Source organism: Tyto alba, unplaced genomic scaffold, assembly GCF_018691265.1.
Source record: "Tyto alba isolate M040663 unplaced genomic scaffold, T.alba_DEE_v4.0 Super-Scaffold_9, whole genome shotgun sequence".
NCBI lineage: Eukaryota > Metazoa > Chordata > Aves > Strigiformes > Tytonidae > Tyto > Tyto alba.
Genome location: NW_024881330.1, coordinates 1 through 107,237, shown reverse-complemented (window position 1 = coordinate 107,237; position 107,237 = coordinate 1). Strand labels below are relative to the sequence as shown.

The window sequence follows — 107,237 nt, the reverse complement described above, 5'->3', positions numbered from 1 at the left end:
ACAGTGTCAAATGCTTTGCACAAGTTCAGATAGATGATGTCTGTCGTTCTTCCCTTATCCACCAGCACTGTAACCCCGTCACAGAAGGCCATCAAATTCATCAGGCACAATTTACCCTTAGTGAAACCATGTTGGCTATCACCAATCACCTCCTTATTTCCCATGTGCTCTAGTATAGTTTCCAGGAGGATCCACAGGCCTGAAATGGGCACAGACATGGTTATATCAAAATGCTTGATCCATCCATACCAGTTGTTCCCTTGTTAGCCAAATTATGCACTACCTGCTCTCCCCTAGTCTTCCTGATTGCAAAAGCCGGTTCAACTCACATTGTTGTCAGAAAAACAGGTTTGGTCTATTGTCATGCTACAGGCTCCAGTGACCAAATGCAGGACTGCCTGATAACTACCCCTGATTACTTTATTTGCTTATCTTATGATCCTCTTTACCGTTTCTTGTCCATCCCTTTCTCTGTCTATCCCTCCTTTTCTTCATTTTGGTCTCCTTCCAGAAAAACAATCAGCCTCTAATTACTTCTTTCCCTTTGGTCTCAGTTTTGCTACATTCATACCTAAATCTGGTATGTCTGGTACAGTTACCTACTTACCATATCTTTATATGGTATTATTGATATGGTGACCTAAGGACTATTGGCCTAGCAAGATTCTATTCCAATAGGTCCCCAGCACTCCAGTTATCTGCAGCATTCCTCTGTTCTTTACATAATCTTCCATTAAGTACCCATGAAATCCAGCCAGCCCTCCCAGCACTATTTGCAACTTTTGTCAGCTTCTCACACTGTTATGCCCATCAGTTTCTCACATCATGTCCAGTACTGTCTCATGTCCTGTTCAAGTTAGCTTAGTCTCTGGCCAGTGGCCTAGACAGCTGTTTGCAATCAAACACGTCCCAGCAGGGGCATATTCTCCTGTTTTCCTGTAGTTTACTGCACCCCTACACGAGAGACAGATGTTTGATTAATTATTGCATTTTGTTCTTAGACACAGATATTTGACTATATAATTTATCTCAGTTTGCAATGAAATTTCTAATTCCAGGTCTATGTTAAAGTGATTTTTTTGTTTGGTTGGTTGTTTCTAAAGTAAAATGTGTCCTATGCTACTGTGACAGCATGTATTGTGTCTTTCAGTTACAGTGCAAAAGGGACTGCGGCTAGAACGTGAACTGTCTAGTATGAATTGCATACGTGACTTCCAGGAGACTGGTCTTACTTTGCAGTACTTCAGTATACAGTGTCCCTGAAAATAGCACTGGCATCACAAAATTATGATCAATCCTAACAGACGATACTAATAAAAATCCATGAGAGTTATCATGAGAAACAAATTCAGAAATAGTGCAAAGACTGGTGAACTGTGCAACGGCAACAGCCCTTGGTGATATTTAATGTGACAGAATGTAACATAAGTTCAGTATAGCATAAAAACAGATCATATTAAAAAACCTAAGTGTAAAACCCAAATGATCTGTCCCTAAAGATAACTGGCCACATATGGAACCTTTTGACTGATGCTCTCAGAGAACACAAAAAACTGAATTCCATGCACTAAGTCTAGTATTATCTGGCAAAAATAAACAATGAGCATTTATAAATATCTATTTCAAGAATACAGTGAATTTTCAACAGCCAAGGATTTTAAATCCAGTGAAGGATGGCTATGAAAATTAAAAACCAAAACCCCAATCTCTGCATAATGGAGTTCAGGAAGGAATGAGGTAAGTGTTTATCACAAGGCTGCAGATGTTTTTCCAAGCAGGTGAAAGAGGTGTCAAGAGCTATGCATTGCAATGTGTGTGTGTGTGTGTGTTCAGAATGGAAGATACGCAACTATTAAAAACACATACCATGAAAAACTTTTACTGCTCTGGAGAAGCAAGCTCCTGAATCTGAGGTCATGAAAAAACACCCCATTTAAATATTATGTGGTAATTTATGTGGCAACTTCAAATGTAAACCCCTATTAGTTTACCACTCAAGAAACCTGGGGGTACTGAAACACATACTTACGTTACCCTACTTACGTTACCTGATCACTAGTGTTCAGATAAAAAGGCATGAGTAACATCCAGTATTATAGACGATTGATTAGTGAACTTGTCTAGTCACCCAGATAATCTAGCACTTGCCAACTTGCTGATTCTCGGTAAAACAGCCAACCAGCTCACCTCTGTGATTTGCCTCTGAACACCTAAGTTGTGCTTGCCACCAAACGCTACCTCAGTTTTAGAACCACTCGAGTGCTAATTTAAACGTTTTCTTTATGAAAAACACATTATTTAAAATACATGACAAATCAGTAGTGTGTGAATTTTTGAAAAGTTGCAACATGTCTTGAAAAACATTCTTGCTTTATGACACTAAGTAAGACAATTAATGATTCTTGGAAGGCACTATGGGAGGACTATACTCATGATTTTTAAAGATTTGAGAAATGAGAGAATGATGTAGTTCTAATAGCAAATATGTTGCATATAACGTTGAGTTTGATGAAAGAGATAGATATTCAAGAATTTACTTCCATAACTGAATGAAGAAGTTACAGGAAAATTAATTAGAGTAATTTGCCAAAGAGCAGCAAATATAAAATAGAAGACTAAAAAGCATCAATAATGGAAACGTGGATGTACGTATGGGAGCAATAGGAAGTCTGGCGAAGGAAACTGGAAAACACACTAATTTTCCATTCAAACAGAACACCTCTGTCAGTTGTAAAGGGGAACTCCTGTAGTAAAAATGTTAACGAGAAGGGTTAAATGGTCAGGAATGGAAATATTCGTGTTTTTCTCTCCTGTTTTGTAGGCATAATTGTAATCTTTCCACAGGACTTGAAAATGGTACATTAAAAAAATATGGCTCAGAATGATCTCTATTGACAAAAAGATGAACTGCCACGTACAGTTCAACGGAATTCAGCAAAGGCTGCATTAAGGAAAGCTTTTTCCAGATTTAAAAATGGGCTATCACCTACCTTGGCCAAGGCCAGCTCCAGCTGTCAAGATTTAGTTTAGCATAGAAATATAGCTTGGACAGACACGCAGTTTAGTCCAATCACAGTCAGATGAAAGGCCATACTAGTTCAGAAAGGTTTTACATAACACATACAAAACTAGGAAAAAAATTCTTTAGGGGAGAGTCTTCTTGTCATGAACACTTAAAAAAAAAAAAAAAAAAACGAACACCTGAGGAAAAGCGTACATAAACAGTAAAAGGGAAAGATAATGTTGAGTTGTTTAGAATGATTTACTGGATGCCTTAAAATGTATTAGAGAAAAAATACTGGATTAGTATCACACCAAATCAAAACAAAAATAAAACCTTCTTGAGAGAAGACATGGAAGAAGACAAAAAATTGTCTCTGTATACCCATGTAAAATGATAGGTATTACTAGCTAGCATCACCAGGAGGCAGAAAATGAATAATTGATATAAAGCAATAATGAAAATTTACAAATCAGTAGTCTTCCAAAAAAAAAAAAAAAAAAGAAAAAGACAAAAAAAAGCACTAAATAAAAAAGCAGGAGCAGGGAGCTCTCTCAGCTTTTCCTCATATGTGAGGTACTCCAGTCCCTTCCTCATCCTCGTGGTCCTTCACTGCACTCTCTCTAGCATGTCCATGTCTTTCTTATACTGAGGGGCCCAAAACTGGATCCAGCACTCCAGGTGTGGCCTCACCAGCGCCAAGTTGAGGGGAAGGATCGCATCCCTCAACCTGCCAGCAACACTTCTCCTAATGCAGCCAAGGATACCATTCACTGCCTTTGCAGCAAAGGCACGTTGCTGCCTTATGTTCAACCTGGTGTCCACCAGTACCCCTAGGCCCTTTTCTGCAACGCTGCTTTCCAACCGGTTGTCCTCCAGCACATACTGGTGCATGAGGTTATTCCTTCCCAGGCGCATGACTTTACACTTCCCCTTGTTGAACTGCAAGAGGTTCCTGCTGGCCCATTTCTCCAGTCTGTTGAGGTCCCTCTGGGTGGCAGCATGACACTCTGGTATTAGCCACTCCTCTCAGTTTGGTGGTGTCTTCAAACTTGCAGATCATTAATGAAGATGTTGAACAGGACTGGTCCCAGTAGTGACCCCTGGAGTACACCGCTAGTTACCAACCTCCAACTGGACCCTGTTCCGCTGATCACCACCCTCTGGCCTGGCTGTTAAGCCAGTTTTCAATCCACCTCATTCTATATTCATCCAGCCTATACTTAATCAGCTTTGCTATAAGGATTCTTATGAGACCCTGTGTCAAAGGCCTTACTGAATTGCAGGTAGACAATATAACACAAATGTTCTAAGATTGTATTTATTAAAGCAACAGGCTAAAGAAAAGCAAAAATGGAGGGCAAGTATTATAGGCCATACAGAAGTCCAACAATGATCCAGTTAAATATTATGACACCGACAATTGATCTCCAATTCACTGACTGTAAATCGCTCTAGACTACAGTAGGAGACACCCATCTCATGTGATGATACCTGAATTTGTGTGTCTTAAGCTAAAACTATTTATACATTTTATAACCTCTAGAAAAAAAGATGTGTACATTCAAAAGGGAAGGCAGAAGGATAGTACATTACCCAAAGTCAGTGGACACTGTAACAGCAACAAATACTACCAGCTACTGACTCAGGCACAGGGACAGTCCCAGTACTTCTGCCAGAAGCAATTTCTTAAGCTTTATTAACAAAGTGGTCTCACTCGATCACCACAATCAGTAGTAATCTAAACAGATTAGATATAGAAGGTCCTTTGATATTGTAGTCAAGTCTTTTCCATGGAGGTTTCTTAGAGCAATGCTGTAATACAGCAAAAGATCTACACTTTATTTAAAAAAAAAAAAAAACTTGGTAACAAATCCCATCCTTAGCACGCATACTAGACTAACAGTTCTTGACCTTAAAGACTCTCAGCTGCTTTATCCCATTAGTTTTTGCTTTATGAGCAATTCTTGCACTCCATGATATCCAGCTGAGAATGATTTATTCACTGGTATAGCAAAAGTGAATTTCAGAGCCCCTGCACAAGGCCAGCACAAACAAGTGTGGTCTGGCACAACTTTACATTCTTTTTTCATATTAACTATTTTTCCACTCTCTGAGCGGACAAGCAGAAGCAAGCAAACGTGCCTCTAGCCATTTCCCAGAGAAGAAACATTCACAAGAGTCAAAGTTATTTAATTTCACTTGTTTTGGAAGAAAAAAAAAATAAACCAAGCAACCACAAACAAGAGTTTTAGAAGGCCTTTAGTGGATACTGATGCTCCCAGAGCACAAGCAAGGTAACCAATAGAATTTCCTACATAGATGTCTGCCTATATTGGCTTCCTCATCTAAGCAACTCTCAAGTATTATGAATTCATGTACATCATAACCATGGGAAAGTAACATCTCATTAGTTTTGCAGAAACTGAAATACATGACAGGGTAATTGTTACCTGGCCAAAGCAGTCTGAGAACTACAGAACCTTCTTTTGGGAGAAATGAGACAGGAGTGACTGATAATATTCCCCTTTCTCTGCTCCTTCCAATGCCTCTCAGAGGGAGATTGTACAAAACAGTGTTCACAGAGACAGGGTTTAGGAAATTGCAGCAGGGTCACATAAAGAAATGAGGAAAGCAGAGCAAAAAAACAGAGGTAAAAGTAATCCTTTAAGGGTCATTCATTTCATTCTTTCAGTCACATTTCTTCTATCACTTTGTTTTAAACATCTCAGCAAATGATCAAATTAAAGTGTCCACTTTGATTTAGCAAATTTTTCTTTTTAACATCCCAATGATGCTAAATCAGAAACCACAGCAATAAACAGAAGAGAAATAGGATAGACAGAGAAAGGGACAGGGGTGGGGAGAACAGGAGATCTGCAACCCAACCTCATGGGAAAAACAGTTTCCTCTCTCTGCTACATCTACTGCAGTCAAATAGGCACTAAATTTTTAATATACTAAACAAGAATCTCAAAGACAAAGGTCTGAGTTCATCCATCCTCGTTTACAGTGGGAAGCTACAAGTATAGTCAATATTTCAAAGCTCCTCAAATGTTTCAAGTTACCCTTTCTATTAATTTATCTAAGAAATGTAGGACCTCTACCTACAAACCTATATAATTTCTAATACGCAAATTCTAGCTATTAGGAATCAGATAGATTACTCAATATAAATTAAATGAAAGCTTAAATAAAAAAATCTATAAATAAGTCTCTAAGGAAATTAGGCACTTTGTCTCTTGAGTTCTTCAGTCCAGCTGCCTTGAATATCAGAAGCCCTCCTTCAAAACAGAAATACTAAAACTACCACAAATCTGTGCCCCAATCAAACAAGAAAACTGTACAAAGTTAATTTCTAAATGTAACTGTATGAATATTTATCAGGAAATCTATTGGGAAATAGAAGAATTTACAATAAAATAAACTGCTCAAAGGAAGCTATGCATGTATAAGGTCAAAAAGAGCAAACACAAAGTGAGAACTTTCCCCAAAACCAAACTTACTATATACAGCAAAGTGTAACTCAATAAATAAACTCTTTGTCTCAGCTTTTCAAAAGCGGGGGAAAAAAAAGACAGACAGCTAATGGGAATGAGTAATAGGGTATGGAATTACCCTGCTGGAGGTGTAGAAAAATTCAAGAATCCTATTATCCCCAAGAAGATTCTGCATGACTTCTACTCCAGAATTCAGAAGGGATGGCACATTACATCACAAATCCAAATATAAAAAAATATTTTAAGAAATCTTTCCAGTGTAGTGTTACAACATAATTTACTTAAAGCTGCTTGCTCACCCTTAGTCCTCTTTCAAATATCATGGGTTTTCTCCCTTACAATTGTGGAATTTTGTCATAGTATCTCCTGAGTGCCACAATCACTTGACCCTGGCCCCTCTTCAGGTTGTATGGTCCCACTCCCCTACTCTGAAGAGCTCTCCTCTTCGCCAGAAGAGTTTCCTGCTTTTCCTTCAAGCAAACACAGTAAATTCCTTCCTACCCTACACCACATGGTTATCACCCTTCAGTATCTTGCTGCACTGTGCTACTCAATACCAATCCTATCAGTTCTAACAAGGAAAGAGGCACTGGGCTAAGAGCAAAGCAGGCTGGCTTATATTACGGGTTTTCACCGTAGTCCTTTGTGATTATCTCATCATCTCTTTATCCAAAAATTTTACCTGAAGCTCTCACTGTTATATTTAATTACTGCAGAACATGGATCTCATTTTAATCCTTTATTTCATCTTGCATACAAAGTTCAGTTAAAGCAAAGAAAAAGTAAGTACAGAAACTGAGATAAAAGAAGCCTCATCCCCCTGCCTTTCCTTCTCTATGAGACACTCAAGGCTTCATTTGCCAGTTAAACAATCTGTTTTTCTTTTTGTTGTTACTGCTTTCAGGAAGGATGCTAAACAAGGTCATCTGAGTTGCTTTATCCAAAGAAAACAACTGTGGTGCAGAAAACTGGTTAATGGAGCAGTACCAAAGTAGGAACAGAGTTGCTAAATTTCCATACTAGCTCCTATATCTATTCTTCCTTCATTTCATTTTTTATATCTTTTTATTCTCCATCACATGCTGAATTTTCTGTGCTAGAAAAAAGTTAAATAGAGCTTCTATTCAAAATACAATGCATCTTTCAGAAGTTTTCCTGAGTAACAATTTAGCAGCCTGCTGACACAACTAGAAATGTCAGTTTTCAGAGGCTTGACTGTCTCCAAAAGCCTAGAATTCCAATAGTATTCAAGCATTTCTATTCAATGCTTGATGCATTCTGTCTCTCACATGATAGTTCAAGTCATACTTGTGTTCCCACAGAATCCAGTCAAAGTCTATGAAACTGTGAAAATGTAGTCTTGCACTCTGTATTTCACTTCACCTTGTTAACTGCACTTGGACCAAATGACCTGCAAGTATTTGTGTTCTCCAGGTGGCACACTACCAGATGCTTCAAGCAGAGAACAAGACCCATGTGTTATCAACAGAAGAGAATTAATCAGGTGAAACACATTCACAGAATCGTAGCAGGAAAGCTATACTCTAGCCTACAGAAGAAAGCAAAAAGTTGCCAAAGTCGCTTCCACTCTAAGAAAAACTCCTTTCAAGTCCCACATCTAGTGATCATTTTAAGAGTGAGCATTTTAGCAAAATGTACTATCCAAGCCTCTGAGAACATGGTTTCCCTACACCACTTCACAGGTGTATGTTCACATATGGCCAGTCTTTGAGGTATGGAAATACAAAAGCAAAACAACCAAAGGCAGTACCTGTCTCAAGCATCAAGGAAAAAATGGTCTGAAAAACGTTCAACAGTTTAAGTAACTTAAATAAATCAGGTAGGAATTCATAGCTTTAATTTACCTGGTATACCACCTGAGCAGAGAGACAAGGACTAAAAAAAAAAAAAATAATAAAAAAAAATGCCCCTTCCCACTGTAAGTGGGACACTGAGCATAGAGCCAGAAGGAAAGATCAGGGGACAAGAGGTCACAGTAAAGACTGCTGAGTCAGATGAAAACAGATAGCATACATATTTAATCATATTAATACATAATCTACATTTTTAAGAACTTGCAAGATATCTGCATTCTTAGCATTGTCTCATCTTATTAACTGACTGTAATTTTATTTTCTCTAGGAAGTCTTCAGCTCAGAAGATGAGGTCACCTGATCTGTTTTTCTGGCAGTACAGTGTTCCTACATTCCCCTCCCAAAGGAATGCAGCCTAATACTACACGAAAACAGAGCCTGCAGTTTTACACTAGCCACACAGCTTATCATCTCTAGTAGTTTGGGTTTTGCTTCCTTTTATTCATATTCTTTAAGAATTACAGTCATTTGGAGTACTTTTACTTCAAACTTCTTGGGGATGGAAGAATAGTTAAAGTAAGGGCCTATAACTTAGGAAGCTTGTGTTCACGTTTCAGCTCCATTACAGATTTACTGGGGTCCAGACAAATCACTGTCAGCAAGTTTTCTGACATGGAAAAATTAGCTGTGCTGCTAATACTGCCCTACTAAATTCACTGACAATCCTTTTGACTATGGAATCACTGACACTTCCCATTTGCCTTCACAGGAAAGCTGAAAATTCTGTTTTGTATGTCTTAGTAATATACAAATTGACATTTTCAATTACTTTTTCTGGAATTACTTCACTGAATAGTATAAAAGGATTCAGTACTTAATGATGGTTAGTACATCTTAGTTCTCTTTCCCCTATTAAGCACAAATGACTAATTCTTTTTAGCTCCTACTGTTGCTTGTCAGCACCAAACCCTTGTGACATTTGTTCCAATTAATTTTAAAACTCTTTTTCCAAACTTTTTTCATTGTTCTTGATGATAACCAGCACTGCCATTCGAAACACAAACCTCCAAGACAGCTACAAAATTGCATCACCTGCACATATTCTTTCTCTTTAGGAAAAAAAAGGAAACAACTTATGTCTGCTGCCAAAAGTTAAAATAACTGGCTACTGACCTTATTTGCTGTAGCACCACTCCTGAAGAAAGGAAATTCCATTCTCCACCTTACTCCCAAAGCAGGCCTAGACATAGAAGCAAGTCATTGAAAAACATTCTCTAACAACACATCTTCCAGCTATCCCACCTCAGAACTATCTATTTGAGTGTTTTTCTAGCTGGGTTGGGGGTTTTTTCCCAGATTTTTTTTTTTTTTTCATTATTAAAACTAGCTTTCAACTTTATGAGTAGCAACTTTTCTGATGCTTTCCTGACATTCATTTTCCTGAAAGTAAGTACAGGTCAAGAGCTTTATTACTGGTTCTAAAAGGACAACATCCTCTTTTTTTTGAAAGATGTATATAACACCTGCCTTAAAGACCTCACAGTCCAATGGCACAGCTCTACAATTTAAAGGAACAACACAAAAAGGAGTGAAATAGCTAAAATGTCACAACTTGAAATCAGGTACTGATCTGTATAGGGGCGCACACTGAGGAATTAACTTAAGAGCGTGGGAGCAGGCAATTCCAGTGTCAGCACGTAACAGGACAACCAGGTGATCAGGCCCAGTCAGCATGGGTTCATGAAAGGCAGGTCCTGCTTGACTAACCTGATCTCCTTCTATGACAGTGACCCACTCAGGGGATGAGGGAAAGGCTGTGGATGTTGTCTACCTAGAGTTTAGTAAAGCCTCTCACAGAGCTTCCCACAGCATTCTCCTGGAGAAACTGACTGCCCATGGCTTAGATGGGTGTACTTGGCTGGATGGCCGAGTCCAAAGAGTTATGGTGAATGGAGTTAAATCCAGTTGACGGCCGGTCACAGGTAGTGTTCCCCAGGGCTCAGTACTGGGGCCAGTTCTGTTTAATATCTTTATCAATGATCTCAATGAGGGGATCAAGTGCACCCTCAGTAAGTTTGCAGATGACACCAAGTTGGGCGGGAGTGTTGATCTGCTTGAGGGTAGGAAGGCTCTTCAGAGGGATCTGGACAGGCTGGAGCAATGGACTGAGGCCAACTGTATGAGGTTCAACAAGGTTCAGTGCTGTGTCCTGCACTTGGGACACAACAACCCCATGCAACGTGACCGGCTTGGGACCTGAGGGCATTGGTCAACAGCCTGCTGAGTATGAGCCATCAGTGTGCCCAGGTGGCCAAGAAGGCTAATAGCATCCTGGCTTTTATCAGAAATAGTGTGGCCAGCAGAACTAGGTGAGTGACTGTCCCCCTGTACGTGGCACTGGTGAGGCCACACCTTGAATACTGTATTCAGTTTTGGGCCCCTCGCTACAAGAAAGACACTGAGGTGCTGGAGCACATCCAAAGAAAGGCAACAAAGATGGTGAAGGGTCTAGAAAACAAGTCTTATGAGGATCAGCTGAGGGAACAGGGGTTATTTAGTCTGGAGAAAAGGAGTCTTGGGGGAGACCTTACTGCTCTCTACAACTACACTGAAGGAGGCTGTAGCAAGATGGGTGCCGGTCTCTTCTCCCACGTAGCAAGCAATAGGATGAGAGCGAACGACCTGAAGTTGTGCCAGGGGAGGTTTAGATTGGATATTAGGAAAAATTTCTTCACCAGAAGGGTTATCAAGCATTAGAACGGGCTGCCCAGGGAAGTGGTTGAGTCACCATCCCTGGAGGTAATTAAAAGATGTGTAGATGTGGTGCTTAGGGACACAGTTTGGTGGTGGACTTGGCAGTGCTATGTTGACAGCTGGACTCAATAAATGTATCTTTTGACCTAAATGATTCTATCATCCTACGATTCTAAGAAACCAAGTGATCAAGGCAGAGGGCAGGTTTGGCTGAGCAGGATCTTATTCTAGAACTTAGGTGGAAAAGGAAAGTATGGATTTTGGAAGCAAGGACAGGCGACAGGGAAGGACTACAGAGATGCTGTTTGCCACTGCAGGGAAAAAATTTGTACAGCCAAAGCCCGACTAGAGTTCAAGCTGGCGAGTACTGTGAAGGACAACAAAAAGGGTTTTTTAAAATATGTTAACAGCAAAAGGAAGATCAGAGAGAACATTGGTCTGTTACTTGATGGGGTCAGTCACCTCATAAATAGGGATGTGGGCAAAGTTGAGATGTTCAGTGCCTTCCTCACCTGTCTTTAACACCAATGATGGGCCCTGTGACCCCTGGAGCCCCTCATTAGAAGACTGTGGCTGGGACAGTGATAAACTCCCATCCAACCCTCATCTTATTTGAGACTTGCTGCTCCAGCTGGATGTGCGTAAGATTCATCCCAAGATGAAAGAGTTGGCTGATGTTATCATGGGACCTCTCTCCATTACTTTTCAATAGTCCCAGAAGTCTGAAGAAAAAATTGTCCTAATATTCAAGAAGGGTAAGAGGGAAGACTGGTAATTACGGGCCCGTCAGTCTCAGTTCAGTGCCTGATAAAATTATGGAGAAGTTTATTCTGAGAGTTATTGAAATCCACTTGAGAAACAAGGTGGCCACTGGTCATAGCCAACATGGGTTCATGAGGAGAAGGTCCTGTTTAACTAACTTAATTTCCTTTCACAACAAGGTCACCGATCTAGTTGACCAAGGGAAGTCAGTAGATGTGGGGTTTTCTGGATTTTAGCAAAGCTTTTGATCCTGTCTCTCACAGTATCTTCCTGGACATGTCCGTCAAAGAGCTAGAAAAGTCCATAATACACTGGGTGAGCAGTTGGCTGATGGGTTGAGCTCAGAGTTACAGTAAGCGGGGTTACATCAGGCTGGCAGACAGTTACCAACAGGGTTCCCCAGGGCTCAATTTTAGGGCCAGTGCTCCTTAATGACTTTATGATCTAGATGCAGGAATCAAATGCACCTTAAATAAGTTTGCCAGTAACACTAAATTAGGAGGAGCTGTGGAATCCCTCAGTGGTAGAGAGGCTGTACAGAGAGATCTGGGTAGACTATAGAGCTGGGCAATCACCAGCCATATGTAATTTAACAAGAGCAATTGCTGGATTCTGCACCTGGGACTGGGTAATCCTGTTTATGCATACAAATTATGGGATGAGAGGGCGGAGAACAGCCCAGTGGAAAGAGATATGGGGGTTTGCATTGATGGCAAGTTTCTAAGTCAACAGTGTGCCCTGGCAGCCAGAAGGGCCAAGCATGTCCTGGGGTACATCAAGCACAGCATAGCTAGCTGCTCAAGAGAGGAGATTGTCCAGCTCTACACTGCGCTGGTGCAGCCCCACCTGGAGCCCTGTGAGCAGGTTTGGGTGCCTCAATGTAAGGAGCATGTGCCCAGAGGAGGGCGACCAAGATAGCAAAAGGTCTCAAGAGCAAGACTTACGCAGAGCAGCTGAGGTCACTTCATTTGTTCAGCTTGGAGAAGGCCGAGGGTGAACCTCATCACAGTCTACAGCTTCCTCAAGGTGGGCAGCAGAGGGCACGAGTCTGATCTCCTCTCTCTGGTAACCAGTGACAGGGCACAAAGAAATGGAATGAAGCTGCATCAGGGGAAGTTCAGATTAGACATTAGGAAAAGGTTCTTCTCTGAGAGGGTGGTCACTGGAACAGGCTCCCCAGGAAAGTGGTCACAGCACCAAGCCTGTCAGAGTTCAGGAAGCATCTGGACAATGCTCTCAGTCATATGGTTTAGCTTTACAGAGTCCTGCAAGGAGCAGAGAGTTTGACTTGATGAACCTTATGCGTCCCTTCCAGCTAGAGATATTCTATGATTCTGTGAACTGCCTGCCCTTCCAATACAGTGAGTACCGTACTGGTGATTCAGCTTTTTCAGAAGACCCCAAAGTCCCTGACTGCAAGAGGGCACCAAGTTACTCATATGCTGAAGCCACAATGTCCGACTGGAGGCTTAAGCTGCCTGCGCGCACCATCCTAGTGCTCACTGCTAACGCCACATCGCGGGGACAGGAGCGGCACACGGCAGCTTCGTGCTGCCGGCGGGAACCAGCCAGCCGCGGGCCGCCGCCACGGAGGCACCCGCCCGGCCGAGCGTCGCCGTTCCGCCGCGGGACACGCCGCGGGCCCGCCGCGGGACACGCCGCGGGACACGCCGCGGGCCCGCCGCGGGACACGCCGCGGGCCCGCCGCGGGACACGCCGCGGGACACGCCGCGGGACACGCCGCGGGCCCGCCGCGGGACACGCCGCGGGACACGCCGCGGGACACGCCGCCGGCCGCCATAGACAAGCTGACACGCGGCGGCACGACCGGCCCTGGCGGCGAGGCACGCGGCCGCGCCTCGGCAGCACGCGCCGACCAACCAGCCCCCGCGCCGGTACGCGGCGTGAACCCGGAAGCGCCGGCCGCGCGGGTAACGGCTGCGGCGCGACGCCGTCAAGTGACCCGGCAGGTGACGCAGGCAGGGCCGCCCCTGCCCCGCCCGCCGCGTCCCCGCCCCCGGCGCGGAGAGCCCCGGGCGGGACCGGCCCGGGCCTCCCCTCCCCTTCCGTACGGGCGGTGTTCGCTCTCAGCGAATTTAAACTTGCTCCGGGCAGTTCTGAGCGGAGCAAAACTGAGGAAGAAGGAGAGGCTGTGAGCGTGGCACCTTCGTGCCCAGCCTCCCGAATCCCGGTTAGCGCCGGCGTGCCAGAACAAAAGGCTTTCAATAAACCTAAATGCAAGTTAGGTCTCTGTGTTGGGCAAAGGCACATCTGCAGTACAGGTACGGTATTCCTTAAAGCTTGCTGAAAAATCTGGGGGGAGTGTTCACAGAAAAAAAGGCTTCTGTTAATAAGATCATGGGATGTAGAACAGAGTGTTTACATACCAAGACTCCTAGTAACAAATCTGCAACAGACGTGATGAGCTACACAGTTGGAAGTTGGACAATTTACAGACAATAAAAAGGTGCAGTTCTTCAACTACAGAAACTATTTACCTATGGTTTTGCTGAATTCCCAATTATTTAATTACTTTAAGCCAACGTTCTTCTAAAATATGTATCCACTGCTAGGTGATACTCTTTCATCTTTTCAGGGATGACAGAAGAGACAGTACCTTATCTTCTGACTTCAAAATCTATTCGTCTTCTCTACACGCTACAGTATTGGTTTGTGTAATTAAAGCCTGGATTAGAAATTAAAATGCGACTTTTGTAACTGAAGATAGAGACTTTGCCAAATGGAGTGATGATCCCTGGGTACTGGAGATTTCACCCTCCTGCCCTTCTTGTGAGGGGAGACTTTAACTGGCCAAGCCAAGCAGATGTGTGTTTTCTTTTCATTAGATCACACTGTATGTTCTGCTACACTGAACTTGAATGCCATCCTGCCTGCACTAGGGATTTACTAGTCTAGTCACAGGCTAAGGCCAAGTCATTTGATCACAGGAACATTAATTTCTTAGATGACCTCTCTTGCATTTTTCCCCAGAAGGACTGGATGGCAGTTGTAGATGAACTGGTAAGGAAAAAAAAATACAATAAAAACACCCCCTGTGCTGATACACAAAAAGTGCTGCTATACAAAAGATACTGACAACAGTGATTCTTCCTCTTTTGTTCCCCATGTAGCCCATTAATTTAAGGCAGTTTTCATTGGAAAAAAAAAAAAAATTACAAGCATAATAGTGAAACTATGCAAGACTACATTCATGTTCCCATTCCCATAACTCCATTCAGGTGTTCGTCCTGTTTGTTATAATAATGTTGGATTTCTCCACAGGCACATTGGGGGGGGGAAATTCTTTACAATAAAAAATTTATATGAAGAACTGGGAGGGGAATGAAACAGGCAAACTTCTGAAGAGACTTCTTCTATATCTTTGTCACCTTATTTATCTTCAATAACGTCAGCAAAGCAAGTTTGAGAAATCAAAGACCGGAGACCTAGGAATTGTTCGGTGATACACAGAGCATGTGTTCACTGCATAAAAAGTTTAATGCTGAGGGCCAGTTAGTACCTGTGACTTCTTGATACTGCATTGGAATAAAAACAGGAAGATCTTGTTAAACAACTTCAGACTAGATAGGTAGAAGGGAGAAAGCAAAGCTGCACTTAACCCAGATAATCTAATATATACAAATAAAGTGCATGGAAGAGATCAAAACCAGGAGTGGCAGGCATGATTAGTCACAGATGTTCAGTCAAAAGGAGCATTCACCATCTTCCATTATAACAGAGTCCAGGGGATCTGCAATGCTAAAGTAAGCAACTCAAAGAACAAGATGTGTTACTGTTTTCCAGGTCCTAGGTCACCTTGGCTTTTCTCTGTTTATGGTGCCTTTGGGGCAGATAATATATCTCTTTCTTGTATACTGCTGGTGATGATAGAGGGCCAGCTCCTCTTTAATGGATAGAGACACAGTAGCCAAGCATGACAATATGGTCTCACCAGGCAGTGGGAGCAGGGCAGGCCCAGTGACTAGCAGACAGGATCAGCCAAGAGTCCAGACCACCGTGGTGACAGGGCAGGTCTGAGGTCAAACTGGGTAGTCAATCCACTGGTCAGGGTCAGGTCCAGTGATGGTGACCAGGGTCAGACAGAGCTGATACCGGGGCAGGTCCGTAATGACAAGGCAGGTGTGAGGTCAAGCTCGGTAGTCAGCCCTGGGGCCCAGATCTGTGGGAGCCATACGCAGGCACAGACGTAACGGTTGCTGGGATGGACACATTCCATAGTCCCATTATGTAGCTCAAGGAAGACAGAGAGCCCAGGTTCAAGCTGAAATGGAGATCCTGGGCCTGTAGGTGGAAAGTATGGGTAAAGGCGGTAGGAGAACCTGGTGAGGGCCATTAAGGCCTAACTATACACTCTGGGTCCTGATATTTACACTGGGTCCTCATGTTTAGTCCCCTCTCTTCCTGAGTTTCTCCTCTGGATATTGTATGAAAATGTCCTTCCCATCTGAGAATTATTCCATTGTCACTGCTCTCCATTTATAAAATGATGAGATTTGTGAGGTTCAGATTCTAACTCTGATATGGATACGGTTAGATAATTTTAGGGAAATGAAAAAGATACGAAGGCAGGCAACCAAGCATGATGCAACATGTAGAGCGGGATCACACACCATCTAGAAATACAAACTAGTGAATGCACTTTGTTCAGGGCAAAACACAAGTCCCTTCTGCAGGTCACTATTTAGTCAGTGTTTCAGAAAACAAAGACAGATCTTCTCAGCTAGTCCAAAATAAGGAAACAGTAGGACTTATTCCACCCTACCCTCCAGAACACTGACAATCTCCAAACTTTCCTTCTTTCCAGTTTCTCTTCCAGGAAAGCTGTTAATTCCCCACAGCTAGGTACATCCTACTAGCCAGCATATTGCTGTAGATGGCCAGTGGCAACTGTCTTTTCTGAAGAACAAACACTAACCCCTTGGCTGGTCTGAGCAATGGCACAAGTAATACCTTCAAGAACAAAGGCAATTCAATTACAAAGAAGAAGAGATGTGAAATGATCGGATAAGTTAATGACAACAGTGCTCTGAATAAAACTAATGCCTTTCCAGTTTCTACTTCCCACCTAACTTGCTAGTAATAGTTTTCAGTCAGGACAGGCAGTGGACAAAATAGAGAGAACTGCTAGGTCCGTCAAGCCTAGAGAGGCATACTAAGGGAGTGAGGACACAATAAAACACAATAAACAAATCACTGAATAAATCACTGATGAGAATGTTTCTGAACAACTGGCTTCCTGGCCACAGATTTCACTTTGATCAGTTAGAGGCAGTAGTTCTTCCAAGCACAAGCTGTCATTTTCTTCCAGTCAGTTGTGATTTCTAAAGGAGAAGGTTGAATACTAATACCCTGGATGCTAATGCTGATGTGTTTCTCATGTATTTTGGCCAGGTTCATCTATATTTTATGCCAACAAAAATCTAGAATTGGACTGAGAACAAAACAGCCTTGGACATGCACTCCCATGTTATAATATGTTTCTTTCCTTTCCTGCCAGTTGTGCCAATGCACTAGTTTGTGGTGCCATTATGTGAACTGGATCAGGAAAGAATTCCTAATTTTAGAAAGTTTAAAACCAAAATTTTATTTAATAAGGTTTAAGGTGAAGTGGCAGATGGATAGGTGCAGGTGTTAGAAACAAAATGATTCCGAGGAAATACAAGATGCAATCCAGTACACAACAATATGGAGCATCTTTATTATTGTGGACCACCCAAAGAAAGCCAGTAACATTTTTCACAGAATAATCATACTTTAAGCAGCTTCCTCGAATTGTGGATGCATTCTTTCTGTCTCTCAACCAATTATTCTGGTCTGAGTTTCCTGCACTGATTTACAGCTTATGCATAATGTTGGCATCTTGGCTATTTAGTCTTCTTTGTTCTCAGCATTCTCCCCATCTCTGGTAACCCTATGTGCTGCAGTGATAACCAGAACTGGAAGTCTTGTGGCTTCATGGACTCTTTAATTGTACGGCTCATTTGCATAAGATAGTGGAGTGTTTTTATATACATTAATTTTACAACAGATGTAACTTCACTGAAATTACTTGATGCCACAGCATCAGTTTTGTTTGTGCATTTGCCGCTGCTGCTGTTATTTAACTCATGGAGGTGAATGTGTATGCAATTTAGTATGCATATATAGTCCTTTGCAGATGAGTAGACTAAATGTCCCTAAGCAAAAAGTAAAAGAATCACTTTGTCAAATGAGCACAAACTTTTAAGATAGAAGTGTCAATTTTGTGGCACTTCAAAATACAAATTTGTGCAATACTCTCCTAAACACTGCCAGTATCCCTAAAAGTTCAGGCTCTTGCCAAAAATGGAGTTCACAGAAATACTCTAGCATGCACCTGATCAACAACTTTGTGTACTGTTTCCTTAAGAGAACAATGCAGCAAAGCTCTTCCAGCTGTTGCACACCATCTTTTATCCCTTCTTAAATTTGTTATCACAGAGGTGCTACCAATGTTGCTGATGGGCTCAGCTTTGGCCAGCCCTGTGTCCATCTTGGAGCCATCTGGAGCTGGCTCCATCTGACATGGGGCCAGTGTTTGGTGTCTTCCCACAGAAGCCCACCCTGCAGTCCCTCAGCTGCCAAAACTTTGCCATGTAAACCCAATATACCATTACTGATCAGACATACGTTTGTGTTGCGTTGGGTTCAGCCAAGTGTATCACCAAGTCACAATACAGATGCGGACAAAATTCTCTAGGATAAAGTAGCAAGCTCTCCTGAACTGGCCTGAGCAGCAAGCAGCAGCCTGCCCACCTTTTCCAGGTGTTCACTGTTAGTGTCATTTGCTGCTTAGAGTGCTGAAGATTAACAGCTGTAGCAACTGCTACAATCTGAAATTGGGTTCACTCATTTCACACTCTTTGTTTTATCCCCCTGTTGCATCATGTCATTAACCCAGATTATAAACAATCTGGGGCAGCAAATGTCTCTTTACTACTGACTCTTTGTTTGAAGCAGTTAGCATAAAAGAGCCCTGGTGAACACATTAGTTACAAATAGTAATTAGATGCATTACTAAACTAATCCAGTGTAACAATGCATATATATATATATTATAATTAGTAAAAAATGAAAACAAAATTTACAAATGAATGCAATGGCTGAGGATTCTTTAAACATAACCAATATTATCTTGGAAATAATATAGAAAAATAAACACAACCAATCTTCAGAATAAAAAAGCAGCAGAACTTTTTTACTAATTACCAATTACAAAAACGCAAGTAATACCATCATGTTATGGTGTGATGATGGCCTTTTTAGACCATTAGGAATATCCTTCTTGAAATCAGCCATTCTAGGTAATTTTCACTAAAGCGTGCAATGGAAACTGTCTCAAGAGATACCAGATCTATTCAAATTAAGTTTATAGACCTTAGAGTACCACTATAATTTTGGTGATATATTTTTGTGTACAGCAATAAGTGTCCAGTTTGATAATTAGATTTATAAGTTAGTTTTGAAAAGCTGGAACAAAAAAGGCCCACAAATACAATTTAAAGGATAGGGGGAAACAAGATATTTTAAAATGTTCACTTTATTGAATAAATTAAAAAGATTGAAAGATGGTGTGTTTATTTTAGTTATGTTAGTGAGAAGTACTTCACTCAAATATAAGTTATCAGACTCAATGCAAAGTTAACTAAATTCTGTGTATTATATGAGAAAGAAGGCTGAAACAGAAGAGTGATGGAGTTTGTTTTGACCATAAACTCTGTGAAGTCAAATGCCATTACACTGGGGTTTTCCTCAAATAACAAATATCCAAGAATGATAATTCAAATAGGACCTTACTTGCTGATAGAATCTAGAGCAAAAGTTCACATGGATTTAAATTCCTTTACATAACATTTTACTCTATTATAAATCATTATTTTTTAAGGAATAAAAGGTTTGTATAGCCACACACTGAAATCTTGTAGAAAATTTTTGTGAAACAGTCTAGATTTGACTTTCTGGGAGATTTCAACAACTTGTATTTTAATATCATACAGGGAAAAGCCCCAAACTCATATTGAAACTTGCTTTCTTTACAGTCATGTTTGGTTCAACTCACTCTGAATCTCATCTTCAGACTAGGAGTGCTATTTATACAATGTAAATTCAGGTGTCTGTATCTAAGATAGATGGTTAGGCTCCCCCTATACCTAGTGGGGTTTAGCCACAGTTAATCTTTCTGGTTTGAAGGTCTGACCTGCATCCATGGACGTACCAGGGACTATGGAATGAGCACGGGATGACTTGCCCTGATGTAGGCACCTATGTAGCAGCAACCAGTGTTCAGTCTGATAAATTCTACCTTAAACTTCCATATCATAACCAAGACACTAGCAGCAATCTCATCACTTTTTTGGGCCTCAAAAAAGATCCTTTGCAATTTCCTGACAACAGAAAAGTTACATTAACTCAAAGTTGTAAATAATCAAGTAAAATTCTACATTCTATTAGAGAACAAAAATTCTCCAGCCACAGGAAGAGAAGCCACAGAACTGATGAATCATTACCTCAATAGATTTGCCTCAACCAGTTTAAAAATGCTACCCCTCGTCCTATCACTCCCCTCCCCGATAAAGAGTTCCTCCTCATCTTTTCTGTACCGTCCTTTAAGCACTGTGAGGTCTCCCTGGAGCCTTCTCTTCTCCAGGCCGAACACCCCCAACACTCTCAGCCTGTCCTCATAAGGGAAGTGCTCCAGCCCCCCTGCTCATCATCGTGGCCTCTTCTGGACTTGCTCCAACAGGTTTATATCCTTCTTATATTGGGAGCCTCAGAGCTGGATGCAGTACTGCGGGCGGGGGGTGTCTCACAAGAGGGGAATAGAGGGGGAAAATCCCTCTCCGTCGACCTGCTGGCCACACTTCTCTTGATGCAGCTCAGGACACAGTTGACTTTCTGGGCTGTGAGTGCACACTGCTGGCTCATACTACTCCCTACTACTCCCAAGCCCTTCTACACAGGGCTGCTCTCAATTCTCTTATCACCCAGCCTGCGTTTGTGCTTAGGTTTGCCCCAACCCATGGGCAGGACCTTGCACTTGGCCATGTTGAACTTCATGCGGCTTGCATGGGCCTACCTCTCCAGCCTGTCCAGGTCCCTCTGGATGGCATCCCTTCCCTCCAGTGTTGGCCACACCACACAGCTTGGTGTCATTGGCAGACTTTCTGAAGGCGCACTCAATCCCTCTGTCCATGTTGCCAACAAAGATGTTAAGCAGCGCTGGTCCCAATACTGACCCCTGAGGAATGCCAATGTTCCCCTCTCCTGGCAACTTCAGTTCAAAGTCCTCTTCACCAGCTTGGCAAGCCTATGACCAAAGACACTCTTCCCCTTCTCTGGCACATGGACCCCATCAGCCCCCAGGAAATGAGGTTTCTCAAAGTGAGTCCCATGGTCTAATTAGCCGAACCCTTGGGTGTGGCACCATTCCTGTAACCAACTGTTGATGTGCCAGATTCAACTGGTCCTTTCAAGCCCCTTCCCTTTGATCAGGAGGATTGATGAAAAAACTACCTGCACTCCAGAGTCCCTTACCACCACTCCCAGGGCTCTGTAATTCTTTTTGATACTCCTCAGACTGCTCCTGGCTGTATGACTGGTGCCCACATGAAACAACGTCAACGGGTAATAGTGGATTGCACAAGGCTCAGCAATCTCTCGGTGACATCCCTGATTTATCTCAAACTCAAGTGTGGAGTTACCTGTTCAGTCATACAGGAGACCTAAGTACCACAAAAAATAGTCATAGGCCAAGCTTTAAGCATAAAACTGCATTGTAAGAATGACAAAAAAAAGATAATAATCATAACTGGAGCATGACTTTGAAAGATTTTCTGTGTAGGAAAGATGAAAATTAAAGTAAAGATCGTAGGGCAGCAATTATATGTGCAAGCACATAATGTAAAGAAACCAAATAATGGATAAAGCAATCTCTTCAGGTGCATCTATATTTGAGAAAAAAAGTCTACCAGGAGTTTGCCATACCATCAAAAGGTTTATATCCATATGTATATTATCAGGAGGTATTAAAAGAGGAATAATGCTACTGAGAATTATGAAAATCCTTAACGTTACAGACACAGATTGGAAAACAGATGGTAGTAACAGTGGCTGGGTCTAAGCAGTCACACAGGTGATAACCAACAACTTCCTCACAGAATAATCCAGAACCAGTAGAAAGAGATATACTTTAAATTTTTTTTTTGCTAAGTGAGGGAGATTTTATTGTAACTCTGACCATAAAAAAACCCACTCATTTTGAATGTTGATTCCCTTTAAATTAAATGGAAGGATGAATAAAACCAGGCCTGTATCTAAGCTGCTCACTCATAAAAGGGAGAAATTCTCACAAATTAAGAGACAAGTGTAACTAGTCAGACTTAGGAGTTGAATATGAAAGGACCTTGAAATTTAAGACAAAGGTGCTAAAACTGCTTTTTTTAGCATTGGCAGCAGAGAACTGAAGAACTCAGGAAGTGTATCCTAGGCTGTGCTCCTGTCTGTGAGTCTGATATACATCCTTCTTAACTTCTTAAAGATGCTACATTAGAACTGTAGTGCCAGTTGTGACTGAACTGCTGATAACTTCAATCAGCGAGGGAATCACCTGCATCTCTACAACAGACCTTTCACTCACTATGTCAAGTTTTTTTTGTACTTGGGGAAAATGGTCAGATGACACAGACTCAGAGACATGCAGCATGCAAGTGACACACAGAGCCCTACTTGTCTTTTGCCACAACCTGCCTACGTTATCAAGACAGCACGGAAGGTTCAGATCTGCTCATGGATGAAAACCAGTTAGCCAAAGCAGAACCTGAGCAAGAAAGTGGTTATAATGTTAGGTAAATTAAAGTATTTTGGAAAGTTTTCTATCACATGTATACTTCTTTGGATGAAGGTACACACAGTTGGAGCAGTCAGTGTGTAGTTTAGATGTATTATCAGTCTCTCAGACATAAGCAGCTTTAAAGAAGACTCCCACTAAATATTAGAAAAAAAAAAATTACTGTGAGGGTATCAAGCACAGGAATAGAAGCCCACAAGGGCTGTAGGATCTCCATCCTTGGATAGACTCCAAAAAACAAGCAAGGTACTGAATAACTTGATCTCATGAGTTCTGCATGGAGTAGGGGTGGTGGACCAGATGACTTCCAAGAAATCCTTCCAACCAAAATTATTCTGGCTTTATTCTATTATATCCTTCTCAAGCTATATCCTCAGATAACAGCAACAATGAATAACACTTTATCCTAGAGGATTCAATCCTATCCCACTGGATGATGACTTGGATTAACCAAGCAGACCTTACCTCTGCAGAATACTGCAGAACACTTCCTCAGCAGTCTGTTAACCACAAGAACATCACACTAACCAAGTACTCTCTACACTGGCTTCTCTTTGAATAAATACCCAAATTCTAAATAGTGTGCACACAGAATATACAAAGATCATATGATGTTCTAAATTGTGATAGAACTGTCATAATCATCCCAATGGCACAACAGAACTTTGTCTATCAGAGTACAAATTTCCTTATGCTTACTTGTATTTCAAAACACGCTTCTTTGATCTTGCCTTTTCTAACACAGATAGCAACCTGCACATTATAAACAAGAACAGAACATAAAAGCCCTATCAAAGAAAAAATATACCAGGACATACACAATTATATCCAAGAGGAGAGGAAAAGAACAAGGCAGAGAGGAGATATTAGTCACATAATAATTTGCTACTGGAAAGCAGGTACTTGAGGCTGAAATCACTGAAAAATTAAGAAATTACAGAATTGTCTTATGTGTATAGGTGGCCATCCAACCTGCATTCCTTTTATCCCCAACTGCTAGGGACCCTAAAAGGTGTGACTCCTGAAATCCTGAACTAATTACTCACAGCGAGTGGAGCATTTCAAACGTAATATTCCTGCTCCAGCTCCTTTCCTCCAAAATAGGGGTAATCACACCATCACAGCCCAATTGAGTACTGAAAAAGAAGTTAATTGATGTTTGTGAGGCATTCCAGTAGCATACTGATGAACAGCATGGAAGTTAATAACTCCATTCAGTGTGGTGTTTAAATGGCATGTGGTGAATAATGCCCAGGGCAGGAGACTGAAGGATGATTTAAAACCAATATTGACTGGTTACCTCCTCAGTTGGTACTCTCCATCTGTCACACCGAGTGAAGTTCCTACAGAAAAAATAGCCCACAAATATGTAATTGAAGTCACCACGCTTACTTTCAAATTCTGAGGACACCCCCTCTCGTCACCTTAACATGAAATTGCCATTTATAATGCATACACTAAATCATCATACACGCACACGGCCTGATGGACGGGGCACGACCTGGGAGTACACGGTGCTGGACGCACGGGCAGGCAGTAACTGCACCGTGGGTGCGTCCCCACCACACATCCTCGCCACCGACCCTCTGCCACCGCCTGCCCGGGCTCCCTCCCGCGGGCCCTCCCGCTGTGGGCCTCCGTCGGGGGAGCTCTACGAGCGCCCGCGGCCCGCTCAGCAGCACCGCTCCCCTCCCCGCCTCCATAACACGGCGCCCGTGTCGGCCCGGCCCCGGCCGCCGCCCCCGCCCGCCGCGGTGCCCGGGCCCGTCAGAACCGGGCGGCCAGGCCTGAGTCACCGCCGCCTCCCGCGGAGCCGCCTCCTGCCGCGCCCTCCCGGCCGCCCGGGCACCGCCCGGCACACAGCAGCCGCGGCGGTTGCCAGGCTGAATAAGATAGAACATGAAAGCCGACATAACAGGAGCTGCCACGCCCGGGGCTGCGGGGAATCTCGCTTAACCCTTCTCCGCCTGCGCCCGCAGTGGCTCCTGCTCCAGGAGAGGCTGCGCTGCCCACCAGGCTGCCCCTCCGTCGGCGAGGCCAGTGTGCGAGGGACAGATCATGGAGGGAAGCAGGAAGGCGGGGGGCCGCCTGTACGGCCTCAGACACCCTTTGCGCAGCATCTCCAGGGAGACATGGGGGCAATGGCACGGCCTCAGATACCCTTTGCACGGCATCCCTAGGGAGACAGGGAGGCCACCGGTACAGCCTCAGATACAGTTTGCATGGCACCCTCAAGGAGATGGCGGGGTGTCGCTACCTTTCGCAGGCTCGTCAGCACGCTGCTGTGGAAGAGGAAGGCACAGGGCCCTACACGCTGATCACTCCTGAAGTAATGATGCCATTGCTCAGGAGCTACTGCTGCAGCACACCACTGTCTCCCCGAAATGAACCCCAGAGCATGAGAAGTCCCTGATGAGCCCAAACCCTCCCTCCCGGTCAGCTGCTGGACTGAGGTGCGCTGTGCCGACTCTGGGACCCATGGCCAGGGTCCACACCAGGCTGCCAGCACTGAGTCTGCTCCCAGGCCTGCGCTGCAGCCAGGCCTGAGCTGGTCTGACAGGCTCAAGGCAGACGGGAAGGGAGAGGCCGCCTGCGGCTCAGGAATGTGCAGCCCTTATCTCTGGCTCCCCTGCAATCCTGGGGAGGGAATAACTCTCCGGAGTTTGGCTTTCTCTCACTCTTACTCACCCTCTGCCCTGGGTGGAGCTTGATTCTCGCTGGCTGGAGGTGCCCGTGAATCAGGCTGCAGGCACGTCCAGGGGAGCGGAGAGCCAGAGAGCACGACCCACCACCTGCCCTGGCTCACCTGGGAAGGTAGGAGAAGTGCTGGCACCTCCTGGGGTACCTGAATGGCGCGTGAGGTGGCGGGCAGGGGCTGGGGAGGTCCTATCCTGCTCCTCTGTGCACGGCTGGGCGCTTGGGATCTGGGGCAGGGACTTCTGCAGGCAGCCTGTGGGCCAGAGATGGCTGCAAGGGAGAAAAGCTCCAGTAGCAGGAGCTCCCAGCCACACCATGACGGCTCTCATGGGAGAAAGGACAGTCCTGGGAGGAGATGGGAGAGGCAAGGGGGGAGGAAGAATGCCCCAGCACAGACAGCAGGCATTGTGGCTGGTGCGGGAAGAGACCTGTCAGTCCTCAGGTAGCCTGATCAAAAATGCTTAGTGAGCGCTTTACTGAACTTGTGTGCCATGTCCTTTGAGGAAGCCTCAAGGAGTGGCTATTTCCAAACTTATCCCTGTCTTTGGGAAGAGATCTTGCAGCCTGACTCAGCTGCCCATGATAGAGCCTGAGCTGGCCTTCTCCTTGGATAGGAAACGCTGTAGGGATGGATATGTGGTCAAGAGATTGGGATGAAGAGGACTTCACAGGTGGAAGCACTGTAGAGGCCAAGGTCTGCAGTAGGTTAAGAGCCAATAAACAGCTCCTGAGGCCCACTGTGCTTTTACTTGCTTTGACCTCACTCCACACGCATGGGTGTGTAGCTGTCTGCCAACACGGCCTACAAGCAGCGACACAGATATTCATGCACGTACATGCAAAAGCACAGACAGATTGCGTGTGGACACATGCGTAGACTGGCATACACACGGTATACTCACTAATTTTTTCCACAGATGTGAGCCTGTCTGACAGACCTCAGGTTTTGTGTGTGCGCAGAGAGGAAGGGGCAGGTCTTGTGTTCCCATCAATCTAAATTGACTAAGGTCAATAGAGGTCAATTATGGCTTTTGTCTGGCCTGAGGACCAAGGTTCTCTATCTTCTAAAACAGTTAGAGGGGGAGGAGGCATTTGTAAAGGGACAGAAGTGCCTATAACATCCTCCTGCTGAAAACATCTCATTCATTAAAGTCGCAGTAAGCTCAGCTGTGATAGAGGCCAAACATACATGAGTAACAACTAGACAACAAACTAGCCCCAGAACAGAGAAGTGACAATTACAGTGGTACAGAACAATGGTGGCTGGGGATCCCTTTGCACAGCCTACAACAGCATGCGTTTTCATTGGCAAGCAGACAGAAAAAAACATAGCATGCCTTCAGACTATTACAGAGTTGCAGTTTGGGGACAGAATTTTTTTTTCATTTTGGCCTCCCATTTATCTGAGGGGCTTCAGAGTTGTATTTGAGGGACTAATAGAGAGTTGTATGTGCTGTCACCTGGCAGTAGAAGTAGTAGTATTCTGCGGAAAAAAAAGTTAAGCTCTTTGTGTGGTTGTAGGGAAAATTACATGTCAAAGGAAAAAGTGAAAATGTCACATACCACGGTCTGGTATGATTATGACAGAGCAGTGTCATGGTTGAGGACAGAGACAACTGTGTTCTATACATCATTTGTTCAGGCGATCACAACTTTCTAAGCAACTGAAATTCACCTGCAAACCTTGCAGAATTGAACTTCCTTGTATTTTGTGATTAAATGGAACACTTTTGGACTGCATATCAGGCTCCATTTGGTTGGATTTTTGTAGCCCTAAAGAGGAAGAGGAGTTTCATGAGTGCATTTGTAAAATCAGGATGTGGGGGAAGGTAAAAGTCAAGGGCAGCATGCAGTTATCCTTCTCCAAATTATACCTTACACTGTTGGACCTTTTAAAGTTCTTTAGTTTAGACTTCCTTATACCTGCTGCCTAGTAAACAAAAATCCAAGGGAACGGGTTGATTGAAGGAGAGTAAGCTTGGCATGAACATTGCTATCATAGATGTGGCGCTTAGGGACACGTTTTAGTGGTGGACTTGGCAGTGTTAGGTTAATGGTCGGACTCAATGATATTTACGGTCTTTTCCAACCTAAACGATTCTACAATTCTTTCTCTTCAGGTAATCTGCTCTCCGAAAGAGGCCCCTTTTGCATGCAGCATCGCATTTTTCAGTAGCTGTAAACATCAGGTTTTACCCTAGTGACTCTCTACAGGTTGGATTTACACATGCCTCTCCATACCCTTCATTGCATAGAACAGTTAAGATTGTCATGCTGACATGCTGTCTCAATAACCACTTCACAAGGAAAATTACGACATGTAATTTTTCTGCTACTTTTCCTTTCCTATGGCCTGTAGGAAGATCCCCTGGACATTCTGAATGTCTGGCTAATTTCCTGATTTCTCCAGCAACGCATATTTTGTGGCATCCCTTACAATGACTGATAAGCAGAGGTGAATGGGAGTCCAGTAGTTGTTCAGAGGTGCTGACCGGGCTCACAGTTCTAATCTGCCACATGCTTGTAGCATTCAGCACCTTTACTACTCACCTTAGACACAGTAAGAGTTTATTAAGCCAGTTTGTAGGGTCAGCTGAGAAATGTATGTAATGTGGAAGATAAAGTTGTAATATCTGGAAGCTCAGTGAATGAATTGATTAAATTACATTAACTGAAGCAATTTCTCATCTGATGACCATGACTTCAGATGAAGTGAAACTCCTAGACTACATCAGGCAGACACACCATTTTTTAAAATGATGACTGAGATCCATATACCACCATCTAGAGTAAAGAATGGGATCACATTCACTCAGATGCTTTAACATAGGGTGATTAGTAGAGGCTGGTCAGATGACCAAAAGAAAAGGCCTGTGGGTTGTATACGTGACATTGTAACAGGAATAACAAGTGCCATATTTTCATCTTCCAAGCAGAAATTTTAACAGTAACCCAGGCTTTGAGCCTACAGCCTAAAACTGGGAATATTGAGAATGAGAACACAGAGAGACTTCAGCAGAAATTACAGAAAGGAAAATTGCAAGAGGAAGAATAATTGCTGTGAGGCCTTAGCAGATACAACTGTGGCTGAGAAAGGGTCTAATTCAGACTATTACCCACATTTCACCATGTTGTTCTGGAGAACACATCTAAGCCTTGCTAGGTGAGAAGAGCAGTTAATAGGAATGTATCCAGCATCTTTTGCCATAGCTTTTGTAAAATTTCCATGGGGTTATGCTATGGCTAAACCAGGAAATTCAGAGGTACACGTGAAAACTAAAGGTGCTACAGGCACATCACTGTGAGGTTGACAAGTGAGAGGCCTTAAATTGAGAGATCCTTTCTCAGTAGAAGTCCAGTCCTTAGTACAGAAAGCTAGCACATGTAGCAGTAGCTTCTGGAAAGAATGAGCATATCTGTCACTGTTAATACAGGTTATTCAGCCTAATGCAGCAGGATTAGAAGACACTAGCTGCCTCCGTGTCACACAGTGTAGAATTTAAAAATCCTACAGCCTAATCCATATTCCAGGAGACAAGTTCCTCCCCAAATCATTTACCTAGTACAACATTTTCTTGAGAGCAAACCACCATTTTCCATGTTTTATTGTCACAATGTCTGCTCAAGTAGTTTTATCTCAGCCATCACTGTCCTCTCCTAAAACTGACGCTTCCAGAATATTAACAACCTGTTTTCATATAATATTTTATATTCTATCAGGCCAAATATATATATTTTTTTAAATAATTGAGTTCTAAACTTCAGGGGTTCTAGACATTTTGGAAACCTGAAAATTTTTCACAGCCCACCATAACAAATATAAGTGGTGTCATTGAACATGTTGCCTGGGTGAGCTGTGGCCTACACACGCCTGCCTGCTGGACCACTGGTGGGAAATTGCTGCTTTACATTTTTCTATTGGATGTACCATTTGCTGCTTCTTTGACTCTCAAAATCACTTTGATTAATTTCTTGACCAGGATTTAGAAGTCCTTCAAACATTAATAGCACGGAGCGGTTTTGTGGCTGTCTTTGGAGTACAGCAGGCTAAAGTAAATTACTCTGTCTGTGTTGCCTCTTTCTTCTTGCTGGTATTCAGGGTGATGAAAAGACAAGGTGTTTAAGCCTTGTGCCTATACTTGCAGATAAACAGGGGGTCTCAGGCAGAGATCATATCTTACTAGCCCTTTCCAGCTGAAGTGATACGGCCTTGCTTCCTCTGGGGCAGATCCTCTGCTGGTGCGTACAGACCTAGGAAGGCCTCAACTTTTGGGAGTGTCTTGAAGTAGAGAAGCAGGTCCAGCCAGGGAAGTGATCATCTGAGAGAGGCAGTCTGGGAACTTGCTGTGCAGGCAAAACACGTAACAACAAGCACTGGAGTCAGCATAGGGAAGGAAGATAGAGCCAGCCTGAGGTGCTGAGACATCAGCAGGATCTGACATCAGACAGCAGCAGATGAGAGAGAAAAGAAACACTCAGCCAGTTTCTTTTTTCTTAGACTGGGTAAATACAGTCCATTTCCATCGATTCACACCTGAAACAAAGAATAAAGAAAAATGCAGGTCCTTTTATTTATTTCTTTCAATCTGTAGGGCTTTGTGGTGATCATCCACTCAGCATAGCTGAAACCAGAATTTCATGCTACTCTTTTAGGAAAAAAAAACACCTCGAGTTCATTGAATGTTTACATATAGCTTCATCTGTCAGTTACTTTTCCCTGCTCTGCTTATATTAAACATTTCCTTACGGTTGAATGTTTTTCTGTGCAGAGATAGTTGTAGACTGTGATCACATCACTGCTTACTTTTTCTAATATTAAGAGGGTCTGATAGCTTTTGTAGATCATAAAAAATGAATGCTTGTGATAAGTATCAAAGCTAGTAAAGTCACTGCCAGTTACACCAATGTGAACAGAAGTGGGCCTCAGGCCAAGCCAAAGGGAAATTTCTGTGGGAGACTCCCTCCTCAAAAAATAGCTCTTGATAATTACACAAGGATAACTGCATGCTCCTTTTTCTCCTCCTGTTTCTCTCCTGCTGATGTTTTTTTGGCTGAGGAAATGGGTGATTGCATTAGTACTCCCGGTGCAGAGGTGCATTGGCACAGTGGCAACCAACCCAGTGTCTTTGGGAAAGCCCAAGCAGATGGCTGGAGGAGACCTTTGCTGCTGAGAGATTGAATTCTGCCTCTAATCAGCCCATTATATCAGCCTTCATCTCCCACATGTTAAGTTCTCAACAAGCTCCTTCGTGCTCTCCTTTATCCACTGCCCCTAAGCATGGGAGGAGTTACTCATAAACAGCTACAAAGTCTACCTTCTTTTTTCTCCTTCAGCTTCCTCCTGAAGAAAATCCAGCAACTATCCTGTATTAGCATGCTAAAAAGCAAGTTCTAAAGAGCTCGTGTACAAGATACTTGTTTCTTTCTATAGCCTTCTCTGTACCTGTCTCTGTTCATCATTGTCCCATCTACTATACTTAGAGGAAGGATTTCTTGGAAAGAAACTAAAGTTTACAGTTTTTCTTCACTCATTATCTAATAAGGTAAGGTTCTCATCATGACTGGTTTTCTTGATACTTCTAAATTTATGAACATGATTTTATGAAATGATTGCTTAGGATAGCAGAGAACTGCTTGAAGTGCCAAATAATGGTAACAGCTTTCTAGAATGCATGGAGAGAAGACACTGCGATCGATGCTTTTTTTCCTGACTTCATGAAATACCAATTGTCCTGGGTGACTGCAAAATCAGAGAAACAGTAAATGCAAAGTATTGCAGGGCTTGTATGGAGGAGATGGGAACCAGTGTGGTGACTTGTCAAATGATAAATGAAAGCTAGTCTGGAATCCCTGTAAAAATAAATTCACAACTGTTTCATCTTGGTCCGTGTGCTCTTCATGGTGGAGCACATGGATCAAGCATGTGATTCCTTAACAGACTTTTTCTTTATGTCTGATGCCAGTTACTTTGCCTGTCCTTTAGGCATTGTGATGGTTATCCCATGCTGCTTCTTATGTTAAGAAACTCTACCAAAAATTTATTTTTCAAATGTCCCTGTAGAAGCTATCTGTAGTCTAGTGCCTACAGACCACTTAATTCCACAACTGATTGTATGCACAATGCTAAATTTGCACATCTCTCAGTTGCTCCTTTGTACCTCTTGGATCATTTTTCTCTTTCATCTGTTTATCGTGTCTACTGAGGCCTACATTATGAGACTGTCTTAAGCAAGAACCAATCTAATAATTGCTGGTACTTCATCTAGTACAGTGGGATTCCGTCTCTTCATCTGTCTGTTACTGTAACTGTACATTCAACTGAGCCAGCAGTGCTATTTGCCTGTAGCCTCTTGGGATTCAGTGAAATCAGTTGTTTGTCATGGGGGCAATTCAGCAACAGCAGGACTGAAAAAAAAAAAAAACCACAAATCATAGTAATCCTATCCTATGAATCAGCAGGATGCTTATTGCTCCTCAGTGATCAAAAAGCAAATGGCATATTAAGAAAGGAATGGAATGTAAACACTGTATATAAAGCCATATTTCACTTCCACCTTGCAGCTGCAGTCCCACCATCTCAAAAAAGAATACAGTAAGGTTAAACAAATTCAGGGAATAGACTAGAGGATCATCAGAGGCACAGAAGGGTTTCCATATAAGAAAGAGTTGAATAAGTTAGGGTTCTCCATCAAGAAAGGTGATGAGTGACAGGAGAGTTGACAGATGTATAAATCTGAGCAGCATGACAGGGGTCAATAGATGCTGATTTTACTATCCAAAGCAAAAAAACAGAGTACAAGCAGCACATTCAAAAGAGGAGGAGACTGTTCTTGACTGTATTGCTGAGCTGTATAACTCCTTGCCTCTAGCTGTTTCAGATGCTGAAATTTTATATGGGTTTAGGGAGACGCTGTGTGAGTTTATGATAGCAAAATCCTTTGAAACTATATACAGTCATTAAAGCATATCTGGGGCAGGAGGTTCTTGAGCCTCAAGTAGCTAAAAGTGGTTTAGAGAAGTTGGTGAAGCATCATGAATGCTTGGCTTGACCCTATATATTTTCCACATCATCTGCTCTTACTCCCTGTTGGAGATAGGTTGGACCTTTGATCTGATCCAGTACAGCTGATTTGATGTTCTCTTCTCCCAGAAACAGTAAAGATTGGCTTCAGACATAGCAAGAGACTGAGAGTTTGTGCACTCTTTGTTTAGAGAAACTGGAAAGAAAGTGCAAAGATGTTCAGAGGGGCTTCTACATTACAACCATTTAGTATTAAAGAAGACAATACACAGGAGTTAAAAGTACAGTATACTGTTCAGAATGGGATTGGGAAAAACTATAATCTTTCTGGAGGATTATCATCTAGATCATCAGGATTTGTGTGAGGAAAAGCTATGTCAGTAATTTACACATAAAATTGATTGAAATACTGTGAATACAGTTTCAGATTAAGGATGTGGGTGCACACAAAAATGCTGTACACTCAGGTGTATCATCACAGAGTAATGATTTCATAGCATCTGTCTGTATGCATGTACCTTTACTGTTTAATATCCTGTGGTAAATGCAAAGTATTACAGTTCACTTTTGCTGAAGAAGTAATTGCTTTTCATTCATGACAAGGAACGTGTATGGCGGATACTGTGGGTCATTGTGTTTGTGCAAACTTAGTTTACTTCACAGTAATTTGATCACAAATCCATACCCTAATGGTCAGTCATTAGATGGATAAATATGCTCAAGTAATTTCAGGGATTACAAGTACATTACTTTCAAAAGACCATTAAAAACTCTCACAAAGTTTAACTGAAGGTAAGTGGTAATAAACACTGAAATTATTAAATTCAGAGATAATTGCAGGGAATTTTGGAAAAAATCTAACCAAGTGAGCTGAAAAACCAGAATAATGCAAATGAAGCCATGTGCTGCCAGTGCAATGTAATTTATACAAAGGAAAAAAACTGATCTAATTGTATGCCCTCTGGGATTAAAGTAAATACACAGTTCTGGTTGGTGAAGGTGTAAGGACACTTATTATAATAAGCCTCGACTTCTTCAGATCATCTAAATAAATGCTTTCTGAAATGTGACTAAAATCCTACATTATGCTAAATTAACAGGTCTTGCACTAGGTAGTTAATGAAATAGTAATTTGTAAGTATCAATCAATAAAGAGAAGGTATTAATAATGTCCATTTCTATCAGACTTACCAGCAATTGAGTCTTTCTCCAGTGCTGCTCACGAGTGCAATAAAGTGTTTATGTATTCAGTAAACAGTCTAGTAAAGTTCAAGGATAACATAAAGTTTGACGAAACAGTAAATATATTTATAAATATCATATTTACTAAATAACAGTAAATAATAGTAAAAATCACAACACTACAATCTGATGAAATGTATTTTAATACAGTCATATAAAACAATATACAGAAATCCAGAATGAAGGTTGCAATTATAGAATTAAAGATTCAGTGATGTGTAGACTAATTAAGTTACTGGAGAAAGTTCAGAGGATTCTCAAGGAAAAGTCACAAACATTGTCCAGGGACAGGACACAAGGCCTACCAACAGAAAGTCTGTTCAATTTGTCACGGAGAAAGCTGAGAAGTGATTTATACTTCACTTGAACAGACAAAAAATCTGGTATAATGTAATTTTTCAATGGTGTGAATAGAGGCATTATAATACAGTTAAAATATGAAGTTAAAAATTACTTTGTGGAATAAGATGCATTTTCACTGCAATAAAAGTAAATGAACACTGAAGTAGCTTGATAAGAAAATGGTTGACTCACAGCTATTTGGTAATTTTTAAAAAAATAATATTTCTTATATATATTTAAATATAGTTACTTGGAGGAATGTTATCACCTCTGTGTACAAGCAACTAGGGTGTTCAGGCTGAAAGATTGTTTGGCTCTTTTTTGTCCTTTGTGTCTACACTTTCCTACTTTGTTCTGTAACCTTCAGCTCTGCTTTACTCTATCAGTCAGGCCTTTTGTAAAGTAGGACCGTGTGCTGCATGCTAATCATGACTACTGTTCTTCCATCTATAAATTAAAATTGAAATGATAATCAAGTCTCATATTGTAGGACTTCTCTGAAGGAGTCAGGAAGTAGTTTTCCTCATTGCACAACTGGATAAATGTATTTAGCGCTTTTCATCTTCCTTTGACCTAGCTGACCACAGGTATAGGTAGAATTGGATAGTGAAATGCTGAGTTGAAATATGCAAGCCAGATATTCATTGACTTGCAATATTCAGTGTTAAGCTAACGGTTTGCAATATTACATCAGATGATTTAATAGTCCCCCCTCATGTACTCTTAATCTTTTAAAAAACAGTTGTGATATACACTAGACAACAGAGAGCTCAAAATTAAAACAAGCAGTTTAAATTATTAAGAAGTTTTGTTTCAAAAAATAGTCATCATTGGATAGGTTTGTTTTTAATAGACTTGCACAAAGTTATGTTTTATCTCTTTTGATCAGTGAAGTAAAAACACGTGTGAAAGGTTTTGGGGAAAGTCAATATAAATAGAAAATAAGGCAGGTATACAGAGCACCTTGGATCACTTGATAAACCAACACATCACAATTAGTTATTACACGTACTAACTAAGAATCCATTTCATACTTAGAAAAGGGAGACTGTATCCCAATAACCATTGCAAAAACTAATGGGTATCAGAGTAGCCAACCAGTTGAAGTGCAATTCCATGGCAACGTCCATGGATGTACAAGCAGGAGTAGAGAGGCAGTTTTGTCTCAAATACAGCATTGGTAAGAGAACCGTTGGAATATTGTGTTCAGCTGTGCTGGCTGTGTTTTAAAATGTCTCTGGATCATAGTACAGAAGAACACAATTGGAATATTGTGTTCAGCTGTTCTGGCTGTGTTTTAAAATGGATCTGGAACATAGTACAAAAGAACTATTGGTACAATTTGATGGCTCAGAAAACATACAGTAATGGTATGATTCATCAGCCTTGATGTGGGTGCCTACTTTAGTGTGAGACAATTACTCACTTCACTGTATTGGCTAGAATTTGGTTAATAGTATGATAATAATATTTTGGTAATAGTAGTATGGACATCAGACATTCATGGATATGCTCTGCAATGAAGATGCCTGAAGTTGGGTGAGACTAATCTGTCCTACTATAAAAGTTATGTTTGAAATTAGAAATGAAAAAGCAAAAAACCTGCTCCATTTTTTTTATTATACATTTAAAGACTGAAATTCTGGAACCAGGCATCTTCTAGGCAGGTTCTAGTACAACGTATTGAGAGTTTCAGGCTGGATCTTGGTATAATGGATTGTGTGATAGGGTAAAGGTAATCTTGGAGTTAAAAATACTGAAGACTGAGCACTGAAGCTTTGGAAGACTTGTTAATGTCTCTGGGAGGAAGAATAAGAGGAAGCTTGGCCAAATATAAGCATCTATATTAGAAGATTAATTTCGTCCCATAGTCCTTTGATTTTATTCACTTATTTTCCATCAACTATAAAGGGGAATGCAAGGCAATTAGCTTGCATGTAGGCATGTTATGCACCTGCATTTAGTTAATGTATCTGACCCTTAAGGAGCCATCCTGATTCCTAAACTTAGGGTGTTTTGTGTCATTTTGGGTGCCTTAGGGTAGCTAAAACACAGCAGATATGGCACAAGCCCTGCAAGAGACTCACACCCTTCTCGACCAGCAGCTGGAGGCCAGGCAAGATACCTTAGGGCATACCAAGTGACATTAAACACCTGTATGCAGACACCTGAATTGCTCCCCTCGTTATAGTTTGTTTGCACTTTCTTTATATTTAATTCACTCAAGGCTTAAGGGATAGGTGCTGGGAAGAAGTTAGAACTTTTCCCCTTTCTACCTAATTTGGCTTCTGAAATTTTTTTCATCTTCCTCTAAAACAGGGACTGGACAGCAGGATAAGTAGTGGCATATGCCAGTATACTTAGTGGTGTTAAAGAACTCCTCACATCCCATATTGGTCTGCTCTGCTCATAAAAGCAAGTTTAAAACAATTGCTGGAATTTTTTCCCAGGTCACATTGGCAGGATATAATAGGAGTCCTTTGCTTTCTTGTACAATGTAGGGGTAGTACTCTTTCTGGGATACTTTTCATGATGAAGTTGCAGCTGCTGAAGGCATGAAGGACATTGGTGGTGTGCTTCAGCTTTCCTGTTTCCTTGTGGTAGCACATTGTAGGTTTTATGGCTCTGGGGCTTTTGTACTAAGGGTCTTTAGGGTCTTACTTTTTTCAGTACTTGTGTAAATGGAAGGAGGGATGTTCAGTGGTTCCTTTTGAACTGATTGTATGTCACGTAGATGTTCACAATTGCAGATGCTGGATTTATGTGATCTCTTCTCCTCCTGTAACTATATACAATTCAGTTCCTGAACTATAACTGGACTACAGAATATCTTACTACCCTTTATAAAGATCCTCAAGGGCAATGTGGAGGTGCCACACATTATTCTTTTAGCATCTTCATTTTTCACTAGATTCCCCATTGCTTGTGTCATAAAAAAATGTAAACTGTGACTAGCAATTAAAATAAAATTAATTTCCCAATTAAAGAAAATTAACAAGCATATAAATAAGTAAAATTCTCTATTAATCGGTAGCTACAGGCTTCCATATACATTTGGCATATTTTCAGTTTGTGACTTAGTTTCTTTGACAGTTATAGTGGTTCAGATTTCCAGAAATACGTCTGTCTTTTTCTGGGGTGAATGAAGCTGCAGAAGATAGATTTGCAGATAAAGTTCAAGCAAGGAGGCAACCCCTTCTTGGAGTTCATCTTTTGTTTTAGATGCCACCATAATCTAGGAAAATGGAGCCATCATGCAAGAGTACTAATAAGTAATGTGTGCCTTAATCTTCTGTCACTCTGGATTGAGGAAATCTGACAAGGTATTCAGTGAATTCCTGCTAAAGGAAGCAAGGCATAAAAGAAAAGAATTGCTATCTAACTTTAATGAAAACATTTGACAATCAGTTCTAAGCGGCTTACAAGAAAGATGGGAGAGACTTTTTACCAGGTACATTCAACTCCTGCATCCCGATTGTTGATAAAACAGAAATGGCCCTAGAATGGAGCCCTAAGGAACACTGCTGGTGACTGGTTGCCAGCCAGATGGAGCCCTGTTCACTATGACCCTTTGAGCTCTGCCATACAGCCGGTTCTTCACCCAGTGCACCATGTACCTGTTTATCTCACAGTTGGACAACTTTTCCAGAAGGATGCTGTGAGGGACAGTATCAAAAGCCTTACTAAAATCCAGGAAAACTACATCCACTGCCTTTCTTTCATCCACTAGGTGAGCAACCTTATAGTGGAAAGGTATCAAACTAGTTAGAAGTATTAGTTAAGTATTGAAAGGCCTCCCTGAGGCTTCTCTTCTCCAGGCTGAACAACCCCAACTCTCTCAGCTTTTATTCATAGCAGAAGTGTTCCAGCCCTCAGACCATTTTTGTGTCTCTCCTCTGGACCCGCTGTAACTGGTCCATGTCTTTCTTTGACTGGGGACCCCAGAGCTGGACACAGTACTCCAGGAGGAGTCACATGAGAGCAGAGTAGAGGAGGAGAGTCACGCTGCTTTCGATGCAGCCCGGGATATGCTTGGCTTTTTGGGCTGCAAGCGCACATTGCCAGCTCATGTCCAATTTTTCATCCACTGGTACCCCCAAGTCCTTCTCCACAAGACTGCTCTCAATCCCTTCTTACCTGCCCAGTCTGTATTAATATGGGGGATTGCCCTGACCCAGGTGCAGGACCTTGCACTTGGGCTTGCTGAACTTCATGAATTTCACATTGGCTCACTCCTCAAGCCTTTCAAGGTCCCTCTGGACAGCATCCCTTCCCTCGAGCAAATCAACTGCATCACTCAGCTTAGTGCGATCTGCACATTTGCTACTGATGCACTCAATCCCACTCTCCATGTCTTTGATGAAGATATTAAATTCTGCAGCATGAAGAAAAAACACAAAACACATCAGGTCACCTTATTCATTACTGAAGCTTTTTTTTTTTTTTTTTTTTTTTTAATATCTGTTTACATGCTAATAGCTACTAACTAGAAAGCACTAGATACTTTAAGGAAAACTGCCATATTGAATAAAACAACATTGTAGCACACCTCTCTGATTCCATAAACAAACCCATGACCGCATAGTGTCCTTTTGGACTAGAAAATCAGCTGCCTTTGTGTTTGAAGTAACCAATACAGAAGTCTTGATTTGCTCAAGCTTTTTCTCCTTACATACAGGAACTTCAACCTCTTCAACTCTCACTTGGATCCAGCAGCTATGGTATTATTTCCTTACAGATGTAGACACAACTAGTCACTCTTGAAACTTTTTATTCCCCAGACTCTAAATCTGTATCAGGAGACCATCAGCTTCCCATCTTGCACAAACCTAAGGTGCGGACACTTGTTCCACTTCTGACATACTAGCAGATGCATTATGAGTGCAAACAGGACCATATCTTTTTCAGTGCATTCCAGGTAATTCCCAAGAACTGTCAAATGCTTTCACTCTCTGGAATCCTATTCAGTCAGTTAGTGTTCTCTTAAGAATTGCAGAATATTTAAGAAATTTTTAAAATTAAAGTCCTGCTTAATTATCTTGTAAACTGTTTCAAACCAGAATTGATCTACTTTCATCAAGGATTCTAATGACGAGATATGCACCAGTGCATACACAGCAAGTGCAGTGTGTGTAGCGGGTTGAAATTGCCGCTTTTGCTTACTTATACTACCCATGTATCTATGACAAGTGTCCTGAGTGTATTCACCTCATTGTGTGCACACAGACTTTCTGTGTAGCACTAGTGCTATTACGCTGGCACTACCTGGGGGCACTGAACTTCTGTGAACACACTGCATAGCAGGCTGCCCACTCAGAGTTACAAGTGCTGCTGCAAACAAGTTGTCACACAATCCAGGCAAAAGTATGAAATCTTCATATTCTTCCTGAACTTCATTTCTAAAATAAAAATGAGAATCTATTAAAGGGAATCAAAGTACATGACAGCTATAGTCTAAAAGTGAGCAAACTCTAGACTAATTTCTTCACACTTAGACTCAGGGTAATCTGTGGTCTTCTTGGGGGGGAAAATGACACTTTTTTTACAGTTTCCCTGCCTTTCCTTGGGAATGGTGTAACGGCCAAACACACTTATTGTAGCTATTCTTAAATTTACTGTGCCACTTGTTAGGGACTTGTCCTTACATCCTTGCAGGTCATGAGTTACTTAGGTAGGTGGCAGAAACATAACTTCTGGGTTTTATTTCAGAGTTCTCAGATTTGTGGTTCTGTTTTGGAAGAAATTAAAACCACCTGAAGGAAGCGAGGAGGCATAATGACTAGAACCTTGCCTGGGCAAACACAGGAATGGCACACTCAGCAGGCTGTAGATTCTTTCCAAGCAGGATTTGATGGTGCTTTCTCAGCATTAACTTCTAAGAAGGAGCTGGCTGAAATAAGGCACAGCATCTCCCTCCCCGCTTCTCTCCTTGCGAGCCAAAGAGGGTGACGGTGCAGATTTTCCAGCCTTATTAGTCAGCCAGAGGTCTGTCCCCGCTCCAGCGCTTGGTGTAATCCAGTTCAGGTGTTTGCCGCGGCCCTCGGGATCTGTTTTCGCAGGTGAAGGTGACGTCTGGAGGCCAGGCGGCCCCGCCCCGGCCTGTCCGCGCCTGAGGCTGAGAGCACCCGGCGCAGGTCTCTCCGGAGATCGGAGCCTCTCCTGCTCTCTTCCGTGCCTCTCCGGAGGCTCCTCGGCACGGCCTTGGGTGGGAGATAGTCTGGGCGGAGCGGCGTGGCGGCTGGCGGCCCCGAAGACGTCCCGGGCTGGGTGCTGACAAACCGGCTGCCCGCCCGCCCGCCGGGCACGCCGCGCCCGCCGCCCGGCCCGCACGGAGCCCGGGGGAACCTCACCCGGTGCGTTGCGCAGCTGCGGCGGACACGCCTTGGTGCACACACAGCGAAATGACACCCTCCAACACGGGCGGGAGGAGGCGACGCCCTCCTGAGAGACTGTTTTTATTCTGGCAGCACAGTCAAGTGCCGATGTCTCCGTGTTGCAGGAGAAGCACAGGTACCCCTTCCGAACGTCCCCCACAGACCGATGCCCCTCCTGGGACCCTCTGTACCACCACCGGGAGTCCCTCCAACTCCATATTTGTTTTATTCCTGTCGCCGGTGGCTTAGAGAAAACCGCAAGGATCATTTTGCCGTTGCATCAAATTTATTTCTTCCCTAGTACTATTTTACTTGCTTATTCATGAATATATTGACTCTCACAAATCCTTAGGGAACTAAAGTGATGACTTTTACTGTAAAAACTATCCCACTTAGCCTTCCCCCTATGTTTCCTGACCTGTCTTTCCAGCCACCGATTATGGGATGGTGGAGAAGTGTTCTGACAAAGTATTGCGTGCCTGTCCTGTTTGTACGTACTTTCTCTAACCATCCTAAAATGTCCTGTGGGAAGGAGTTCTGCAGAGTAAGTACAGTTGAGAAAAAGTGTTTCCTGGTGTTCAATTTGAACCCACTACCTGCTAGTTCTATTTTATGGCCTTTTAGTCTGTATACTGGAGGAGAAAATGGACAGCTGTCCCTTGTCATATTTTGTAGATGCCTTCTCTAGACTAAAGAGTCATAGTTCAGATTTATAATAGCCTTTTTCAAGACGTGAGGAATGAAGCTTTCACATTCACAACACATTCAGGTTGTGAGTTCACTCCGAATCTCTGTAGTGGTGTTATTTTCTCTTTCCTTACCTAGTAATGCTTAGCATTAGCTTACACTTTTCCTTTAAAGATCCATCTTCTCCTTCTTGACTTATAACAGTATTGAAATAATTATACTAATCAATAAAATATAAAATTAAGGTTGTTTCACCACTTTGTATTTATCAAGATTATATTCCCTTTGACGTTTTGTTTGTCCAGTCAGTATCCTAAGGTTCTTCTGCTTTTTCTTCATTTTTATTTTAGTAGTTGGCTCTCAGCATTACTTTTCTGAGCCAGCCAGCACTATGAGCAGTTTGCTGTCTGCGTGACCATTCATCCCTTTTATGGGTTATATCTAAGTATGTTGAATATGTTGGTCTCATATCCAAGAATGGATGGAATTCTGGGAGCATTTCCTTAAAATGAAAAGCTAAGGACACTACTAAAATAGTTAAGAGCAGGTACATAGGTGATTTGAGCACACCAAAATGGAGGTATATAGTGGACTTCTTTTTATGTTAGGAGAAAAAAGATACAGTGAGAATTAGAGTGGGAAGATAAATCTAGAAAATTCAGACTACAAATAAGGCTACATGTGTGGACTATAAAAACCTATTGGAATATGTCACACAGGGACCTGTTAGATTCAGTTGCTATCTTTATATTAAGACCATATTTTTTTTTCCTGTTGTATCATGCAGCTCTACTAGGAGTTATACTTTGAAGCAGAAGTAACTTGTGGGAGTTCGAGGCAGCAGTAGTAACATAGCACTGATCTGTGCTATGCGGGTAGTCAGATAAGTGAGTCTACTCAGGCTTTACCTTTAAACTATTCTAGCTTTATACTTACAGCTATTGCTGAGAGTGATAGCAGGGGCCTGAGGTCTTTTCTTCCTCCTTTCACATCCATGGCAATCACTTCCATTTTGGGAGCAGATGTGTTGGATGGCAATGACAACAGCAGCCACTCTCACCTTCTGTACTCGCACTTCTATTACTGTTACTTTGCACAAGTGCTCAAGGACAGCCATGCTCTTTTTTTGATAATGAGGAAGCCTCTGTTGGCATGCCAGTGCTGGGGCCCCAGGAAAAGTATGTCCGAGCATTGACATTAATTGAGGGTCATAAGCCAAAGTGCTTTGAAGTTCTTTGCAGATCAGTAGGATATTATTTATTGAGTTGTATTTGTAGCACAACAAGATTTTCTTCCAAAAAGTGGTTAAAATCAAACTTCTCTTCAGTCTCAAATAATAGGTTCCCTACAGACAATTGTCAAATACTGAATATGAGCCCCTTCGGCTCAGATTTTTCCCAATGTCAAGAGATCGAAGAAGCAATCATGTCCCTTGCTTTTTATTTCTTCATGGGTCTCATAAAGACTTGTCTGACTTCTGACCGTGTTACAACAGCAGGATACCCTTATACTTGCTTGCATTCAACTCATACCCTGCTTCTATTCATATGCTGAGTTGACTCAATTTATAAGGATTCAGAGGGTTTGTTTGTATATATGCATATGGTTTTTGGTTTAATGCCCTATTGCACACAGTAAATAATTTTTGTAGCATTTGGAAATGAGTTTTAATGGCATCCAGATAATAATCAGAAGTACTGTTCCTTAGAGGGGGGGAAAAAAAAAAAGATAGCTTTAAAACAAAAGACAAATTTAAGCTTAGCAATCAGCAGCCTAAAAAGAAAAGTTGGGCATTCTGTTAGATGCATCATCCTTGTTCATCACAGTGCTGTCTGATTTGATTTGTTCCTTATTTTTCCCCAAAACATTTAACTGTTAAAGTAATGCTTAAGTGATTACCACCTTTGCCTAATTTAAGGCTCCCCATCCATTCAGAATGAACTTTCTCCAACATTACTCTGTGTGCTTTGAATCTCTTCCCTTTTGATTTTGCCGTTATGAACCCACAACTCTCACCATTTATGAGGATGGAAGTGTCACTGGAGTGAAGCTGATCTCATTGTTGGTTATTCTTTTCTTACAGCTCTCCCTCCCCTCATGGCTCGTCGATCTCAAAGCTCCTCACAGGGGGACAATCCCCTTGACCCTAACTATCTTCCCCCCCACTACAAGGAGTATTACCGCTTAGCTCTGGATGTGCTTACTGAAGAGGGCAAAGAAAGTTACCAACGCTTCCTGGCAGAGGAAGCAGCCCCTGATTTTCTTTGCAACTCAGAGGTGGATCATATCATACAGAATCTCCAGAAACCCCAGTACGCCAATCAGGAAGGTAGCACAGACACAGCAGGTGACAATGATGTGGATGGATCCTCCGGGACTTACTGGCCCATGAACTCAGACCTCGCTGTTCCTGAGCTTGACCTGGGATGGCCAATGGTCTTTGGGTTCAGGGGAACAGAGGTGACAACGCTTGTGCAACCACCATCCCCAGACAATCCCAGCATTAAGGAGGAGGCTCGCAGAATGATTCGAGCAGCTCAACAGGTGAGACTCAAGTGAAGAGCTCAACTAGAGCAGAGGTGAAATTATATGAGTGCAAAAGATGAGTCAGAATGCATCAGGTCCTCTGTTAATTCCGTTAACTTTGCTTCCAGGACCTGTCAGAGGGGAAGGATGATTCTGAAGCTACTGTTTACTGCATCAAAGTTAGCCTCTGCTCTCTGGTCTCATGGAAAAGCGTGTAAGGGCATGCTAAAATATACCGAGAGTTCATAGAATCACAGAATAGTTGAGGTTGAAAGGAACCTCTGGACATGGTCTAGTCTAGCCCTCCTGCTTAAAGCAGGGTCAGTTAGAGAGGGTTACTTAGGACATGTATTTGAGTATCTCCAAGGATGGAGACTCCACAACCTTTCTGGGCAACCTCTTCCAGTGTTCAGTGACCCTTACAGTAAAAGAGGTTTTTCTTATGTTTAACTGGAATTTCCCGTATTTCAATCTGTCTTGTGTCTTGTCCTTTCACTGGGTACCACTGAGAAGAGTTTGGCTTCCTTACACCCTGGCATCAGGTATTTATACTCACTGATAAAGTAAGAGTTGTGAAGGACAGGGAGATAGAGATTTGAAGCTACGTCCTGTATTATCAGCATATAGATGCAGCTATATAGCGGCTGACTGAACGTTGGCCAGGAAGTTATCTAAAATTGGCATGGGTATGTTGGAGGGAGTGAGCAGGTAGTGGCTAAGCAGCTCGATACAACCTTCCAGAGTGGTTAGGTGACCAAAAAAGTACCTGTTATCATTGGATTAATGAGTAAGGGAACACTCAGTAGCAGTGAGGTTTTTTCCCTCACCTCCCACCCTCGTATACAGAATACGCACCTCAGATAGCAATTCTGTTTCCAGTTCTGGGGCCCACAGTGTTTAAAGGAACCTTTAAATGGGAAGGTTTCTGTTTAAAAAGGAAGTTGAAATTGAGATGGTGCAGCTTTGGATTGTGAGGTGCTGGGTAAAGTGATCAGTCAGGGCATAAGCAGGCACAGATCACTGTTGTCTTTCTCGCATTCTTTTCCTAGGTGGTAGCCATAGTGATGGACATTTTCACTGATGTGGATCTACTGTTTGAGGTGTTGGATGCTGCTGCTCGCAGAGTGCCTGTTTACATTTTGCTGGATGAAATGAACTCTCAACTTTTCCTCGATACAGCTGCTAAATGCAGAGTAAATCTTAACTATGTGGAGGTGAGCAAACCAAAGACCTGCCCTGCTCCTAATTCGCATCCTGAGAGGGATATGTCCTGGGAAGCAGAGGGCTGTTATGACAGTAAAAACCTGAGAAGGGGGGAAATGGGCCAGAGCCTAGTGAAAGATGAGTATGAAGAAAGCTAGGAGAGCTGGCACAACAATAGAGGGCTGAAGGCTGAGGGCACACTAATAAACAGGTTTATCCATTGTGTATGCAGACAGAATCACTAGAGCTAAAGTTTGAAAATGGTGGCAGGTTGGAAATTAAAAGAGCAAGGGGAAGAAGGAGGGGCAGGGGGAGGGAAGTAACAGCTTCCAACTGAGTCAGTGCCTTGTCTGGTTTGCAGTTCCTAAGGGTGAGGACAGTTTCTGGCCCAACCTACTACTGCCGCACAGGGATGTCCTTCAAAGGCCACGTGAAAGAGAAATTCCTCTTGGTGGACTGCATGGTGGTGCTGAGTGGCAACTACAGGTGAGAAGCTCTTCAATGTTAGATGCCTGAGTTTCATTGAGAAGAAGCTGGTTAATTGGTAAAGCAGTGCTTCGGCTCCATCAGTGGCATTTGGAAGGGTACTGAGCAGCAATTTTCAGGAAAAAGACACCATTTTGCAACTGAGGTACATATACCAATTAAACAAGCCCTCAAGCCCAGACACCTGAAGCCAAGCTTCCTTCACATCAAGAGTGTAAATGATCTATAAAAAAGATACAGTAATTAAAAGGTGTTGTGGGTTATCCCCAGTAGGCGGCTAAGCCCCATACAGATGTTCGCTCACTACTCCCAGAAAGATGTGGGACAGAATCAACAGGGCAAATGTGAGAAAACTTGTGGGTTGAGATAAAGACAGTTTAATAGCTAAAGGAAACCTTTACGCGCAAGCAAAGCAAAATAAGGAATCCATTCACTACTTCGCCTTGGCAGGCTGATATCTAGCCATTTCCAGGAAGGCAGAGCTTGACTTGAGAAGACAAATGCCATCATGCTGAGCGTCTTCCTCCTTCCTGCACAGAATCCCAGGTGGTTGAAGTTGGAAAGGACCTCTGTCAGTCGTCTGGTTCAACCCCCACTGCTCAGGCAGGGCTGCCTAGAGACAGTTGCCCAGGACTGTGTCCAGATGGTTTTTGAATATCTCTAATGAGAGAGACTCCACAAGGTCCCTGGGCAACCTATTTCAGTGCTCAGTCATCTGCACCGTAAAAAAGTGTTTCCTTGTGTTCAGATGGAACTTCCTGTGTTTCAGTTTGTGCCCACTGCCTCTGGTCCTGTCACTGGACACCACTGATCAACCCTAATCCAACAACTCCCTTCAAAGCAGAACAGTTAAAGAGACCAAGGAGCAGGCCTTTACATTTCAAGAGCAAGTTACTTGTATGGAATTACCCATGCCTTTATTGTTAATAACTACACTATACCCATGTTATGCCCGAGTATCTCAGTCAAGGGGTGTGTGTAGTAGTGTCTCATTTTCTATTGTTAGACTGAAGCATATCTTACATCCTTGCTCATATCAAAAATCTACTTCAGTCTGTCAATATGGCATCCCCCACTGCAGCCTCAAAAACTCCCTCAAATAGCATCATATAGGAAAGCAAGCATAAGCCTTTCTTACGCTGATATTAGAAGTCTTTTGTAGCTCAGTCTGAAAGTACTCATGTACAGTTTACTGGTAGCTGTCCAACATTCCTGCTCAAAGTACAGCCATCTTCAAAGTTACGTAGGGTTGCTTAGGGCAATGTCCGGTCATATCTCCAGGGATATAGACTTCCCCAACCTCCCTGGGAAGCTGCTCCAATGTTTGGCTACCCTAATTGTGAAGGAACTTTTTTTTAATAACTCATTGATATTTCTTTTCCTATGGTTGTATCTGTTGCCTTGTATCCTGCAACGTACCTCTGAGAAGGGGCTGGCTCCATTTTCCTTATAACCACCCTTTATGCAGTTGAGGACAGCAATCAGCTTTTTGCCCTCATCCGCAACTCCCACCATCATAAGCATAATTCCCTTCTCACTGAACAGTTCTGAAATCATCAGAGAATTATAGAATGGTTTAGGTTGGAAGGGACCTTAACTCTCCTGCCATGGCCAGGGACATGTTCCTCTAGACTAGGTTGCTCAAAGCCCTGTCCAACCTGGGCTTGAACCCTTCCAGGGAGGGGGCAGCCACAGCTTCTCTGGGCAACCTGTGCCAGTGTCTCACCACCCTCACAGTAAAGAATTTCTTCCTTACATCTAATCTAAAACTACCCTCTGTCAGTTTAAAACTGTTGCTCCTCATCCTATCCTGACACTCCCTGATCCAGAGTCCCTCCCCACCTTTCCTGTCCCCCCTTTAAGCCCTGGGAGGCTGCTTGAAGGTCTCCCCAGAGCCTTCTCTTCTCCAGGCTGAACCCCCCCAACTCTCTCAGCCTGGACTCACAGGAGGTACTCCAGCCCCCCGAGCGTCTTTGTGACCTCCTCTGGCCCTGCTTGAGCAGGTCAGTGTCCTTCTGATGTTGGGGGCCCCAGAGCTGGAACCAGCACTGCAGGTGGGGTCTCACCAGAGTGGAGCAGAGGAGGAGAATCCCCTCCCTGGACCTGCTGGCCATGCCTCTCTGGATGCAGTCCAGGAGACGGTTGGTTTTCTGGGCTGTCAGCACACACTGGTGGCTCACAGTCAGTTTTCCATCCCCTACTACTCCCAAGCCCTTCTCCTTTCAATCCACTCCTCGCCCAGTCTGGATTTGTGCTTAGGATTGCCCTGACCCGTGGGCAGGACCTTGCACTTGGCCTTTTTGAACTTCAGGAGGTTTGCATGGGTCCACCTCTCCAGCCTATCCAGTTCCCTCTGGATGGCATCCCTTCCCTCCAGCATGTCACTGCACCACACAGCTTGGTGTTGTTGACAAACTTGCTGTGGGTGCACTTGATCCCACTGTCCATGTTGCCAACAACAATGTTAAGCAGCACTGGTCCCAGTACTGACCCCCCAAGGAATGTCACTCATCACTGCTCTCCGCTTAGACATCGAACTGTTGACCACAACCTTTTGAGTGTGACCATCCAGCCAATTCCTTATCCACTGAGTGGTCTGTCCACCAAATCCACGTCTCTTCAATTTAGAGATAAGGATGTTGTGCAGGACAGTGTCAGATGCTTTGCACAAGTTTAGATAGATGATGTCAGTTGCTCTTCCCTTATCCACCTTGTCGTGGTTTGAGCCGGGTTAGCAGCCAAGCCAACCACCACAGATGGTCACGAGCAAAAGGCAGATTTGTTAGGGGAAGAACAAAACCCATACATTTATTACACACACTAACATCACGTAACAGAGTAGGACAGTGAGAAGCATTGCCACATCTTGAGAACACCTTCCCCCCACCCCTCCCTTTTTCCCGGGCTCAGTTCTGCTCCCAATATCTCTACCTCCTCCCCCCAGTGGCACAGGGGCAAGGGATGGGGGGTACAGTCAATGCTGCTGCTTCTTCCATCTTCGGTGGGGGGAGCTTCTGGAACTCGTTCCCCCTGCTCCATCGTGGTCCCCCTCTCCCAGAAGACAGTCCTCCACAGGAGTTTCCCTCCCACGGCTGCAGCCCTTCCCGAGCTGCTCCGGCGTGGACACCCCCGCATGCTGCAATCCTCCCAGCGCTGAGTTGCAGCAGTAGGGGTCTACTTTTTCCCACAAGACCCCGGCCTTCTTCGGGCACAGCACTTTGCTCATCCAGGTGAAAACAAACACAGGCCATAAATCAATGTCTGCTCCACCGTAGATCTTCATGGGTGGCAGGGGGGGGGCCGCCCTGCCGTCTCCCCACAGGATACAGGGGGGTCTCTGCTCCGGCACACCTCCCCCCCCTCCTTTCTTCCTCCGTTCCTCCACTGACCTTGGATTCCATGCAGCTGCAGCAACTCCTCCTCACAAGTCCCCCTGCACGTCACCACGTCCCTTCTTAAATACGTTATCGCAGAGGCGCAGCCGTTTGGCTGTTTCCAAACAGAGGTGGAGCTGACTTGGAGCTGGGGGAGCTTCGAGAAGCTTCTCACAGGGGGCTGCAGAGGCAGCCCCCTCCCCCGCCACCAAACAAAAAACCCCACCACTCACTCAACGCAGGTCACACCAACACTGTAACCCCGTTGTAGAAGGCCACGATTTGCCCTTAGTGAAGCCATGTTGGCTGTCACCAGTCACCTCCTTATTTTCCATGTGCCCTAGCATAGTTTCCAGGAGGATCTGCTCCATGATCTTGCTAGGCATAGAGGTGAGACTGACTGGTCTGTAGCTCCCTGGGACTTCCTTTTTTTCCCTTTATAAACATCGGGGTTATGTTTCCCCTTTTCCCATCAGCAGCAACTTCACCAGACTGCCATGACTTAAAGTTATGTCCTGATGGACACCAAGTTGAACACAAGTCAGCAACATGCCCTTGCCACAAAGAAGGCGAATGGTATCCTGGGATGCATTAGGCAAAGCATTTTCAGCAGGTTGAGGGAGGTGATCCTTCCTCTTTATTCAGCAGTAGTAAGGCCACATCTGGAGTACTGTGTCCAGTACAAGAAAGACATGGACATAGTGGTGCGAGTCCAATGAAGGGCCACAAGGATGATGAAGGGACCAGAGCACCTCATATGTGAGGAAAGGTGGGACTGTTTAGCTTAGAGAAGAGATGGCTTGGGAGGGATCTTATTAATGCGTATCAATGCCTGAAGGGAGAGCGTAGAGAGCATGGATGGGGCCAGGCTGTTTCCAGTGGTGTCCAGTGGCAAGACCAGAGGCAGTGGGCACAAACTGAAACACAGGAGGTTCTGTTTGAACATAAGGAAACACTTTTTTACTGTGCAGATGACTGAGCACTGAAATAGGTTGCCCAGGGACCTCTCATTAGAGATATTAAAAACCGTCTGGACACAGACCTGGGCAACTGTCTCTAGGTAGCTCTGCTTGAGCAGTGGGGGTTGAACCAGATGACTGCCAGAGGTCCCTTCCAACATCAACCATTCTGTGATTCTCTGAAAACTGGACTCAATACTCTATATACAGTGTCACAAGTGCTGACTCGCGGGGGTGGGGGGGAGTGGTAATCACTTCCACTGACCTGTTGGCCGCACTTTTTTTACTGCATCCCTGTATGTGTTGAGCCACCATCACTGCAAAGGTACTGCTTTTTTCATCTTGTTGCCTGCCAGAACCCCCAAGTCTCTCAGCCAAGCTGCTTTCTAGGTAGTTATCCTCAGCCTGTATTGGTAGATAGGGTTGTTCCATCCCAGGTGCAAGATTCTGCATTTGCCTTTGCTGAATTTCATGAGGTTCCTGTCAGCACATTTTCCCAGCCTGCTGAGGTCCCCCTGACTGGCACATCAACTGCGCCAGCCACCCATTCTGGTGTTATCTGCAAGCTTCCTGAGGGTGCACATTGTCCTGTTGTCCAGGTTGTTAATGACAGTGTTAAGGACAATTTCCCCAAGCCATGACCCCTCAGGAACACCACTTATAACTGTTCACCAGTCAGACTTCAAATCACTGACCACTGGTTGTTAAGCCTGACAGTCCAACTAATTTCCTGTTTACTGTGTGACACACTCATTCAGTCCTGGCCATGTGGAAACCCTTGCTAAAGTCAAGAAGAAAACTCATCTTCTGCTGTCCCCTTCTCTTTGTAGAAGGCAATCAGATTGGGTTAGGCATGGTTTGCCCTTGGTAAATTTCTGCTATCTGATCCCGGTTGTCTTTCTGTTATTCCTGTGCCTGGAAATGGCTTCTAGGAAGATTTGCTGTACAATTTTCCCTCGGACTGAGGTAAGGCTGACTCGCTGTAGTTCCCTAGTTGATCCTTTTGTGTTTTGTTAAAGATAGGCACAACTTTTTAGTTATAAAAAACAATTACAACCCAAAGTAATTGCAGGAACATCTACTTCCTATAAGGATTATCATCGGCTCACTCTCTTGCTGTTGTTACTACTGACTTTTTTAGAACAGAAGTCATTTATTGCCTTGTAAAATCCTCTGCAAAGATATGATGCCAAATCAATTCATAACTGTGAGGCTTGGGAACAATAGTGTGTAATGAATGGCTGGCTGGGCAGTAAATAATATCGGGAGAATTTTCTTCATGCAAGCAAATGGTTTAATAGAAACTGATACTGTCGAGTTACTTGATGCTAATACACTACCATTACTTCTATTTCTCTTTGTAGTTTTATGTGGTCTTTTGAGAAGATTCACAGAAGTATTGCACACATCTTCCAGGGGGAATTGGTGGCCAGTTTTGACGAAGAATTTCGAATTTTGTTTGCACAGTCAGAACCTCTTGTTCCTCCAGCCAATGTCTTGGCAAAGGCAGAGAACACATTTGCCATGACTCCCTTTGGCAATAACATGCCTTTCTTTCCAAAAAAGTCACCCCTGATGTTCCAGAGGGATGACAATCTTTTTCCCTCCTTTATGGACAGAGTCGACCCAGACAGGTATTTCCTGTCAAATTTCAGGCGGGATGACATGTTGCGCCATACTGTGGAGGGGTCGGCCATGCGAATGTATAAAAAGGTAGAAATGGAGAATTCTCAGATGGATCCTGTCAGGGGTTTTCTTCGTTCCAAGCAATTGGAGTTGGATGCTTTCAAGAGACACAGTTTTGCAGAAGGAACATTTGAAAATTTTGCTTCTTCTAAACAGTATGCCAGACAGATGTTCATGAACAATATGGATGAATTTAAAATCCAGTCTAGTCATTTTCAGAAGGATCAGTTCTACCAGTACCAGTTTGAACATCCCCATCTTCCTGGCAGACCTCAGGGACTCTTTGAGAGAATCCGAGGTGGTAGGCCAGGATTCAATGAACTGGAAGACTATGGAGAGGGACCCAGATACCCTGAACTTGAATCCAATTTTCCCCAGGAGACTTTCCCCTTAAGGCTGGATTACGTACCTTCAAATTCTTCCAGGGAAGTGAGACATGGTTCTGATCAGCTGAATCCTGCAGGCAATGGCCCAATGGGAATGATGTTAAGAAGGCAGAATATAGGACAGAAATTTATTTGCCAGACTTCTCCTACACAGAAACAAAGCCTGGAACAACGCTTGTTCTTACAAGACAAAGATGAGGACCAAGACGAAGACAAGAACACACAGGAAAATAGAACAGGTTTACGTAACTGGAGGATTTCTTCATACCTTAGTGCCTACCAGTCCGAACCAGAGGAAGGTCTTCCAATGCCTATGGAATCAGAGGCATATAATGATGTTCTTGGGGATACCCTCACAAAGCACCCCACTGACCTCATCCCAGCATTCAAATCCCCTCTATCTTTTAATAGCAAGTCACTGGGAATTGAAAGTGCCAAAGAATTTGCAGATCCTGATAGAGTAGGTGAAGAAACTCCTATAATGAAACAAGATGCCTTTAGGTCCAGAATAAATCCTTTGATCCAGAGGAGCTCAAGGCTTAGATCCTCTCTAATTTTCAGTGCTGCCAAATTAGATCAGCCTAACACCACAATAGAAAAGGTTCAGATGATCCAAAAAGAACAAATGTCCAGTGAGTTGACAAAGGACAGTGAAACTGTAAAGACAGCTGCTTCATCTAAAGTGGCAGAACTTTTAGAGAAGTACAAAGCTGTGGGCAAAGATACAGAGAGAGCTACAATCACTCATACCAAAGCTGTTTCCAGTTATCTACAGGAAGAATCACAAAACACAGAGAAGAAATGTACCAAATCTGTGCAATATAAGATTCTGGAGAGTAGGGTATTAGATTCCAAAGAGTCCTGCAGTACTTACAAAATGCATGGAGAGGCTGACAGACCATTTGGAATTGCCTCATCGACCCCTCAGCTTGTTGACACGTTGAATAAAGATCCCCTAGCACATATTAGCACTAAGGTGGACAAATTATCATCTCGGTTTTACCCCATAGAGAATAAACCTGCTCTTCCAGAGAAGGAGAGTCTTATATTTGTAGGGGACACTCAGAAGTTGACTCTTCCAGAGAAGAAGGAAAGAGTGACATTCAAAGAAGACACTCAAAAATTAGTCAATACAGAACTGAAGAAACCACAGATTAGGACAAATACCACATCAGTTCTTGAAAACTTATCTAGAAGTCAAGGATCTGACAGCTCTCTCAATAAATCTGAGGAAGACTGTTCAAAACAAGAACAAAATCCAATGGAATTTTTAAGAAAAGGGTCACTACGGCTGAAGCAGCTTTTGACTCCAAAAGGTGAAAAGAAATTGGAGGAGGAACCCAATTCTGAGTGTGGAAAATCTGACAAGCAGGCTGTGGTTCTCAAACGATCTTCCATAGGGGACTGTCAGGAAATGATGGAAGAAGATAAAATGCATAAATTTGCAACACCATTTACTCCCAAAGTCAGCCAGCCAACACAGGGGAGATTTCCTTCATCCACCGCTAACATCCTGTACAGCAGCAACCTTCGTGATGATACCAAGGTGATTTTGGAACAAATCTCTGCAAACAGTCAGAAGAACAGAGCTGAACTGGCCAAGCAACTACCATCCACTAGTAATCCTGATCTTTCTAAGTCAACTACAAGCTTGGAAAGGAAAAGTGAGAAGGAGAAAAGCTGTAACATCCACAGGTCAGAGAGTTTTGGGAGCCAGAAACGAAATCTTCAGCGGCAACCATCAGAGGATAGAGATACCCTTCTGAAAAAAATGGAGAATATGCGGAAGGAGAAGCGAGTCTACAGTAGATTTGAGGTCTTCTGCAAAAAGGATGAACATACAAGTCAAAGTGAAGAGGAATATGACACAGATGCCAAAGACAAGAAGATGGGAAAATTTATGCCCAAAATCCTGGGAACCTTCAAGACCAAAAAATGATCACAGAAATACTATTTAATTCCATATAATCACTGACTGTCGAAGGGGAATGAGGAAGTAACTTGTTTATGATGGCTATAAACACCATAAGCAATACTCTTCATGGTTAGTGAGTGGAAGTGTGTTCAGCATTAGACTCCTGTGGCACAATTTGCCCAATAAAATCATGTGGTATCAGGCAACCTTATCACAGTATGTTTCAAATAAAATTATTAAATTGCCAAGATACTTAAACCAAAGAAATAAAGTAAGAGTCTAGTTATGTTATGCTCAGGGAACATTTTCAGCAGACAAAACAATTCACTTTCAGAAGGAAGAATAAAAAACAGAAAATTCAATACTTGACTTCAGTCCAGGCAAGAAAAATACACACAGACACACGCGCACATGCGAATTATCTGGAAAAAGTGTTTAAAAACCAAATGTTTATCAGGTACAGTTATCTTTTCTTTGTATTTAATAACAAATCAAATGTGGGTGGCACCTTTTTGAAGGTTTACAGGAGAAAAAGTATTGTAAATAACTTTTTTGCCTGTATCTGTGGTTATGGTCTTGTCTAGCGGTACATGCTCAGCTTTCATATTTACCATTTTCTAAGCCTATTTGTTCTGTTTTATTATTGGCTTGATTCCTTATGTAGAATGGAAGTATTGGTTTAGGGGTGAGCTGAAAGCAGCAGCTGAAAGGCCATAAAAAGGACATTGACATGCTATTAATGGAGAAAGACCTGGGTTTAGGCCTGCTGTTCATCTGAGTTGGGAGTTTAATTAAGCATCTAAAATGTTGTCTTGGCAAAGTAGTAACTTCCTTGACAATGTAACTCCCAATCCAGAGTGACTGGGGGGAGGAGGGGGACATTCATTTGTTGGCACATCCATGTGAAGACAAGGAAGGAAGGGATTCCTAACAATGGAAGGAATAAGGCTGCTGGAATTTTCAAGCTCAGAGGTGGTTTATCTCATGTAACTTTCCTGTAGTAGTTTGGTATCAAGCTTAACCATGCAGCTTTAAAACAGTCCAGATTAGCCTGTAGGTGCACACTGTTGTGTTTTAGTGTCTTGCAGGACAGAGGGTAGACAGAGAGGCTATCGTGAAAATGCTGTACATAGTGTTTAGTCACTTAGCTCTTAGGTTTTCTTCCCTCATCTTGGACTGTCTCTGCTTGGCATCTAGCAGGATTGCTAAATTGGTGTGGGTTTTTTTATTTTCCTGATCTTAGTGCCATAGCCTAAAGAGATGACAGGGAAAAATGCTCTCACATGGAACTAGGCTTCTGAATTTCCCGTTTCCATTAGCTTGGGTTTCATGATTACCCACTTTGTGACACCAGCCGCAAGCTTAGCAAACGAGTTCAGGTACGTGGCTGACAGATGGAGACAAGAGGCTGCATCAGTTCCTTAAGGTAACTTTAGTAGAGTCTTTAAAACTTTAGCCTTTTTTTAGGATGCCAGCTCCCATGGCAGCAGGCATTATATAAGTTATCAGGCTTTATATTATTTACATATCTGTAACAATTAATGATTATTTTACTATTTGTTGAAAACCTTGGGAAATGAATGTGTGGAAAGACAGACTGTCTGATCTGAAAAAAAATTTAAGCTGTTTCCATATTAATACAGATGGTGGTAAAAATCTGCAAGAATCAAGAGGAATTATTTTAACATAAGGAGGTAAACCTAGAAATAAAGTTAAGAAAGGAAAGAAAGAAAAAAGAAAGAAGCAGCAACCAAAATTAGAAAAAAAAAAAAAAAAGCAATGGATTTCTTATGGTTACTCCATATTGTATAAATGTATACCATTTCAGATTTAACCCATAATCTGTTGCAGACATACAAATGCATAAATGAATGCTGAATGTATACTTATTTTGTCTGCTCTTAGTAATGAATCAAATCCAGTTATTGGTGGGCCCGAAAATGAACTGTAATGATCAATACAGTTGTTCTCTGCCATATGATACAGGTTGACATTATTCTACCCTAGGGAGGAAGATAGACTATATAGTCTGTTATATATATGGTAGCCCTATTTTGTGTAATTCTTACTCCAATCATTCCATACCTCCCAAGCCTTTCACAAACCTACCTGCTCCAGCATCATTACGTAACAGACAAGTTAGAAATATAATTATTTCTATAGTCACAGATTACATTAACATTTTGGAATTTTGCTGTATTTGTTTAGATTTTTAGAATTTTATCTTGCTCAGTATGGTGCGTTCAGTGTAAAAGTACGTTCGTGATGAGAACTAGAATGACTCATGTCTTTTAGTGATTTGGTGATTACCAGATGTTATAGGTATATACAAATATTGCAGAATAACTAAGTCACTTAGTAATAACAAAAGCCAGTTTAAGAATAGAAAGTGTTATAGCCCAGCACCTCTCAGTCTGAGACTAGGTTCACAGAGGATCTTAGATGTCACATTGTATTGTCAAATTCCTAGGTGCTAGGCTTTCAGTGGAAGTCACAATCCTGAATTAAGCAGTAGGCTCCCTTTTCTGTGCATGAGAACTGGCATCTTAAGACACACGAGCCAACATGCTATGTAGAGCACTGCCTACACAACATGCTCACTGTGTCATTGCCATTGTCTGTATTTACCTGTACCCAAAACAGACAACAAATGCGTATTTTGTGAATATAGCAGAATAAACCCAGACTCCCCTGTGAGCTGCATTCCCAGCTCCCTAGTATTATTACCAGACTGAAGTGACCAAACTTGGTACCAGAAGTGAATGTACTATTTTTTTTACTTAACTAGCCTTTGGTGTTTAGGTACTAAAAGATAAAATGGATACTCTATCCGTGGCAGTGGTACTCACTGTTGGAATCTAGTGCCCGAATCCCCTCTGTAACTGTAGTCTCAGAGTTCTGGAATAACAATCATTTATCATAAGTGAAGAAAAATTTCAGGGACAAAGACTTCTTGTAAGAACTTCAAGTAAATGAGGAAAATATATCACAAAAAATCAGCATTAAAACAGGAATATAGTTTTAAAGTTTACTATAGTGCCACTGTTGCCTGATAACAACTTCATGATGTTTCAGCAATAGTATCTCTTGGAACATTGCTTTCTGAAAGCAAAAAATAAATTACCACATTATTTGTTGAACAAGATACCCCTATATTTTTTCCCTTTCACACGAAGCAAACATTCATTGAAAGACAAAGATTTTCTGTAGTGCAATATATGTATTATTACAGTATTTACAATATTACAATATTACATGGTAGGTAAGCTATTATATATTGTAGCATAACCCACCTATATTTAAAATGCTTTTCTACTTGATTTTAATGAAAATAAGCCAACACTGATAATGTTCATTTACCCCACAATAGTCATAGAAATTAGTAGAAAACAAAATGAAGGGCTTTAAGATTATCTGTGAAGAGTCTAGTCTTCCTGGTCTTCAGAGAACAGTTAGCTACCTGTTCTGCTGAATCAAAAATCTGCATTTAGGCAGTGCATCTGAAACTGCTGAAGAATCATAGAATAGGTTGGAAGGGACCACCCTCATCATAAAAAATTTCTTCCTTATGTCCAATCTAAACCTACTCTCTTTCAGTTTAAAACCATTGCCTCTTGTTCTGTCACTTGGTAAAAAGTATCTCTCTGTCTTTCTTAAAAGCACCCTTTAAGTATTGAAAAGCCACAGTAAGGTGTCCCCAGAACCTTCTCTTCTCCAGGCTGAACAACCCCAACCCTCTCAGCCTTTCTTCCTAAGAGAGGTATTCCAGCCCTCTGACCATTTTCATGGCCCTCCTCTGGACCCACTCCAACAGCTCCATGTCTTTTTTGTACTGGGGGCCCCAGAGCTAGACACAGTACTGCAGGTAGGGTCTCATGAGATCAGAGGGGGAGAATCACCTCCCTCAACCTCCTGGCTTCGCTTCTCTTGATGCAGCCCAGGACACGGTTGGCTTTCTGGGCTGTGAGCACACATTGCTGGCTCATGTCCAATTTCTCATCCACCAGGACCCCCAAGTTCTTCTCCACAAGGCTGCTCTCCAGCCACTCATCACCCAGCCTGCACTGATACTGAGGATTGCCCCCACCCCTGTGCAGGACCTTGCTCTTGGCCTTGTCGAACTTCATGAGGTTCATATGGGCCCCGAATAGTCTGAATATGTCTAAATACATTAAAATATGAAAATACTGCCGTCTTCTGTAACTTTTTGCAATATTTCAAGTGAGAAATGTGGACAGTATTCATTGTTCTCACAGTATGGGTGCACGTAGTGCTGTGATCTTGTCTGGTAAAACTGGAAGGCAAAGGGGATTAGATTATCTTTCCTGTTGGTTTGTCCAAAGGAAAGTAGTGCATTGTTTCATGCAATGAATAAAACATTTCCCTTCAGCTGGGGTAACCATCAAATGCCTGTTACATTTTGCTCTCACTTGCTCTAACTGGCTAAATTACGAGGACTGATGAGTTGAGCTGTACTTCACCTGGTTAGAACACTTCCATATTCACTGCTCATGTTGTTGGGAGGACTTTGATATTGGAAGACTCTGCAGTGCAGATTTACATATGGTTCCATAGGCCTGGGAGTAACTGCCCATTGATGCTTTCGGATCACCAGCAGCTCCCATATTTCTAGTAATCTGGAACATCTTTTTACTGGACTTTAGAAGGGGATGTACATCTTTGCTGTGAAACTGAGTATTTCTTGGATTCTGTGTGAAAAAGAAAAGCCAGGATATTTAGTAACCTGTAATCAGCTTTCTAAAATACAAATAAGGACTGCAGATTTTGCTTCAGCTGAGGAGTAGAAGAGATCATGAGTGTTATATGAACAAAAACCCAAACAGACTGTTTTGTAAAATCAAGAATAGGATGGTGAGAATGATGTGAGGGTGAAGGGCTTAAGAATGGGTGTATCAAGAATGAGCTAATGGCACTGGAGCAGGATACAACAAATTAATACAGCACTGGAGCAAAAGTCCAAAGGCCTATTTGGCTAGTATCTTGTTTTCAACAGTAGTGAATGCTTTAAATATATGTACTAAAGATATCATCATCAAGATCATTATCCCCCAGTATATCCTCCTGGCTTCTGCCAATCAAATGGCTTGGAGACTTTCTGAGTTAGAAGCTGCATGCGGGTACCGTGTTTATGAACCCCTGTGGGGAAAAGTTAATAATACATTAATACATTACAACACATAATACATTACAATACATTTGAATCTGCAGTTCAAGAGAAGGGCTGTTTCACTGCAGCTTATGCTTTGTGAACCTCTACAGTTAACTGAAAGGCAAGAGTTTCCATTCACTATTGTGGCACTGGTTACTGTCACCCCAGGCATTATAATGGCTGAGAACAAGAGTTTCACGATCCCAATAGGATATTGAAAATGAATGCAGACTGAATGCAGAGCAAACTGGAAAGTTAGAACTTTTCAGCTCCTGCTGAGGCTGAATGAGAAAAAAGGAAGAGTCAACATCCGCTTAACATAAGATCAGTCACAATGCTGATGACCTTTTATCCTGCCTCTGACACTAGTCAGTATTAGCCTCTCAGGGAACAAATATAAATCACAGAGCATGTGTAGGGCGATCTTCTCCCTATTTTGCTCTTCCAGTAACAGAAAGTTGGTCACGGTTACCTAAAGAGTCTTCAAAATGCATTGTTCATATGTACGTTTGCACATGCAGCAATTGCCACAATCTCTTTTCGTGGAATAAATGGCTCCTCTCACTCTCAAAACATTTCGAATGGGATTCCAAAGCAGAGGGCCTGAAAGATGGGTGGCAAGTGTGCATGTAGACATATCTGGAAGTTACTGGCAATCATGCCTCCTCCTAGCAATTGTTATTCATATGTATTTTCATATCGAACACAACAGTAGGAAGAGATCCAGTAGGAACAAGCTTGACTCTTAACAGTGTATGCAGGTTGTTTCTAGCTTGAAATGATTCAGATCATTCAGAGCTGTTTTCAAAGAAATAATTTACTTTAAGGTAAATGTGATATCGCACGCTGACACAAAGCCAGTGATCCCACCCAACTCATCTTTGGTAATGGTGTCTGTCAGAAGTCCCTTCACACAACTGTCCTCAGCATACATTCTGAATGGTTTGGATCTCCAGCACATAGATATTTAAGTGTTCTTTTGTGGGAATGTGAGAAAGTCCCATGACAAGTCAATCTTTAGTGTCGCAAAAAAGGCAATCTGTGGTGCCTCCTTCCATATTCTTCCTCTGCCATAAGCTTCCTCTGATCACCTTGTGTTGGCTACACTCTCCTTGAGCTAGTCAGCAGAAAACTAGCTCAGGAAAAAGAAAAAGGAGAGGCAAGGAGGTCATTTAAGAGCCCAATGAGGAGAAGAAGTTTTACAAGGATGTATGGCCAAGAACAGGGAGGAATAGGGGGTACAGGACCGAGACCTCCACTGTTCAGCAACAGCAATCCATTAGGCTGATTCCAGAGGTAGTGTGAATTCTCCAGCTAGGTTTGGAATATCCAGCAGTCTCAATTTGGTTAAAAAAATAATTTACTACCTACAGACTTTGGACAGGACAAGCCATCATTGAAGATAATACAAAAGCAACTGTTCTGTGATTCTCAGTCAAAGGGAGTTTTTGGTGCTGCTCACAATCTGAACAATGAGATAATCTGAAATGGTTTTCAAATCCTCACTTGTCTGAAGTGATAAAACTGAAAGCAGAATGGAGTCCAAAGTTAACTTGTCCAGTGTGGCAGTGGAAAAAAAGTCATACATCTCAGCATATCTCAAAAGACATTGCATTACAAACTCAAGGTGGGAAAAAGAAATAGAGGCAGAGAATCTGCAGAGATATTTTTACTTTTCTTTTTGATTACAATCAGGTGATATATGATCCTTTACAATTAATCTTTGTGAAGAAAATACTGCTAATGAAGCAGAGACCAAGACTTACAAAAGGGCTGCGTTACTTCATGTTTCCTGAAGTACCTAATTCCCACACTTAAATTCAACAGTTGTTCACAGAACTCCTGCATAACCCTATAGGCACCAAAATACTCTTGCTGCTCAAGTCACAGGTGATACGATTTTTTGAAAGACTGGAGTTAGACTTACAACTCCAGGAGAAATTCAATGTTTATAAACCCAGACTAGCTGAAGATCAGCACTACATATGCCAGAGATGTAAGGTTTAAGCCACATCAATGCCCCTAGCATTTCCTGGTGATAGTCTATATATAGATCTATAAATGGTCTTCTTCTCAACACTCTGCCTCACGCACAGAACTTAACTCAGGGTCATAAACCTCGGTAGTAAACAAAACACCTGAAATGTAGGTATTGCAACACTGGAGACTTCAATCTGCAAGTTCCTATATGGATCTACCCCATATTAGAGACAAGGTGTGTCTAGTTATTTCCACTGCTAGCAGAAACTCTTCAGTTAGCACGCTCTTCAGCATTCTAGTAAAGGGAACATACTCTAATCAAACCTGCCTGCATTATCAAATTAGGTTACTGGTACCATTTGGCTGACATTACATACAAGCAATGAAATTTGTGTATATCTTTGTCATCAGTAATTTTAACTGACAAAAATGTATTATTTAGTCACTCAGAGCAATATGTCTTGCCTCTCATTTAAGTATCTTTACAAAGTTGCAGATTAAGATATTCTTATATTCTGTGTCTATATCATTTTGGTCCCTGAAAAGTTAAGTTGTTGGGTTTTTTTGTATGAGTGCTACTCACATTATAAAGGTTCTGTACACTTGTAGGAGGTAACTGAGCATTTGCATTTGCCCATGTGAATTGTCTTCCCAGTTTCCTATTGTTGGAGAGTCTGGCCTGTTGAGAAGGTGGTGCAGAACAGTTCTTGATCACAGCATCAGAATTTGCATTACCTGCAGGAAAATCACGAGGACACAAAACATACTGACTGAGGCAGGGACAGAACGTAAAAACTGAGTCAGTCCCTGCCACCTCGCTTCATCTCACAAAGAGAACAAAAATATTCAGAATAAAATTAGAATGCAATAGCAAAACCAAAACCAGTTCAAAAGGGCATTGGAAAAGACAACAGCAGTGGAGAAGCAAAGAGAAAACAGAAAGGAACATAGAGTCAAGACTGAGGCAGGAAAGAAGCAAAGAGAATGTCATACACTCAAAACTCAAACAGCATTTTGTTCTTGTCTCACTTCCCTCCCACACTTTCACCCTCTCATTTTGCCATGTAAATTCCCCTTACTTCTTTTTCCCTACGCAATCTCTTTTTTTCTTTCTTCCCCATAATAATGCCTCATGATAGATTATATCCCACTGTAGGAGGGTAGTACCTACTTTGAACAGCAGTGTGTGTTATAGGATTGTATATCACATTGATCTTTGATCTCTGACATAAAGTTCTTGCTAAATCTTCAGTCTGGCTGGATACTTCTGGCTGGACACTAGTTGTAGTTGTAGCATGCACACGTGAAGTTTTTGGAAGAGAAGGTGCAGGTTCTCTCTGGCCTTTCCTGCTAGGTGAAGTCACAGAACTGGAATCTGGAAGAAGTGGCCTAGATTCAGGCAGACATGGCTGAACGTTTTCTCCTCGCACTTGCTCCTTTGGATGACTATTTAATTTCTTTTCAAGGATCATCTGAGAGGAGAAGTTGGTTAGACTTAACACAGCTACACAGCAGAGCAGAGGAACAAAACAGAAATAAAGGGAAAGACTTACAAATAACTGACATTTATTTCACAGTTTAGGTAAGAGATATAATTTTAAAATATTAATTTTAGGACTGGAAATAAGATAGAAATAATATTCTGAGTAGAAAGAATAGGCTGTTAAGAAAAAGGATTGGGTGCACAGGCAATTTCAATGTATCCTGAGGGAGAACACCACTAAATAAAGTGGGCATTAGTCTTAGAAAAGACAGAATCTATATGCCCAAAAGGTTAACACTATGTTGTTTCTTACCATCCCTTTCTAGAAGTTTGCAAAGCTGTTTTTTTAATGGTCAAAGCAGCATTCATTCCAGTTAGTTCATAATTATTTCTCACCTAACTACGCACTATTATCTAGCAACAGAATCCTTGCCCAAGGTTTTGGGTCTTGGTGCAGACAATCTGCTCTCAGCTTCCTCTAATCACAGTTGTCTCAAATTTGACACCCCATCAGTAAGATTATTCAAAACTATTCAATTGTTTCTTAGCCTGATACCTAGATTATCTGTGAGCAATCTATTGAAATTTATAATCTTTTCAACCTGTGCTCAATATTTACTTTACTAATTCATCTGCTCATGACTCCCAACACTCTATCACAGTAGAATTTATTAGTTTCCTTCTATTAAAGACCTTAAAAGAAATTTTAAGGAGGTTCAACTTTAAAAATTCAACTGTGTTTTTTCTTTCTTCAATTTTAATTGTGTTAAATAGAAACAGTAACTCTTTGCCTCTCTCTCTGGAAAGGTTGCCACCCTTATCAGTCTTTCTCAGCTTTGGATTTTCTAATCTCTGAGCTTCCTTTTCAGTCTTCTCTTCCCACTATTATTCTTTCCAATGCCTGTTTTACTACATTTACATTCCAACTCCTGCTCTTCTTAACATCTTCCAGTTACTTTGCCTCATAACATGGCATTTACATAACTTCTTTCACTGTAAGAAGGGAAAGAAAAAAAAAACCAAAAACAAAACCAAAGAAAAACCTAAGCCAAAACTAATTTCTCTTCCTGAAGGTTTGATTTAATTCCACTTTTGCTGCCCTTCATATTTCATTGTTAGAGCATTTACTCCGGCTACCCTCCCCCTACTGCAAATTTGCTGAGGGTGCACTCGATCCCACTGTGTACAAGAGAAGTGCAGCTTTTTACTTTCCTTTTGATCTTAGTGCATATACCACATGGCATCAACCTTTCTTTGTACAACTAAAGCTTTTGCATCAGCCTTTATTTTAATTTATTTGCTTGACTATTGAACCATTTCCTGATTTTTAAAGTACTACTATTTCCCCACGTTAATGCATTCAAAATATGGCTCCTGAAACATCACTTAATTATCAGCATATCTTTTATTTTTAGCACATAAGCTTCACTGATCCTTCACTTTCTCTTCCTCCTCTGTTAAATAATTATTCTGAAATCTGATGGTTTTGTGAATGTGGTACAGCAAGCAATGGCACCTGACTATGCTCCAGCAAAAAACCTCAGTGTGTTAGGTTATGTGATAACAGCTTGTCTGCACACCCACAGTGTAGATCAGAAAGCCAATGGCAGGATGGGGAGCCCAAATAATACTCTATGAGCTACTCCCTGGCCCATTCACAGAAGCCACCGGCTCATCAAAGACCCCTCTGCAGAGGCTGAGGAGCACAGGGATGCACTATGGCAGGTGCCAAATGAAGGAACCCAAATCAGTGGCTTCTTAAGACCTTGTCCAGGCCCCTGCCAGGGCTGTCCCAGCAAAGCCATCAGCCCCATTGTCCAGGCATGAAACTCATCACAATGAGTCATCAGGACTTCTCTGGGTCACCTTTTGGACTAAGGGTGGCAGAGGATGGCTGGGTGAGAGGGTGGAGGTTGCTGCCTAAGGTTTGGACACATTATGGGATGCAGGGGAAAGACATCTGGGATTACATAGGATTTATTATGGCATGTTTAGGCTAGGAATCAAAGCAGGAAAAAACAGGGGGTTAGGTGATTTGGGGAGGAATGAGTGTGGGAAATAGGGAGTAAGAGATATAAAAATGGCCAGTTGTGTGTAAATAGTTGGCTGGCCAATAAGCTTGTCTGGCCATGCCCTGCACCTGATCACTGCACCTTGCTCTATCTTATTAAATTCCTTTCTCTTTCTGGGAAGAGAGGCTACCTATTCTGTCCCTGTGCGTGTGTATGCAGGTGTGTGTGCCAGCAACTAGAGTCAGATGACAGGTCGGAGGGCCCACGCGTCCATGGTGCCAGCAACTAAAGAGAGTGCAGGTGTGCTAGTGAGCATGTGATCGCTAGCAAAGACCAAGTCAGGCTAGCTGGTGAATAGATCAAGTGACCTGGGAACAAGGGCATGAGTGGGTCTCTAAGGGCCAGTTCTGGGTGTGAGAGCACCTGTGTATCTCTAGGGTTGAGGACACTGGCAGCAGGGTGAGTGGAAGCTGGATAAGGGACCAGAAATGACCTGACCAGCTGGTTATCTGCATGATCTATACCAGCAATTGGAGTAGGGCTGCAGCCTTGGAAGACTGTATATCTAAGTGCCAGCAACTGAGGAGATCCATGGGCAGGCTACTAGCAGACTGAGTGTCTGAGACCAGCTGCTGCAGGGATCCACCCTCTATGTAGGTATATATATTCTTGTGACTTCTGACTTGCTCAGCCAGAGAAGGGAACAGGATGAGGCTGTTGGTGCTGTCTGTGATGTTTGTGTGAGTGCTCCGAGTGCAGGTTTGTGATCCATGTGGCCAGCCATGTATATATGTAGTGTGTATGTGTTTTCTGTGTGTATGTTCCTACTGAGAATACATCTTCAGCCTTGCTACTGGCTGGACCCAGCGACATAGAATGTCAGCAGCCTCGCCTCTCTTGGGACTGTTGGATCCAGCATAATGTATTTTCCTCTAACACACTCTTTCTCAGACATCATGCTTTATAGACTTTTCTTTTCCCAGTAGGAATTTAGATTTAAAGACCTCTCAAAAATTATGACAGTATGGATCTGACTGATAAGAAACACCAACATGTAACTCTAAGCATGTATAGAAAGCGTTGGGGAATGCAAATAGAAGAAAACGACACAATTCATTAAGCGTGTGAAGGAATGGCAAGTTACCTGGAGGATTTGGATTTTGGAAAATAGGGTAAGAGAAAGTACCTCATATAATTTATTTCGATATTCTGCCACAGACAGCTGGATATCATCACCTAAAGGAAGAATCACATCATAATCCAGAGAGGGCTCCCTGGCAGGACAGTGAAACCTAAGAAGATAACAGATAGTATAATTCACTAAGACTAAAAACAGCACCACAGATTAATATAATGTTAAAAAGGATTGTTAAATCATCTAGTATGACCTCTAGTGTAAATAGAATTAGAGAAAACTAAGAATTAGCTTTGACTATGTTTTTCTGTCATGCATATAAAGAAAACTTGTGCCAAGAGCAGGTCTATAACACCTCAGAAGTCATCAGGGGAAACTGCACATGGGTATTACTCTCACCTTTTCACGTAAGGATGATGCAGAGCCTCTTCTGCTGTGAGTCGTTTATCAGGGTTAAATACTAAAAGTTTCTTCAGAAGATCCAAGGCAGGCAATGGAGTAGAGGATGGTAAAATCTCCTCAAATGTTACTCGCTGCCTAGAAGTCAGAAAACAATAATACAAGCTCCCAATGTCTAATTCCCAGTGAAGGCATGACATACAGTTCTGGGAATCACATGAAGGTGACACCTGACTCCAGAGTTCACTCACAAATGGTGTGTCATAATCCTGGAACACTATAGGCCTGTGAGTATGGTAAAGTATCTTACCCCTTAGATTAGGTTTGAATGCCTCCCTCCTAGCACTAGGAACCTACATGAAGTGCCTAAATTGCAAGTCTAGTCTTTCTCTTGTTTCAGTGGAAAGACTGAGAAATATCAGACAGTATCAGACACAGGGAAATAATGAGTCCTCTGGATGACAAGAAGTCCTTCTTTTCACAACGCAGGAATCCTAACCTCATAACTTGGACGTTTCAGTAGAACTGTTAAAGATCCCATGAATCCAGCCCTTAGACCACGGAAATATATTTCTGTGAGAAGATGAAGTTTAAAAGTCTTGTTTTGCATTTTGAAATCCTAAAGATAATTATTAACAGAATGAACACGAGAATATCTAATATATTTGAAAAATAATTTTAAAAATGTGATTCTTGCTCATATTTTAAATAATTCTCTTACTCCATGACAACATTCTTTTAGCTTAGAAAAATGATCCATCACTGAACATAGCATTTGGACTGAGTGGCCCAGAAAAAAATCTTTTCAGTTTTGAAGACTCTACAGGTATGAGCAGGGAATACTTAGAGACTGGTAATTTGCTATGGCCATAAGATAGTGTAAGAATGTTAAGTTTACTAATGTTTACCAATTAAGTATGTCATAAATGCAGAATTTTGTGGTAGTCTGTGTATAGAACGGAAGGATCCAAAAGAACCATGACAGATATAAGAAAATAAAAAAAAAATTAAATGAAAAAAATCACAGCGAGTCGTTAAGCAGCTGGAATGAGACTGACAGTCTGAATAGATTCACACTTTCTATGTGCGAACCAATGACATCAGATACCCAAATGACTCCGTATAGGAAAATATTCTAATTTTGAGAAAGTATACATGACAATGTCTTGGACTGTAGGCCCAGCCTCATTTTGTTTTGTTATTCCCAGATTATGTCTTTTTTTTTTTTTTTTTTTTTTTTTTAAACTTTACACCCTTTCCCTAGAGGCAGGTGAATCTGCAGAGAGCAGAAATCATTTCCACTAGTGAACACGGGAAGATGAACGTCAGGGGAACATTTTATCAACATCATACAGTAGATTGTTGACTTCTGAGACACGTCAAACAAACAAGGCTTACCGGGAAATCATGCGGTTAATAACCGAGGCCTTATAATCTGACTGCATAGCCAAAATATCTGCAATAATGAAAAGATACTATTCATGCCAAGATTAGGATTACCAGAGCTACACAGTTTATGAGGGAAAGCAAATATTTGATATTCACATAGGAAATTATCCTAATAAAACTTAATGGGAGATCTTATGGAAGGGGGATGGAATATTTACTTACAAATTTTCTAAGCTGATTTTCTCAATTCCTATTCATTCTATCATAGATTGCATAAACTTGCAGTCTTATACTGACATACACAGAAGCACCAAGATATCTGAGGCCAAATGACCTGGCCAGGATCACTTGTGTGGGACACACAGAACAGGGGATACCAGCTATTGAATTCTTCATCATATCTGCTGGAGTTCTTTTTGATTGGTGATGATGAACTGCTTTCTAAACATATCTGTCATACTCGCAGAGTCAACAGTTTCTAGGGAATTTTTTTTTTTTTTTTCAGAATCTTGCTTCTTTGGTCCCCATAAATCCTAGACAAAGTTGCCGCTCATAAGTTGCTTTTCCTTGTTGGCAATAATGTTTTGAACAAGTATTTGTTTTCACTTGTTTGACTAAAAGAAATTGTGCCTGTGATATGCTGCAGCCTTGCAGCCATTGTCCTTTGATAAGGATACAGGACCTTCTGCTAAGGAGTCATTTATCCTATGGTCTTGTCTTAAGAGTGCAGGCCTTCTGGTTATGACGTTACCTGCACATTCCTCAACTGTATGGCTGAGAACAGAATAGCATTTTTTGTTATTAGTGCTGGCTATTCTTCTAGCTCCTGTTTTGGTGTTTTCAAACACACTTCCATTCTTATTTCATCCACAGCAAGCAAATCTCTTATAAAAGCTATAAATAACTTTAAGCTTGAATGGAAATCTCCAAAACTGTGATGTCCTTAAACTGAAGGTAGTTATTTTTCTAAAAACTATTTGCTAGCTCAGAACACATCAACATGTTGTAAAAATTTATAAAGTGTATGGGTTGCTAGACTGGAACTCATAGAAGATAATAATAATAATCAACATCATCCCTTTTGGATTGAACATATATTTACTCCAGCTTTCACTTCTGTGTTTAGATTTCCAGACCAGAAAGTCCAGTACCCCTTTACTATGCAAGTCCTGCTGAAGTATGATACTCCGTTTTAAACTGTTATACTCTTATAAGTCTCAAAGGTGTTTTGAATGCCTGGTTCTTGTTTCTTATCTAATCAAGTCCAGGCTTATTTTCCTCTAATACTAACATTTCACAATTAAGTTATTAATTTCCTCAGAAAGGTGTTAGAATGACTCACAAGAGATACCTTCTTCCCTGATCCAGCTGGACTGCTTTCTTTCACTCTTTCAATCTCTTCTCTAAATACCTTTGCCTGCAGAAGAGTCCTACCTTCTGGGGATGGGGCAGGAATGACCCTCAAGATCTGCTCTATTTGATTTACTGTTGATGTTCCGGGAAAAAGAGGTTTCCCAAGTAGCAGCTCTCCCAGAATACAGCCAATGCTCCACATGTCTACACCTTTAGTGTAACTACAAATAAGAACAGAACAGAGCCAGAACTAAATTTTTCTGTACCTGGTATTCACATCATCTACTTTAGCTTATTTTGCTACAAAAACAAGCTTGATGACTCCTCGAGTACGAATGCTCGCAGGTTTTAACTACAAAATGAATAAGTTTTGGGAATCATGAAACTGGCAAGCATAAAACAGAAAGGAGATTTATCCTACTAAAAGTCTGTTCTAGGAAATTGTAAAAGAAAATACATTAAATCCCAGTAAATGCCAGGACAAGTTAATACATACTTTTCATATGACTAACAGTGAAGATACAAGTTGCTGTTTGGAAACAACTGACTTTTCAGGACAGAATGTATCTAGAAAGCAGTTACAATTACTTAAGCAAAGTAAACACCAACAGTGGGTAAATGACAGTTTGAAAAACAACCACATTTCAAATTTGAGATACTAACCCAACCTGTATTTATCTTCTTTTCTATGATTAAGATTTTGTATATTTAAGTCAAAAAAAGGATCAAGCCTAACAGGCAGCTGATTTAACATTTGATAACACATTATTTTCTGAAGGTCTATCAAAAAAAAATCCTTAAATTTGGAAAAGAAGACTTAAGTACCCAACCAAGTTTTGTGAAGATGCAGATTTAAGGGGAGAAAGAATAAGTCTAGTGGAAGAAAGGATGACAAACAGATGAGCTGGTAATGTATATAAATGGATAATCTAAGAAGCCAGGAAAGAAATGTAGGTGTAATGAGAGATTTTTACATCACAGAACTGAAGTTTAAATACGTATTGAGAAAACTGACTGCTGACATGGTATTGCATCTGGTGACACCTAAAATGGAAATACTTAAGACTTTCACACAAAAAAATTCCCCAGTGGTGAAGAAATTATAGAATCCCATCCCTTCACTCATATTAAGCCATTACCTCTGAGAGGAAAGTAAGATCTCAGGGGCTCGGTACCAGCGTGTTGCCACATATTCCGTTAGAGCAGGGTTGCCTTGATCCTCATTCATCTGACATAAAGAACGGGCCAGCCCAAAATCACAAAGTTTAACAAAGCAGTCTGCATCCAGCAAGATATTTGAAGGCTGAATTGAACAAAGGAAAATTAATAAGCTTTTTACTCTCTGAATAGCAGAAGATTATTATCAAGGCTCTTTTACTAATCTCATTCTTTTCATAGTTTTCCATTTAGTATTTAACAGAAAACTTGAGTGAAGGACAAGTACTATGACTGAAATATACCTTCTGATCTCTGTGAATAACATTTCCCGAGTGGATGAATTTAGTTGCCTTCAGGAGTTGGTAGAGAATGTAACACTTGTGGATATCTTTCAGCAAATTCCCCTTCTTAATCACAGCATGTAAATCTGTCTCTGTAAGGATTACCAAATTGTGAATATGAGTTCCTCAAAACAAGGCCAGAATAGACCATTGTCCAAACTGTAATCTTTCAGGTACATCCTCAACAGAAGTCAACACTTAATTACTAATAGCACTGCAATCCCTCTGTATTATCAGTTTGACTTGCAGTCCATGCTACAGTAACTGTTTTATTACTGCATACTTTTGTTATAAAAAAATTGCACGTAGTCTCTCCCCTTTGCAACTCTTCTGTCTCTACAAGCCTTCCAATTTGTTGCTCACTGCCATCTTTCATGCATCTCAATCAGACAGCTCTCATATAATTATTACTCCTTTTAAACTTTCACTGCTATTCCCATCTAATCACAAATGATATATATATAAAAAACTTGTAGCACTTCTACTTATGTTTACTTACAGTAATATTCTTGTAAATCATCAACACACTACTATCAAACTAGGGAACAAAGGTAACTCATAGGAGAGGCTGTATTTAAATAGCTGATGCAATGCTAGATCTCACCCATGGACTCAAAGATGAGGTAGATATCCTTGTCGTTCTGAGCTCGGATAACATCAAGCAGCTTGATGATATTTGGATGTTCTCCAAATTCCTGCAGAGGGAAGACACCCAACTGTCAAAATCAAGTGTCTTGCTTGTGAATCATAAAAAAGGACAGTAACTTATTTTGGTTTGTTTTATTGTCTAGAACAAACATTAACATGCTATTTCCTTCATTATGCTTCTATGGAAATAAATTTTAAAAAGGATTTAACTGTGCTCTACGGTATGAAACCAGACAGTTAATCTAAAAAAAAAAAAAAAAAAAATCTGTCTTCTGAGACATTAGTTCTAAAAATTGCTCTATACCATTTGTGAATAAAAACTAGTCAACTTTATGCATCTCATATTTCCTACTGAATGCAAAGAATTATTGTGGCAGTGAAAGTAGAATAAAGTTGCCATCAACATTCATAATTAAAAAACCCAACCAATCAGAAAGAGTCTATTTGAGGATAGGCTAAAACACTCTACAGGCTGCAATGATTGAACTGACTGTAATGGGAGATCAGCCAGTCAGCATACAAAAAGGATAACTAAATACCAGAGGTTAATTCTAACCTCTCATTTGCAGATGGACAATACTGTCAAAATCACTTACTTCATCTTCAGTGTTAAGAACTTTTATTTCCTATAGCTAACATTTCTGCGCAGCTAGAGACACTGTGAACACTTTACTATATGCCAGCATTTTCATGAACTACCCTGAGTATAAAATTATAAATAGTTGCACCATAAAACCTATATTTGTACGTAAAATACATAATTTTTTTTGTTATTTGAACCAATAATGGAGACTCTTAATCTATTTCTATCACAAATTCAGTTACAAACAGTATCAGAAATCATAATACTAAGCTCTCTCCAGCACGGTCTTATAACAGCATCATCTTCTTAGACTCTGAGGCCTTGAAAAAATCGGTTATACTGCACAACATCTAGAAAAAAATCACAAATCACCACATTCACCTGCAGCAACCCATGAAAATACACTTACAATATTCAGCCAGGCCATCAAATACCCTTGCATTTATTCTGATGACAATATTTAGAATACCCATCCAAACAATCTAAAGAAAGTTTTTACCCAAAAAGGATATATTTCTAGAGATGCATATTAGCCTTGACAGTGTTACTTGAGTGCAGTTTAAGAACTTACTTCATATGGAAGGAAAACCCCATTGTCTCATACTGTCTTGCCTTGGAACTAATAATGGAAAGTTATGGAAAAGTTTCAATCTATACTAAAAAAAATCCTACATTAAAAAAAAAAAAAAATCCTGTCAGAGCCAGTCTTACTTACCTTTGCTTAAAGAACAATGCTTTCGCTAAAGTAATTACAAAAAATGACATTCTAAAATGTGGCCCGAAATGCACCAAATAGATCTACAACTATACTGAACAATAAACACAAAACCTGCAACCAGCATAATGACCAGCATACTATGTATTACCCAGAAGAGAATCATCATAATGCCCAGATTCTACATCAACACTTCTCAGTTACAGTAAATTTAATCCATTCCATCAAATGCCCTTATGATAAATATACAGATTAAACTGACCAATCATTATACACAGGAAAGAATCTGCACAGACAAGCAAATTAAGACAAATATCCAGTTACCAATGAAAGAGTATTTCTTAAATCATTCCATTTTTTGATCTCTCAGTCTTGAACCTCAAGAAAGCTATAAAATACCTTCACGAGTAGGAGGGGGAAACTAAAATTCTTAAGATTCTTGAGCACCAAAAGTCATTAAAGGTCTTAATGGCACATTAACTTCCCTCCCCCCAAATGACTCGTTCTTTCCTTGAGGAAAAATATCCTTCGTTTTCTTCTCCCAACTACTCCTCTACACATCTACTCCAGAAGTGCTATACGTTCAGAGATGATCTAACTTACAGTAATTAACTTCTAAGGAACTGTTCTCTTACGGTTTTAGCTCTTAAGTTTGTGGCTTCTATTGCAGGCTTAAAAATTATTAAAAAGTAAAAAAATGCATCTTCTTCCTACTTAAACTTGATAGTCTTAGAAAATACCTCTTTCTATGAACCCTGCCTTGTGTTCTTAGAAAATCATAGTTATAACAACATTATCAGTATTCAAAAACATTTATGTTTCTGCATGGTAAGTCTGTGGAGGAATATAATTTTAATGCCGCTGCCACTGATAAGGTAATTAGGCATACTGTGTGGTCAATTATATCGGAACAAGAGCAGCCTGAAGTAATCCCATACAGAATTTCCCTTTAGTTTTGCTTTGATTATTTCAGATGGTCAAGTTGCTTCCCATGACAGAGGAAAAATATTTTGGCATGTAAATCTCTTCCACATCCCAACTCCACCTCTGAATTGTGGCATTTAAATTTTAATAAAAACCTCTTTCTGTCCACAAAGAAGTGAAAGTGCAAGTTAATATGGTGATCCTAGAGTAGACATACTGCTAAAAATGGTGAAAGAACAGGGCATGTCTCAAAGAAAAACTAAGACCAATTAATTTCATTCAGGTGTTTTTGCCTAACATGGTACAGAGAAGAAATTAATAGAGTTTTCAACACTGATCATTGCATTTTGAAAAGGAATGGAAAGAAAATATGCGAACAACATCAGAGATAATTAAAAATCAGAGAGGACAGGGAAAAATGGACGTTACCTGCAGGAACATAATCTCTCGAAACGTTCTCTAGAAATAAACAAACAAAAAAAAGTTTATTATCACCTCAACAGAATGACAGAACAGAATATGGACTTCGAATGAGAGGGTTAAATCCATTCTAATATCTAAAGCAGAGGAAACCCTTATATGGTAGACAGACTAGGAAAAACTCAGTTGCTCACGAGAGTCACAAGTATGCTCTCTGTGCTTAGACACTATAGCATAACAACATAAGGGAGAATCTAACTGTACATGCCTATGAAGATACTTTTTCCTCAGAGACATCAAACAGTATTTTGTAGATGCCATAATATACACAGCTTGACATTTATTGCTCCTTTTTATCCCAATATAGCTGTATTATTACATGCATAATTGTCAAATAACTAACATCTTTCAGAGACGTAAATCCTGAAAATATCTATGAACTCCCACCACATCTTTCAGGACATGTTAGAACAGTGATTTCTCACCTGAGCATCTGTTCTGTTCCTGAAAGCATCAAAAATCTTTTTAACAGCAACTATTTCTCCTGTCCTGCGGTCGATTGCTTTCCATACAATGCCATAAGCCTATGGAGAAGAAAGGACAGATGAACAGTGTACCGTGGCATCTTAAGCACAGTTCAGACCAGTGTGGAAGTAGAACATACTCGACAAAGGGACTGAAAGAAGAGGTAATCACCAGCTGCATAGAGGAAAAGGCGATTAGGCCAATGAGCAATACTTGGTTGAGTCAAGGACTAAGAACACTTATACTGAGTCTGACCAAAGGTCCACAAGGTCAAGCATCCTTGCTCCCAAAGCAGCCAACTGCAGACATACTTGCTTATAAAGTTCAGCAAGGTCAAGTTCAAGGTCCTGTACCTGGGTCAGGGCAATCCCCAGTATCAATACAGATGGGGGGAGGAATGGATTGAGAGCAGCCCTGTGGAGGACTTTGGGGGTACTGGTAGATGAAAAACTGGACATGAGCTGGCAATGTGAGCTTGCAGCCCAGAAAGCCAAGTGTATCCTGGGCTGCAACAAAAGAACTGTAGGTAGCAGGTCAAGGGAGGTGATTCTCTCTCTCTACTCAGCTCTCACGAGACACCACCTGGAGTACCGTGTCCAGCTCTGTGGCCCCCAACATAATATGGAAATGGACCTGTTGCAGTGAGTCCAGAGGAGAGCCACGAAAATGGGCTGAGGGCTGGAACACTTCCGTGAAGAAAGGGTGAGAGAGTCGGGGTTTTTCAGCCTGAAGAAGAGAAGGCTCTGGGGAGATCACGTTGTTGCCTTCCAACACTTAAAGGGGGGTTATAAGAAAGATGAAGAGAGACATTTTACCAAGGCTTGTACTGACAATATCATAGAATCATAGAATCATTTAGGTTGGAAAAGACCTTTAAGATCAGCAAGTCCAACCATTAACCTAACACAGCCAAGTCCGCCACTAAACCATGTCCCTAAGTGCCACATCTGCACATCTTTTAAGTCCCTTCAATCACTTCCCTGGGCAGCCTGTTCCAATGCTTGATAGCCCTTCCAATGAAGAAATTTCTCCTTATATCCAATCTAAACCTCCCCGGTGCAATTTCAGGTCTTTTCCTCTCATTCTATCACTTGCTACTTGGGGAAAAAAAGAATAGAGACATCCTAATTGTCAACAGTGTAGTATTATAGTACTTATCTGAGATACTTATACTTCAGCTGTTCGTACTTCCCGATGCACGGCAAAGGACCTGAACCCATATTCAAAGGGCTACACATATTCTTGGGAAGTCTGCCTCGATGTCACTGAGTATTTAAGCACAAAAATCACTCAGTATCACATATTGCAGCTGTTTTACTTTGTACAAGTATTTAAATAATATCTGGGCATTTCTGAGTCAGACATGACTCCACTGTGCACATGCAAGGCATCTCCTAGAATGTGGAATCTTAAGATTCAAATCTATGACCTAAAAATAAGAAAACTGGATCCTTCCACAAGAGAGACTCAATAATCACCATTTGCAGGTATCATACAGTCGTCAAGAACAGGGAAAACTTGTGTAGAAGTTCCTATTCCCTTAGTAGACAATACAGCTATTAAATGAAAACAAAAACAAAAACAAAACCAAAAATGCCCAAAAAAGCCCCGGCTTGAATTCCCTTACTGTACAGGAGACAGCTTATCTCTGTTAAAGGAGACTCGAACTCCGTCGTGGGTTACTCTAGGATTTTATTCAGGTCCAGCAGCGTTGGGTCACCTCCGCAGAGAGTGACAGCTTACATGAGTTCGCATACATGTATTTATGCACCTACAAAGCATTACCTAATCCAGAATACACAGAATTATACTTTATCAGTCATTATTATCTTGACAGTGGGTTTCACATCTTGTTCTGGAGTCTGACCACTTCGTTGTTTGTTTCTTCTTTCTTTAGTCTTCAAGGGAGATTACCTCAAGTTCTGTACGTCTCAGTTCTTAGTAGTCACAATGATAGATCTCCCATTGCTTCGGTAGCTAAGGGCCAGTTTCTCATACATCAACATCCTTTGAACTGTCAGGCACATCATTACCTTTGTTACAACATTTTATTAATGCTCTATTCAGTTGACTGCGCATGCAGCCCTGGGCTGGGGCTATACAGGGGAACAGAGCTGATAGAACAGCTTGTGCAGCAGCACTGCATTGCAACATTTTCTCAACAGTCCCCCCTTTTCTTTTAGGATACTCACTATCCTATCGGATACAATAGGGTCTGGTGGGAATACGAGATAAACACGAGACACAACACTGACATACAAACATTACCATGATCAAAATGATTATGACTAAAACGACTACCATTAGAATCTTCTTGATTAAAGTTGGAAAATCAGGAATCCAAGAAGTAGCCCATTGCCATAAATCACTAACATCCCAGGATACATTGTCTCGTTGCACAACTTGCATCATATGGCTTACTTCCTATTTTGGCAACATCTTATTCTTTCGTTTAAATGTTTTTACCAACACTTCATCTCCCACTTTATAATCATGAACCTGTACTTCTGGTGTCACACCTTGGTATCAATATGCATATTTTCTAATTTTCTGAAAGGAATCTTGTAAATATAATAAATATTGAGTGACATTCTCATCTCCGTCCAGTAGTGCAGTTTTTGCTGAAATATACGAACCAGGTACAGCTAAAACTTCGTCCAAATAGGACCTCTGCTGGGCTAATTCCTAACGGCTGCTTTGGAGTAGTTCTAAGATCCCATAAAACTAAATTTAATGCCTCTGGCCACTTTAATCCAGTTTCACTGCATACTTTCGCTAACTTCTCCTTAATTGTTCTATTCATTCTTTCTACTTGCCCTGATGAAGGTGGGTGATACGGAGTATGAAACTGTCCTTTGATGTCTAGGGTTACATAAACTTGTAATAAAATAGATGCTGTAAAATGCGGTCCACGGTCAGAGTCTATCACCTCAGGTACGCCATATCGAGGAATGATTTCCTTAAGCAAGATTTTTACAACTATTTTTGAATCATTCTTCCGGGTCGGGAAAGCTTCTACCCACCCAGAGAGTTGATCTACTATTACCAGCAAGTATTTATATCCGAGAGCGGCTGGCATTTCCGCAAAGTCAATCTGAAGTTTCTGAAAAGGATAGACTGCTGGCGGCCTCTTCCCTGGCGTTACTTTTGGCCTTATATCTCCATATCTCTTACACAAAGAGCATCCTTCAGTCAGTTTCTTAGCTGCTGAAAAGATTCCTGGTGCTGCCCATAGCTGCGTTACCTTTGAGGCTACTGCTTCGGGACCTCCATGCCCCTTCTCATGGTACCAACGCGCAAGCGGCAGTACATACCTTCTGGGCAATAGAGGTTTACCATTCAGGGTCCAGATCCCCTTATCTTGCACAGCTTGCATCTTCTTCCACTTCTTCCATTTCGGTGGTCGGGACATCATGATAAAGGGTAGCAGGGTTTGGGATAGAAAAGAAATTAGCAACCACAACTTCAGTCGTGGGGTAATTTCTAGTAGCGGCGGCTCGTGCTGCGGCATCTGCAAGAAAATTACCTGTCGCAAGCTGATCAGTGCGCTTCGTATGAGCAGGTATATAAATTACCGCAACTTCCTTTGGCTCTTGTATTGCCAACAACAAGTCATTAATCAAAGACCCATGTGCAATGGTTTTACCTGCAGATGTTAGAAAGCCTCTTTCTTTCCACAATGCACCGACTGCGTGACAAATGCCATAGGCATACTTCGAGTCAGTGTAAATATTAACTCGTTTATTCTTAGCATACAATGCTGCTTTGGTTAGTGCTATCAATTCTGCAGCTTGAGCTCCTAATGTCGGTGGCAAGGGTTCAGCAATGAGAACAAACTTTTCAGTAGCTATTGCAAAGCCCGTAAATCTCTTACCGTGAAGATAAAAGGAAGATCCGTCAGTAAAGAGATTCAAATCAGGGTGTTCCACCGGAGTGTCCCTCAAATCTTCTCTAGTCTTGCTTATGGTTTTCAAGACAGCTACACAGTCGTGTGATCTTCAGGTTCAGTCACTGGGAGTAAGGTAGCAGGGTTAAGAGTCCTTGATCTCTCAAGTTCGACATTCTCCTGTTAGCAAAAGGATAATTTCATATCTGTGTGTCCTTTGTGCAGAAGAGTGCTTTTTCTGCATACTTTAGTTAGTAAAAGTTCAACCTCATGGGGAACAGCAACTATGAGATAATGGCCTAGCACAATATTCCTTGCCTTTCCACCAGCTCAGCAGCTGCGGCAATAGATCGCAGACAGTATGGAGATCCTCTGATAACTGGGTCCAAGGTGACAGAATAGTATGCTACAGGACGTTCGTAGGGTCCATGCTTCTGAATTAATACTCCCTTCGCAATTCCTCTGTTCTCTGTTACATATAATTTAAAAGGTTTTTTGTAATCTGGTAACCCAAGAGCTGGAGCATTTACCAAGGCAGTCTTCATGGACATAAAAGCTGTTTCCAATTCTTCCGTCCATGGTATGGGTTCTGGGCTCACATCTTTAGTAGTCTCTACCAAAGGTTTTGCAATCTCTGAAAAACCCAGTATCCACGGTCTACAATATCCAGCTTGTCCAAGAAAGGCTCTCATTTGTTTCTTAGTCAAAGGTCTAGCGATTTCCTGAATTGCCTGTACCCTATCTGGATCTAATTTCCTAGTACCTTCGGCTAGTATAAACCCTAAATATTTTACCTCAGGCTCACAAAACTGCAATTTGGAGAGAGATGCTTTATGTCCTTTCTCATATAATCTAAGACATACATATTTAGTATCTTTTACACAACTGTCATAATCTTTACTTGCAATTAACAAATCATCCACATATTGTATCAATTCTGACCCAGCCGGTAGTTCCAGATCTTGTAAGTCTCTCTTTAATATTTGAGAGAACAAAGTTGGTGAAGCAGTAAATCCTTGAGGAAGTCTGGTCCAGGTATACTGGCGACCTTCCCATGTAAAGGCAAATAAATTCTGGCTGTCAGGGTCAATTGGTATTGTAAAGAAAGCTCCGGTCAAATCCAAAACAGTATAGTATTTCGCCCAAATTGGTATTTTTGTAAGGATAGTAGAAGGATCGGGAACTACTGGATGTGGGGGTTCTACATATTCATTTACAGCTCGTAAATCCTGAACAAACCGATACTCAGGATTTCCATCCTCATCCTTTCGATTTTTATTTACAGGTAAAATGGGAGTATTAAAAGGACTAACAGTAGGTCTTAAAATGCCCTTATCCAAAAAATTCTGTATTTGTTTAGTGATACTAGGAATAGCTTCTGCTACGATAGGATACTGCTTAACTGCTGGGGGTATACCACCTTTAGTCTTAATTTTTACGGGGGTTGCAGATTTCAGAAGTCCCACATCTTTACTAGATTGACTCCATAGGGCACTGGGAACTTCTCTCAATTCCCATGGTATTGAGGGAACTTGTTGGACTTCTCCCTTTACAACTACAGCTGACCCTATAAAAACCAGGAAAAGTCCTTTCTTTCCCAAAGCAATTTGAGTTCCTAAATCTTGCAAAATATCCCTTCCAAGTAAAGATACAGGGGATCCTGGGGAAACTACAAACCGAGCCCAAGTATGTCTATCTCCGATTGAAATGGGTAAGGGTTTTGTCAGGGCTTTCTCCTCCGCTCCAATCACTCCTTTTATAATTATCCTATCACTGGATTTTTCAAATTCATCAAAATTTAACAAAGACAACGTAGCGCCAGTATCTACTAAAAAGATAACTCGTCGACCATTCACTTCAGCAATCAATTGTCCATCCGAATTCAGCGGTACTGACATTACTGCGAGAAACTTCTTTGACGAGGAACAGCTCCTCCGATGTAAGGTGAAGCAGCTTGTTCTAGAGTCTGCCTAGGGCGAATAGGACATTCTCTTTGCATATGGCCTACATTCCCACACCAATAACATTCTACTGTACCTCCTGTGGTAGGAGGAACCGGACGCCATCCTCCTCTACCTCTACCGGGGGGAAATCCCCTTCTCGGTCCCCGATTTCCTCTCAGAACACCTCGCCCTCGCATATTTTGGGCTAAAGCAGCTGCTAGTAAATACATGTCATCCCTCTTATCTTTTCTTTCTCGCCTTCTCTCCTCCTCCCGCTGTTTCTCTAATCTCCTCCTTTCTTCACTCTTTTCTTTTTCTAATTTCTCTTGTCTTTCTGCATCTCTACCATTATATACAAAGTTGGCTACTGAAATGATTTTCTGCAAGCTTTCATTTTGCCAGCCAGGCATATGTTTCTGAAAATATTTTCGAATATCAGGGGCTGCTTGATTAACATACACACTAATAGCTAAAGCTTCCTGAAAATTTTGTTCAGTCATCCCTCCGTGTTGTAACAGTGCTGTTCTTAATCTCTGCCAATAATCACTAGGGTGTTCATCGGTGCGTTGAGTACATTCCTGGACTTTCGCCCAATTGGTAACTCTCTCTTCACACTGGCGTACCGCTTCTATTAATAAATTAGTCGCAGTTCGCCAAGCCTGTAACCCATCTTGTGTGTGTATCTGCCAATTCGGATCAGCCTGTGGCCAAGTTGGTCTCCCGGGTGTATTCTGACTCATTTCACGATCTTTCAGCATAATCCTTTCTCTCTCTTCATTTGTAAACAACTCCTGCAATAAAGTTTGCATATCCTCCCAATTGGGCTTATAGTCTCTAATAATACTAGACAAAAACTTAGCACATTTTTCAGCATTGTCCCTTAACCTTGGCATTTTCTCTTGCCACAACATCAAATCACCAGGTTTCCAGGGTTGGTGTGTGGAAACTGCAATAACTGGAGGAACTTCAGGTCCTGAGTTGGGGCCTACTCTAGGATTGGAATGAAATTCCACTACCATAGGATATTGTCCTACAACAGATTTCCCTTCTGATTGTGGATGGGAACTCTGGTTCTGATTCTTTCCCTGATGATCATCAAGGAAGGCAATTAATTCTTCTCTTTTCATAGGTTTCTTTAGAGCCATACGATTTCTCAAATCGGCCCATTCCAGCCATAAAAATAAATAATTCATCTGCTGCGGATTCCTATCTTCTAATATCAATCTCAAACATTTCAACCTAGTTTCATCGAAGGTACCTTCAGGTGGCCATACTTCTTGGGGACCTGCCCCTCTAATTCTGGTTAAAAATGGCCAGTCATCTTGACATAACACTATAATTTTACTTTTACTCAACCCTGCTGTCCCAGAAAGTTTATTCCAATTTGCTAATAATTCTGCCAAGGGAGATCCTTTAGGTACTGAAGGATATCCTCCCATTCTGCAATTTTCTTTGTGAGGGGTATTTCAGAGTGATCCTTTCCTATTCCAACCCACAAACACAGACAAGGGGAGACTTGAACTCACCTTTCTGTAGCCGGCAGTTTGTAGGATGTAATATCGGGATCCTCTTTTATTCGTCCTCCCCGTCACAGCCTAGAGTCCCATCTGGGGTGCCAAAACTGTTAAAGGAGACTCGAACTCCGTCGTGGGTTACTCTAGGATTTTATTCAGGTCCAGCAGCGTTGGGTCACCTCCGCAGAGAGTGACAGCTTACATGAGTTCGCATACATGTATTTATGCACCTACAAAGCATTACCTAATCCAGAATACACAGAATTATACTTTATCAGTCATTATTATCTTGACAGTGGGTTTCACATCTTGTTCTGGAGTCCTGACCACTTCGTTGTTTGTTTCTTCTTTCTTTAGTCTTCAAGGGAGATTACCTCAAGTTCTGTACGTCTCAGTTCTTAGTAGTCACAATGATAGATCTCCCATTGCTTCGGTAGCTAAGGGCCAGTTTCTCATACATCAACATCCTTTGAACTGTCAGGCACATCATTACCTTTGTTACAACATTTTATTAATGCTCTATTCAGTTGACTGCGCATGCAGCCCTGGGCTGGGGCTATACAGGGGACAGAGCTGATAGAACAGCTTGTGCAGCAGCACTGCATTGCAACATTTCCCAACAATCTCCCTTGGCTGGACTTCTCTGCTCTACTTTTTGGGCAGTCCTCACCTGTTTCAGGGACTTCAACAGCCTTTTAAATGCTCAGGGAAGTATATCGGCTGCGTACATACACAATACTCACAGAACTTTCTGCATACAAGAGGCAAAAAAACACAGGTATTTAGGAGACTGGAACCCTTGAGTTAAGAGCTTGACTAGTAGTTTTGATAATGTCAGTGATGCCTAGATGATAGTCCTGAAGGCACAAAAGTTGTTTAAAGACCTGAATGTATGTAGTTATGTTTGTGAAACAGTCTCCAAATAGAACTGTCAAACAATTTGATATTTCAGATGAAAGAATGATATCATTCTGTTCAAAGAACCTAGCATGTTAAAGGATGTAATATTCAGTCAAAGGGAGAAAGCTAGTAACAAGATGGCAGTAAACCTCGTCAGAAGCAAACTTAGAATGAAGTATAGCCATAAGAAAGCTCAGTGTGAATTCAAAAGAAGAAAACCAGAATACTGTCTTAGAGGATAATGAAGAAAATGAGCCTCTCTGAAGTGCCCCCTTGTAATTGCACATGAAATACTTGACTACTAGTATCAACACAACTAAACAATGGCAAAGAGCTGTGAGAATATAAAAGCAGATCATCAGAAAAGGTTTAGAGACTGCTCGAGGAGAAAGATCATAGAAATTAACCTTGGCTCACATACAAAGCATGTAATTTTATGGGGAAAAAAGCACCTGATGCAGCATAACACCTGAAGTAATGGGGTTACGGTAAACGCAAAAGAATTTGACAAAAACAGACTATACTTTGAGACTTGGATTCATTTTACTGTAAACCAGGTGTACATGCAAGGTTGGTGCTTTGTGTGGCAGTTCTCCAGTAAATCACAGGAAAAAAAACCTGACGGGGAATTTACAGGTATTTTCAGTTTCACATGCTACAAAGTAACACCTTCCTCTGAAATTTCGTTGTGAAACAAGTATAAGACGTCATGGAAAGTTACCAGGCCACGATTTATTATTTTTTTTTTTCTTTACTAGGCATAATAACTATTTCAAAGTCCAGTATTTTTTCAACTGTATAACCTCTCAGACCTCCGAAGCCAGACGCGGCTCAGGTCAGCGGCCTGCGGCAGCGACCGAGAGACTGCAAAGGCGCCGCCGGGGCGGCCCACAGGGCAGCGCTGGACCCCGCCGCCCGGCTCCCGAGACCCCTCGAGGCCCCCCCCCCGAGGCACTCACCCCTTTGCCCAGGCGCTTCTTGATCTCGTACCTCTGGGACACGAGCGTCTCCACCTCGGGCACGCTCATGACGGGCACCCCGCTCTGGCGGGCGGGCACTCCGACCGAGGCGGAGGGCGGCCACACCGCCTCACCCTCCCTGTTGATTTCTGCTGCTATGGAAACAGCCCCGCCGCACAGCGCAGGCGCCCAAGGCCGCGCAGGCGCACAGCGGGGAGCCTCGTGCGGCGGTCGCGGGCGCTGAGGGCCCGCCGGCGGGGCCTGGGGCGCGGTGAGGCAGCTGGCGGTTTCTTTCAGCCTCTGCCTGCCGGGCGCTCGGCTGCGCGGGTGCTGGAGGAGCCCCGCGTCGCCGGAAGGCTCCCCTCGGTGTCGGCGGGGCCGCTCTCCGCTCCGGGGGTGCGGCGGGGGAGCGGCGCAGGCAGTGTAAAACTCCAGGGTAACGCATCGTGTCCTTCATGCGACAAACTTCGAAGAAGGGCGCGGGTGTCAGTGGAGGATGTCAGACATTGCTCTGAGCAACGGATACCATTCGAATGAACTGTAAAATTTTTGCTACTTTTTTTTTTTTTTTTTTTTTTAGTCTAGCAACTGAAGCACGGAAACAAACTTTACAACTCACAAAGAGTTATAAAGCAGGTATATTTATTGCAGCGCTGGATGCAAGGAGGTTTGCTCCTCCTGGCTTGCACACCCACAGCACATTTTGCCAGAAATTTATGCAGTGCAGGTATACTTATTCATGGTATTACACAACATAAATACACATATGCATAAGCGAGTTGGGGTTAGTTTGCGCAGACTCAGATCTGTCTCTGGTGGTCATTTACTTCTTCAGGGGTCTGTCTTCAATGTACAAATGTACTCTTTCAGCGAAGGTGGTGAACATCATCTGAGGCTGCACTAGGAAGAGACTTGCCAGCTGTTCGAGGGAGGCAATCCTTCCCTTTTACTCCGCACTGAGACACCACACCTAGAGTATCTTGTACGGTTCTGGGCTCCCCAGTATAAGACAGACATGGACGTACGGGATTGTGTCCAACAAAGGGCTACAAAGATGATTAAGGCTTGGAGCATCTGTGATACAGGTGGAGGCTGAGACCTGGGATTGTTTAGCCTGGAGAAGGCTCAGGGGATCTTATTAATGTGTTTAAATATCAGGCAAAGCCGGGGGGAAGACAGAACCAGACTGTACTGAAATTGAATTTTTTGATGGAATTGAAATTCCAATTTAATTTAAGAAAAAACATTTTTACTGTGTGATCAAACACTGGAACAGGCTGCACAGAGAGGCTGTGGAATCTCTGTCCTTGGAGATACTCAGAAGCCACTGAAAGTGGCCCTGCTCTGATTGACCCTCCTTTGAGTTCTCTTCCACTCTCAACTAAGGTCTGCTTCTGTATAAAATATCCCAGACTGAATGTTGAAATTTAGAGTGAGGGTGACTTCTGGTGTCATTGTTGATGAGGTAATCCAAATCCAGAAATGTTCAAGTTGGAAGGTGAATCAGCAGTCTATTAGAAACACAGCTTTTTGCCTCTTGCTTCTCAAGGGAAATACTAAAACGAGAAACTAATGAGAAGAAAGTAAAAATTGGTATTAATATGTTCAGTGAATATATTTTATTGATAGTTATGAACCAAGGGTCAAATACCTGAAGTAATTATATTGTTTAAAGGACTTGGTTGTTTGCATATTTATTTTCTCTCCTTTGGAGACTAGCAGAAAGTAAAATAAAGTCTTTGCCATGTAGAAGATTTGGGAAAGTGAAAGTTGCTGTAAGAGGTGGCCTACAGTGGTTTATACTATGGTATCTGTAGATGTAGTTTGCAGTAAACGTATGTCTAAAAATATAGTTTGCCCAAGGAGAATCACTAATTAGTGAAACATCAGAGTCTGATCTCAAAGCAAAAATGTAATTTATATCGAGATGTGAAGGGATGCAGTTTCAAATGTCTTAATACAGATGTCATGAAAGTTAAAGATGAGGTTACTTTTAAGATCTGTTGTCTGAATTGCATGCTGAGCATGAGCTATGCAAATCAATCCTTTCATCCACCTACAGAACATTTACTCCTGTGTACTCCGTTACCTAACTAACAGTGAGAACAGCTCACAGTCCAGCTGTGTCTACTGATACATTGGCATGAGTGAGGAATGAAGTGGTTTTTTAGGTTAATGGACATATCTGAGTGGGCTGTGAGAGCTGTAGGTTTCACAGTTTGCACTATGTGCCTCATGCTGGCGTAACCAGTGGCGCATGTGTGCCATGTCCTGAATGTATTGGTTCTCCCGAAGAAGCTGTTGCTGCTGCTCTCTCAGTTGAACTTTGGTTTCTTTAAGGATTTTTGAGTATTGGATGAGTCTGAGCAATTCCTGGCGCAGATGCCAATTCTCTGCTTTTACTTGTTTGATATACTGGATTAGAGATTGTATCGCTGCTTCTTCTGCTCTTGTGGTGAGAATCTGGATCTTCTCATGAAAGTCCATCTCACAGTCAGCCTTGGCCTGAAGAAATCTGCTCTTGATTTTGTGCATTTCATCTGAATGCTGTATCTTAGTGACCGACAGTTCCTTCTCTAGCTCTTTAATTTTTTTCGTCTGTTCCAGCTGAAGACATGGATACTTGAAAGCCTGCAGATCTTCAACCTCCTTGTTCATAAGAGAGTACTTTGTCTCCATATTCATCAGAGCGCTCCTTACCTCCTTCTCCTTTTCTGTGTACTGTGAGATTAGTTTCTCTTTCTGCATCCAAACTTGAGACAGATCAGTGTGATTCTGGTCATTTAATGTTGTTATCATATTCTGGCACTTCTGGCTGTGTTTTGTTATGTAAGAGAGGTAAGCGTTGCTCTCTTCCTGATTCCGTTTGGCTTCCTTTTCTAGAAATTTATTTTCCTGCAGGAAATGTGCCACTCTTCCCAGGTATGTGTTCATATGTTCAGTGAGAATCTTGTATTCCTTCTGCAAGTACGATTTTCTCTCTTTGGCAAGTATTTCCATATCACTTATTCCTTTGGATACGTCTCCATTCTTGGTTTTTACTTCTTGCTTTTTCTTCCTAGCACGCGTGGTGTCTTGTTTCATCTGCTTTGTATTGGATGCCATATTCCACACTGAGGGTATCAAACTCTGGCAAGCTGTAACAGAACGAAAAATCATAAATTCTAAGCAAGCATTTATGCCACATGTGTGACCATTGCTTTTATCCCCAGTCATGCCCTCTTATATATGTACACTTTCAAATTATGATTCTGGCAGCTAAAATGTTTGATGTAATGTTTGATGTAAAATTTTTCATGTTTGGCCTATGTCTTCAATTGAAGCATATGTGCACATATGCATATTTGCATTTTTAAGTTCCTAATTAACTGACAAGTCGTTCTGCTAATCTAAAAATACACATATTTCTAAAATTTATTTTTTTTGTCATATAGTATTGTATTATATCTGTAGTTTGGAGTACAAATTAAAATTCCACTGTCGAATTATTAAGTCTGTACCTTCTGTAGGCAGTAGATCTTGTCCATAAAACTTCAGCAGCAAGTAAGTACTGAAGTGCTAATAGAGGCATGCCTGAAGCTTACAAATTCATAAAGCAGATTGTAAAATATAACTGCTAAGTCATGCTGGACTGGAAGCTACCTGTAGAAAATGTTATGGACAGTAGTACAGATTAAGCCCCATTCCTCCATCAAAGTTAGCTTCCTTATTTGTATTTAAACAGTCAGCTGCATCCTTTTCATGGTTTTAGAAAGTTAAGTCAGTATTGTCTTATGAAATGAGCGCAGAAAAGGAAATGTTGCAACCAGTTTTAACCTAGGGCTTCAGTGATCTATCGAGGTGTTTATTCACTTTGGAGAGCGACTACATTCTTATCCTTCTGCTGCCTAAGGTAACATAAACCAGTATCTTCTTGGACATCGTCTTAACTATGTCATTTGATATATGACACAGATAGCTAAATATTTATGAATACAGAGAGAGTGAAAGAACGACCACGTAGGGGATAATGGTTAAAGAAACATCCAGATCCAGCCATGAAATGTATGCTGTGGCTTTTGATGAAGTGTTGAACACGCCATGCAGATGTAATCTTCCCAGTTGCCTAGGACTGCATTCTCCCCTCAGAGATGATGGGTAGGAGATAGGTACAGAACATTATGGGGGGCTGAACATCAATTCGTCTTCTCTTGAGACCATGCTGGATTATTCATTTGGAGATTATTCATCTGGGCTGCTTTTTCTGGTTTTGTTATAGCTGAGTAACATGAAATTTGCTTCGGTGTTTTGGCCAAATTAAGGCAAAATGTTTTACTCTATTACAAGAAAGACGTTACGGCTCTATCAGAGTACACTGGTATGCAAGCTGATGCCTTGGTGTCCTTGTTTTTCTGTGCTGTTAGGAGTTTTTCTGTCTGGGTCCTCTTTTGCTGAGAAGATAATAGTACTTTAATAAAGACAGTTTAATTAAGGCAGAATGAGAGGCTTCTCTTTCTGCCTGTGTCATTTTCTGTTTATACTGGTCAAATGATTGCAAAGCACAATATTACCATTGATAATCTATTTGTGTTTCTGCAGTAGACTATGAATTTATTGTCTGTGTTAGGTATATGAAAAAGCACTGCATAGCAGGTCAAATCATAGACCGATGTTGGGATCAGTGCTGTTTAACATCTTTGTTGGCAACCTGGATAGTGGGTTGAGTATACCCTCAGCAAGTTCACCGATGACACTAAGCTCTATGGTGCAGTCAATACACTGGAGGGAATCGATGCCATTCAGAGGGACCTCTTCCCACTACAATCACTTGCTGCTTCCTCCTGTAATTGCAGAACTTCAGGTGGAGCAGGCAACTCCTGCTGCTGGAAGATACAGGATTCCTGCCTTGTCATCATGAGAGTCTTTATTTCCCAGCTAGATAAGTTCAGACTCAGTACAGTTGGGGATTTGGGCTCTTGAAGCTGCAGGGTCTCGGAAGATCCAGTCAATCTCTTGCATGTTATCTCTGATGCTGCAGTCTTCTAACCTCTTCCTGCAGCTCTTTTGGCAACAGATCCTCCATGAGTGCACACCTCCTGCTGGCAAGGAGACCATCTCCTCCTGCCCTAGCCACAGCAAGAGTGAGAGGCATCAGACACTCCCAGCATCTTGAGACATGGAGAGCTACATCCTTCCTCAGTTACTTGATGTGAATTGAGGCCTCTGACGTTCTATGAGTAGAGACTTGGATATAAAGCTGGTCACAGAGGATTCGCTTGGATCTGTCCACATTTTACAAAATGGGTCAAACCAATACAGTAGCGGTAGAAGATGGGATCATAGCTCTTTCCTTTAGTGTAGTGAATGAGGTCTGGTGAGGCTGCTTCACCTGCCATGCTCTTTCTATCTCCTGATACAACAGTGTGGGCCCAGACATTGGCCCAATCCATTCTGTCCCTCATTAACCACTGGTTTGATGGAGGCTAAAAAAAGCACCCCTGAATACTACCCAAGCATACAACACCTGAATTTTCCAGAATCCTGGCACCCTACACAAGGTACAGGCTGACGCTCTTGCCCCTAAGAGGTATGTTCTCAGTGACTATTAGAGCATGCATCAGTACTATGGCTGGTAGCTTTCTCTCCAGTTCCTCTGGGTTTTGCAGCCCTAGCAAGGGAATCAAGACATACACAGAAGTTTCAGCCAGGCCTGCGCTTTTACAGGGTAGAGATCATATTACAGTTTTGCTGGCTCACCATAAAGTTATAAACCCTCATGAGCTGAATTCTTGCTAAAGTTTGCAGCATTGACCTCATTCTTGTGGTCTGCTGATTCCATTACAACTTCAGAAGTGCTTGGTGGAGCTTTTTAATATTGGTATGGAAGGACTGTTTGGAAGCTAGCTGTAATTTTATAGTATGAGGGCTAGCAAGATCATGTCTGCCTACTGTTAAGTTTACAGAATCACAGAGTGGTTGAGGTTGGAAGGGACCTCTGGAGGTCATCTGGTCCAGCCCCTCTGCTCAAGCAGGTCCACCTAGACTAGGCTGCCCAGGACCATGTCCAGATGGCTTTTAAATAACTCCAAGGAGGGAAACCACAACCTTTCTGGGCAGCTTGTTCCAGTGCGTGGTCACCCTCTGTCCTGGGTTGAGTGAGTGGTGGAGTTTTTTTTGGTGTCAGGGGAGGGGACTATAGGGGTGGCCCCCTGTGAGAAGCTTCTCGAAGCTCCACCAGCTCCAAGTCAGCTCCACCTCTGTTTGGAAAACTGAGCCAATCAGCTGCGCCTCTGCGATAACGTATTTAAGAAGGGACGTGGTGACGAGGAGCGGGACTTGTGAGGAGGAGTTGCGGCAGCTGCGTGAACACCAAGGTCAGTGGAGGAACGGAGGAAGAAAGGAGGGGGGAGGTGTGCCGGAGCAGAGACCCCCCTGTATCCTGTGGGGAGACGGCAGGGCGGCCCCCCCCTGCCACCCATGAAGATCTACGGTGGAGCAGACATTGATTTATGGCTTGTGGCTTCCGCCTGGATGATCAAGGTGCTGTGTCCAAAGAAGGCCAGGGTCTTGTGGGAAAAGGTAGATCCGCTGCTGTAATTCAGCGCTGGGAGGGTTGCAGCATGCGGGGGTGTCCCACGCCGGAGCAGCTCGGGAAGGGCTGCAGCCATGGGAGAGAATCCAGTCGGAGAAAGTTAGTGACCTGTGACGGAGCAGCATGGGGAATGCTGCGGCCCATGGAAGGAACTCATGTTGGAGAAAGTTTGTGGAGAACTGTCTCTTGTGAGAGGGGTCAACGATGGAGCAGGGGGAATGAGTTCCAGAAGCTCCCCCCACCGAAGATAAAGGAAGTGGCAGCACTGAGTGCACCCCCCCATTCCCTGCCCCTGCGCCACTGGGGGGAGGAGGTAGAGATATCGGGAGCAGAACTGAGCCCGGGAAGAAGGGAGGGGTAGAGGGAGGTGTTCTCAAGATGTGGCAATGTTTCTCACTGTCCTACTCTGTTATGTGTTGTTAGTGTCTGTAATAAATGTATGTTCTTTTTTTTTTTTCTTCCCCTAACAAGTCTGCCTTTTGCTCGTGATCATAAAGGGGGATTTTTCCCCCATCCCAGTCCTATCTCGAACCCCAAGCCTCTCTCTCTGTCCCTTCTTATTGCCAGAAGAGAAGGGAGAGAGAGCTTCTGCGTGGTGGTTGGCTGCTGACCAGGCCCAAACCACGATACCCTCCCAGTAAAAAAGTCTTCCCTGATGTTCAAGTGTAACATCCTGTGTTTCAGTTCATGCCCATGGCCTGTGGGCTTGTCAGTGGGCACCACTGAATTCTCCTCCATCCTTCCTGTTGCAGGGAATGATGAAGCCTGGTGTCACCGTCAGAATTTAGGTTTTTTTCATCATGAGTTGGTTTACATGACACCAGGCCTGCTGGCAACGGATGGGGTACACCTGTCTTAGGGAAAAGGATCATTGCACAGGAATTAGCAGGGCTCACTGAAAGAGCTTTAAACTAGATTTGAAGGTGAGGAAGGATAAAACCAGGCTCACTAGAGGTAAGCCTGAGGGCAGCATGCCAATGTTTGAGGGATGGTGTGCTAGTGAGGTCCTTCGGTCTTCCATCTCAGTGGACCTAAGGGATGGAGGTCCATGTGGCAGCAAAGACACATGGGTTATTGATGTGTTAGAAACCACAGAAGCGCCTGAGAATGGTCACGTAGGACTTAGGGCTTCTCCCCCCAGAAAGGTGGTGGGATCAGTAGCCCAACTGAAGCGCATCTACACCGATGCAAGCAGCATGGGCAACAAACAAGAGAACCTGGAAGCCATTGTTCATCAGGAAAACTGCAATACAGTTGCCATCATGGAAACATGGTGGGATGACTTGCACAACTGAAGTGCTGCAATGGATGGTTATAAACTCTTCAGAAGGGCTAGGCGAGGGGGGAGGCAGTGGGGTAGCCCTGTACATTAGGGAGTCTTTTGACTATCTAGAGCTTAATTATAGTGATGATAGGGTTGAGTGTTTATGGGTAAAAATCAGGGGGAAGGCCAACAAGGCAGAGTGTCACAGTGGGAGTCTGTTATAGACCACCCAAGCGGTATGAAGAGACAGATTAAATATTCTATAAGCAGGTGGGAGGAGTCTCACAATCACTAGCCCTTTTTCTGGGGGACTTCAATTTACCAAATGTCTGCTGGAAATACAATACAGCAGAGAGGAAACAGTCTAGGAGGTTCCGGGATTGTGTGGAAGATAACTTGCTGACGCAGCTGTTGAGTAAGCCAACAAGGGAAGGCACCCCGAACCTGTTGTTTGAGAACAGAGAAGGACTTGGGGGTGACACAGTGATGGTTGGAGGCTGCCTTGAGCATAGCAGTCACGAAATGCTAGAGTTCTCCATTCTCGGAGAAGTAAGGAAGGGGGTTAGCAGAATTGCCACCCTAGACTTCCAGAGGGCAGACTTTGGCCTGTTTAGGAGACTGGTTGACAAGCATCTGTTGGGAGTCAGTCCTAAAGGGCAGAGTCCAGGAAGGCTGGACGTTTTTCAAGAAGAAAATCTTAAAGGCACAGGAACCAAAAGATGAGCCAAAAAAGGAGGCCTAAGGGGAATCTCCATCCTTTGTTGGATATGGGGGGAAACATTGTGACAGAGGATGAGGAAAAGGCTGAGGTACTTAATGCCTGCTTTGCCTCAATCTTTAATAGTCAGACCAGTTTCTCTCTGGGTACCAAGCCCCTGAGCTGGAAGACAGGGATGGGGAGCAGAATGAAGCTCCCATAGTCCAACAGGAAGTGGTTAGCAGCATTGGAACAGGCTGCCCAGGGAAATGGTGGAGTCACCATCCCTGGAGGTGTTTAAAAGATATGTGGATGTGGCACTTGGGGACATGGTTTAGTGGTGGACTTGGCAGTGCTAAGTTAATAGTTGGATTCAATGATCTTAAAAGTCTTTTTCAACCTAAACGATTCTATGATTCTATGAAAAGAGCCTGACCCTGTCCTTTTTGCACCCTGCCTTCAGCTATTGATATACATTAGTAAGATCCCCCCTTGCATTCTCCTCTCCGTGCTAAATAGTCCCAGCTCCCTCAGCCTTTCCATAGATGAGAGATGCTCCAGTCCCTTAATCATCTTTGTGGCTGTATGAATGTTAGAGTTCTGGGCTCCCCAGTACAAAAGAGACATGTAGCTACTGAAAAGAGTCCAATGACAAAATCTGTGTGGGAAAAACAGGCCTTGCTAAAGCTGGTATTATACAAATGTGTGTTTTTTAAAAAGCACTGACCTTTCCTGCTTCGGTGCTCTTCACAGATTTTTCAAATAGCTGCTTCTGTCTTGCTGTTTCTGGTTTACCGGACAGCATTTGCTGATAGTCAAACTGTGATCTCTGAAGAACGGTGGTGTTTGTAAGCTGTGCGTGTCCATGGTGATGAAATGTGCGAAGTCACAAGAGAAGCTCTGCAGTGAGATTCTCAGAGCCGTTTCAGTTCCCAGGTTGGTTGTGAGGCCTGCCTGTGACATGCTTTGTTACCTATTGGCATCAGTTAAGCAGAAACGCAAAGGCAATTTGGCTTATAACAATATGATTTATAGTGGCTGCTATACTAATAGGGAGACAGCCTTAGCTAGCTATTAGAATGTGCTGAAGGAAAAAATATGACTTAAGACATGGTCCTCCTTGGGAATTGGGTGCTAATATCTACTCAAGCATTTCTGGTCCATATATTTGTGTTTCCTTTCCAACAGGTTGGCAAGCAGTCCCAGGTCCCACAAAGTTAGGAAGGGGTGTGTGTCTATGGAAATGTTCGTGACATTTAAAAGGTAGATGCTAGAAATGATTTTTGCAAATGCAGTCCTTATTTATGGAGGGGTCTCTTGTTTCAGAAAATAAGTTAATAGTTTAGAAGGAACTTCCTGGGTTTTATAGGGAAAAAGAGCTGATCCTCGTACATGAGAAATTTTGTTTCTCTAGGTGTGTAACAGTATAAACATGACACCTCTGTGGCATAGGGCATGGAATGTCACTGGTTTACTTATTCATCTAACCTGGCTATTTGTGACCAAAGTACAACTTTCTAGAAAGGCATCTAAACTTGAATACAATAATAAAGGAGAATACACTGTTTGCTTTGGTTGTTTTTTGCAGTGGTTGATTGTTTCACATAAAATGTGTGAATGCTACATTTTTCTTTTCTAATTTCAGCTTCAGATTTTACTGATTTGTAGGTGGTTTCCTGACAAATTCCTAGCAGGACCCCAACATCTGCATGAAGTCTCACCTCCCTTTTATGAGCTTTATTTTGGTCTTTTTACCTGGAACAACCAGTAATGCCTACAATAAGATTTTTTCACGGCTAGATGGCTTACCTGTGTCCTAATTTGTCTTTGCCTTGCTTTGCTTGGCCTAACTGCTTTATGTAATAATAATGGCAGGTTTGCCATCCTGCAAACCCCCCAAGCTTTGTCCCAGGGACTCCAATCACTTCTTGATGCTGCCCCAAAGGTCCCTTCGGTCACCAAACACGCTCTTTGACTTCCCCCAAGGCTCCCAAACACCCCCACACCTGCCCTCTGGGTAGCCCTGTCCAAGTAATGCAGAGAGGTGGAGCTGCTGGTAGGACTGTGCATTGTCGTGGCCTCTCACTAAGTCTTGTTGCCTCTCTTTGCAGATGCTGAATCCTGGTCTGGAAGTTGAAGGAGCGTCACAGCTGGGAGCTCTGCACAGATCGGTGGCTGGCCGTGTAGGATGAACTCTGGTTTGCAGCGTGAGCATAGCAAATTTTGCAGTGTATTTTTGTTCTAGCTGCTTTGGGGTTAATGAGGCTGCTTCATACAGTTTCTGATACGTTCTTGCTATTTTGTTTTTTTTTTGGTGTCTTCTGTCCTTTGGGACTCCTAGGGGAGGTAGTCACAGAGATTGTCAAGGTGATTCTGAATTGTTTGGAATATTCAGTAAAGAATTTATATTGCAACTGGAGATATTTTTGGGTAGGGTTTCTTATGGGATCTAATTCTGCTCTGTCATTTAGTCCTACCGAGAACATAGTTCTGGTAGAAATTATGTAGTATGCATGGTCTTGCTAGAAATGAAGTGTAACCCCAAAGCATTTCTTTTTTTTTGTTTTGCTTTTTTTATTAGGAAGCTGAAGCACATATTTTTGATAATAATATTTTTATTGCATTTAACAAACTACTTTCCTACATAGCTTAGTGTGATAGCTGTCTTTATCTATACTCCAGAAAAATTAAGTTTAACTGTCTACCTGGTCACGTTGCTGATGCAATAAAAGAGTAGGTATCATTGTTTCTAGTAAGGATCACTTTCTCTGTTCAGCACTTTTCATGCTGTATATTTACGGCAATTAAGAAACCTAATTACTCCTCCTCTGGCCAATGTGATACCTTCTGGTGGTTGGCCCCGCCCCTTTCTCAGGGGACTGTGGGAAGGGGGTGGGTGGTGCCTGGGCTAGGTGAGCCCCAGCCTCTGCTCGTGGGGCTCCTTCTGCTCCTGGGCTTCTCTGGAGTTAGTGTTCTCATGTTTTCTTAAGATTACAGCTTTTGAGCTGTTTAAGGTCTTTGGGAAGATGTGTTTTGATATTTAGAGAACGTCCTGCGTTGAGTGAGTGGTGGGGTTTTTTGTTTGGTGGCGGGGGAGGGGGCTGCCTCTGCAGCCCCCTGTGAGAAGCTTCTCGAAGCTCCCCCAGCTCCAAGTCAGCTCCACCTCTGTTTGGAAACAGCCAAACGGCTGCGCCTCTGCGATAACGTATTTAAGAAGGGACGTGGTGACGTGCAGGGGGACTTGTGAGGAGGAGTTGCTGCAGCTGCATCGACACCAAGGTCAGTGGAGGAACGGAGGAAGAAAGGGGGGGGGGGAGGTGTGCCGGAGCAGAGACCCCCCTGTATCCTGTGGGGAGACGGCAGGGTGGCCCCCCCCTGCCACCCATGAAGATCTACGGTGGAGCAGACATTGATTTATGGCCTGTGTTTGTTTTCACCCGGCTGAGCAAAGTGCTGTGCCCGAAGAAGGCCGGGGTCTTGTGGGAAAAAGTAGACCCCTACTGCTGCAACTCAGCGCTGGGAGGATTGCAGCATGCGGGGGTGTCCACGCCGGAGCAGCTCGGGAAGGGCTGCAGCCGTGGGAGGGAAACTCCTGTGGAGGACTGTCTTCTGGGAGAGGGGGACCACGATGGAGCAGGGGGAACGAGTTCCGGAAGCTCCCCCCACCGAAGATGGAAGAAGCAGCAGCATTGACTGCACCCCCCATCCCTTGCCCCTGTGCCACTGGGGGGGAGGAGGTAGAGATATCGGGAGCAGAACTGAACCCGGGAAAAAGGGAGGGGTGGGGGGAAGGTGTTCTCAAGATGTGGCAATGCTTCTCACTGTCCTACTCTGTTACGTGATGTTAGTGTGTGTAATAAATGTATGGGTTTTGTTCTTCCCCTAATGAGTCTGCCTTTTGCTTGTGACCATCTGTGGTGGTTGGCTTGGCTGCTAACCCGGCTCAAACCACTACAGAGAAGTAAAGGTGTCTGAGGTAAGAACTTCACAACCAGTCAAGGTTCAGCAGCATATATATACTAAAAAGTACACTTGTATGTAGTTTGGGTTTTTTGTTGTTTTTTTTTTTTTTTGTTTGTTTTGTTTTGTTTTGTTTTTTTCCAGGTCAGTTATTTTGTATTAAGTGTTTAGGGGGAGCAAGATGGTTTTATAGTATGTTTTTTTTTTTTTTTTTTTTTTTTCTTTTAATTGTAGGTGTGTTGCATTTTCCTGGACTTCTTGACTTTATTGAAGGTGGAACATTTTTTTTTCACTAGTTTTGCTGTAAATTGCTGATACAATCTGTCTTAATAAAACTGATAGCGAGATTATATAGCAAGGTTAAGGTGACTGTCTGGTACGTTTTGGTATATGGAGTTTTAGCATTTCTCAAGAAAATAGTAGGGAGGTCTGTCATAGTGTCTTTCAGAGTATGGGATGGCTTATTGCCTTTCCCAATTGCCCACAGAGTACCATGTTGTTTCTAGAACATCTGCAGCTTGTGGCAGGCCCCTCATAGGTTATAAGTATCAGTACTTATTTTTGGGGCCTGTAGCAGACCCTGGAGTCTGTGGGAAGACAGAAGATAGGAGGTGCCTGCAGAATACAGGGCACAGCTTGGAAGAGCAGCTTTCACAGAGCAGCTGATGCAGGGGGATCAAGAGTGCAAATATAGGGCAGGAGCTGTCAGGAAGGAGTGAGGGTTCCTTCCCTTGCAGTTCATGAAATGAGAAGGGGTTTCTAAAATTTTGAGATAGAGCATGGCTGAGAAAGGAGGGTTCATCAGCCTTTCTCTGATCAGTTTTGCAGTTGGATTTGGGTGTTAATGAGGTCTGGTCTGTTTTAGTCTCTCTACAGCTAACAGGAGGTACAACAGAGTCATGAGAGATGCAGCATAAACCATCTGGTCCTCTGCATGTCAATGTACAGAGCTGAAAGTCAGATGAATCTCTTCTCAGAAAGCACTACGTGCATTGAAATATACCCTCCAGAACTCTGAGTTCTGCTTCTCCAGGCATTTTACTTACTTCATTCTCTGACTTAATTTTTGCATCCATCCCTTCACCATCCCATCTGGATGTCACAGTAGTTGTTCCTTAGAGGCACTGACTAGGCACTTGTTTCCAGCATGGGTTTGGGTTGCTGTCTTCCCTGGAATTTCTCAGAGAAGAGTATGTATGTTATTGTTGCTCATAACAATCTGCAGTTAGGGGTCTTTCTGTTAGCACAGTCCTGGGCACATAAGCTTTTTCTTTTATTCCAGTTTTGTCTCTTTCCTTAAGTGTCTAATGAGATTTGCTCTCGTATCAGTGACGACAGTTACGTTCTCTTGTTCATGTTTATTGTTTTTAGCACTGGTTTCTGTAGTTGTAAGGTGTCCATCTTTTTCCTCTGTTTTTTGGCAGGTGCTGCATTCCTTTCCAGAGGGTTGAAGCTGCACAGCTATGAGCGGTTTGAGAAAAGGCAAGAGAGTTAAGTGGTCCGCTTGGGCAGAATTGCTGAGGGTCTGTGCAACTATGATTTTGAAACTATGATATTGAAAGCTGGAGCAGAGCAGGTGAGTGCAGCTATTCGGGGCAGTGCTCTCACGGATGAAGTGTGTATTAAACAGCTTTGTTTTGTTTGCGCAGGTAACAGAGTGGCATGAAGTGATTAAAGGAACCTCGCGTTTAGGCGACAAGGCCACTATCGAGGATGGCTACTGAGCGTGGACCGTGACCTGTGGCAACATGAAAGCTAAGTAGTGGGACAGATCTGTGGGAAGTGGAGTCCACGTGTGTCCAAACATTGGCATAACGGGAGGGTTAGTCTGTGGGGAGTCAGCCTCGTGCAAGTGGAGGGAGTGATACGTTTCATGACATGTGTGGCCTGGCAAAGCAGCTCTGGGTTGAGTCGGTGGAGTTGTGCAGTATGTCTAGTGTGTGTCCCTACGTGTTCCTTCGTTACCTGATGTGTTGATGTTTGTCTTGGCCTTCATGTCTGAGAAGCCTCAGGCGTACTCATCCTACTGCAATCACGATAGCCGTCCGTTGCATCTTGGCGGCCTCCCATTATCGGCGCAGTGCCAATTTCGACTTGTTTACCAGTGTGACATAGAAGCTCAATGCTGCCGATTTGATTTAGTGTCGTGGGTCCATTTGGCCGGTCTTTCTTGCAGCTCTGGCTTGGGCCTAACCATCAGGTCTCATCTCGATGACTCTCTTTCTTGAGACTGTTTCCAGAGTACTTCCTGTGTCATCCTAGACTTCAGTCTTTCCCAGCAATTTGTCTCCACCGGTCACGGTAGGCTTATCGGGCCACTCCGGAGTGTGTGCGTCACGTGGCCTCGGCACTGTAGCGCGTGCTGTCAGGCTGTGCCTTTTGGTCTGGCGTTAAGTCTACTCTGTCTGGTATTCTCGCATCCTTAGGTCACGTTTGTAGTTTGTATAGTGTGTGTTTGAGGTGGAGCTGCTTTGTCCGTTGGTATAGCAATTCTTGTTGATGTTGGAAAGATCCAAGCGTGGGATGATGTGATTATTCGCATGGCCTGTTTGGGTGGAGGTTGTAGAAGCTGGTTTTGGGGATAGCCTGTAGCTATTGGTGAGCAGGTTCTGGAGTCCCTTCTTTTATCTTTTGCAGGTGCCATCGGGCCATTCAGATTCTGGGAGCAAATCCTTCCGTGAGGCTTGCTGGAGCATGCACTTCAAAGCACGGGAGGAGTAGAAGCGGTGCAAAGAGGGAAACGTATCCCTCTCCCTCTGCTTCCAGTTAGGAAGCGTAATGCTGTGAAATCCTGTGGACTGGTGATGTTGTGTTGAGGTGCATGGTGGTGCAGTTCCAGGGATGGTTATGGAATTAGGGTGATCTGCCACTCTGGCAGGAGACAAAATGGATATGTTTTGAATGAGGGGTGGAATGAGCAGATGCGGAATGAGTGTTAGTTTTGGAATGTGTCTATCCTTGCAGATGTGAATATCTTTTATTTCAGGTTGTACTGAATGTAGAGGTTGTTAATGTTATCTTAACAATAAATAAAAAAACCCCTCAAGCTGGGTGGTGTGTTTTGATTGGAATTTTTTTTTTTTTTTTTCAGTTTTTGCCTCTATGTGGAGTTGAGTTGGGGTCAGAGGTCAAAGGTCAACTGAGGTCACTGATCAAGTAGCGGGTCAGAGAGCAAAAGTCAACTTGGGACCAGATGTCAAAGGCCAAGATGGGACCAGAGGTCAAAGGTTGCCCAGTGTCAGATGTCAAAGGTCAACTGGGTGTGAGAGGTCAATGGTCAGTTCTGGGTGATAATTCAGTGGTGACCCGGGGTCAAGGGTGAAAGGTCACCCTGGCTCAATGGTTAAAACCCTGCCGCTCCTCTAGCTCATGTGATAGCTGCTGGTGGTTGGCCCTGCCCCTTTCCCAGGGGACTGTGGGAAGGGCAGTGGCAGGGGCCCAGGCTAGCGGAGCACCAGCCTCTACTCGGGGAGCTCAATCTGCTCCTGGGTTGCTTGGGGCTCCCCTGTTCCTGCCCTCGATGGCAGCTTTGGAGCTGCCTAAGCTTTTTGGACTGAGGTTTTTTGACCTTCAGAGGAGCACGCGTGTTTTGCTGTAAGAACTTCAGGACAAAGCAAGATTGAGCACCATATGGAGTAGAAAGTAGACTCGTTTGTCGCTTTTTTGTTGTCTTTTTTTTCAGGAGAATAATTTTTACTTGAGTGTTCAGGGGTGGCAAGATGGTTTAATAGATTGCTCTTCCTTTTTAATTTATTATAAATTTTTTCCATATTTTCTTACGCCCCAGCGCTCTTAAAATTTTCCTCTTTTAAATGATTTGTCCTTGTTTTTCCTTTAGGAAAAAAATCAGGTAGGTTGCAGGGGGTCTGTTTGGGGTGCAGGGGGGCCAGGCAGGGTGCAGGGGGTCTGGTTGGGATTCACGGGGCCCAGAGAGGTCGCGTGGTGTCTGGTTAGGGTCGCAGGGGGTCTTGTTGAGGTTCAGGGGACCCAGGTAAGGTCCAGGGGGTCTGTTTGGGGTGCAGGGAGCCCTTACAGGGTACCGGGGTGTCAAGCAGCGTGCAGGGTGGCCAGAGAGTTTGCAGGGGTGTCGTTTGAGGTGAAAGGGGGCCCAGACAAGGTGCAGAGGGTCCGGTTGGGGTGCAGGGTAGCCAGAGAGCATTCAGGGTGTCTTGTTGGTGTGTAATCTGTATTATAATTGTATTATAGTTGCTGACCGATCGGCATCTAACGGGAGTGTTTGGAAAAGCAGCAACCTGTGATTTGGGTGTATAAAAGAAGCACCTGAATCTACCGTTAGGAGTGCTTGATTTGAGAAAAATCCCCCAAGCACCTGGGCCCCGATAAAATCCAGTATCTCTCCCGAGCCTGTTCAGCTGGGCTTACTGCACTCTGGGTACCAATGGCACCCCGCTGCCCACCGGCTCCAGCTGTGGGCTGGGGATGGGGCAACTCAGGTGGGACCGGTGAGGTGAGGGTGGGACAGGGCGGAGGTTTGAAATAGGCTGCAGCTGGGGAGCTGGGGCTGGACTGGGGCAGCCCCAGGTGCAGCCGGTGAGGCTGAGGGTGGGGCCGGCCCCGCCGTGCCGAGGGGCTCTAGCTGGAGTCGGGGGAGGGGGGCTTCTCTGCCCGCAGGATCTGGCTGAGGAGCGAAAGAAAGAGTTTCAGCCGCGTCTGCCCGCGGCCAGGAGCGGCCGGTCCGTGCGGCGAGGAAGGATTCCTCCCGGCCGGCCCCGACGGGGCGCAGCACCGGCGCCGGGAGCTCGGCGCCCCCGAGCCGCCGGGTGGCCGGGAAGCCTCGCGGGGGAGGCGCTCGGAGGCGCGTGCCGCCCGCCCCCGCGTGGGTGAGGGTCGGGCAGCCGGCGCTGCGGAGGTGGGAAGGGGCGGAGGCGGAGAGACGAGCCCCGGGGCTGCGAAAGCCTCGGGCCGGGGCCGGTACCGGGAGCTGCGGCGGGTCGCGCGTCCCCCCGGGCCGGTCCCGGCCGCGCTTCTCCAGCTGCCCGCCTGCTCCCGCCTCCGGCTGCCTTTCGGGCTGGCCGGGTCCCCGCAGCTTTCTGCTGTTCTGCCGACACCGCCCCGTCCCCCGTCGCCTTCTCCACGTCCTTTCCACGCCGCTCCCTTGCTGGCTCCCCAGCCGCCTGAAGCATTTCATTCCTTCCACGCTGCCGCCTTCCCCGTCGCTTGTGAAAATCGCATTGGAAGGTCTCCCTCTACCCGGTGACTCGTATCTATTGTCAGTGACTCCCTGTCTCTCTCTCTCCACCACCGAAATTGGGTTTAGCGTTAACGAGCAGGCATTACTTTTTTTGGCCGGGGACGTGAGGGAATCATTCTGCCTAACGCGCTTGCTGTACGTGATAATAGCCAAAGTTTATATTGCTCTGTTATGTGTATATTCGTCCACTTTCAAAAAAGTCATTACCGTAATCACATAATTATTATGTGTGCAGTTTAGGTCTCTGAGGGACTTCGGCAGGGGTCGTCAGTGGTCTCTAGCCACCTCTGGTGATCTTTGGAGAGCAGCCTTTCTTAAACTTTGTCTACACTTTGGAATCAGCCTTTCTTTGGTTTACGTTTGCACTTTCTTATCTCCCACCTAGCTTCAGCTAGTTTGAACTTTTTTAGAGGGCCTTAATCTTCAAGGACAAGGGCTTGCGATTAGAAATCTCACAGAGCCTCTCCACGTCTGCGTTTCCCAGGAGGTGTTTATCACGTACAGGTAGCTCGAGGACCTCTGCACGATGGACGCGTTGCAGGCATTTGACCAATTGCTTAAGTTTTTACGCTACCCTAAACAATGTTTTTTCCTTCACCATTTTCCAACAAGAGGGCACTGGGAGGACATGGGGAAGGACTGGAGGACACTGGGGGACATTGGGATGTCTGCGGGGACACGGAACACAATGGGAGACCGTAGACACAAACTGGGAGACACGATGAGGACTGGTGGGGACTGGAGCGATACTAGGGGGTCTCTGGCAGGACTCTGCAGACTCTGGATGGACTGGGACACACTGGGAGATGCTGCGGGGGGTGGGGGGGGCACTGGGAGTTACCAGGTAGTCTGTGGCAGGACTGGGAGACACTGAGGGACTCTGGGGATATACTGGAGGGACGCTGAGAGGGACTGGAGGGTGCTGGGAGACACTGAATGGTCTGAGGGGACACGGAACAGAGCAGGAGACGCACTGCTGAGGACTGTGGGGGGGATGCTGGGAGGACTGGAGGGTACTGTAAGGATCCTAGGGGGTCTGAGTAGGACTGGGAGGACACCGGGCGGGCTGGGACACAGTTGGGGGCACTGGGAGATACTGGGAGAGACTGGAGGGCACGGGGGGCATACTAGGGGGTCTGTGACAGGACTGGGAGGACACCAGAAGGACTGGGAGATGCTGGTGGGCACTGTGGGACCCTGAGAGGGACCAGAGGGTACGGGGAGATGTTGAACAGGTTGGGAGGCACTGTGGGTGCACTGGGAGACACTGGGAGGGAGTGGAGGCCACTGAGTAGGGGTTGAAGGTGCAGGGAGTCTAATTGGTGTGCAGGGGGACCACACAGTGCGAAGTAAGTCTTGTTGGGGTGCACGGGTCTTAAACGGGGTGCAGGGGTGCGGAGCTGCGGATGAACGACACGCCGAGACGGGTTCAGTGTGGGTGATAGAGCATCAATCAATGTGTGTTTATTGGTCCAGGGTACATATATTTATACAGACAATGATAATTATTATGCCTACTAGTCACTAGCTGATTGGCTTAAGCTCTAAAGGTCGTATTCGCATGGTCCACCTACTTGCAGTTAGCTTACAGCACAAGCTTCTCATAACACTAAGTTTCTCATGCTACTATTTCTTATTCCTGTTGACTTGTTTTTGATACACGACAGCACCGTAACACAGTGTTTCTCAGACCACCGTTACCATAACACTAGGTTTCTCAGACCACTATTCCTAATTCTCCTTAACCTGTTTTCGACACACCACGGTACACAGGGCTGAAGCGTCCTTGACATTCCTCCAGTATCAGCAGCTGCGAGCAGCTGCAGGCAAACCCTAGTGAGGCCCAGCATCAGCAGCTAGAGCAGGCTCTGATCATACAATTGCTCGGTGGGCTCAGGACCCTTGTCTCTGAGCCATTCTCCAACACAGGGGGACTAGTCAAGGTGTAGCAGGGCTGATTGGGTCGTGGGGGTTCTTGCTGGGGTGTGTGTGGGGGGTCTGGTTAGGGTTCAGGGGGCCAAGACAGGGTGCAAGGGAGCCAGAGAGGTTGCAAGGGGTCTGGTTGGGGAACAGGGAGCCCAGACAGGGTGCAGGGGGCACAGACAGGGTGTAGGGGGTCTTTCTGGGGGGAAGAGGGTTCAGACAGGATGCAGGCAGGTTGCAGGGCATCTGCTGGGGGTGCAGGGGATCTTGTTGCGGTGCAGGGTTTGTGTTTGGTGTGGAAGGGGTCCAGACAGGATGCTGGGTGTCTGGTTGGGGTTCAGGGGGGCCAGGCAGGTTGCGGGTGATCTGGTTAAGGTGCAGGGCATCCGGCTGGGGTGTAGGGGGCCCAGGCAGCATGCGGGAGGGCCAGGCAGGTTGCAGCAGGTCTGGCTGGGGTGCAGGAGACACAAACAAGGTGCAGGGGGGCCCAGAGAGGGTGCAGGGGGTCTGCTTGGAGTGCAGAGTCAGAAAGAAGGGTGCATATGGGGGCTGATCAAGTGAAGTGGAGTCTCTTTGGGGTGCAGGGAGCCCTTGCAGTATACACAGCTGCCAATCAGGGTGCAGGGGGGCCAGAGATGTTCCATGGGGCCAGTCAAGGTACAGAGGGCCTGTTTGGGGTGCAGGGGGTCTTGTTGGGGTGCAGGAGACCCAAACAAGGTGCAGGGGGACCAGGCAGGTTACAGGGGTGTGTTTGGGGTTCAGGGGGTCTGCTTGGTGTGCAGGGGGCACAGCCATGGTGAAGAGAGGGGAAGCAGGGCGTGTGAGGACGACTCAAGTGCAGGGGGTCTGGTTGGGTTGCAGGGGGGTCAGGCAAGGTGCAGGGAGACCAGACAAGGTGTAGCAGGGCTGCTTGGGGTTCAGGAGACCTAGACGGTGTGAAGGGGCACGTGACAGGCTGTAGGGATGCCAGAGAGGTTGCAGGGTGTCTTCTTGGGGTGCAGGGGCCCCAGGCAGCGTGCATGGGATCTAGTCAAGGTATAGAGGGACTGTTTAGGGTACAGGGGGTCTGGTTGGGACCCAGGGGTCTCAGACAGGGTGCAGGGCATCTTGTTGGGGTGCAGGGGGCTCAGAGAGGTTTCAGGGGGTTCTGGTTGAGGTGCAGGAGCTCTGTTTGGGAAACACGGGACCCAGACAAGTTGCAGGGCCTCTGTTCGCTCTGCAGGGGGTTCAGACAGGGTTCAGGGAGTCCAGGCAAGGTGCATGGGGACTGGTTGGAATGTAGGGGGTGTCGTTGGGATGCAAGGGTCCCAGACAGGGTGCAGGGCGTCTCGATGGTGTTCTGGGGATTCAGACAGGGTTCAGAGGGTCCAGGCGAGGTGCAGGTGGCCCAGACAGTGTGCAGGGGTTCTGTTTGGCATGCAAGGCGTCCAGGTGAGATGCAGAGGGTCTGATTGGGGTTCAGGGCACCAAAACAGAGTTCAAGGTGTGCAGGCGAGGTGCAGGGTGTTCCGGTTGGGCTGCAGGGATTGTAGACAGGGTGCGGGGGATATTGAGGGGGTGGAGGGTGTTCAGACTCATTTCAGGGAGTTCTGCTTGTGGTGCAGGGGGTCTGTTTGGGAAGCAGGGGACACAGACATGCTGCAGGGGTTCTTGTTGGGGATCAGGGTGCCCACACAGGGTTCACAGGGTCCAGGCAATGTGCAGGGGGTTCTGGTTGGGGTGCAGGCGGTCTTGTTGGCATGGTGGGTGTTCAGACACTCTTCAGGATGCAGAGGGTGTGTTTGGGGTGGAGGTCCTCTAGGGAATGCACAGCGTTTCTTGTTAGGATGCAGAGATCCCAGGCAGGGCTCAGGGTTGCTTGTTGTGGTGCAGGGGGTTCAGAGAGCGTTCAAGGGGTCGAGGCAAGGTGCTGGGGTTCTGTTTGGGATGCAGGGGGCCCAGACTGTGTGCAGGGGGTCTTCTTGGTGTGCAGGGAGTTCAGAGATGGTTCTGGGTGTTCTGGTTGGGGTGCAGCGGGTCCGGTTGGGATGCAGAGCACCCAGACAGGGTGCAGGGGGTCTTGTTGGGGAGCGGAAGTCACAGACAGGATGCAGGGAGTTCAGACAGGTTTCGGGTAGTTCTGGTCATGTTGTGTGGGGTCTGGTTGCGATGCGGGTGACCTAGATGCGGTGCAGGGATTGTTGCTGGGGTGTAGGGGGCTCAGACAGGGTTCGGGGTGTCTTGTTGGGGTGCTGCATGTCTTGCATGCATTTTGTCAGTTCTACACGTTTACAGATTTGTTCGTTAACCCATCTAAAACCGGAACCCTCACTCAGCAAAGACGGAGACCTCGTCCACAAGCGGACACACCGTGTAGGACTCGCCAGTTGCTGGGAAAGTCTCTCCGATCCTTTGTCGTGACGGGGCTCCCCGGCTGAAGCACGGATCCAGGCGATGGTAAAGCACGAGGACGATCGGCGATGTATCTTTCTTAATCGCTATGACTCATCTGGTATAGTAAGGACTGGACACATCGCCTTCTTTTTTAAGCACCTCGTTTCTTACCTATCGCTTATTACCTCGAGACAGCCAGCAAAATAAGCCTATCTCTTTAGCTCAGCTTTTGCGCCCTTTGCGTTAACCCCATCGATTGGCAAAACGGCGGCGCGCTTTGTGCCCTCCGCGTGCCAAGAGGACCTTTCCGGACGCTATAGTTTGTCTGAGAAAGTTCACGTCTTCCTCTACGGTAGCTATGACACATCTGTTCCATCCCCGGTGCTCAGCGAGCACGCGTAGTCCATTCAGATCCCCTCCAGACTTCCCAGAGGAGGGATTCTCATAGGATCTACCCCCAATTTGTCATTTAGTTCCATCCACAGCATAATTCCAGTAAAAGCTAGCTAGCGTGTGCAGTCTCGGTAGAAAGGAAGTGTAACCCTATAGCATTTTGGTTGTTTTCTTGGAAACTAAAGTACATCATTGTCGATAAGAGTATCGCTATTGCCTTTATTCAACTCTTTTGTTACAGAGCCTGATAAAATACCCATCTTTTTCTACGTATACCCTGGAAAAATTAAGCAGAACTCCCTACCGGGTCGCATCGCCAACACAACAGGTCCAGTAAAAGAGTGGGTATTGTCATTTCTGGTCAGAGTTGCTTTCTCCACAGAGCACGACGCATGTTGTAAACTTAAGGCAGAGGAGAAAATTCCCCTCTGCTCCTCTGGCTGACTTTATACCTGCCAGGGTTTGGCCCCGCCCCTCTCCCAGGGGATTGTGGGCAGGCTGGTGGGCGGGCTGGTGGGCGGGGCCCGGGGTATATGAGCCCCAGCTGCTCGACAGGGAGCTCATTCCACTCCTGGGTTTCTCAGGTGTCAGTGCTCTTTCAGTCCTTCAGTCAGTAGCAGCTTTTGAGCTATTTAAACTTTTGAGGCAGATGTGTTTTGATCTCTAGAGGAACAGAGCCATTTGAGGTAAGATTTTCTGGATCGGTCAAGGTTCAACATCATATATAAGAGATAGAATGTTTATATGTAGGGTTTTTTTTTGTTGTTTTTTTTTTTTTTTTTTTAACTTTACATTAGTAATTTTGTTTGGGAGGGCATGATAGTTTAATAAAGCATATTGTTTAATTTTAATTTTAGGAAGGAGCACAGATCCTTCATCGTCAATTGAGGAGAAGAGGATTTTGTACAGTTTTGAGATGGGGTGAGAGGAAAGCTGCATTGCTTTCCCGGAGGAGGAGGGTGTTGCAGATGAGGTGCACATCAACCAATAATGTCCTTATGGCTCACCCTGTTTCTATGCAGATGGCAAAGAGGAACCTAGCAACTGTGGGAATAAACTGGTTACCCAGGGCGTTGTTTTGTCAAGGATGGATTCAGACCCCCGTCACTGTAAAAGATAAGTTCAGGGACTGGTGCTTGGGAGAAGGCTCTGGGGGGCAGCCCAAGGTTAGGAATTGCAGGGAGAAATTTTAAAGTTAATTTACGTGAGAGGGCTGTCCAGGAACAGTGCTCTTTGGGCAGCTGAAGCGGGGGTGGAAGGGGTTCCTTTTCAGCATGAGGTTAGCACGTGCCAGGCAGCACAGTTCTGCCCTGTGTCTCTTGTCATGTAGTTTGTGTTGTCTGTCTCATGTGTCTTTAGACCTTTATTGGGTCTCGATGTCGTCGTGGCTCTTTGAGCTCAAGGAGCACAGTAGTTGCCTCAGACATCTTCCCTTGGGCCCGGAACACCCATCCTCATCGGCATGGTGCCAACCGGGCAGTTCTTGTTTTTGCTTTACTAGCCTAAAGCGTGGCTAGGTCTCAGAAGTTTCCAGTCAGGCTGTGTTTGCAATGTCGTTCCAGGCTGTGTTAGCATCTCTGATCTAGAGAGATCCATTTTCACAAATATCTTTTCTGGGAGATCTTCCCAGCATCTTGACGTTCTTAGGTCTTGAAGCGACGTTACTTGCGCGTGCCTTATCCCTGTGGAGGCTATAAGGTTTTCTCTCAGGCCATAACACTTGACTCTTCTTGGCCTGCCGCCCATTCTTCCTTACGGCCCTGTAGGTCTTCTTGTCTGAGAGCATCTCCGAA

At 43.4% G+C, this 107,237-nt stretch overlaps 3 protein-coding genes across 5 annotated transcripts; 1 reads left to right on the top strand and 2 right to left on the bottom strand.

Moving 5' to 3' along the window:
* The first annotated feature begins 25,418 nt into the window (after window positions 1-25,418).
* Window positions 25,419-53,734, top strand: FAM83H (family with sequence similarity 83 member H). 2 transcript variants are annotated; one of them, XM_033001234.2, is made up of 5 exons: window positions 25,419-25,530; window positions 43,163-43,623; window positions 44,655-44,819; window positions 45,170-45,294; window positions 50,992-53,734. In XM_033001234.2, the coding sequence occupies exons 2-5, from the start codon at window positions 43,177-43,179 to the stop codon at window positions 53,636-53,638; spliced, it is 3,384 nt and encodes a 1,127-aa protein (XP_032857125.1). In that variant the 5' UTR covers window positions 25,419-25,530; window positions 43,163-43,176; the 3' UTR covers window positions 53,639-53,734. The 2 variants fall into 2 exon arrangements, with proteins under 2 accessions (XP_032857125.1, XP_032857124.1); XM_033001233.2 differs by lacking the exon at window positions 25,419-25,530 and adding an exon at window positions 39,995-40,528.
* Window positions 53,735-54,302: 568 nt separating this feature from the next.
* MAPK15 (mitogen-activated protein kinase 15) lies at window positions 54,303-83,210 on the bottom strand. Of its 2 annotated transcripts, none has more exons than XM_042785893.1 (14): window positions 83,052-83,210; window positions 73,810-73,908; window positions 73,334-73,363; window positions 70,639-70,729; window positions 69,996-70,126; window positions 69,675-69,838; window positions 68,617-68,756; window positions 67,192-67,249; window positions 65,794-65,931; window positions 65,446-65,551; window positions 61,936-62,236; window positions 61,348-61,499; window positions 58,096-58,323; window positions 54,303-56,512 (listed from the first exon to the last, which is right to left on the bottom strand). In XM_042785893.1, exons 1-13 carry the CDS (start codon window positions 83,118-83,120, stop codon window positions 58,117-58,119), a joined length of 1,686 nt encoding a protein of 561 aa, XP_042641827.1. In that variant the 5' UTR covers window positions 83,121-83,210; the 3' UTR covers window positions 54,303-56,512; window positions 58,096-58,116. The 2 variants fall into 2 exon arrangements, with proteins under 2 accessions (XP_042641827.1, XP_042641826.1); XM_042785892.1 differs by lacking the exon at window positions 54,303-56,512 and adding an exon at window positions 56,629-56,716.
* A 2,013-nt stretch (window positions 83,211-85,223) lies between these two features.
* Window positions 85,224-86,156, bottom strand: LOC104363545 (coiled-coil domain-containing protein 166). The gene has a single exon (XM_009970011.2). The coding sequence runs from the start codon at window positions 86,154-86,156 to the stop codon at window positions 85,224-85,226; it is 933 nt and encodes a 310-aa protein (XP_009968313.2).
* Window positions 86,157-107,237: the final 21,081 nt, after the last annotated feature.

Excerpts from the sequence above, each read along its gene's own strand:
- FAM83H (XM_033001233.2), top strand. The coding sequence starts at position 40,420 with ATGACACCCTCCAACACGGGCGGGAGGAGGCGACGCCCTCCTGAGAGA. Across the intron at positions 40,529-43,162 it reads GTGTTGCAGGAGAAGCACAG|CTCTCCCTCCCCTCATGGCT; the intron begins GTACCCCTTCCG and ends CTTTTCTTACAG. Across the intron at positions 43,624-44,654 it reads TGATTCGAGCAGCTCAACAG|GTGGTAGCCATAGTGATGGA; the intron begins GTGAGACTCAAG and ends TTCTTTTCCTAG.
- MAPK15 (XM_042785893.1), bottom strand. The coding sequence starts at position 83,120 with ATGAGCGTGCCCGAGGTGGAGACGCTCGTGTCCCAGAGGTACGAGATC. Across the intron at positions 70,730-73,333 it reads GAGAGATTATGTTCCTGCAG|GAATTTGGAGAACATCCAAA; the intron begins GTAACGTCCATT and ends TTCCCTCTGCAG. Across the intron at positions 69,839-69,995 it reads TTATTCACAGAGATCAGAAG|CCTTCAAATATCTTGCTGGA; the intron begins GTATATTTCAGT and ends TGTTCAATTCAG.
- LOC104363545 (XM_009970011.2), bottom strand. The coding sequence starts at position 86,156 with ATGGCATCCAATACAAAGCAGATGAAACAAGACACCACGCGTGCTAGG.